Below are 142,945 nucleotides of genomic sequence, written 5' to 3'. Positions count from 1 at the left end.
ATTTAAAAGGCAATGGGGCCGGATCCGACCCCCGGGCCTCAGTTTACCTACCCATGCTTTAGATAAAGGCATGGAATAGACTGAAGCAGAGATAAGGATCTGGATCTGGTAGGTGGGGCAGATTATTATCTCCCCCCACTCCCCATTGGCCAGGACTATTTGTCAATCGCCTGGCATTATGATGACATCAGGTGGCCCTTTTTTGCCCACACAGTTTGAAATCAAACCGTATGGGCAAATGCACAGCACACAAAGCACCTTCCAAACAGATTGTTGGGTCTTGTAGAGTGCACGGCGAGGTGTTTTACAACATCACAGGTCTTGCAGTGCCCTCTGCCCATCATTTTGGCTGAGCCTGGTCTTTACCTGTAGGATAGTTGCAGAGGTGCCAATATGAATAAAATGTTGGGGAGGGCCGATAACACCCACACCAATGCCCATCAACTTGGGGGGGCATCCCCTTCAAATATTTTATTGCGGGGGCCAAAGACCCCCCAGCCCCTAGGAGTTGACTCCAATGGACAATTGGGCACTGTATGTGACATCAGATGTAGCAGAGGTGGGCATGTTTGGTAGGACAGGTGAGCATTGTTTGGCACTCAGATGGGAAACAAGAGAAATGCTGTCTGTTCTTTGACAGTTTACTGTTAGAGTAAAGGTAAAGGGACTCCTGACCATTAGGTCCAGTCGTGCCCGACTCTGGGGTTGCAGCGCTCATCTCGTTTTATTGGCCGAGGGAGCTGGCGTACAGCTTCCGGGTCATGTGGCCAGCATGACTAAGCCGCTTCTGGCGAACCAGAGCAGCGCATGGAAACGCCGTTTACCTTCCCGCCGGAGTGGTACCTAGTTATCTACTTGCACTTTGGCGTGCTTTCAAACTGCTAGGCTGGCAGAAGCAGGGACCAAACAATGGAAGCTCACCCCGTCGCAGGGATTCGAACCGCCGACCTTCTGATCGGCAAGTCCTAGGCTCTGTGGTTTAACCCACAGCGCCAACCGCGTTCCACTGTTAGAGTAGGCAGAAGCTTATCTTCAGGCTCAGCATTGTCCTGCTGAGCACTAAGTTCAGAGATAAGCTTCTGCTTTCTCTAACAGCCAACTGTCAAAGACCAGGCAGCATTTCCCTTACATCCATTCTTAGAACAGTGGATCTATGGTGCGAAAGATCGGAGTTAGGTCTCTACTGTTGCTTTTTGCCATCGAAGACAAAGTGGAGTCTTATCTGCTTGCAGTGTGGATCAGGCCTAGGCAAACTCGGCCCTCCAAATGTTTTGGGACTGCAACTCCCATCATCCCTAGCCAACAGGACTAGTGGTCAGGGATGATGGGAGTTGTAGTCCCAAAACATCTGGAGGGCCGAGTTTGCCTATGCCTGGTGTAGATGCGACACTGGCTGGCAGCTGCTCTCTGGGGTGTCAGAAAGAAGTGATTTCCAGCCCTGCTTTAACAAGGCACATGTTAAACCTGGGATCTCTTGCATCTGAAGAAGCAGTTTGGAGACAAAGGCCATGGTGGAATTTCCATCTTTGCTCTCCCGCCAAACCCTCATAGGGTAGAAATTGAAACAGTGGGCTAATTGTCATTAGAATACAATGAGGATTGCCACCTTGTAAATTTAAGAAAATCTGGTTAGCAAGCAGAGCCAGAGATGGTTCAGGAGGTGGAGTCAAGGGCGAATTTTAACCAGTCAGAGGACAAAACTTGGTGGATTTTTGTAGCCACAAGGTGGAAACTGGAAGTTCAGGGGGGCGGGGTGGTCATTTTGGTGTGTCACGGTGCAGAGCTCTGTGGGTGAGGTGTGGGATTAATAGGGGATGATTATACAATAAATTCCAAGGGGGGGGGGACAAAACAAATGAGCAGCTTAAGTACATGTGCACTAGAAACTTGGGCAAGATGGGTACTCTAGATCTATATAAGCATTATCTTCACTATTTCCCAGGTTTTCCCCCAAAGGATCTGTAAAGAGTACACATTTATTAAGTTACACATTTTATTTCTCCCCCCCCCCCCTTCACGGCTTAAGTTAACCACTGCCAAAAGGAACTTGGAAAAATGACCACTTGGCTTCCTAAGCTGCCATCTGAACAAATGTGATGTAATTGTTGGTAGACAGAGTCCTCTGCTGGAAGCATCTGAGTATAACATGGGGGGGGGGGGGATAAACTCTGCAACCCGCTAAATAATTTAAGTGGATCTTGAAAAAATCCTCTTGGGGGCTTAAGAGAAAGCTAATTGAGAAGCATGATAGAAAGTCTTCACTTTCCCTTCTCGGACAGTCTGAAAAGGATCCTTATTTTCTTCCCAAGTTGCCATGACCTAAAACATGTAGCCTCCCCCCCCACCCCGCTTTTGTGGCCGAAAGCAATTCAGCAACTACAGCATCCCTAAGAGAAGAGAGAAGCTTCATGCCCAGATGTGTGGTGTGCAGAGTAAAATCGGAGGCTCATTTTTCACAGCTTTGTTGCAAGCCTACATCCGCTACCCTTATTACATACATACATACATACATACATACATACATACATAAAAAGGTAAAGGGACCCCTGACCATTAGGTCCAGTTGTGACCGACTCTGGGGTTGCGGCGCTCATCTTGCTTTACTGGCTGAGGGAGCTGGGGTACAGCTTCCGGGTCATGTGGCCAGCATGACTAAGCCGCTTCTGGCGAACCAGAGCAGCGCACGGAAACACCGTTAACCTTCCCGCCGGAGCGGTACCTATTTATCTACTTGCACTTTGACATCCTTTCGAACTGCTAGGTTGGCAGGAGCAGGGACCGAGCAACGGGAGCTCACCCCGTCGCAGGGATTCGAACCGCCAACCTTCTGATCAGCAAGTCCTAGGCTCTGTGGTTTAACCCACAGCGCCACCCGCGTCTCATACATACAATTGTAGAGGTGGAAGGGACCCTGAGGATCATTTAGTCCTGTGGGATGTAACATCAATGAAGCAGTAAAATACAACATTTCCTATTGCCTAGAGTGGAATTCCTGTCACACCTGGTCTGGCGCATCCTCCCCCTGCGTGTGACCAAGTAGATGGGCATGACCCTGGCAGACCCTATAAAGGGTCTAGTCACGCAACCATCTTCCCTTTCCCCCTTTTTGCTCTATTCCCCTTTTTTCCTTTTGCTCACCTTTGTCATGGCTCATCCTTACAGAGGATGGAAACCACATGGTAGAAAGACTTGAGGCCTAGCTCAGACTTCTTTTCTCTACAAATGAAACTGTTATAGGAATTCTGATTATATATAAAATAAATGTCCGTAAATGTACAAGGCAAACACATACATAAGTATATAAACCACGTGTCTGAAATAGTACAGGAGAACAGTCCTAAAGCCATTTTGACTCTTTCAGTGACCTCAAATATTCCTCTGCAGTTTGGATGGAAATGGGAAAAGCCTCCCCATCGTCTCTGTGCTTAAGGCACATTTGTATATGAATAGGGTGAGCCTGTGACCTGGACTCAGGAATTAAGTATTTATCATCACAAAAGAATGGCCAGGCTCTCCAGGTAAACCCATTAACAGGTTTCCTGCCAGGATTCTGCTGTAGACCGCCCCTTCTGTGATGTATGTATGATGTATTGGGGGGTGGTCTTGAGCTACAGAGTGGCAATTACAAGAGTCTATATAAGGGCTTGCATACCTTTGTTCTGGGTTCCTCCTCCCTCCTGCTTGGGGGGAAGTGAGCGCCCTGTTGCTTACTAGCTGCGTTGCTTCTCAATATTCTCTGGTTGGCCTCTGTTATTTTCTCCTACCAATAGAGAACCTACATAAGGACTCTGTATGGGCTCTTGGGTACCCTATAAGGGAAAAGGAGCAGTTTTTCTTATAACAAAACTGAAACCGCAAGATGCAGTCATACCTCGGGTTAAAGCCGCTTCAGGTTGCATTTTTTCAGGTTACGGACCGCCGAAACCCAGAAGTACCAGAATGGGTTACTTCCGGGTTTTGGCGGTCGCACATGTGCAGAAGCGCTAAATTGCGCTTTGTGCATGTGCAGAAGCACCAAATCGCAACCCACGCGTGCACAGACATGCCACTGCGGGTTGCGGATGCTGCAGCTTTGAGAACACTGTCCAACCATCTTCCACTGCCTCCCGCAGTTTGGTCAAACTCATGCTGGTAGCTTCGAGAACACTGTCCAACCATCCCGTCCTCTGTCTTCCCCTTCTCCTTGTGCCCTCAGTCTTTCCCAACATCAGGGTCTTTTCCAGGGAGTCTTCTCTTCTCATGAGGTGGCCAAAGTATTGGAGCCTCAGCTTCATGATCTGTCCTTCCAGTGAGCACTCAGGGCTGATTTCCTTAAGAATGGAGAGGTTTGGTCTTCTTGCAGTCCATGGGACTCTCAAGAGTCTCCTCCAGCACCAGAATTCAAAAGCATCAATTCTTCGGTGATCAGCCTTCTTTATGGTCCAGCTCTCACTTCCATTCATCACTACTGGAAACACCATAGCTTTAACTATACAAACCTTTGTCAGCAAGGTTATGTCTTTGCTTTTTAAGATGCTGTCTAGGTTTGTCACCGCTTTTCTCCCAAGAAGCAGGCAACTTTTAACTCTTTAAATTTAACCCATATATCCTAAAGACACCACAGTCTCCATTGACCTTCCTTCCAAGGAAGCTGGACCTTGGGAAGTGCAAATTTCCCTTCATTACTGCAATGGATTATTCGTAGGGCTGCCTCTGAAGATGGTTCGGAAACTTCAGCTAGTGCAGAATTCAGTGGCCAGGTTGCTCACCAGAGCAAGACAGTTTGAACATATTACACTAATCCTGGTCCGACTGCACTGACTACCAGTTAGTTTCCGGGCCCAATTCAAAGTGCTGGTTTTGACCAGTAAAGCCTTAAACAGCTCAGGACTGCAGTGCCTCAAGGACCACCTCTTCCCATTTGAACCTCCCCAGACCCTGAGATCATCTTCTGAGGCCCTCCTTCGTGTGCCTCCTCCTCGAGAGGTCCGGAGGGTGGCAACACGAGAACGGGGCCTTCTATGCAGTGGCTCCCCATCTGTTGAATATTCTCCCCAGGGAAGTTCGCCGGGCACCTTCATTATACACCTTTAGGCACCAGGCAAAAACATTCCTTTTTAACCAGGCCTTTGGTTGACCTGATCACAGTGGCGTAGCGTGGGGGGTGCAGGGGGGGCCGGCCGCACCGGGCGCAACATCTGGGGTTAGGGCAAATCCATGGGTTAGGGGGCGCAAATCCATGGGTTAGGGGGCGCAAATCCACGGGTTAGGGGGCACAAATTACTTGCCTTGCCCCGGGTGCTGACAACCCACGCTACGCCACTGCCTGATCAACATCCCATACCCTTTTAAAATGTGGCTCTTTTGGGGAGGCACTATTGGGTTATTGCTTTTATTTTTATTTTGTATACAGTGGTATCTCGGGTTACATACGCTTCAGGTTACAGACTCTGCTAACCCAGAAATATTACCTCGGGTTAAGAACTTTGCTTCAGGATGAGAAAAGAAATCGTGCTCCGGCAGTGCAGCAGGAGGCCCCATTAGCTAAAGTGGTGCTTCAGGTTAAGAACAGTTTCAGGTTAAGAACAGACCTCCAGAACGAATTAAGTTCTTAACCCAAGGTACCACTGTACTGTGATCTTTTTATGTGAACTGCCCTGATACCTCCAGGTATAGGGCAGTATATAACTTCAATAAAATATTATCATCACCATAATCTCTTAGCGCTTGGAAATTGGGGTGGCATGTAACACTCCCTCTCACCTTGGAAGGAAGGTAATCAAGCCTATTCCCCTTCAGTCTACCAGAGAAGCTCCATGTGTGAAAAAGAAATTACCGGTAGCTGCTTCCTTTTTTTGTTACCTATTTTTCTTCCTTATCACCAACAGAACCCAGCTGGATTTAAACATTGGGCAGGTCCACGAATTTATCTGGCCAAGTAAACTTTTAGTATTTGGGAGATATGTATCTCTATAGGCTTGATTCATGCAATTTTCCTCCCTTTGTTTCACTTTCCTTTTCATTTTTTAAAGGTGGAAATTAATTGAGCAATCAACTGCTCCATACGTACAATCCCTATTTAATGGGGACAGTCCTGATTTTCTGGCATCTCACCCTGATGAGTCACATTCGTCTTTTGATGCCTCGGCATTATTTCTGCTATTCCAAAAATGAAACAAGTAGGTGCACTCTTCAGAGAATGGAACTCGGGTATGTTGGTGATGGCACCAGCACTGGCCAATATACCCCAACCAACTAGAGCCAGCTTTTCCTTAACAGGCTAGAAACTCAAATAATTAGTCTTCACAGAGCTTGCTCCAGAACATGAAAATGAATGCATTTTCAAGTCAGCAAAGGCAATTTCAAATCACCTACCTGTTTTGTCTGCAAATCCCCATGAGACTGCAAATCCCCATTCTGAGATAAGTTTGAGCAGAGAAGAACAACAACAAAAAAGATACCGTTAGATTATATGTCCCATTGCCATCCAGCTTGGATGCTGGATCTAGAATATGCATCTGTTTTGTTTTCAGATGTCCAATACTAGTCAGCATATGTATATGTGTGTGTGTGTGTGTGTGTGTGTGTGTGTGTATGTATATACAGCTCAGGTGCACAAGATACTTTGGGTGCCGCCGGTGGCGAATGGTGAAGATGAGTTATTTTTGTTGCGATAGCCCTGTAAACTGTGTTATGCAAGGTTGGCGCTATTCATTTTTGATAGGTTGGGATTTATCTGCTTAATTAAATTAGAAGCAAAGAAATAAACAAGTGAGTCACAGGTGAAGATGTGCTTTGTGAATACCAAGCAATAGCGCCCCACATTTTAAGATTAATAAATGGGGCAGACAGCCAGGTTGCACTATATAAAATGCTAAACAGATCTGGGAAAAATTAGGTGCTTTTTCACCAATTGATTGACTTCTGTTTTTTCCCCCCTTCAGGTACTCAAGGATACACATTACAGTGGTACCTCGGGTTACATACGTTTCAGGTTACAGACTCCGCTAACCCAGAAATAGTACCTCGGGTTAAGAACTTTGCTTCAGGATGAGAACAGAAATCGTGCTCCGGTGGCGCAGTGGCAGCGGGAGGCCCCATTAGCTAAAGTGGTGCTTCAGGTTAAGAACAGTTTCAGGTTAAGAACGGACCTCCGGAACGAATTAAGTACTTAACCCGAGGTACCACTGTACCAGCACCTTTCTGCCCCCCACCCTCAAAATGTTAAAAGTTTGGCACTTACTGTACCAACTTCATGTTGAGTATTGGCACTTGTATCTTAAAAAATCCAAAAAACAAAAGCTGCTTCTGGGCATGATTCGTGCTTATTAATGGTGGTGGTGGTCACTGAGTTATCACCTTCTAAATCACTGTCCCTGGGTGGTTTACGCATAAGATAACTTAAAACAGATAAAAACACAAAAGCAACAAATATATTTCAAACAAGACTAAAACCCTAATAAGTTGACACTCATGGTAAAGACCCGTTTATCCAGCTTAAAAGGCCTGTTGGGACAAAAATATTTCCAGTTGCGAATAGTGAATGCTTGTTGCATCTCAACAGAAGGGGACGTGGGTGGTGCTGTGGTCTAAACCACGGAGCCTCTTGGTCTTGCCCAAGATTAGCAGTTCGAATCCCCACTCTGTTGCTCTATCCCAGCTCCTGTCAACCTAGCAGTTCAAAAATACATCAGTGCAAGTAGATAAATAGGTACCACTGTGGTGGGAAAGTAAACAGCGTTTCTGTGCACTCTGGTTTCCATCACAGTGTCCCGTTGCACTAAAAGCGGTTTAGTCCTGCTGGCCACATGACCCGGAAAGCTGTCTGTGGACAAATGCTGGCTCCCTCGGCCTGAAAGCGAGAGGAGCGCTACAACACATAGTCGCCTTTGACTGGATTTAACCATTCAGGGGTCTTTTACTTTTAACTTTACTTTTATCTCAACAGAAACACTATTCCACAGAACAGGGGCAGCAACACTAAAAGTCCTGCTCCAAGTTACTGCAGAGCGGGCTTCTGAAAGCATGATTGCATGTGGCCTTTCCAATCATACTGTGAGAACAAAACACAGGAACAATTATGTTTGCCCCCCTCTACAAGCTCAGCCACCTCTTTTCATGCAAAGAATGGCATAGATCTGTCTTCCAAAGCCCCAAATATTGTTCAGATACTCATCAACTGGGTTGCAACATTCAGGTGATAAATTGGTTAACTGGCTAGAACCCTTTTGTGTGGCTTACAAGTTGCCCCTAATCAATGGCCCAACTGATTTAAAAATACAGCAATATCCATGTTCCCACAATGGATGCTTTGCTCCTCAAACCTGGAGCCAGTCTGGACAGTCAATGTTGTCACCATTAAAACCTGAACGTTCTGCACAGAGACCCTTTCAGAAGATTTCCCCTTCAGCCCCCCTGGGCCAGGATGGCAGTGTGAATGGAAGCTAGTATCATCTACTATCTCCATCTCTTTGCACAAAAAATAGCAACTCTAGACTCATTGTTTGTTTGTTTATTTACTTATTTTATTTCTTTAACTTGTCCACTGCTTTGAATTTCCACAGAACTCTCTTAAAGCAGTTTACACACCTAAGCAAAAAGTTGATATGAATAATACAAGGCTCACCAGAGTGGTGCATGCTCTAGTTATCTCCTGCTTGGACTACTGCAATGCGCTCTACGTGGGGCTGACGTAGCCGGAAGGTGACCCGGAAACTAAAACTAATCCAGAATGCGGCAGCTAGACTGGTGACTGGGAGCAGCCGCCAAGACCACATAACACAGGTCCTGAAAGACCTACATTGGCTCCCAGTACGTTTCCAAACACAATTCAAAGTGTTGGTGCTGACCTTTAAAGCCCTAAACGGCCTTGGCCCAGTATACTTGAAGTAGCGTCTCCACCCCCATCGTTCTGCCCGGACACTGAGGTCCAGCGCCGAGGGCCTTCTGGCGGTTCCCTCACTGCGAGAAGCAAAACTACAGGAAACCAGGCAGAGGGCCTTCTTGGTAGTTGCGCCCGCCCTGTGGAACACCCTCCCATCAGATGTCAAAGAGATAAACAACTACCTGACATTTAGAAGACATCTGAAGGCAGCCCTGTTTAGGGAAGTTTTTAATGTGTGATATTTCAATGTATCTTTAATCTTTGTTGGAAGCCACCCAGAGTGGCTGGGGAAGCCCAACCAGATGGGCGGGTGTCAGAGCTACCCTAGGTCCCAGCTCACAAAGGACCAACGCTGCTTCGTTGTTAAGTATAAAAGTCTTTATTGAAGTTCAGTTTCACTTCCAGAGCCGCAGCGCGCAGCCCCACGTCTAAAGTCTCAGACCACTGATGCTCCGTCTGAGTCTCCTCCCCCTTGACACCAATTTAAGATTCTAGCCTTGCTCCACCTTCTCCGCTGCTCCTTCCTCCTCTGGGTCCGCCTGCCCGCCGGGGTTCCGCCCTTTCTAGCCTCTTCTCCCGCTGATTCCCCTGAGCCTTCTCCCTCCCTCCGGCGGGCTTTAGGAGCTGGTTCCCCATCCGGGTCTCCTGCTGTTCCGCGCGCCTGCACATTTGAACTTGGCGCGCGCGCCCAGCCAGCAGCTTTCCTCCTGACCGTTCCACTGCTGCTGTCACTGCTTCCCCCATCGGGGGGGCTAGCTGCAACTGACCTCCCCTCCGTTGGAGGCGTGGTCAGCCCTGACTCCCTCTCTGGAGGAGACACTGCTCCTGACACATGTGACTCCTCCCCCCCACTACGCTCTGGTGGGGAAACTGGTCCCGATCCTCCACTGCTGCTTTGGGGTTCCCCTCTGGCTCCTTGTTTCTGGTGCGTCCCCCCTGGGACCCCCCTTGCCCTGACCATCGGCGCCCCCTTCTGGGAATCTTCTGATTCGCTGGAGAAGCTCATGGAATCTCTCGGGCCACTGTCATACTCCCCTACGCTGCCTTCGGATTCTTCCCCTTCGCTCTCCCAATCCTCTCTCCCTAGTGCTCCTGCTCCTGATTCCCTGACATCCATCCCCCCCTCGAAGCCCCCCCTTCCCCCCTCCCCCTCTTCGGGTGTGGGTTCCGGGTGCTCCAGTCCAGTGGGTGTGAGTGCGGGATACCATTCTTCCCCCCTGGTGTGTAGCCGGTCCACTGGATCCGGCCCAACCGCAACGGGCTCGTCGACGTCGATTTCCTCTGCTTCCATCTCTCTGCTGATGTGCTCGAATCCAGGATCCTCCCCCAACACGTCCATGTCCTCCCCTCCCCCGGGTACCTCTGGTGAGACTGCTTGCAAAGGTCCCCGCAGCAACTCCCTGCGCCACCCCACCTCCGGTTGAGTGTCCCACCAATAGGAGCGGTCTGTGGCAAACCCCGAGAGAGACCCCTCCGAGGAGCTAGTATCCGGCGTCGTCTCTTCAGCTGATGAAAAACCCTGGAACGTACTGGCTGACAGAGTGGGTGTGAAGAGCCAGTCGTCGAAATACTCTGCCGGCATAGGTCTGTGTGGGAAGAGTGCATGGAACTCGTCTTTAAGATAGTGCTCCTCCACGGCATAGCACGGTACCCACCTGTTAGCGCTGGCTGGGGTACCTTCCCTGGCGAGGAGGTATTCCACCCCCTCTTCCCCCCACCTCGAGTCCAAAATCTCCGTGACCTCGTTGAGTGGCGTCGCCCTCCGTGACCCCTCCCTCTTCGGAGATTCGTTAAGTGGGTCTGGCGCGTTCCCTGTCGCCTGAAACCTGTGGGGTTCCCTGTAGGGTGTGAGCACTGACCTATGAAAGACTGGGTGCATTCTGGAGCCCTCCGGGAGTGTCAACCGGAAGGCCACTGGATTGATTTGCGCCGCGACCTGGTAAGGTCCCAGCTGCTTGTGCTTGAGCTTCCTCTTAGCTAGCGTCCTGGCCGGCACTGCCTGGGCTGCTAACCAGACCCAGTCCCCCACCCGGATGTCCTCCCCGACCCTCCTGTGCTTGTCTGCCTGCATTTTGTAGGCGTGTTTCGCCAGTTCCAATTGCCTGCGGAGTTGCTCGTGGACCTCCTGTAACTCTGCTGCTAAGTGCTCTGCTCCCCTTGGCTCCCCCTCCCCCTTCGTCTCTAACCCCGGGAAAGTTCTGGGATGCCGCCCATTATTGGCGAAGAACGGTGTCACTCCTGTAGACCCGTGCTTCGTGTTGTTGTAGGCAAACTCGGCCAGCGGTAGGTAGTCCACCCAGGTCGAGGGTTGTTGATTGGCGTAGCATCGCAGGTACTGCTGCATGATGGCGTTGACCCTCTCCGCTTGTCCGTTGGTCTGCGGGTGTCGTGCCGACGCTAAGTTGATCTTGACGTTCAGGATGCCCAGCAGCTTCTGCCAGAAGCTCGAGATGAATTGGCGACCCCGGTCGGACAGGATGGACCGCGGCAGGCCGTGAGCTTTGAACACGTGGTCTATGAACAGCTTGGCGGTCTGTTCCGCTGTGGCCACCTTCGCGCACGGAATAAAGTGCGCCATCTTGGTGAACATGTCTACGACCACGAGCACCGCTGTTTTGCCTCGCGAGCTGGGCAGATCTGTGACAAAGTCCAGGGCCACTTTCTCCCACGGTTCGAGCGGCGTCTGTAGGGGTTCTAGTAGACCCGCCGGCTTCCTGTGTACTGGCTTGGCCCTTTGGCAGGTGTCACACCTGGAGACGTAATCCGCGACTTCTCCCCTCACCTTGGGCCACCAAAAGTCTCTGGTTACTAATTCCGCCGTCTTGTCCTTGCCGAAGTGCCCAGCGCTGGGCGCGTCGTGTAGCTGCTGCAAGACTTTCGCGCGGAGGTCGTCTCCGGGCACATAGAGAGCCCCTCTGCGGATGAGCAGTCCGTCTCGTATCTGGAACTCGTCGTCCTTCGCTGTGCCTTTTCGCACCTCCTCCATCTTGGATTGTGCGAACGAATCCGTCTGCAGCGCTCGACGCACCGCGTCCAGGTCCACGGCAGCTGAAGCGCACGCCCACGCTTTCGGTGCGAAAATGTGCTTGGCCGCCACCGGCGCCGCTTCCTCGAGATACTGCGGCTTCCTGGATAGTGCATCCGCCATGACGTTGTTGTCTCCCGGGATGTATTCTATCCGGAAATCGAAATCCGCAAAGAACTCCGCCCAGCGAATGTGTCTCTGGTTCAGGAACCGCGCCGTGCGCCAGTACTCCAGGTTCTTATGGTCCGTGCAGACTTGCACTGTGTGTCTGGCTCCGACGAGGAAGTGCCGCCACGCCTTGAAAGCTGCATGAATGGCCAGCAACTCCCTGTCCCAGATGGTGTAGTTCTGTTCCGCCTTGCTGAGTTTCCTGGAGTAGAATGCGCACGGCCTCCATTCCCCTTGCGGATCTTGCTGCAACAGGACGGCCCCCACCGCTCTGTCCGAGGCGTCCGTCTCAACCCTCATTGGTCTGCTGGGGTTTACATGTAGCAGCTGTTCTTCGGACGCGAAGAGACGCTTGAGTCTCCGAAAGGACTGCTCCACCTGGTCCGTCCAGGTGAACTTCTTCTTCTTGGAGCTGAGGGTGTCCGTGATGGCCGCCGTCTCCTTCGCGAACCCTTTGATGAACTTGCGATAAAAGTTGGCGAAGCCGACGAACTTCTGGACCTCCTTCCGATTGCGCGGGCTCTTCCAGTCCAACACCGCGTGGACCTTGGTGCTGTCCATGGCGAGTCCCTTGTCGGACAGCTTGTAGCCCAGGAAATCCACCTCCGTCATGTCGAACTGGCACTTCTCTAATTTGGCGTAAAGTCTGTGCTCCCGTAGCCTCTGCAGGACCTCCTTGACGTCCCTCTCGTGAGCCTCCTGCGATTCCGAGAAGACCAGGATGTCGTCCAGGAAGCAAACGCACTTCTTGTAGAGGAGTCCCGCTAACACGTGATGCATGAAAGCTTGGAAGGTATGGGAGCCATTTTGCAGACCAAAAGGCATTACGCGATATTCATAGGTGCCTAAAGGTGTAAACATGGCTGTCTTCCACTCATCGCCCTCCCGCATGCGTATAAGGTTGTACGCCCCTCGTAGATCCAACTTGGTGAAGATCCGTCCCTTCCTCACCGTCGCGAGCAGGTCGTCGATCTTGGGCATGGGGAATGCTGCGGGCTTTGTTTTGGAATTTATGAGCCTATAATCAACTATAAGCCTGCGTTGGGGCGTGTCCTTCTTCTTCACGAAAAACACGGGACTGCCCCCCACTGCTTTAGATTCTTGGATGAACCCCCGCTTCAAGTTGTGATCTATGAACTCCCTGAGTTCTTGCAGTTCGTCTTCAGACATGGAATACAGTTTCCCAGTCGGCAGTGTCGCTCCCGGCAGGAGGTCAATCTTGCAGTCGTAAGGCCTGTGGGGAGGCAGGTTATCCGCTTCCCTCTCGCAGAAGACCTCCAAAAACTCCTTGTACTTGTTGGGTACCGCTTGCACCATGCCTAGGTGTAACTGCGGTTCATCCTCTTGCCCCTCCTCCTCCTGGCGGGTCTGGATGCAGTGTTCTGTGCAGTAGGAGGAGCAGAAGGTCAATTGCCGCTGGTACCATGCTAATGCCGGGCTGTGCCTATCCAGCCAACTCATACCCAACACTATGGGCGTGTCTGACAGGTGGGTGACGTTGAAGCTGATGACTTCGCGGTGGTTTCCAATATGCATCACCATCGGTGGTGTTTGCTGTACCACCTCTCCTCCAAGTAGCTTCCTGCCATCGACCGTGACGACGTTTAGGGGCATCGTGGCTGGCATGAGTGCTATGCGATGTTGCTTGATAAAGTCCACTCCTATAAAGTCTGCGTTGCTCCCAGAGTCAATGGTTATTGGTACTTGCATGGTGTGCCCAGTGGGCAACTGGAGCGATGCGGTGAGTTGCACCACTGGTTTGGGTGGGAGGGGGTCTGTGGGCTGTAAAATCTCTGGGGACTGCTTCACTGACTTGCCTGGTTGGGCCCTAGTGGCTCTGTTTCCAACCAGGCGTCTTCTTCCCCCTGCGGCTGCTTCGGCTGCTGACTTGTTCCCTTTACTGTTGCTGAGGCTGCAGTGTGCTTCTGGAGCCTCTGGGGACACTCTTTGGCCATGTGCTGAGCACTGTCGCAGATGTAGCACTTCCTGGTCCCTCTAGGAGCCTTCGCCTTGACTGCTCCCGGTGTTTGGGCTCTGCTGGCAGTCTGAGCCCTGGCACCACCAATCTCCATCGGCTCTTCTCCCCTTCCCAAAGGAGGCATGGACAGCGCCCGCCCCGCCTCTCTGGGAAAGAAAGGGGTTGTCCTGGCTGGGCTGCTTGCCTTACGTCCTTCCTCCCTGCTCCAAGGGCGTCCTTCCAGGCGCACACCAATCGCCAACGCTCTTTGGGCAACTTCTTGGGTACTTTGCGGTCGTTCCCCTCTTGCCAGCTCATCTTTCACCTCTCCACTTAGCCCCTCCCAGAACAGGTCTCTGACAGCAATAGAGTCCTTCTCCCAGCCCAGCACGTTCAATAAGGCAAAAAAGCGTGAGTGATACTGCCTCACCGTCGCTTTCCCTTGCTGTAGTCCATGCATTTCCCTCCGAGCAACATCTACATCTACCGTAGATTTAAAGCAAGCGTCCATAGCTTTGATAAATGCATCGGAATCTTTGAGGGCGGGGTCATTTTCGCGCCACAAATTCCGCAGCCACGCTTTTGCTTCCCCATGCAAATGAGTGATTATGAAGCCCACTTTCTCTTCCTCATCTCTAAAGTCCTTCCGAAGCAAATTGAGCGCGTAAACCACGTCAGCTCTGAAGTTAGGGTATTGCTGCAGGTTCCCATCGAAGTGGGCTACTAGGCTGCCCCCCCTCTTCCCGAGGCCAACTCCCTCCGGTTTGGGTCCTGGCAGCCCCTCTTTCCCCCAACGGTCCCACCTTGCCTGCAGATCCCGGCAGAGCGCTACTGCTTCTTCTTCTCTTTTCCTGGATGCTGCTACTTCTGCGTAAAGCGTCGTCACTGCTTCTTGCAGTTCTTTCACCTGGCTCTCTGTAGCCATCTTTGTCTATCTTCGTGAGCTTGCAAAACACCAAGTCTTGCCCCTCGCTGCACCAACTCACGCTGCGAGGTTTTTATAGCGGACGGAGCATACTGTCAGAGCTACCCTAGGTCCCAGCTCACAAAGGACCAACGCTGCTTCGTTGTTAAGTATAAAAGTCTTTATTGAAGTTCAGTTTCACTTCCAGAGCCGCAGCGCGCAGCCCCACGTCTAAAGTCTCAGACCACTGATGCTCCGTCTGAGTCTCCTCCCCCTTGACACCAATTTAAGATTCTAGCCTTGCTCCACCTTCTCCGCTGCTCCTTCCTCCTCTGGGTCCGCCTGCCCGCCGGGGTTCCGCCCTTTCTAGCCTCTTCTCCCGCTGATTCCCCTGAGCCTTCTCCCTCCCTCCGGCGGGCTTTAGGAGCTGGTTCCCCATCCGGGTCTCCTGCTGTTCCGCGCGCCTGCACATTTGAACTTGGCGCGCGCGCCCAGCCAGCAGCTTTCCTCCTGACCGTTCCACTGCTGCTGTCACTGCTTCCCCCATCGGGGGGGCTAGCTGCAACTGACCTCCCCTCCGTTGGAGGCGTGGTCAGCCCTGACTCCCTCTCTGGAGGAGACACTGCTCCTGACACATGTGACTCCTCCCCCCCACTACGCTCTGGTGGGGAAACTGGTCCCGATCCTCCACTGCTGCTTTGGGGTTCCCCTCTGGCTCCTTGTTTCTGGTGCGTCCCCCCTGGGACCCCCCTTGCCCTGACCATCGGCGCCCCCTTCTGGGAATCTTCTGATTCGCTGGAGAAGCTCATGGAATCTCTCGGGCCACTGTCATACTCCCCTACGCTGCCTTCGGATTCTTCCCCTTCGCTCTCCCAATCCTCTCTCCCTAGTGCTCCTGCTCCTGATTCCCTGACAGCGGGGTACAAATAAATTACTATTATTATTATCATCATCATCATCATCATTATTACCACAATCACTACAACTGCTAATAATAAGTAATAGACAATCCCCACACTTAAAGTAGCATAATTAAAGGTAAAGGGACCCCTGACCATTGGGTCCAGTCGTGGCCGACTCTGGGGTTGCGACGCTCATCTTGCTTTATTGGCCGAGGGAGCCGGCGTACAGCTTCCGGCAAACCAGAGCAGCACACGGAAACACCGTTTACCTTCCCGCCGGAGCGGTACCTATTTATCTACTTGCACTTTGACGTGCTTTCGAACTGCTAGGTTGGCAGGAGCAAGGACCAAGCAATGGGAGCTCACCCCATCGCGGGGATTCAAACCACCGACCTTCTGACCGGCAAGTCCTAGGCTCTGTGGTTTAACTCACAGCGCCGCCCGCATCCCTTTAAAAAAGTAGCATAATTAAGCAACCATAAATCTCATTTCGACATATTTCAAATCTATGCTTATGTCTTTCCTCCCATGGCGAAATATTCATAACATGTCACACCAGAAGCCACAGAGAAATGCTGGGAGAGCTGACAGGAAGGGACCGAAAAATCTGAGGTAGATTGATAACTTCTTCCCTGCCACGATTTTCTTTCATAAATACTAGATTTCTGTCATATGCCCAGTGGCGCATCCATCAAAATGCCTGTTGAAATAGCATTTAATAAGGTCCAGCACGAGAGAGGACCAAATAAGAAACCTGATAGCTTCTTCCTTATCCAAGTTATAGGGTACCTTTTATGCGGTACCCCAGATGGCTTCAGTGGATAGGTGTGCCTTTTGTTAGCATTGGCTGATATGACAGTGATGACTATTCCCAAACAGGGATAGCTTAGCCACATCCTGTGCCACATCTGCACTATATACTTAAAGCAGTATCATACCACTTTAAGAAGACCTGGCTGATCCCTCCCCCCAAAGAATTCTGGGTATTTTAGTTTGTTAAGGGTGCTGAGAGTTGTTAGGAGACCCTCATTCCCATCACAAAGCTCCATTTCCCAGAATTCCCTCGGAAAAGAGAGTGATTGTTCAGCCACCAAGATGTTGAAAAGGAGTCTGTGCCTTAGTCCCTTAAGGTGGCGTCTGAGCATTCAGCTACATTAGTAAAGAAAAGGCGTTTTAAATACGTTATAAGGCTGTGACACCAGATGGCGCTGTCGAGTTCCATCTTCCGCCAACACGATATTCCATGATGAAGTTTACAGCACGTTTTCCTGAATTATATTTTTTTTATGTGTCTAGATCCAACCCTAGTTTCTCTATGATTGCCATGTCCTAAAATTTGGTGTGCCGGTTCTGAATTATGGCTGTGTACACCTGTTTAGTTTTTAGTGCCATTTTTTGTTCTTTTGTGCGACTAGAACAAGATGAAAAAGAAACCATTAAAGACTGCCTGTGCTCCAGACAAGGAGTAGTAACTTTTGCTGATTACATTGTTAAATCCACTCAGAGGTGCAGGCAAGATCTGAGTGGCATTCAGCTAAGTTTTACTCAGAGCAGATCCACTGGCATTAATGAACATGACTAAGTTAGCTCCATTAATTTCAAGGGGTCCATGTGAAGTAAATATCACTCTTAGATTAATTACAGAGAGGCAGTGTGGTGCAGTGGTTAGCTGTTTTGGGACTACAATTCCCATCATCCCTTACCACTGGTCCTGTTAGCTAGGAATGATGGGAGTTGTAGCCCAAAAACTGCTGGAGGGCCAAGTTTGGTCATCACTGGGTTAGAGTATCAGACTGGGGCATCAGGGTTCAAATTCCCACTTGATCACTGAGTGGCCTTGGACCAATCACTGCCTCTCAGGACTGTTGTGGGGATTAATTGAGGGAGGGGACTACATGCACCACCTTGGATAGAAATGCAATAAACGCACCAGACCATAAGATGCACCTAGTTTTTGGAGGAGGAAAACAAGAAAAAAAATATTCTGAATCTCAGAAGCCAGAACAGCAAGAGGGATTTCTGCGCAGCAATCCCTCTTCCTGTTCTGGCTTCTGGGATAGCTGCGTAGCCTGCATTTGCTCCATAAGATGCACACACATTTCCCCTTACTTTTTATGAGGGAAAAAGTGAGTCTTATAGAGCAAAAAATACGGTATATTATATTAATATTTATAACATTATATATATTATATATATTTATAAATATAATAAATAATATTTATAATAATAATAAATAAATATAATAAATGCAATAAATAATTAAAGAATAGTAAATAATCTATAATCTGAGATCTGGAGGATGCCCTCTTCTGTATCAAAGTCCATTTTTGGAGGCTGGGATTTGCATATCCTTTATTTTATTTTATTTGTCCTTAAAGCATCCTGAAGCCCCAAGCTGTTGAGGGCCTTGCAAATTAATTCTAGGGAAAGAAATTGCATTTGTCTAGATTTCCTTGATTTTCTCACTTAGAATCATAGAATCATAGAGTTGGAAGAGACCACAAGGGCCATCGAGTCCAACTTCCTCTGCTGCTCTCAAGTCTGCTCTACCTTGAGAGCCTTGAAGGGAACGTGGGATAGAAATGTAATTAATTGATTAATTAGTCTTGAAATCCTTCATATTTTGCATATGCTTTAAAGAAATGACTGATTGTCTGATAAAATGTTTTAATAGGGAAAACGTCCAGGATTGCAAGTCTGAGAGCATGAAGGATAATCACAAGGCCACTTCATGCCACAGGGTTGAAAGAAGAGAGACTTTCTTGCTTAGAAAAACACCTCTGAGCCCTCATTGACTGCATGTTTATCCTTGCACATAGCATTTTAACAGTCAGGGCTTCCCCCCAGAGAATTATGGGAACAGTAGTTTGTTAAGGGATACAGAGAGTGATTAGGAGAACTATTTTCCATCCAAGAGCTAGTGTTATCAGAGTTCCCTGTAAAGAAGGATTGATTGTTACCCCCCTTTCTGGGAACTGTAGCTCTGGGAGAGGAATAGGGATCTCCTGACAACTTTCAGCGCCCTTAAACAAACTACATTTCCCAGGATTATTTGTTGGAAGCCATGACTCTTAAAGTGGTATGATACTGCTTTAAACATAGAGTGCAGATGGAGCCTTAAAGCACATGACTTTTGTATGTTGGTCACAACATTATGTTGGCTGACTGGGAACAGTTATGGACCACAGGTATGAAGTTTAAGACATGTAATGCCTTAAGAGAGAATATTATGAAAATGATATATAGGTGGTACATGACACCAGTCAAGCTTGCAAAAATATATCATTTGCCTGATAATAAGTGCTGGAAATGTAAAGAGATTGAAGGTACATTCTTTCACCTTTGGTGGACGTGCCCAAGGATTAAGGCTTTCTGGGAGATGATCTATAATGAAATGAAAAAGGTATTTAAATACACCTTTTTGAAGAAACCAGAGGCTTTTCTCCTGGGCATGGTCGGCCAATCGGTGTTAAAGAAGGATAGAATTTTTTTTATGTATGCTACAGCAGCAGCAAGAATACTTATCGCAAAGTATTGGAAGACACAAAATCTACCCACCCGGGAAGAATGGCAGATGAAGGTGATGGATTACATGGAACTGGCAGAAATGACTGGCAGAATCCGAGACCAGGGAGAAGAGTCGGTAGAAGAAGGTTGGAAGAAATTTAAAGACTATCTACAGAAACATTGTAAAATTAAGGAATGTTAGAAGGATGCTGGAATGAAGTTATGTGGTTTTAGCAGTAATGTTACAAAGGAGTATGTAAAAATGGATTGTTAACAGGTGACAATGTAAAGTTACAATATACTAAGATAAATTATTAAGATAAAAAAAAGATGGAAAGGATTTGCTGAATTAACTAATTGAACTAGAACACAAAAAAGGAAGGTGTGAGGAGGTCAAGGAAACAAGCAAATGAAAGATAAGATGTGGAAAAATTGACTTGCTTTTAATTGTTTTATTTTTCTGTATTTTTCTGTATTTTGCATTTTTGTTTTATTTTCTCTTACTTTTGTAATTCTTTGAAATTTTAATAAATATTATTTAAAAATAATAATAAATAAACATAGAGTGCAGATGGAGCCTTAAAGCACATGACTTTTGTATTATTATTTTTATTAGTGCTATTTTTCTAGAAAAAGAGATGCTGGAACTCACAATGAACACCTCCTTTGTTCTCTTAGAATGGCACTGGAGAAGTGCCAGAACCTACCTGAGAGGTACCGGAACTGAAAAAAGCCATTATTATTATTATTATTATTATTATTATTATTATTATTATTATTACTATTCTGCCCATCTGATTAGGTTGCCCCAGCCACTCTGGGGAGTTTCCAACATATATAAAAGCATAATAAAACATCAAACATTAAAAACTTCCCTATACAGGGCTGCCTTCAGGTGGCTTCAACAAGTTGCGTAGTTCTTTATCTCCTTGACATCTGATGGGACTGTAATTTCACGTCTCGCAGGGAGGGAACCTCCAGAAGGCCCTTGGTGCTGGACCTCAGTGTCCGGGCTGAATGATGGGGGGGTGGAGATGCTCCTTCAGGTATACTGGGCCGAGGCCATTTAGGACTTTAAAGGTCAGCACCAACACTTTGAATTGTACTTGGAAATGTACTGGGAGCCAGTGTAGATCCTTCAGGACAGGTGTCATGTGGTCCCAGCGGCTGCTTCCAGAATCCTGGGAACAGTAATTAACCTCTTGCGGTCTACAGTTCCCAGCACCCTGAACTACAGTTCCCAGGATTTTTCAGGGGAAGCTGTGACTGTTAAAGTGAGGGAGTGGAAGACACACTTTCAGCGTATGCTGCGCAAGTATCCACAGATGTGGAGAAAAGTGTGACCAACATCTGTTTGCTGGTAGGGTGTTTGTGTGACTTTTTATCAACTTTCTCCATCTAGGAGAACTCTGCCCAATACTTTCTCTTTTTCCTTTTTTGCATCGCTCTTGTTCAGCAGCTGAGCAGGAGGGACAAACCTCTGCCCAGGCCTAAAAACAAAACGCAACCAAACAAAACCCTGTCTGGTGTGTTTGTTGTGTGTTTCCCTGGCTTTTTCTCCTGCATCCTCAGTTCCAGAAGCAGCAATTTTTTTATGGCTGTAGGAAATAATCACGAATTCCTTGTGCGGCCTGCCACTGATCAGGCGTGCAAATTCTCCCATTTTGGAAGGAGACAATGACCGATTCCCTGCCAATATTCAGGCAGGCTTCAGTGTGTTTGCTCTGTGCCTCCAGAGCAGTGGTTTGTTTCTTTGTGTACCTAGGCATGAAACGGAGGCACCTCAGTCCGGTCTGCAAACAACAGCAAGCCAGCAAGAATGCTTCCTATAAAACGACCAAGATCCCGTTTATTCATCTCTTTCTGCAACGTCCAAAGAAATAAAAGGCTCTCCCGCCCATTTCTCTCTCTGTGTTTGTGTGTCTCTTTCTCTGCGCGAGCTGCAAACCTCCTCCTTCCGTGCGCCGTTTCTTGTTTTCATAGAAAACGATCCGTGTACCTAGAAAATAACAGGAAGGGAGAGAAGGCGGCGAGCGGGCGAGCGAGCCATTAAAGAAAGGAAGGAGGGGAGAAAAATCGTGTTTTCGGTCGCTGCCCGAGGAATAATTTTGCAGAAGGGTCCATATTTTCTCTCTCTGCTGCACCGGCGAGTTCGGGATGGGAAGCGCAATGTAGGCAGCTCGGCGGCGGCTACATTGCGCCCTTCCTTCTTGGCCACATTGTTCCCAAGCCAGGGCTTGGGGGAGGGGATCTCCGCCTCCCCCCCTGTGGCGTCCCCCCCCCACTCCTGCCCAGCCCCCAACAGCCTTTCCTAGCGGAGGAGCCCCGCAAAGCTGCTGGATCCCTCGATTCTTGGGGGCTGGGGGTGCCGAGTCCAGGGCCTCCCCTCCCCCCTTTTGCACACACACACACACGCACACGCACACACACCCCAGCCCCCCTCTCCTCCTTCTCCTGCTCCTCCACCGCCTCCTCCAGCCGCCGCTTCTCCTGTGCCCGGGGCCGATCCTTCGCTCTCCGGAAGCCTCCTTCGCTCGATCGGCGCGCAGCAGCCGTCGTGTCCCCATCACCACCACCCCCCTCCTTATTATTATCGATAATATTGTTGTTGTCAGGAAGGGGGAGCCGAGCGCCTCTTTCCCACCCCCCTCCTCGCCTCTCCCCTCTCCCCGAGTTTGTGGAGGGTCAAGGGGGGGCCGCGCAGCGCCGGGAAGGCCTGGGAGCGGGGCTGGGGGTTGCTTCGGAGTTGGCGACGGGCAGGAGGGCAGGGCAGGACCCGATGGCTCGTCCGAGGCCCCGCGAATACAAAGCTGGAGATCTGGTTTTCGCCAAAATGAAAGGCTACCCGCACTGGCCGGCCAGGGTGAGTACGCAGGGATGGCGGGCGTGGAGGTGGGGGGGGCGTTTAACCGAGGGGTGTGTGCGGGGGAGGGAGAGGTGGCCGAGGACCCTAATCTTAGCCCCCCACTCACCCCCAGGGCCAAGCCTCCCCCGCGCATCCCCTTCTTTTCTCTGCCCCCACCCCGGTGTCGCAAAGGTTGGCCGCCGCCGCCGCTGCTTCTCCTTTCTCCTTTCTCCAGGGGCGTGATGGAGCCATTGCATTTGCGGAGAGGGAGGGGGAAACACACACACAGCCCCACCTCCCCCCAGAACCTCCATCCTTCCATGCTCCACAATGGGATAATCGGTGGGAGGATGCGATTTGGGGGGCGCGGGGGCGGGGAGCCCAAGATTTCTCCATCTCCATCTCCGGATCCTCGCCCCCTTTCATTATTCTCCGAGCTTCATTTTGATCAGACGACAACACCCTGCCCACCCCCTTTGGCAGCAGAAACGGAATCGGGGGGCGGGCGGGGGGAGGTGGACGAGAAGGCGGCCGTACCTGAAGTATTGTTATTGAGGGGAGGGGGGCAAGGGGGGGCAAGGCAGCCTGTGCATGACAATGATGCTGGTTTATTCGGCTGCCGCTCGGTTTCCCTTCTTCCCGCCACCCCAAACTCACTACTCAAAGCAGCCACCATCACCCCGCCCCCTTGCTCCTTTGCAGGCGCCAGAAAGGGGGTGGTAGGGGGCCAGCGAAAGAGAAAGGTGGTTTTCCTTTCCCCTTTGGACACTGTGGTTAAATCATATTGTTGGTAAAGAGGCAGAAAGGAGTGGGGGGGGGGTCGCATCCTGAGCCTCAGAACCTTGAGGATCGAAGTGGTGCAAATTGCCCAGGAAATGATTGCTTGCCACTGGGGCCTAAAAGTACCTGCTAGACCCATGTACAGAGCAAAGGATCAGGTGTGCAGGCAGAGGGCAGGATCCTGGCAGTGCTTGAACTGCGAAGGGATGCAGAGCAGGCCTGGGTGCCCTCTTTGCCTTTTGTAACGCCTCCCTGTTTAGAAGACTGCGAGGAGAGAGGGGCATGGTTTGATTTTGGGGGGGGGGGAATCAGGGTCTTTGTGCCGGTTCATTCAGCCTCCTGCTTCTCCTGCTTCCCTTCCCATCATAATTTAGGCACTAGGCCCTGGACTTGCAGTCATTTTCTTCTTCCAAGTTGGGTTTTTCATTAGGCATTTCACATTTGCTTCTCTCATGAAAGCAGCTGAGGGTGGGCAAAGGGGGGTTGCCAACTTTTCCACCGGCCCCTGTAGCTGTGCCATTTACAGCCACTCCAGCCATCCATGCCTCGGGGCTGATGGTGCTGAGGTTACAAGGGCAAGAACAGGCCAACCTTGTGTGTTGTTTGTTTCCTGGTCAGCTGGCAACCACAGCAGAGACAGCTGAAAGATGTACCTGTTTGGTCCCTATTTGTGAGAGAATACAAACCATGGCTGCCTATTCAGAATACATAGTTCACCTTCATGGGGTCACGGTGCTATCAATGAAGACAAGCATGTATTCTACCCGCATACAAAAACCTGCAACTACAGGGAGCCCATATATTTGGGATACTTTTCTATTTCCCCCATACCTTCCCTTCTCCCAAAGTTCCTCTGGGCACAGGCACAACATATCGGCTCTCAGTGTCTGGGAACCTACGGGGTAGTTTCCCTTGCATAAGGAAGTCTGCTTGGCTCTGCCTGTGGAGTCCAGCAGGGGGCACTATCCCAGTGGTGGTTAATGCCCCCAGGAGCCACCAGTGGAAAGGGGTGACTAACAGTTCTGAACCTCAGAGCTGGTGGCGTGCAGTGAAATTTTTTGCAGGGGAACAATTGGGACCAGAGATGCCAGCTTGCAAGTGGGACGGGGGTGATGTTGCATGCAAGAGCATCATGCCTCCCTCCCTAAGCTGGACAGAAGCTTCCCAGGTTTTAGGAAGAAGGCACTAGGCTTTAATACTTACCAGGAACATTTAGGGGGCTGGCCTAGTCCCCCAAGTCCACTGACCACATGCCACTGCTCAGAGCCACATTCAAACTGTCCAAAGGCTGTTCTGTGGTCATGGTGCAAATGATTGCCCCATGCCCTCACATGGACTCACTACATATACATGCCACACGTGAAAGCACACACAAACTCACAGGACACACACTCTCACACAGTGCACACATAGTGCTGGATGTGGAGGAGTGCTTTAAACCTCTCTTCTCTGCCCAGTGCTGCAACAGGGTGATTCTTTCTCAGCCCAGAGTTGCAATGAGCTGGTTCCTCCCATCACAGCACTAGGGATAGGTAAACCTCTCAGTTCAGCACTGTGATGGAGAGGGAAGTTACTGCCTCCTGCTGCTCTGGGAGGGGAGAAAACCCATTTCCTGGTGGGGCCGCAATAAAACTGCTAGCATGTTTGCAAAACTAAGCAGGGTCTGGTCTGGTTTCAAATTGGATCGGTGACTATGTGTTGAGATTCCTGCGTTGCAGAGGGGTTAGACTCAAAGACCCTTAGGATCCCTTCCAATTATGTGGTTCTTTGATAAATCCAGCCCAGTGCTAAGATGAGGAGAGGGCTTCGTGGGCCTGATCTGTGCAGCAGATTTACCACCACCCAGCATTAAATGAAGAATCAAAACTGATGGTACACTATCCTCCTTAAAATAGGAGCATCATCTGTCTATTTATGAACACTTTTTATAAATAGTGCATGAGTGTTACAAAATTTTTAGAGAAACGACCATTTAAAGAGAGAGGGGCATCCCCTTCTTGGAAGATGCCCAGATCTGTCTTCTTGAGACCATCTTCCTGTTATCTCCAGCAATATTATCAGGAAATCTCATTCATGACATCTTTCTATATAGGGAAGGGACCTTAGCTCAATTGTAGATCACATGCCCAAATATCCCAGGTTCAGTCCCTGTTATCTCCAGCTTAAGAAAAATCAGCTTTCAAGAGATGAGAAAGACCTATTTCTGCCCAAATTCATGGAGAGTTTCTGCCGGTTAGAATAGACAGTACCAGACTGCATGGACAAATACTTTGACCTTGCAGGAGATGGCATCCTAAATAGGGGCTGGATTTTATTACATGCATACACACAAATTTCAGTTTCATGCAGCTTGGGATGATGAGTTGGACATGACTCTTGGGAGCCTGAATCTGTAGCCAGTATCCAGCCATCAAGCCTACTGGGAGATGCTTTCATTAGCCCTTTGCTATCCATTCAATGTCTAGTATCTAAGTTCAAGCACAGGTTGGTCTGCCATAGTTGAAACAAAATAAAAAAAAAAATCCTTCCAGTAGCACCTTAGAAATCAACTAAGTTTGTTATTGGTATGAGCTTTTGTGTGCATACACACGAAAGCTCATACCAATAACAAACTTAGTTGGTTTCTAAGGTGGTACTGGAAGGATTTTTTTTTTAATTTAGTTCAAGCACTCAGCTGAGCCGTCAACTTTTATGCCATATAGTGGGGGACCTGTGGCCCTCTTGTTAAGGGTGACAGGAGTTGGGGTCCAAGAATTTCTAGAGGTTTATCACCCCTGCCAGGGAGGAAGAAGCAGGGTGAACACATCTTGACTTGGGAGGATGGGCTTATTCCGATCCCAGCAGACCATTGTGGTTTAAACTCAACATACACTCATAGAATTCAAAATTTCTTATCAACATACAGTGTGGTGTAGTGGTTAGAGTGCCAGACTAACACTTGAGGGACCAGGGTTCAAATTCCCCACTTGGCCATGGTGCTTACTGGGTGACTTTGACCCAGTCACTGTCTTTCAGCCTAACTTCACAGGGATTTAGCAACATTTCTCTTCAGACCTAAGGCAGTGGTTCTCAACCTTGGGTCCCCAGATGTTTTTGGCCTACAACTCCCATGATCCCTAGCTCACAGGACCAGTTGTCAGGGATGATGGGAGTTGTAGGCCAAAAACATCTGGGGACCCAAGGTTGAGAAAGGCTGTACTAAGGTAAAATCCAGTTCACACTGGGGTCATTCATTTCAAGGACAGAGGCAAGGATGTACAGTCAACGAAGAGCTCAACTTTGCCTGGAATGTGCCTTTGGTCCCCCAGTTGGCTTACAGGGAATGCTCACAAGCCAGGACAGACACACCTATGCCCACAGAGATACATGGGAATATGATGGCATAGCCAATATAGAGTCTTCCAGATGTTGTGGACTACAATACCCATCCTCCCCAGCCAACACAAGACGATGATCAGGGATGATGGTCCAAAACATCTGGAGGGCATGTCCAGTGTATATAATGAAGTATATATAAACTCTGGGCTTTACTAAAGCTGTTAAGTACAATTCTGAGAGCAATCTTTCCCAAACACAGAGGTGAAATTTTGCAAGCACCTCCCAGAAGTTTAATGGTTGGATTGCCAGTCTGTCAGCACTCAGCAACAGAAACCAGCAGATACAACAGGGTTTTATTTCCAGATTAAGGGGTCACCAGGTTAGCCCTGAGCATAGAAAATCATTTTCTTGCTGCATATCCTTAGTTAAAAGGAAAGTTCAGAAGCCAGTGTTGTGGGGTTACTCGGCTTGGCAGCTCTACTGCAAATCATTCTGAGATCATCTCCAGCTCTGCATTCCATGCTGACAACCTTTCGATCTACATACAGTCTGGTTCCTCGTGGGCTCTTCCAAAATTTATAATACTATCAGCCAGTGAGTCAAATGTATTTGTTTGTGACCAAAGGCCATCACAAAACAAGGCTTTGTTTAGCCCGTGAGGAACATATGTGTTGCATTAAAAAATACAAATCAAATGAATATAGCCGTTCTCTCCTAATACAATGAGCAAAGGGTCATTGTCTAAAACAGGAAGTGATTCTAAGATCCCTTTCTTACACGGCTGCTGAATATGGAAATGAGAGCCATGATGGCGATGTTCTCATAGGCATCTGGTTAGCCAATGTGAGAACAGAATCCTGGACTTTATGGGCCATTGGCTTGATCCAGCAGGGCTATTCTTTTATTCTTGGCGTGTCAAACAAGCTTCAGATCTTCAAGCTGTACAGTTACACCAGAGTTGACTCTGATGAGATAAATTACAAGCGGTGTGGAGTAAAAATAAATCAACTGAAAGCGGAAGAAGCCATGTTGGTCAATGTGCAGCCCTGGATCCAGTTCCACTGAAATTATAGAACATGACTAGGGACGCGGGTGGCGCTGTGGGTTAAACCACAGAGCCTAGGACTTGCCGATCAGAAGGTCGGCGGTTCGAATCCCCGCGACGGGGTGAGCTCCCGTTGCTCGGACCCTGCTCCTGCCAACCTAGCAGTTCGAAAGCAGGTCGAAGTGCAAGTAGATAAATAGGTACCACTCCAGCGGGAAGGTAAACGGTGTTTCTGTGTGCTGCTCTGGTTCGCCAGAAGCGGCTTAGTCATGCTGGCCACATGACCCGGAAGCTGTACACCGGCTCCCTCGTCCAATAAAGCGAGATGCGCGCCGCAACCCGAGTCGGCCACGACTGGACCTAATAGTCAGGGGTCCCTTTACCTTTACCTTAGGTCCATTAAATGGGCCTATTTTGTGTATAACTTCACGTCATTCATTTAAAGCACTATGATAGAACTTGAATAGTTGTGGCTTCCACCAAAGAATTCTGGGCGCTGTAGTTTGTGAGTTAAGAGATCACTGTTCCGCTCCCAGAGCTACAATTCCCAGAGTGATATAACGATCAATCCCTCTGGGAATGCGAGGGGAATAGGGGAGTCATAGCAGCAGCCTTAACGAACGACAGCTCCCATCATTCTTTGGGAGGGGAGCCATGACTGTTTGAAGTGGAATTGTAGTGTTTTCAATGTATGGTCTGATGGTGGCCTTAGTTGGATATAGCCCAATGTTTTCAGGGAGAACATTCAAGAGTTTGAAGACCCATGCATGAGCCAACAGTGGCGTAGCGTGGGTTGTCAGCACCCGGGGCAAGGCAAGTAATTTGCGCCCCCTAACCCTGAGTGAGCCAGGTAGGGGCAGAGAGCTGCGAGTGCGAGCGCGCCCCCCCCAGATGTTGCGCCCGGTGCGGCCGGCCCCTCCTGCACCCCCCACGCTACGCCACTGTGAGCCAATTTTATCTTGTATTTTGAGGCAAAATGGCCTTTAACCTGAAAAACAGCTACTGCCTTGAGGCCATTCCTGGGGAAAGGCAGCTATTTAAGCAGGCCACATTTAGTGCTGGGTTGATTTGCTTTCCTCACACCCTTTTTATGGGACAGCCACATAACAACATCATCCAGTCATTGGCATCCTGTATTTTTATTTATTATTATTAATAATAATTATTATTATTTCTACCCTGCCCATCTGGCTGGGTTTCCCCAGCCACTCTGGGCGGCTTCCAACAAAAGATTAAAAATACATTGAAACATCAGTCATTAAAAACTTCCCTAAACAGGTCTGCCTTCAGATGTCTTCTAAATGTCAGATAGTTGTTTATTTCTTTGACATCTGGTGGGAGGGCGTTCCACTACCAAGAAGGCCCTCTGCCTGGTTCCCTGTAACTTCACTTCTCGCAGTGAGGGAACCGCCATTTTCTCTGCAGATCTTTCATCCTTTTCTCAGATCACAGAAAGTCCAACTCCCGCACCCATTGTTAGAAACTTGGATATATAAGCTAGGCACCAAATAGCTCCTTGAAGCAAAGTTACAGTCGCCAAAACACAAAGTCTAGTTGCCATTTTTGGGCAAGATGGCAGTTTTCTGCTGCATATTTTAAAATAATAATAATAAGAGAGAGAGGTATAGTGCTAGAAAACTATAATACTATAGGATTTGGGGTTAGGATTTGGGGTTCCTTTCAACTCTATGATTCTATGATAGTCATATTATAGTCTAATAGCACAAATTAACATTATAACAGTATGATGTCGTAGTTCAATATCTCTCTTTCATTTATAAAACTGACAGAAATATCATACCCTCTAGCATTTCTCCGGTGAAAATAGGGACGTCCTAAGGAAAAGCAGGACATTCTGGGATCAAATCAGAAACTGGGGTGCCTTCTGTAAATCTGGGACTGTCCCTGGAAAACAAGGACACTTGGAGGGTCTGAAATATGTTTTATTGATTATTAAAAGATTGCGGGGGGGGGGGGTTTAAGTGAAAGCAGTCATAAAATGGTATCCACCACAAGGGTTATGAGCAGGGCTGTTTTTCTAGGAAAAGAGATGCCAGAACTCTCCATGAACGCCACCCTTCTTCTCTTATAATGGCAACGGCACCCACCTGAGAGGTGCCGGAATCGGGTTCAGGGGGGGGGGAGCCCTGGTTATAAGGAATGTGTGCTAAACTTCAACTGGCCCCGCCCACAACAATTATGCCACGCCCCCTTATATGAACAGAACATAGCTGGATGTACATGTAGAAAAAGCAGAATACTCCTAATTGCAATCCCACTTGTAGTTTACAATGGAAGAGTAATGACTGGGTAGTTCTTGGAGCCTCCAATTTGGGAAGAAGCCCCGTGGTGGCATTCTTACCCATTTTATCCTCTCAACAATCCTGTGAGGTGGGCTAGGCCAAGATGTGATTAGCTCAAGGTCACGCAATGAATTTCATAGCTGAGTGGGGATTCGAGTCCTAATCCATCACTGAACCACTAGCCAGCATGGTGTAGTGGTTAGAATGTCAGACTAGGAACTGGGAGGCCAGGAGCTCGAATCCCCTCTCAGCTGTGAAGCTCACAGGGTGACCTTGGGCTACCTCACAAGGCTATTGTGAGAATAAAATGAGGAGAGAACTAGGTGTGCACCACCTTGGAGGAAACAGGAGTATATAAATGTCAGAAAATGTAATTTAAAATGGCATCACACACTACCTTTAGCTCAACTTTGCAAATAATTTCATGTAGATCACTAAGCGCACACAAGTTTTGCCGGCCTACCTTCCCAAATACACCTGTGTTTGCTGTTTTTGGCACACTTACAACCTGGGGGAAAGGGAATCATGCCTGGAATTTGGCATGTCTTCCCTGGGATGAATGCCTTTAAGCCTGGAATGTGAATGCTGTTAATGAATGGCAGACAGGAGGCGATTCTTCCATTAAATTTTCACCCTAGGCAAAATGGGTTTTACTTTTCCATTGCAGACCTGTGCAGAAGGCAGGGGGATGAGATGCGTAAAATAAAATAAATAAAATCAATTTAAACGTGACTTGTGAGTGCAGCCTTCCACGATATATGGTGAAAATGATGCGCTGGCTTTTGAGACTTCAAGAGGAACCAGAGATTTGAAATAGATTAGGTCACAGCTCTGAAAGGTACAGCTGTTAGCACATAAGATAAGATGGACTGGGAACCCTTACTTTTAATAATGCAGACCTACTAGATTTCACGAAAGATGCTAACGAGACTGTTGTTGTTGTTAGGGCTAGGTTGCCAAAGAAGGACAAGAATCGGTGTCACTAAAGACATTATCTGTGTATGCATTAAAGGTAAAGGGACCCCTGACCATTAGGTCCAGTCATGACCGACTCTGGGGTTGCGGCACTCATCTCGCTTTACTGGCCGAGGAGCTTCCAGGTCATGTGGCCAGTATGACTAAGCCACTAGATGGACCAGTGAGCTGACATAGCATAACGCAGCTACTTAAGACCTTGAGACCAGTGTTCAAAATCAACCAGGTGCCCGCCGATCAGAAGGCCTGCGGTTCGAATCCCTGTGATGGGGTGAGCTCCCGTTGCTCGGTCCCAGCTCCTGCCCACCTAGCAGTTCGAAAGCAAACTAGTTCAAGCAGATAAATAGGTACCACTCCGGCGGGAAGGTAAATGGCGTTTCCGTGTGCTGCTCTGGTTCGCCAGAAACGGTTTAGTCAGGCTGGCCACATGACCTGGAAGCTGTCTGCAGACAAACACCGGCTCCCTCAGCCCCAGAGTCGTCCATGACTGGACCTAATGGTCAGGGGGTACCTTTACCTTTTTATCACCCACTTGTGACCAAGTGAAGGTACCTGGGTGCCAGGACAGCAGCACCCGACATCTCCCCCATCTGGAGATGCATGCCTGGGGATCATTGGATCTTGACTGTTTTCACACACTAATACCACACCCTGTAGAATTCTATCAGTTATATTTTATCTGCACCATTGGAATGAATCTCGGGAACCAAAATGCTTTTTCTGTACTGCCTGAGCAGGAGCAGTAAACAACATTATAGTTAACTGTTGCCGCTTGTCTTTACTTAACCCACCCCACTGCCTTGCTCACAGTTGTGAAGAATATTCTTAGTTATGAATGGTCTGTGTCACCATTCAGAAAAAGAGGTCGGAATAGGCCAGGACTCTTCTCTGGATCAAGTGACTCTTCTTCTTTCAGTTCTCAAAGTTCTTCACCCAGCTCAAGGTTGCCATCTGAACTAGCCAGATGTTTAACTGATGATCAATCACAGTCAGTCCATCATTTGAAAAATAAGGCTTTAGAGCTGTCTAGCCCCAAAATGGCAACTAGCTATTCTGTTTTGGCTACTGTAACCTTAGTTTAAGGAGCCCTTTGGTGCCTAGCTTATATATCTCTTATATAGTGTCATGGCTAAAGGTGTCTTGCCACAGTTAAAAGTGAAAAGTCTCTCTGAATTTACCAAAGCAGGCTTACCGTGTGAAATAATGCACTTTAGCACCTGTAGACACACACACACACACACACAGAGAGAGAGAGAGAGAGAGAGAGAGAGAGAGAGAGAGAGAGAGACTATGAGTATAAGGTCATGCAGTCCAAAGTCTAAAATTACCTAAGGGCACCAATGTTCATATTGTTCATATTCTGTGTTTGAGCTTCCCTGAATGCCCAGCTATGGACCTTTGGTGCAATCTAGTCAGGCTCTTCCTATGTTCTTAATATGTTGTAAAGGTAAAGGGACCCCTGACCATTAGGTCCAGTCGTGGCCAACTCTGGGGTTGCGGCGCTCATCTCGCTTTATTGGCCGAGGGAGCCGGCGTACAGCTTCCAGGTCATGGGGCCAGCATGACTAAGCCGCTTCTGGCGAACCAGAGCAGTGCACAGAAATGCGGTTTACCTTCCCGCCAGAGCAGTACCTATTTATCTACTTGCACTTTGACGTGGTTTTGAACCGCTAGGTTGGCAGGAGCAGGGACCGAGCAACAGGAGCTCACCCCATCGCGGGGATTCGAACTGCGACCTTCTGATCAGCAAGTCCTAGGCTATGTGGTTTAACCCACAGCACCACCCACATCCCTTCTCTTAATATGTTATGAGCCACTAAATCCAGCTTCACATCTTAGCTCAGCCTGGAAATCACTCGGAGACCTTAGGGAAGCCACAGCCTCTCATCGTCGCCCCCATTTCACAATATTGAGATATTACTTATTTTTTCAAAGCAGTTCTGACCTGCTCTTCCCCTGGAAAGGTTCCCAAAGTGGGTGACATCAGATCAATCAAAGCTCCCCACTTCCTGAGAGCTTCCAATCTAAAATACAGGACACAAAAAGAACTCTTTATCCATGCTTTATAGCACCGCAACACTTGAAAGAATGGCTGGAGCCCAGTGGTGTAGCACCTGTTCATCCAGAACAGTGTTTCCCAAGCTTGGGGCTTTAGCTGTTTTTTTGGACTACAACTCCCATCATCCCTAGCTAGCAGGACGAGAGGTCAGGGATGATGGGAATTGTAGTCCTCCCCCCAAAATGACTGGAGACCCAAGTTTGGGAAACACTGATCCAGAAGGACTCAGGTTCAATATGGGGCATCCCTAGTTGGGGCTGGGAAAGAATCCCCACCTGAAATCCTAGAGAGTAGCTGCCAGTCAGTGTAAGCAATACTGAAGTAGATAGGCAAATGGACACAGCATAAGGCAGCTTCCTGCTTTTGTTGCAATTTACCGGCGGTTACTAAAGGCCCTTGAAATCAATGTCTGTTAAGTCCACATAATTAATGCACTGCAACTGGGTCTTCCACTGCAGTCCTGGTTACTCATAGATAGGGATAAAATATCTCTGTGGCTGCAGTGGCGTAGCATGGGTTGTCAGCACCCGGGGCAAGGCAAGTAATTTGCGCCCCCTAACCCTGAGTGAGCCAGGTAGGGGCAGAGAGCTGCGAGTGCGAGCGCGCCCCCCCTAGATGTTGCGCCCGGTGCGGCTGGCCCCCCTGCACCCCCCACGCTACGCCACTGTGTGGATGGAAGTGTTTGAAAGTAGGGTTTGTTGTTTGTTTGTTTGTTCTCTGCTGTAGCTGAACAGGCAAACTGCTTTTCCATTTGAAGGCAGCTTTACCTGTGAAGTCAGGTGATCAACTCCAGGAAAAGCTTTCGGAACAGTTTTGGTTGTGCGCACATCTGCCCTGCCCAACATTTATTGAACCATACAAAATATTGGGAACTGTAGTTTCCCCCCCTCACAGGGCTTTGATTCTCAGCACCTTAACAAACTATAGTTCCCAGCATTGTGGGGTTTTTTTGGGGGGGTTAGTTAGGACTGTGGTCCAAGTCTTTTTAACATCCCCATTGCTCTCTGAAATTCAAAACATTTCCTATCCATTGGGTTTTAAAAGTGAGATTTGCTCCATTATACTGGTCATGATAATTCTGTACCCCACTTTGATGCCTAGGTACTTTACATGAGGTAGATTACATTTCACTGAAATGTCGTTTGAAGCCATAGTGTTTTTTATGGTAAATTGTGGTGGATTTTTGTGGGGGCAAGCATGGACCATATTTTCAAATATTTGTATGCAACTAGATTTTAAAAGTTGAGGCTTATTTTTATGTTTATTTTGAATGTATCAGGAAATACCATATTTTTTTGCTCTATAAGACTCACTTTTCCGCTCCTAAAAAGTAAGGGGAAATGTGTGTGCGTCTTATGGAGCGAATGCAGGCTGCGCAGCTATCCCAGAAGCCAGAACAGCAAGAGGGATTGCTGCTTTCACTGCGCAGCGATCCCTCTTGCTGTTCTGGCTTCTGAGATTCAGAATATATTTTTTTCTTGTTTTCCTCCTCCAAAAACTAGGTGCGTCTTATGGTCTGGTGCGTCTTATACAGCGAAAAATACATTAGCTGCTTTTAAAGAAAGCATTAGATATTGCCTGGCCTGAGTTATAATTATGAGCATTGGCAACTATGCCTTTGAAAATGGTGTCCGTCAGCTATGACTTTGAAAGGCATCCTGGGAGTGTAATAAGCCAATAAAGTCGCTATTGTCGTATCCATATTCAATAAACCTGCAATAATGCAGAACAGGGTTCTGTTTTGTTTTCCATAGCAGATCTGATACAATTCTGCAGTCGCATGTTTCTCTTAACCCTCTTGTGTCCAGAACTGTTCCATTTGTTGTTCTTGTTTAGTGCCATTAAAGCACATGGTGCATTACAGGGTTGGGGTGACAAAATAGGTAGGTCCCTGCTACCAAGGAGCTTACAATCTAAGCTGGGATTTATTTATTTAAAGTTTGTCCCTTTGTTTTTACCCTTCAGCCAAAAAATGCATTTCAGAGCAGCTTACAAATATCCAGAATAAAAACAGTCCCGTCCCCTTGGGCTTACAATTTAAAAGCCACGACACAAAAGGAAACGAGGTTGGGAGGGAGGAGGGAGAAAAGCGAATAAGGAAAATATATTCATTATGTCTTCCTAGTGAAGTTTCTCATTTTTCATGCTGGTAGATTAGATATATACCTGATGGTAATGTGGAGCTATGGCTTCCATGCTGTGACACAAGGAAATTACTCTGCCCCTTTAAACTACTTAAGTGAGAGAGACACTGTGGCTCTTCTTAAGCTTCTCTTTTCTCTCCTCTCCCAGCTGCCGTATAGAGTCATAGAATCAAAGAATTGTAAAGTTGGAAGGGTTACTAAGGGTCATCTAGTCCAACCCACTGCAATGCATGAATCTCAGCTAAAGCATCCATGACAGATGGCCATCCAACCTCTGCGTTCTTTCTGATATTTAGTCGGAATCTCCTTTTTTGTAACTTGATTCCATTGGTTTGAGCCCTTCCCTCCAGAGCAGGAGAAAACAGTCTTGCTCCCTCTTCCATGTGACAGCCCTTGAGATATGTGAAGATGGCTCTCATATGTCCTCTCAGTCTCCTCTTTCCCAGGCTGAACATACCCAACTCCCTCAACCGTTCCTCATAAGGCTTGGTTTCCCGATCCTTGATCATCTTGGTTGCCCTCCAAGCTCCAGCTTGTCAGTAGCATCCTTAAATTGTGGTGCCCAGAACTGGACTTCCAGCGTGTTGCACAACAAGCGGAGTGGGGTGGGGTGGGAGACCAAAGGACTGGCAAAGGAGCAGGCAGGATAAGCATCTCCTGCTAAACTGGTTGTTAAAAGTGGAGCTCTGGGTTGCATTCAGGCAGCTCTGGGTCACTATATTCAGTCTTTATAAGGGATAAGCTTTCTGCCAGATCACTTATGCTTTCTACCAGTGCCAGATTTATGTATAAGCTAAACAAGCTATAGCTTTGGGTCCCAATCTCTTGCGGGCTCCCAAAGAATTTTAAGGGGGGGGACTGGATGCACATTTCCAAAATATGAGAGAAAAAACAAATAAAATAAAACCTATATACAGCAACAGTGTTTTGTGTTGTGCAGGCTCCTATTTGTTGTGTGCAAATGGCTTTAGATACCTATCAGGTCCATTAATTACCATATAGCATACATTCAACACAAAAAGCAAATGTGACAGTTTGTTGTTGACGAAGGGTAGCTGGACATATAAAGGGCCTCATTACCTTCAGTAGCTTAGGGCCTCATCAAACCTAAATCCAACCCTGCTTTCTACCCTAGTTGCAGTCACTAATCATCTACATATTTACTCAGAAGTAAGCCTTCTTGAAAGGGACGCGGGTGGAGCTGTGGGTTAAACCACAGAGTGTAGGACTTGCCGATCAGAAGGTCGGCGGTTCGAATCCCCGCGACGGGGCGAGCTCTTGTTGTTCGGTCCCTGCTCCTGCCAACCTAGCAGTTCGAAAGTACATCAAAGTGCAAGTAGATCAATAGGTACCACTCCGGCGGGAAGGTAAACGGCGTTTCCGTGCGCTGCTCTGGTTCACCAGAAGCGGCTCAGTCATGCTGGCCACATGACCCGGAAGCTGTACGCCGGCTCCCTCGGCCAATAAAGCGAGATGAGCGCCACAACCCCAGAGTCAGCCATGACTGGACCTAATGGTCAGGGGTCCCTTTACCTTCTGTTGTTGTTGTTTGGTCGTTTAGTTGTGTCCGACTCTTCGTGACCCCATGGACCAGAGCATGCCAGGCACTCCTGTCTTCCACTGCCTCCCGCAGTTTGGTCAAACTCATGCTGGTAGCTTCGAGAACACTGTCCAACCATCTCGTCCTCTGTCCTCCCCTTCTCCTTGTGCCCTCAATCTTTCCCAACATCAGGGTCTTTTCCAGGGAGTCTTCTCTTCTCATGAGGTGGCCAAAGTATTGGAGCCTCAGCTTCAGGATTTGTCCTTCCAGTGAGCGCTCAGGGCTGATTTCCTTCCCTTTACCTTTACCTTTTACTTAACCAATAGAACAGATGCTTTCCCAGTGTTTGTTACACAGAGGATACACCTCCTGTTTCCCCCTTCACAGGCTGGGGACCACCAGCAGGTCTGGAGGGGTTAGCACTGTGGTTAGGTGTACATTTGAGGCACATATGTGCACCTTATGCATCAGACCAGGATGCCAAACAGCCAATAGTTGCCTTCTCCAACTGACAGCAGCTCTCCAGCAAAAGGACTCTTCCAGCACTGCACCTCTTCTTTTTTCTAGAGATACCGGAGCTTGAAACTGGGGTGTTATGCATGCAGAACATGTGCTCTGCCACTAAGCCGTGGCCTGACTTGTCAGATGCATGCATCAGAGCCTGCAAAAATGCTTGTGCACCTAGGTTTTGATCATCTGTCTTGCTCCCATTTGATATTATGGCAAAATTCCGCCCTAAGTATTTCACCAAGGCTGCAATCCTATGCATGCTAAACTGGGGGCGGGGGGCGAGTCTAGTTGAATTCAGGGGGATATAATAATGTGCTTCTAAGCAGCCATGTCATGGGATGCCCTGTGAGTAAAACAGAGCCCTTTGTCCAATTCTGGTCCTGTCTGTGTGTGGCTAGCTACAGAATAACTGGCCACATCCACACCATACATTTAAAGTACAGTGGTACCTCAGGTTACGTACGCTTCAGGTTACATACACTTCAGGTTACATACTCCGCTAACCCAGAAATATTACCTCAGGTTAAGAACTTTGCTTCAGGATGAGAACAGAAATTGTGCTCCGGCGGCGCAGTGGCAGCAGGAGGCCCCATTAGCTAAAGTGGTGCTTCAGGTTAAGAACAGTTTCAGGTTAAGTACAGACCTCCGGGACGAATTAACCTGAGGTAGCACTGTACTATGACGCCACTTCAAATAGTCATGGAATTCTGGGAGCTGCTGTTTGTTCTGGGTTTGTTATGAGAGCTGTCAGGAGACCCCTATTCCACTCCCAACGCTACAGTTCCCAGAGTTCCCTGTGAAGTGGAATTGACTGATTAAACCACTCCAGGAGTTGCAGCTCTGGGAGGGAACTCGGGGGCGTCCCAACAATACTCAGCACCCTTGACGATCTACAGCCCCCAGGATTGTTTGGGGGAAGCCGAGGCTGTTTAAAGTGCCACCATAGTGCTTCAAATATATCTTGTGAATGTGGCCAATAGGCATGGCATTATATGCTGTTCTGTACTTTTGTCTAGTGATAGTATGCACCTGCCTGGGCTGCTTAAATAAAAGCTATTGTTTTTGTTTACTTCAGTTTGTTATAATCCAGGAATTCAGTGCAACTGCTTAAACACGTAAAGTGAACCGTGTGATCTCGAAATGCCTTTCTGGACTGTGGCCCGGGAAGGCAGTGCACTTTGTAATAAGCAGCCAAACAGTCAATCCGCCAACGCAAATCTGGGGAAATCTCCTGCCGCCCTCCAGGAGTTCCTCTAAGGATATTAAAGGCAGAGCCACCTCCACCTCTTGATATGGAATGGAAGTTTCTATAGTCAGCATAATCCATCAGTAAGTTGTGTCCCTTCTGGACGATTTGGACTTTCTTTCTTCCTCGCCCCACATTCAGATGATTGATATTCCGGAAAGTATCAAGTTGATGGTAAGCCTATGTGATAGGCCAGAGGAAAGTTGGATTATTTTCTGTGGCATCTCTTCCTTGTCTTTGTGTTCCTGGTGCATTAGAAATGGTTGCAGCATTTTCTCATATTGCAGTGTGTGTGTGTGTGAGAGAGAGAGACAAATTATGTGCATTGGGCAAAAAAACAACAATGGACGGGCTTCACTCTATATCCAGTTGGTAGCTTCCCAGCTTTGCGTTGTAAGATTTCTAACCTGCCCTTCACCATAAAACCTCCAAGCGGATTACAGCAATAGAAACCCTACAGTAATACAGTGGTACCTCGGGATAAGTACTTAATTCGTTCCAGAGGTCTGTACTTATCCTGAAGCACCACTTTAGCTAATGGGGCCTCCTGCTGCCGCCGTGCCGCCAGAGCACGATTTCTGTTCTCATCTTGAAGCAAAGTTCTTAACCTGAAGCACTATTTCTGGGTTAGCGGAGTCTGTAACCTGAAGTGTTTGTAACCTGAAGCGTATGCAACCCGAAGTACCACTGTAATAAGGCATATAATAATAATAATACTTATTCTTATCATTCTTACTATTCTTATTCTTATTTTGTACCCCGCCCATCTGGCTGGGTTTCCCCAGCCACTCTGGGCGGCTTCCAACAAAGATTAAAAATACATCAAAATGGCACACATTAAAAACTTCCCTGAACAGGGCTGCCTTCAGATGTCTTCTAAATGTCAGCTAGTTGTTTATCTCTTTGACATCTGATGGGAGGGTGTTTCACAGGGCGGGTGCCACTACCGAGAAGGCCCTCTGCCTGGTTCCCTGTAGCATTGCTTCTTGCAATGAGGGAACCGCCAGAAGGCCCTCGGCACTGGACCTCAGCGTCCGGGCAGGTATACTGGGCTGAGTTATAAAATCAATTGCAATTATTAAAAACATGCAAAACATATAGAATAATGACAACCCCAAAGCAGAGTAGGAGAGATGGAGCCCGCTAAACAAAATGCCTTAAAGAAGTAGGGCTTCAGAATATGGGGAGAGCTATGCAAGAAAGAGGCTTAGGAAATCTGTAAGGAGGGAGTCCCACACTTTTGAAGCTGGTACGCAAACATAGAAAGCTGTCTTATACAGAGTCACACCTTTGATCCGTGTGGCTCAGTGCTGCCTGGCAGCACCCCTCAGAGTTCCAGTCAGGGGACATTTTCCAGGGCTAAATGGCGATGACAGGGATTGAACCAGGCACATTTTGCATGCCAGGCAGACGTTTTTGACCGTGAACAGCACAAGCTTTTATCTCTGCCCTCTGAAGTTATTGGAACCTTGCCTCACTCTAAAAGGAACCTCAGTTTTTTTAAGGGGGGTGGAGGAAAGGCATTTTTAGTAGCTCTACTCTTTCTGCCACTATAGCCTGTAACTGTCGAAGAAGCATGGGGTTGCTTGTGTGGTGTAGTGGTTAAGAGCGGTAGTCTCGTAATCTGGGGAACCGGGTTCGCGTCTCCGCTCCTCCACATGCAGCTGCTGGGTGACCTTGGGCCAGTCACACTTCTCTGAAGTCTCTCAGCCCCACTCACCTCACAGAGTGTTTGTTGTGGGGGAGGAAGGGAAAGGAGAATGTTAGCCGCTTTGAGATTCCTTCGGGTAGTGATAAAGCGGGATATCAAATCCAAACTCTCACTATGATAGCTCAATAGGACCTTTAGGTTCAGAGGCTGTTGGAACGAGGGTGGTGGATCATAAGGGACTTGGACTTAATCCAATAAGGAAGGGAGAGCTTCTTGCATCCTTGACATCCTTGTGGAGTTAGGGTTGAGTGAGGATTTCATTTGGTCTGTACATTTTAGGCAAAATGACCTGATTTATGCCGACCTGGTTAGAATTGTTCTGATTCCCAGGCTAACGTATGGGTTGGAATGCAGTTCTGTTTTGCTTTTAAACCTCTCCAAAATTTGCAATAATGGATTTTAAAAAAGACTACTAAAATGCATGTTTAACTGAAAATGCATACAATATGGATGTTTCAGGGTAGATTGCATTTAAAAAAGTGTATTTGGTGAAAAAACCATACAAAAACTGAGTGAGTTTTCAATTGGTTTTTAAAAAATGCAGAACAGATAGAACAGACTCATGAATGAGCAGATGCAAAACAGACAGACCAGGAATAGAGGTTATGTTTCATTCTGTCCTACAAATGTTGATAGTGTGCTTTGTTTGTTTTTAAATATTTCCTTCTCTCTGGAATGGGAATGGCATGAAGACTCCAAAAAGAGAGCTTTACTCTCATTGTGGTATGGCTGTGATAGCTGTCTGCACACATGGACTTGTTTTTTGGTTTCGTTTGTGCCTAACACAATGGGGGGGGGGAGAGAGAGAGAGAGAGAGAGAGAGAGAGAGAGAGAGAGAGAGAGAAGATGGTTTTTCTGAAGACTTGGAGCCACCAGAAAAGCCAGGCATGCAGATAACGCACAAGTAGGTGGCACGATGCCCTCCAGATGTTGTTGAACTACATCTCCCATCATCCCCGACCACTGGCCATGCTGACTGAGGCTGATGGGAGCTGGAGTCCAACAATATCTGAAAGACGCCATGTTGGCTACCTTTGAAATAATGAATCAAAGCAAAACAGAAGGTGGGGGGAGGAGACTGCCAGTGTCTTTAAGTAGGGGACTTGCGGCCCTCCAGATGTTGTTGGACTCCATATCCTAGCAGTCCAAACCATTATGACCAGTGATCAGGGATGGTGGGAGTTGTAATCAGTAGTGTAGCAGCAAATTCAGAAGTGCCTGGTCCCTTTGTGATAGTCCCAACTACACCCCCTCACAGCCAAATCCCCTTCTAAGATTATACAACCTTCTAAGGTTATGCGGTTATTTTTCTTGGGAGAAATGCAATGACAAACCTAGTCAGCATCTTAAAAAGCAGAAACATCACCTTGCCAACAAAGGTCCGTATAGTTAAAGCTATGGTGTTCCCAGTAGTGATGTATGGAAGTGAGAGCTGGACCATAAAGAAGGCTGATCGCCGAAGAATCGATGCTTTTGAATTATGGTGATGGAGGAGACTCTTGAGAGTCCCATGGACTGCAAGAAGACCAAACCTATCCATTCTGAAGGAAATCAGCCCTGAGTGCTCACTGGAAGGACAGATCGTGAAGCTGAGGCTCCAATACTTTGGCCACCTCATGAGAAGAGAAGACTCCCTGGAAAAGACCCTGATGTTGGGAAAGATGGAGGGCACAAGGAGAAGGGGACGACAGAGGACGAGATGGTTGGACAGTGTTCTCGAAGCTACCAGCATGAGTTTGATCAAACTGCAGGAGGCAGTGGAAGACAGGAGTGCCTGGTGTGCTCTGGTCCATGGGGTCACGAAGAGTCGGACACGACTAAATGACTAAACAGCTACTACTACTGCTGCTGCTGCTAATACAGCAACAACAACAAAGGTTATGCAGTAATCTTATAATCATACAACCATAATAATTAGGGATGCATTGCAATGAGCATTGCAGATCTCCCTGTGTTGTGTTTCAGTTAGATCTGTTTTCTTTGCATGTACACAGGCACATCGTTTGGAGCATAAAGAACAACTCCTTTTCAGTGTCCTTCCTGCATGCTCCTGCCAGAGTGACCCTGGAAGCCAATCCTCAGGGGCTGGACTGAGGAGGAATGAAGGGAACCGTCCCGTCCCCCCTTCCTGCACCTTCCAGAGAAGAGGAGGACAGTATAGATTTAGAACATTGGTGTGCAGAAGGGCATTGTTCAGAGGCTGCAGAGAGGAGAAGCTGGGAAATATTGAGAGAGCAGCAGGAAGAAGCAGCAGCAGGCGAGAGACAGCTGACAGACTCAGTGTCTCCAGAAAGCATTCCTGACTCCCCCCCTCCCAGAACCAGGCGTGCATTGAGAGTAGTAGAACAGAAAGCTCAGAGGCAGAAATCTCAGATTAGCCGGCGCAGGGGTAATGTAGAATAGGAGGGACTGAGGGAGTGGGACTTGACTTGGAGCAACGCCATTATCTAATAGAGACCACATTCGTTCGTCTCTTTGTGTGAATATTGAATAAACTACTTGGTAAGAATTCTTCTCGTTTATTTGCTTCTTGGCATCCCACTGTGGGAGGGATAGGATTCCCTGGAGCCTTGACAGTGGCTGACTCGACTCCTTTCACTCTTGATTGGCTCCAATGAGCATAAAGGGTGAGAAGACCTTTCCCACTGATTGGGTGACTCTAGGATGCTGGAGACAGGGATTGAGCTGCAGAAATAGTCATGCGTCTTAACCCCCCCCCCACAACCCCAGACCTCGCCACCTCTGTCTGTAGTCCAGCAACATCTGGAAAGCAACGGATCACCACCAATGCATTCTGCCTTGTGGAACAGGAGGTCACCCCAGAATCACCTGTAGATAACTTCCAAGTGGATGGAACCCTGATGAGAGCAGAAAGTATCTTTCCCTTGCTATACTCTCTTGACCATCCTTCTCACCAGGAAACCTCCCCAGAGGCTGCTATGCACCCACAGAGGCCTCCAGGATGATCCCATCTTTCCCAGAGAAAGGAATGCCAGAAGGAGCTCTACATGTTCTCCTCCTTCCATTCAAACATGCTTCATTCTGGGACAGCACACCCAGCAGCGGTGGCTGGTGCCCATTGGAGCTGGTAGGGTGGCAGGCTGGGAGGCGAACAGTAGGGGGCGCCAGAGCCAAGGACAGGCAGAGCCAACTCATTCTTGTTTTGTTCCTATCTACAGAGTTCAACAGAGTTCAACAGAGTTGAGCAAGGACAACAGTGTGTGTGTGTGTGTTTTCTAGGTCACACTTTAATTTTGCACAGGGAGAAAGTGTGATCCTGGCCAGTCATCCGTGCAAACCTTTGCTTTCCCTGAGTCACGTTTACTACGCCAAAAGCTGTTTGTGATCCACTCTCATTAATTTCGTTGCTCAGGCGGGATAGGGACAAATCGTTTTGAGCTCATTCCATCCTTTTCTCCTCCCAAGTCAAGAGCAGCAAGTCTCTCCTTGCTTCCGAAGTGCAAGATGTTGGCAGCACACATAACGAAGGAAATAAGGCATTTAGCAATGCGCTCCAGAAAGTGTCTACATCTGCTCAGAAAACTCCAGGAGCTGAGCTAATACATCTTGGGAGCGGCTAGGATAAACATGGCTGTAAAGCTCTTGGAGCAGTCGTAGCAAGAGGTCGATTACATAAAGAGGGGAGTGTAGTTGCAAACTTAGTTTGCTTGCAAGGTCTGCTTTCTGTGCTGCTGGATATGTTAAATTTTGAATGAGTCAGATCAAAGAGAAGCGGGAGATCTAGAAAATACTGGTTTCCAGTTTTGCAGCACTGTCAGTGCTACGCCATACATTTAAAGCACATTACTTCCCTCAGTGAATCCTGGGAACTTTACTCTGTTCAGGGTTCTGGGAATTGCAGTTCTTTGGGGAAACTGCAGTTCCTGGGATTCTTTGTGGGAAGATGTGTGCTTTAAGTGTGAGCTTTGAATGTACGATGTGGATCTGCACAAACTTCAGCACTCTGTATGTGGTCAGAGATAGCTAGCCTAGTGACCTAAGGCTGAGAATTGTAGCTTTCATTTTTTTAAAGAAAGGTTAATATTATTGCTTGCATGAGTGCCAAAATCAGTTGGTCCCTTACCTTTCTCGCCCTGATCTGGCCACAGTGATCCATGCGACGGTCACCTCCAGGCTTGATTATTGTAACTTGCTCTACGCGGGGCTGCCCTTGAAGCTGACCCAGAAACTCCAGCAGGAGCAGAATGCCGCGGTGAGGCTCCTTACGGGGTCCTTGCCGTGGGATCACATTCATCCAGTGCTTTACCAGCTGCACTGGCTCCTGGTGGAGTACAAGGTCAGGTTTAAGGTGCTGGTTTTGACCTTTAAAGCCCTATGCGGCCTAGGACCCACGTACCTATGGGACCGCCTCTCCTGGTATGGCCCGCAGAGGACCTTAAGGTCCACAAATAACAACACTTTGGAGGTCCCAAGCCGCAAGGTGGTTAGATTGGTCTCAACTAGGGCCAGGGCCTTTTCAGTACTGGCCCCAACTTGGTGGAAAGCTCTGTCACAAGAGACTAGGGCCCTGCAGGACTTGACATCTTTCCGCAGGGCCTGCAAGACAGAGCTGTTCTGCCTGGCCTTTGGTTTGGACTCAGTCTGACCCTTATGTTTCCCTCCCCTTATGGTTTTGATTTATGGGCTACTATTAAAATGAGGCTGCATTTTGAATTGTATTTTAACCCGTATTTTAATAAATTGTTTTTGTTTTTGTTTGTTTGTTTGTACCCCCCTTATGTTTTATTGTAATTTTTATTGGTGTTAGCCGTCCTGAACCCGGCTCTGGCTGGGGAGAGCAGGGTATAAATAAAAATGCATTATTATTATTATTATTATTATTATTATGTATTTTAAAATCGAATAGAATCTGGCATAGAAAAAGTGAATGAACGTTGTTCTCTAGAGTAAGTTAGGCTCGCCTCTTGTGTGCTAAAATGGGCATAGCTAAATGGAAGCTGCTCATGGGTAGTTTCCACCTGGCAATATGATTTAAGGCATGATCGCCCAGACAGTGAGCAGAGTAATAAGAGCCACCCAGATCAAAGGAAAGAGACAAGATAAAGTAAGCGAGGGAGAGCAATTTTAATGAACACCCCCCAACCCTGGCTTCCGCCAATCCCAGTGGATGTCTGTCACCCTTCCAGGTTTAAGAAATTTTCCATCCATGTTATAAAAGACGCTGTCAGGTTTGCAAGGCGTACCTAGGCTCCCTTGTGACCTTCGCAGTGAGATATATCAGCAGCCCCCACCCCCGTTCCTTGCACCCTTGGCCAGGAGTGCCCAGAGGAGTCTGTGCACCTTGCCTGGTTGCTCAAAGCAGAGATGGAGCAGGCAGGCCGCTGGGCTGGCTCCCAGCCACTCTGAGCTGGAGTGGAGATTTGTCATTGTGGCACCCCACCCGCTGGGCCTGGGTCCTTGGCTGGACTGACTTAGCCAACCCCTAGCTACAAGCCTGAAGTCATCATCCCGCCGTTTCCCAACAAAAAAAGAAAAGGAAAAAATAGCACAGGGTGCATTTGTAATGCTGCTTATGTGGAGGAAGACAGGTGAGGGCCGGGGGGGGGGAATGGAAAATTTCATTCCCTCCATTTCCTTACAAAAGCTGAAAACATTTTTTTCTATTCCCCACCCCAGGTCTTCACCTGTTTAAGCCCCATTGCCTTCAGCAGAACTTACTTGTGAGTCAGGGCCAGCCTGGAACTTTTTGCCACTTGAGGCAAAACTCCTGGCATACAACCCGCTACTGGGCACTGGCTTCTGCCAGGCACCCACTGCCCAGTGCCTGCCTCTATCAGGAGCCGGTCAGCTATTTTTAAAACACGAGTGTCAGTGAAGTTAACTCTTGGTTCATGGAAACCGAAACAACGCAGTCCTAGTTGTCACAGCAACTCCTCCCGGTAGCTCTCACCCCAGTGAGGCAGTTCTGAAGACTGAAGGTTCCTGCCTTCCCACTGCTCTCTAAGTCTCCTCCCCCAGCAGCCTAAGGCTCCTTCGTCTTTCCTCTCATTGCTCCGACCTCTTCATTCCTCTGCAAGTTCTGGGAGACTGGGGGTGGTGGTGGAGAGGAGCTGGTCACACCAGGAGGGGGAGCTTCCCTGGCTTCTTCAACAACCGGCCTCCACTTTGCCTCTAGCTCCACACACACCCCTCTGCTTCTTCCTCCGAGCCTGGACTGCTCTCTGCCACACCCTCTTCCTGCTCACTAAACCCTGTTACCTCTTCAGCTTCTGACACCTCCTCCTCCCAGTCCGTTCCTTCTTCTCCCTCTGACCGCTCATCGTCATCCCTCCACCAATCTCCTGGCTCTGAACCTTGTTCTGCTGGGGGTGCCCCAGCTGGGGCCTCCCACCCCTCCTCTGCATCCAGCCACTCACCTCCACATGTTCCTCCGCTGCTGCGACCACACCTCTTTCCTGTGGCCAAGCCCTGCCACTGCTGCAGCCCTCTTGCCACCAAGCCAGTGTGCTGGAGCTTCCCTGGACTACCTCCAGGCGGGGCAGAAGGCGCAGCGGCTGGCGAGCTGCGGCGGCAGGAAAGGCATGGCCGCAGGAGACACAGTCGCAGTGGTGGAGAAGCAGAAGGTGGCGGCATGCACCCGGAAGCGGTGGGCAACCAACACTAGTGATTGGAGGGTGCCAGGTGCCGTAGAATCACCCCCAGGAGCCTGCCACCCTGAGGCAACCACTTCAGCTCATGTTCTGAGTAGACAAGATTGTGATCATTGTGCTATAAATGGGAAAGCTTACAATCAGCAGTGTTCCTGCTGTTTCTGTTTATTCCATTCCAAAGATCTCCAGCTTGAGAATCAACCCAGAAGTTACCATTATCATTTACTGCTGTTTCTCTCTGCAAAAACATACTGTGTTTTTTAAAGAAAATAGAGCATCACTTAGCTCTGGAAACGCTTACAGTAGTTAAGAGGGCCACGGGTGGCGCTGTGGTCTAAATCACTGAGCCTCTTGGGCTTGCCGATCGGAAGGTCAGCGGTTCGAATCCCTGCGATGGGGTGAGCTCCCGTTGCTCTGTCCCAGCTCCTGCCAATCTAGCAATTTGAAAGCACACCAGTGCAAGTAGATAAATGGGTACTGCTGCAGCGGGAAGGTAGATGGCGTTTCCGTGCGCTCTGGTTTCCGTCATGGTGTTCCGTGGTGCTGGAAGCGGTTTAGTCATGCTGGGCACATGACCCGGAAAGCTCTGTGGACAAACGCTGGCTCCCTCGGCCTGAAAAGCGAGATGAGCGCCGCAACCTCATAGTCACCTTTGACTGGACTTAACCGTCCAGGGGTCCTTTTCCTTTTACCTTTTACAGTAGTTAGTAAAAAATGGGCTGACATACAGGAGAGCCCATTCCAGTTAACCAATGGGTTTTATGTTGGATTATATTGGATGTTACCCATTGTGTGTTAAGTTGGAGTTCTGAATGATTATCTCGTGTGAAGTGCTCCCTGCTGCCTTTTAAATTAAAGACAGGATTTGTTCTAGGTTCTGTTCTTCCATAGGGTTGTTGCCAGTCTTTCACAATGGCCCTGGGTAGTTTAGCAATTGCATCACTTTGGTCAGGAAACATACGGTAATTTGTGGGTGTTCAGCATCTACCATTGCTATGGATCATTAAGATAAGAAGTATGTATTCTTTTCCTAGGGATATCAATCAAATATGGAATTTGTAATTGTCTAAAGATCTGGTTTTTAAAACAGTTAAATTTCAATAAGAATACACACTGCTCAGTGCAGAAGGTATACTGAGAGGAGAGTAACTTGCAATTTAATAAACAAAAGATGATACTGTGTTTAAAAGAAAATGCCTTCTTTCTTTCTCCAAACCTTTATTAGGCATGCAGATATAGGCCATCTTAAAACATCCATATACAAAATTTTGAAATATACACAAAGAGAAGTCCCAGCAAAGGAAGAATGGAAATAAAAACTTATGGAATATGCAGAAATGGCAAAACTTACTGGAGAATAAGAAATCGAGAATACAAACATTTTATATAAAAAATGGAAATGGTTTAGTGAATATTTACAGATAAATTGTAAACAGAAAAGAACATTGGCAGGATTACAGTTCCCTGTAACTTGGCTTCTCGCAGTGAGGGAACCACCAGAAGGCCCTCGGCGCTGGACCTCAGTGTCTGGGTAGATAAAAATGCAGCCACGTTTTTATGTATTTATATTTTGAAAGCGTGTACCCCACTTTTTCGTCTCAACATTCAAAGGTTTACCACCCCAAAAAGAACATTCATCTAAATACCAACCCAAAGTTTCAAAAGAAAAGCAGTAGCAATATAGACCACAAGAAGAAGATGGGGGGGGAGGGACATGTAGGAAAACACTGCAGGTTTCTGCATCCTGGTTACAGTGGTACCTCTGGTTGCGAACGTGATGTGTCCCGGAGGCCCATTCAGAACATGAAAAGAGTGCAACCTGCAGCGGCGCGTCTGTACACGCGCGGGTTGCAATTCGCCGCTTCTGTGCATGCACGTGACGTCATTTTGCACGTCTGCGCATGCGCGAGCAGCGAAACCCAGAAGTAACCCTTTCTGGTACTTCCGGGTCACCGCGGGACGTAACCTGAAAGAACATAACATGAAGCGGATGTAACATGAGGTATGACTGTATAAAATAACATGCTTGAACCATGTAACACAAGGAATTGCAGGAACAGCTGGATAAGCACACACCTGGATAACATAAGAAGGGACACGGGTGGCGGTGTGGGTTAAACCACAGAGCCTAGGACTTGGTGATCAGAAGGTCGGCGGTTCAAATCCCCGCGACGGGGTGAGCTCCCATTGCTCGGTCCCTGCTCCTGCCAACCTAGCAGCTTGAAAGCACATCAAAGTGCAAGTAGATAAATAGGTACTGCTCTGGCGGGAAGGTAAACGGCGTTTCCGTGCGCTGCTCTGGTTTGCCAGAAGTGGCTTTGTCTTGCTGGCCATATGACCCGGAAGCTGTACGCCGGCTCCCTCGGCCAATAAAGCTAGATGAGCACCACAACCCCAGAGTCGGCCATGACTGGACCTAATGGTCAGGGGTCCCTTTACCTTAGATAACATAAAAAGAACCTGCTGGATCAGGCCCATGTCCCATCTAGTTTAGCATCCTGTTCTCGCAGTGTCCAACCAGATGCCCATGGGAAACCCGCAAAACACCCACGCACCCCCCACAGCTTTCTAAACATCCACATTTACGTGTATATGGCGGAATTGGTTTAAGAAAGGGGTCTATGCCTCAGAAGGCAGGAAAGATCAACCTTCCTGGTGTAATTTTGCTGGCGAGTAGACAGGGAGGGAAAGCTAGTAGAATCAGGCACAGAACAGTTAGGAATAGGTTAGCCGTATTTTTCAGAGAGAGAGAGTTTGTTGGGAGTTTGCGTCTTGGTGCTATTTTTGGAGACGGTTCTGTTCAGTCTCCAGGGTGCCAGCTAGGAGGGTTCTGAAGGAATCAAGTGAAGGTTGCCATGATGCTTAAAGACCTGGATGTTTGCCAGGTCTGAAGCAGTCCACCCTGTGCTTTGCGGCCTGGATTCTTAGACTTGCAAGAAAAACAACAACCCCATCTTACTGTGGTTCTTATTATTTCAGTTCCCTGTTAAGTGCTCTTGAGTAGGGCTGGGACATATCTGGTTCTCAACATTGCGATACCTGTATATCACCAGCTAAATATAACGATGTCTCGGTATATCATGGTATATATCTGCAGCAGTGGAGGGCCTTAAAATGTAAGGAAGTAGTAGATTGATTTTAAAAAAAACACAACAGCTTCTATATAATATATTTAATATATTTTCAACTTATTTACGAGTAGTTTAAGTGATCTAAAATGTAAGGAAATACAGTGGTACCTCGGGTTAAGTACTTAATTCGTTCCGAAGGTCCGTTCTTAACCTGAAACTGTTCTTAACTTGAAGCACCACTTTAGCTAATGGGGCCTCCTGCTGCCGCCGTGCTGCCAGAGCACAATTTCTGTTCTCATCCTGAAGCAAAGTTCTTAACCCGAGGTAATATTTCTGGGTTAGCGGAGTCTGTAACCTGAAGCGTATGTAACCTGAAGCATATGTAACCCGAGATACCACTGTAGTAGATTGAATTTAAAAAAAAAAAAACCAGCTTCTGTATAATATATTTAATATATTTTCAGCTTATTTATGAGAAGTTTAAAATGTAAGGAAGTAGTAGACTGAATTGTTTTTATTTTTAAAAAACAGCTCCTATATAATATATTTAATATATTTTCAACTTACTTACGAGTAGTTTAAGCGATTTACTAGTCAAGTTGCATCTGCTTCCCCACTCAGGGGTCTAAGTGGAATCTGTGCATGCATAAGCCCTGCTGACTTCAACTAAACTTACTTCTATTTTCCTGGGAGTAAGCTTCATTGAATTCAGTAGGACTTGCTTGTGAGTAGCCACGCATTTGCTTGCACTGCTTACTGAAAAACACGCTCCCCATCATTCTCACATGATACCCAACCTCCCATTTCAGCATATGGCAGCCAGCTAAATCTTCTCCCCTCCATTCCCCCCCCCCAGAAGGGCCCCCCCAAAAGCCAGTCAATCATCCCACCAATTTCTCCCTTTTTATCAAAGGGAGGGAGGGAGAGCAATCAAGCAAAAAGATAGTCTCCTTTAATTATTATTATTATTATTATTATCCCTTCATTTTTAATATGGAGGAAAGCTAATTAGGGGAAACCAACAACATAAACACCACCAGAAACTAAAAATTCTCCCCCTCTTTTTTTCCACTGGTAGGGGTGATTGTGAGGGAAGAAAGAAGAGCTTTTCAGTTCTTTGTTTATATTCTTTGTTTACTTTGCCATATCTGTTCAGCTGAGCTACCCCCTGAGAAGCTGTTTAGTCTCCACCTTTTGCTCACTGGTATATTGTCTTGTTCAAACACTTATCACAATGCTATTTCAATGGATAGCATTCAAGGATATGGCAATTTATTCCACAGCCCTACTCTTGAGGATGCCTCGAAAGATAGGCATAGTGATTCCCCTGGGCGTGAGGCTAGCTCAGGTGCCAGGATTCGAACCTGGAGCTACCAGCTGCAACTCTTAACATGCTGGTGGCTACACCGGAGTGCCTGCCTTCTTCATGGAGAATAATTTGTTTTATTGAGCAGCACTATCTCCATGGATCCTATCACCATTCAAATGATATCATAAACTTTGTCGTAAATATATTCAGTTTGGAATGGGGCTTGGAGAGGTAAATAATGATCTGTTGAGATTTAGAGGGCCACTTATATGCAGCTACTCAGCCTGGCACAGGTTGCTGTATACAGAGAGGAGAACAGGATCTTCAATATGGTTAACATGACCCAACAACCTTCCACACCAGGCATGGGCAAACTCAGCCCTCCAGATGTTTTGGGACTACAACTCCCATCATCCCTGACCACTGGTCCTGTTAGCTAGGGATGATGGGAGTTGTAGTCCCAAAACATCTGGAGGGCCGAGTTTGACTGCCTGCTCCACACAGACACGCAAACAACTCACCACAGTCATCTGAAGGCAACCAACCTCTCAATGCCAATGAAAATGAATACATGAACAGAAAGAGAACCTACCCACGTGACACTGACACAAAAACACTATGTACAAGAATGGGTTCAAATCCTGCCCCCAACAATAAAGCTGATTGGATAACTTTGGAGCAGTCAGCAGCATCTCTGAGCCTGACCCACCTCACAGGATCAGTTGTGATGAAGAAACTGGGAAGATGATGCAAAGAATGTACAGCCATCTGAAGTTTTGGAGGAAGGGCCATTCATAAATCCAATTATTATTGGGTGGTCCACTGCCCAAAGTGCAGCCCTTACTCTCATCCCCTTTGAAATGACTGCAGCAATGAACTAGTTCAGGCTTACTCAACCTTGGCCCTCCAGATGTTTTGAGACTACAATTCCCATCATCCCTGACCACTGGTCCTGCTAGTTAGGGATCATGGGAGTTGTAGGCCAAAAACATCTGGAGAGCCGAGGTTGAGGAAGCCTGAACTAGTTGCAGCAGCTATGTCTTAGGTGATGGCAGATGGGTAAATAAAGGTTTTAGCCCTAAGAGATACAGTGGCAGGAAGAGCGGAGGCTTTTCTTTGCTATTACTTGCCGCCTTTGGTTATTTTTCTGTTGATTTTCAAATGCACCACTTTTTCGCCTGTTCAAATCGGCCTTGTTTTCTTTTCTTTTTTTGCTGATTCCTCTTTCTTATAGAGAGATGCTCATAAATATATATATATATATATATATATATATATATATATATATATATATTCATCTTTGAAGGCAGAATAATCCCATCTTCTTAAAATGTGTTATATCTTCCCTGTCCTTCTAAAGTGAAGGAGCGAAAGAGAAAATGTTCACATCAGCGTTCTTAACGGACAGGAACACACCTGTTTCAGATGCAGAAAATAACAGTGCCATTCATATGGGTTTAGGCCTAATGTGGGATATCAGGTGCAGTTTGCTGTGCCACGTTGCAAAAAATAAAAGTACCATTTGGCCAGCAAAGGAAACACAACAATTAAGGCAGAAGAAATGGGAAATGGCTGAAGGAATGAGTACATTTTGCTCTAAAAAGAAGAATCCTTTTCCAGTGCAGGGAAAATTCAAGAGGTGTGGTCAGCCTAACATTTAGCATTCCCTCCTTATGTATGAAGGTGGTCTGCCAGTTTATGATTGCACAAAAGGACTCTGGTTTAACGTAGCTTTGTTTGGGTACTAAGAATTCCAGGCTGCCCCTTCATAGAGATATCGAGGAGAGGGGCAAATTGATGGAATCATAGAATCGTAAAGTTGGAAGGGACCACAAGAGTCATCCAGTCCAACCCCCTGCGATGCAGGAATATTTTGCCCAACATGGGTCTTGAACCGATCCTGAGATTAAGAGTCTCACGCTCCATGGTCAGCCCTGTGCTAAGGAAACCCTTAGGATAATCTTATGTAACCTTTTGGCAGCCTGCATAGACTCTCTGATGCAATTCCCTTCCTCCTTCTTTTCTTTGATTTTATTTTTCTGCCACTCAGGAGTTGGGGGAACCAGTGTTCCTCCAGAAGTTGTCGAACTACAACTCCCATCATCCCTGGCCGTTGGCTCTGGTGGCTGAGGCTCATGGGGGGCTGTAGTTTGTTAAGGGTACTGAGAGATGTTAGGAGACCCACCTTCCCAGAGCTACAATTCCTGGGGAGGTTAATCAATCCCTCGTCCTGGGGAACTCTGGGAATTGTAGCTCTCTGAGGGCAATAGGGGTGTAATAACTCTCAGCACCCTTAAACTATACTTCCCAGGAGTCTTGGGGGGGGACTGTTACCAGTAAGTTGTGGGTGAACATATCAGACGACACAGCGATTCTTCAAACAGCTCTTGTTTATTCACAGGCCAGAACAGAACTGGGCTGAAGGGTTCAGCCAGCCTGCTTATATAGAGCTCCACTACAACGCAACAGTAACCACTTTGTGTAACTATCCAATCACTGAACATCACTTTCAATTCCTTATTTGCATATGTGGACCTGAGTGAAAACTATCTACAGTATCCCCCTGCTGGCCCAGGGTGAGAACTTTAGAACATAACAGAAACCATTGCTGTTTAAAGTGGCATGATGCTCCTTTAAATATAAAATGCAGATGGGGCCTTTGATTCACTTCTGCTGACCCATTAACTGCACCAGATTGCATAATACTTGCAGACTCACATCTTGCTATTCTCATCCCTTTAATAATTTGAAACTTACCTATCAGGTCGGGCATGCATGCATTTCCGTCCAAGGTCTTCTAGAAAGCCCTGTGGTGGCCACTTATCTCAGGTGGATCTGACTGCCACTCATCCCATCTCACCAGGCTTCACGTAACTTCCGCCAGGATTTGCATCCAAGATGGATTCTTGGGATTTAAACCAGCCAATCAGGGCAAAGCACCAGTGACCTTGGTTCGTTCCGAAAAGACTATAAACACGGTCGCCTCCATCCATTTAGTCTACTCATGAAGGTGGGGGAGGGCCTGTCAACTGGCCCCATCCCCAGCTAGGGTGGCTGTGTGTCCTGGTTAAAGAGGGGAGGGGGTCCTCTGAAGGGCCAATGAGAAGCCGGCCCGCCATTTAAAAGCATCCTCAGTCTGAAGAGCTGCCTGGTTTAAATGTAAATCACCTTAAGAACGCAAACCAGGTGGCCTGAGCTTGCCTAAAAGCAGTGGCGTAGCGTGGGTTGTCAGAACCCGGGGCAAGGCAAGTAATTTGCACCCCTAACCCGTGGATTTGCACCCCCTAACCCTAACCCCCAGATGTTGCGCCCGGTGCGGCCGGGCCCCCCTGCACCCCCCACGCTACGCCACTGCCTAAAAGAGTTAGCACCTGGAAAGGAGACTGAACAGGCAAGCACACGGGGATCACAGTCTTCACCACTATGGTGAGATGTATTTCTGTTCAAATGCTAGCAATTATTTCTGCATTCACATCTATGCATATGAATTAGCTTGTGTAAATGCTACACAGATCGGTATCTTTTATCCTCTTACTTAGTGATGTATTTTCTCTCTTTGGGGGGGGGGGGTCAGTGATGCACAAGTGCCTGTTGCCCAGAATCCATGTGTGTTTGGCCATTTGCTCCTGAGCTGTAGCCCTTCCAGTGTACTAGCTTTGCCTTGCTGCTCTGCTGTTTTCTGTGCATCTAAGGGGAAGTGAGGGGGGGGGTCTAATCTCTCATCTTAGTTGGGTTTTGCCCCCTTCTAAAAAGTGGAAACAGAAGCCAGCCAGGCAAAGCGAGGTGGACCACTTCAGGTAAAACAGCCTTGGATCTTTGGATGAAGGGCGGTATGCAAATTAAATTAATTACAATTACAACAGTGCTATTTTTCTAGAAAAAGAGGTTCCTGGATCCCACCATGAACCCTTGTTCTCTTATAATGGCAATGGCACCCACCTGAGAGGTGCCGGAATCAATTTCCATTGAGTTCCGGCTCGGGGGGTGGAGCCCTGGACATGACTAACTTAGGTGGATTAATTTCACGAGGTCTACTCTGAGTATAGGGATGCGGGTGGCACTGTGGGTTAAACCACAGAGCCTAGGGCTTGCCAATCAGAAGTTTGGCGGTTCGAATCCCCTTGACGGGGTGAGCTCCCGTTGCTCGGTCCCTGCTCCTGCCAACTTAGGAGTTCGAAAGCACGTCAAAGTGCAAGTAGATAAATAGGTACCACTCCGGCGGGAAGGTAAACGGCGTTTCCGTGTGCTGCTCTGGTTCGCTGGAAGTGGCTTAGTCATGTTGGCCACATGACCCAGAAGCTGTACGCCGGCTCCCTCGGCCAATAAAGCGAGATGAGCACCGCAACCCCAGAGTCGTCCACGACTGGACCTAATGGTCAGGGGTCCCTTTACAAGCCTTTAAATTTTTACTCTGAGTATAGCCAAAGTAGGATGCCACTCACTGCATATATTAATGTGGGGGAAGACACTGTTTGTATTTGTGTACAGTGGTACCTTGGTTCTCAAACTTAATCCATTCTGGGAGTCTGTTTGACTCCGAAACAGTTCAAAAACCAAGGCTCGGCTTCCGATTGGCTACAGGAGCTTCCTGCGCTCAATCGGAAGCCACGTCAGACGTTCGGCTTCCAAAAAACGTTCACAAACCAGAGCACTCACTTCCAGGTTTGCGGCGTTTGGGAGCCAATTTGTTCGGGAGCCAAGCCGTTTGAGTACCAAGTTGCCACTGTACTTTGGGCTTTCAAACAGCAGCAGAGAGGAGCTGAATTCTGACCCTACTGAGGATTCAAGGGGGATGGAGCATCTCCCTGCCCCCCTCCCCAAAAAACCCCACTCAGTTTCCTTTCTTCTCCAGCAATGAGGGAGACTGCTGAACAGCTGTGATCTGTTTCTGAAAAGCTTTCTGTATCTGTTTAGGCAGACCTGATGGAAATGGCCGCACGCTCTGCTGCCAGCATGGATCTTGTATTCATGCACAGTGGGCAGGGGGAGTGAAAGGAGTCGATTTTGCTGCTTCAGACCAAACCTGCACTCTGGTTGTGGGTGGCGATTATTATAGCCGGCACTTCAGAATCTGCATTATTTCCCTCGGTGGAATGGGGGCCGCCTCTCCTGTCGATTTGACTAACAGAGGCTGCTGCTCTCATCTGCCTTTTGTTCTGTAGCTCCAAGCATTGAGGGGGTTTCTTTCTTTCTACACCCCCCCCCCTCGCTATAGGGTCTCCGCCAACACTGCGAGAAGCAGCCAATCATGCTCGGGGAAGGGGTTCACCATAACAAAAGCTTTGGGGAGTGAACAGGGCTAGTCGGAGGGATGGAAGGAGGGGGATTTTCTGCAGTCATGGCTGCTGTCCTCACGGTTCCTTGAGTGGGAAAATAGCAGCAGCTTTCCTCCGGCGCTGAGGCGATCCAGCTAGCGAAATGGCAGGGAGTTGTCATGGCCAATGGGGACTGTGCGTGTGTTACAGCACATTCTTGTGTGTGGGTTTTTTGGGGGTTTGGCACCCCCCCCCCAATTTTTAGCTGTATGGCTCTCTCAGGGAGAAAACAGACCATAAGCATTCAAAGGCGGCATGTAGAGCCTTTTCAGACGTTCCCTCACAAAATTAATGATCATGTTTCACTGGTCCTGCGGTTGTGTCTCTGATGGCTCACCTCCCCACACCCCAATTGTTATATTGGGGGGCACAGTCATAGAGGGGATCCAGCTCTCGGCATTTAGGCTCCCCCCCCCTGTAGTTAACAACCCTGCCTGATCAAGCCCACCTCACAGGGTTGCTGTGTCTTGAGTTCCCTGGTGAAAGGGACAAATACAAAGGTGAGCAATATTTTTAAGCACATATTTTTGGCTTGTACATAATTGCCCACCTCATTTCCACTAAGGCAACCAGACAGGGAATTGTTGTTGTTTTTAATTTGGAAGAGATGGGTGCCTTTTTTTCTTCTTGAAGGCCATCAATTGGCTAAAACTAACGTGCAAAAGAAAAAACCATAAAGAAGGGGATTTTAAGGACAGGGATGTAGAATTTGTGGGTGACCTTTGCTTGCCATGCCCAAAATTGTGGTCTCCACCTTCCTGCTCATCCCTTTTTTCCCCTCTCATAGAATTTTGGAGTTCTGGGGGGCCTTTCAGGGCATCTAGTCCACCTCCTTGCAGAATGAAGGAATCTTTGAACAATATCAACCTTGACAGATTTTGCTTGTTCCCAATTTCCACAACATAGGAAGCCGTAGTTAACTACAGTGGTACCTCAGGTTAAGTACTTAATTCGTTCCGGAGGTCTGTACTAAACCTGAAACTGTTCTTAACCTGAAGCACCACTTTAGCTAATGGGGCCTCCCACTGCTGCTGCGCTGCCGGAGCAAGATTTCTGTTCTCATCCTGAAGCAAAGTGCTTAACCTGAAGCACTATTTCTGGGTTAACAGAGTCTGTAACCTGAAGTGTATGAATCCCGAGGTACCACTGTAATAGCAGAAGTGAAAGTCTCAGAACTCGGTGCAGGAGAGGATGGAAGTATGTGTGATCCCAGGAGAGAGCTCATTCCCGTTGCACGAAACTATGATTTATTGCAGCATCCACATGCAGCCACTGCATTTGAGCCTTGAAGCTCTTGTTTGCAAAAAGATATACCCCTAGATATTTATAGATGGCCACTTGATCAATTTTCTGACTCTGGTAATGCTGTTTTATCTTAAATAAAACTGACCATTCATACTCAATTTATGCTGGACAGGGTTTTGTCCTAGTACAGGGATGTCCAACAGGTCGGTCGCGATCTACTGGTCGATCCCTGTGAGGTTTTGGTTGATCGTGGTTGACTGCTGGCCCCCTTCCGGCCCCGGCCCCTCGCCCCACCCCACCCTCCGTTGTTGGAGAACGGAAGCCGGAGTTTACAAACCGAGGCTATTTTCCCCCCAGCGACCCTTCGGTGAGTTGCTGTTTCTCTTTGCCCCCAAAAGAATGTACAAATGTTGCGTCCTCCCCCAAAAGCTACCACATTTTTCACTCTATAGGACGCACCCGAGCAAAGGACGCACTTAGTTTTTAGAGGAGGAAAACAAGTAAAAAATATTCTGAATCAAATCAGTGTCGGGGCTGAAGGGGAAAGCCCGGGGTTTCCCCATAAAGCCCCGGCATCCCCAAGCTAGAACAGCGAGACGCTGCGCGGCACTCCGTCTCGCTGTTCTGGCTTCGGGGACAGCCTTTCAAGCCTCCGCAGGGCAGCAGGGTGCCTTCACCCCGCTGCCCTGCGGAGGCTTTGCGCAGCTAACCCCGAAGCCTTTGGAGTACAGCACGAGGTCCCGCTGCGCTCCAAAGGCTTCACACGCCTATCCCTGAAGCCTGGAGAGCGAGAGGGGTCGGTGCACACCCAGGCTTCAGCGAAAGCAACACGTAGCCTCCGGAGCGCGGAGGGAGCGCTCCCTCTGCGCTTTGGAGGCTTCACGTTGCTTTCGCTGAAGCCAAGGAGCCTGCATTCACTCCATAGGACGCACAAACATTTCCCCTTCATGTTTGGAGGGGGGAAAATGCGTCCTATAGAGCAAAAAAACCGGTAAGCAACTTATGCCTCCCTCTACAGGGGTAGATCCCTGTCAATTTTTAATTCCCCGAGTAGATTGCAGTCTCTTGGAAGCTGGCCACCCCTGTCCTAGTACATTTCCAGTCAGTTTCTCATGCGAGCAAATATTTGCAGATGTTCACATTTCCCCCTGAAATGAAAGCGTTGGTTCTACCAAGTGCCATTCACATCGAGGTGTGTTTGTACACAGCTACCCCATTTTAAGAACATGAGAAGAACCTTCTGGATCAGACCAATGGCACATCTAGTACAATTTCCGGTTCTCACAGTGGCCACCCAGATGCCTATAGGAAGTCCACAAGCAGGACATGAGCTCCACAGGACTCTCCCCTTTTGCTCTTCAGATGCCTTTTAAAGGTTGCCTAGTTATTGAATTTTTCCATGTATTAGACAGTTTTTTTATATAAAAAAGCAATGCTAAAAATTTGGGGTCGTCTTATACACAAATAGTGCAGAGGGGGGGACGGCCGATTGGTGGCAGCTGCGAGCGGGAGATTGTCAGCGGCGATTGGGCAGTTGATTGGTGGCCGCAGCAAGGCCTGCTGACGATTGGCTGCTGCTCCATCAATTGGACGTGTGATTGGCGGCTGCTTTTGACGATTTCTTTCTTCTGAGAGGCGTGCGATTGGCAGTGGCGGTCTTGCGGGTGAGCGATTGGCGGCAATCCCCCCCTAAAAAAGCTCAACAACTATGTGCAATCCCCCCCAAAAAATAAGCTGAACAACTCTGAGCAATCTCCCCCCATTTCCTTAATTTGGGGGGGTCTCCAAAAATAGGGGTCGTCTTATACACGGGGGCGTGTTGTACACGGAAAAATATGGTACTTATCTCCTTGGCTCATGGGATCACATAACTCATGGGTAGGCAAACTAAGGCCCAGGGGCCGGATCTGGCCCAATCGCCTTCTCAATCCAGCCCATGGATGGTCCAGGAATCAGCGTGTTTTTACATGAGTAGAATGTGTCCTTTTATTTAAAATGCATCTCTAGGTTATTTGTGGGGCCTGCCTGGTGTTTTTACTTGAGTAGAATGTGTGCTTTTATTTAAAATGCATCTCTGGGTTATTTGTGGGGCATAGGAATTCGTTCATTTTCCCCAAAAAAATATAGTCTAGCCCCCCACAAGGTCTGAGGGACTGGCCCCTTGCTTAAAAAGTTTGCTCACCCCTGACATAACTCCATATTCTGATGAAAATAGGGACTTCCTCAGGAAAAGCGGGACATTCAGGGAGCAAATCAGAAACCAGGACAGCTTCTGGAAATCCAGGACTGTCCCTGGAAAATAGGTACACTTGGAGGGTCTGAACTGGCTCATGTACCAGCCATATGCATGTTTAGGAACCCCTGAGCTGGCCAGCTGCATTGTCCATTATGCTGTGTTCTTTGAAATTTGCAGCCAGTCCTCCCTTACCATCCAACTCATTGGACATTTGGTAATGAGCCCACATCTGTTTCTTTCCAACAGATTGACGAACTCCCCGAGGGAGCCGTGAAGCCTCCCGCAAATAAGTACCCTATCTTCTTTTTCGGGACTCATGAAACGTAAGTGAACAAATGTACACGCTTTTAAAAATATGCTTTTAAACCATTTGAGCCTAGTGCTTCTCTTTAAGGAATGAGCTTGCTTTGAAATTGGTAGGAGACTGAAGTTTTCTGCATTCGCTTGTATAGAGATCTCAGAGCTTGCTTTGTGGGGAAAACCCTTTGGGAGCAAGAGCTGGCCGGAGCCTGACTGATATCATTTGCTATCTGTTGGCAGACCACAATAAAACCATTACAAAAACAGGTTGCCACCTTTGCAGCTCAAAAAGATGGCCGTAATGCTCTAAAGATGTCTGCTGCGGCCTGCAGAGAGGACCATCCGCAATAGCATTTTGATGCTGTTGTTAATCTCGGTTTGTACTGATAATTATTTGTGAGAGAGAGAGAGAGAGACCGAGAGACCGATAGATAGATAGATGATAGATGATAGATAGATAGATAGATAGATAGATAGATAGATAGATAGATAGATAGAAAGAGTTAGCTTTATTATGAGTGCTGTGTTTTGCCCCTGCTCCCCTAGTAGGCGTTGAGATTTGCTACCAGTTTGTGACTGTAGGTGATTCCCTTACATTTGTTATCCCGAATCATATTTTAGAAACGAGCTAAAAATACACGTCTTGATCTCGTTTGTTTGTGGGGCCGCCATCCTGCGTACCAGGGAAGGAAATTTCTTCAACGGGTTGTATTTTGCTCCCCACTAAGCAACCACAGGACAAGCTCAAAGGTCTTTCAGAATTTCAAGGAAATCCGCAATGTTTATGTGGCTAAAAGATTTTATCAATGCTACCCCAATATGGACAGGCAGCAAATTGCAGGCAGCTGGAAGTGGCAATTTGTAGTTTCACCACAGGAGGGCAGGTTCACCTAACATTTAACTGCAATAGCACTGCAGAGTGTCCTAATCATAGAGTTAGGAAGCAGTGCAGAGTTAACATACACCCACTGGTATTGTTTGGGATCTCCATCCATTTCCGTTAGGGTGATAAGAGTACAATGTGTCAGCATGTGTAATATGTTTCAGGTTTGCAGTAACATTGACATGTGTGTGTGTGTGTGTGTGTGTGTGTGTGTGTGTGTGTGTAAAATTAAATTTTCTGTTTTACCATTTAGAATACTCATTTAAACATCCTTAAAATATAAATGACTTCCCTTCTTCTCTTTCCATGGTTCATTTTGCATATCATAAATCTGCATATTTTACATAAACTCAATCACTCAGTGTTCCATTATTGCATCCATCAAAACTTATTTACACTGTTGAATATATCTTAATGTTGCCAACTGTTTAGGGAATTTCTTAATGTTTGATCTTTTATTGTGTTTTTAATATCCTTTTGGATACATTTTCAACTGTACACAATTTCCTCCTATATATTCAATAAACATTTTCCAATCAGCTCTAAACGTATGTTTGTGACACATCTACATTGAGGGACAAGTAACCTTAGACACATGAGCAGTCTTGTTGCAATACAGTGATGAGTGGACAGCAAAACAAGTGAACATTCAAACTGTTGCAATAGCCTAAGACCTCAACTCAGCCCACATCACTGTACATGATTTGTGAACCACTGACGCATAAGCACCATGAGAATTATCTTGAACATCAGCAGAACATCTATAGTAGCAAGAACTATCCTTGAATTAATATTGTACTAAGCTCATGGGGAAACCCAGCCAGATGGGCAGGGTAGAAACAATAAATAATTATTATTATTATTATTATTATTATTATTATTATTATTATTATTAATGTTCTGTCTCACAGTACACCTGTTATTTGGGGTTATTCTGTGCTGGAGTACATGAGAGGTTAACCATATGGGAAGTTAGCGCAAGCCGTCCCTCAGCTACAGGGCCAAACTGGGCAAGGCACCATTGACATTCTTAGCAGTGACATGAATGGGTGTTTTTTTAAATAAGTAGCAGGAATGGGGAGTAACAGCTGGATCAGGACCCCGGCAAGGGGGTGGGGAGGTCATTGGAGGAAAAGCTTCCATTCACAAGCTGTCTCAAATGTACACACCTCAGCTAACCTGCGAAGTGAATGTGGCTTACGTTTTCAAATTGGATGAAAGATGGTTTGAGGGACAGTGCATCAAACAGCAAGATTTCTCAAGAAACTACAGGATATAAGGATTGTGGCTATCGCCATGTTTGAAGTACCACCAGTGGGAACACACTGGAGCCCGAGTAAATAAGAATGTTGTACACAGCCATAGTGTTATGCCTGAGCATAACAGGGTTGTTTCTCTCCAGACCACGATCTGAAGCCAAGGTTTCTTCTTGGCTTACCAATACATACACAATGCATAAATACTATAATCAGCGCTGAGATCTTCAGATGTTGAGAGGGATAAAACTGAAGTCTGAAATAAGTGGCTAGATAATTTACTTAATCTTGGCTGGTGGCCAGCATTCTGTCCAAATGTAACCACTGGGACTGGAACCAGGAAGCAAGATTATAAAGCAAAATAAAAAGTAGGAAGAACAAACCAACATTGTAAAGTGCCCTTATTTAGATTAGCCACGCTTAAACGCTATTGATATTAATGAGGCTGTGGTTAGGTTCTATGGAGACATCAGGTCAAGCCATGGTTAAGGAAACTGCATGGTATGTTGTATGAATTGACAAACCCATATTTTCTCCTTGGTTACAAAACCAGAATCAGCACTTTAACATGAGGCTCGCAAACCATGTTGTTGTCGTTTAGTCGTGTCCGACTCTTTGTGACCCCGTGGACCAGAGCACGCCAGGCACTCCTGTCTTCCACTGCCTCCCGCAGTTGGGTCAAACTCATGCTGGTAGCTTCGAAGACACTATCCAACCATCTCGTCCTCTGTCGTCCCCTTTTCCTTGTGCCCTCCATCTTTCCCAACATCAGGGTCTTTTCCAGGGAGTCTTCTCTTCTTATGATATGGCCAAAGTATTGGAGCCTCAGCTTCATGATCTGTCCTTCCAGTGAGCACTCAGGGCTGATTTCCTTCAGAATGGATAGGTTTGATCTTCTTGCAGTCCATGGGACTCTCAAGAGTCTCCTCCAGCACCATAATTCAAAAGCATTGATTCTTCGGCGATCAGCCTTCTTTATGGTCCAGCTCTCACTTCCATACATAGTTAGTCTGTGCTAACTTTGGTTTGTTGTGATGCCTGAATTGGCAAACCATAGCAACAGTTGCTGTTCCTCCTCCAGGGGTTGCAGCAGCTGAAGACTACATTGCTGAGCAGACAGAAAACAGAAAGCAGACATGCAGCTCTAAACTATGTTTTGTCTGTCCACAAGCCATGGTTTGGTATTGTGATGTCTGAACAAAGCCACAATCAGGACTAACTAGTTCCATTTTTCATGGGACCAATTTCTCCGAACAATGACTATCATATTACTGTACCTAATATAGCAAATGAAACTACCATTTGACTGTCATTTTCATTAAACCACAGCGCATTTCTGGGGCCTAAAGATCTCTTCCCATACAAAGAATATAAAGACAAGTTTGGGAAATCGAACAAACGAAAAGGATTTAACGAAGGCCTGTGGGAAATCGAAAACAACCCCGGTGTCAAGTTTACTGGATACCAGGTAGGAATGGTTTCTTTTCTCTTTTAGCTTTTCTCAGCTAAGCCTCTCCCAGGGCACACTTACCAAAGTACAGACAGTTTTGGGCCTCAGAGGTGTCTAGATTTAGCAGGAAACATCTTACAGCCACAATGCCTCTGGGCATTGAGTTATAATGTGCCAAATCCATCATGATAATAAGACCAGGTCTTATTGAGAATCATCATGTTTTCTGTTTGGGGTTTAGAACTAGCAGTGTTGGCTCCAATTGTTTGTTTGTTTGTTTGTTTGTTTGTTTGTTTGTTTGTAAAGGCTGTACTTTCCTTTCTCCCTCTCTCTGGGCCCAGTCTGACGAAAGACAAGTTAGAAATACAATAAATATTAAAAATGCCTCAAACCCATGAGAGAGGGGGCAAACCACAGGATGGGATAGTGAGCAGAGATCTCAAGTTCTGGAGAAGCGGAGCTTTCATTTCTGAATTTCTTTAAAAGGAAGAACAAGTGTCTGGCCCCTGTGGTTGCAAAGCTATGCCAGGAAGTGTGGGGGCAATTCCTGCTGAAATCTCAGATGCCATAGAAGTGTGTAAATAAGATTGCAAATGGTTGGGGACCCTTCTGGGTCCTTCTCATTGTCTTCCATCCCTCTGCCTGTCAGGTCTAGTAAAAAGAGGTTAAATTTTGGAGCTGCAACAACAAAATGTCAGCGGCAGCTTCCACACTGCTTGGTTTAGTGACTTGTTACATGACACCTGTACAATGCCATTAGCAAAATAGCCAGTCCTTCACATTTTCCCTGTTCATAACTCAGAAAATATTTCATTTCCCTTTTCCTTTTCCCCCTTTCCCCTTTTTTTCTTATGGTAATTCCCCTGGTGCAGATGAACATCCCATTGCTACTAGGGTCAGATTATGGCCTACATAGATTGGTCAGCCATTTTCTAGATTGTGGTCTAGCCACTGTCTCCTCTGTAATCTCTCTCTTCTCTCTAGGAACCAACTCTATCACTTTAACCTTCCCTTTCCCCAAAACAGCACCACCTTCTTATCTGTTTTAAGTACATGGAGGTTTTGCTATCTGAACACATGCGTTCTCAGGAAATCATTTGTTAGGTGAGCGTTTGCATAGCAAGTTGCTGATTTCCATTGATTCCAAGGAAACACTTCTAATGCGTTCCCAGCCATGGAATTTTGACTCCCAAATGAAGAAAAAAACCCAGGGAAATCCTCTACAACTTTGCAAAAGACAAGGAAGGAAGGAAGAAATGCTCCCTTATTCATCTGATCTCTCCCACCAGAGTTTCTGGCAAAACGGCTGCCGTGGACCAGCAAAACACACATAATAAGGCTGCTTATTTGTACTACACACAGGTCCAGCTGTTTGGTTATCTGAATCTGTGGTGTGTATAGCAAAATTTGGGTACTAATTCATCACGTTCAAATGAGTGAATTTTCATAGAACGAGCGTTCGGATAGCAGGACCCGCATGTGTTAGCACTGAGTACATGCCGCTCTGTTTAGAAGTAGGCAATCTGTACAGTAGGACTGTTTCACATCTGGGTAGAATGGTAGAAAGTGCCCAGTATCTCTAGATCAGTTTCTCCCTCATATGGGATGTTACAAAACAAGCTGCAACGATTTGTCTCATTCCAAAGGCAATTCAGCAACAAAGTTCATCAGAAACTGAGGGGGAAGGAGGGAATACGGCAGACGCCAGCAGCGAGGAGGAAGGTGACCGGGTAGAAGAGGACGGAAAAGGCAAAAGAAAGAACGAAAAAGCGGGCTCAAAACGGAAAAAATCCTACACTTCGAAGGTAATCCATGAGGTTTCATCTTGTTGCTGTTGCCCATAAGCAGTGCTTTATTTATTTTTCAGCAGTATGGAATAATGACACTTCTTTGAATGATGATGATGATGCAATGTCACATTCCTGTTATGTATTCCGTGGTCTGTGTTTGCCTGAGCTTGAGTCTGGACTAAGGATTCTGAGCCCCTGTGTTCTGATTCGATACATGACATCCAATCATAGAACATTTCAGAATTTGAGCCTCTGCCATTGGCCCTTAAACTCTGAGTCATGAGTTGGGAGTGGCCCAGGCCTTCATAAATGTATATAAGCAGTTGCTTTGCCCCTGTTGTCCAGCTCTATTAGTACAATAAACATTCTTGCTGTTGTCACTGTGTCTTACCTCATGGGAACCCACTTCAATTCCCATCTTAGCAGGAGGACTTCCAGGGGCTTACTACAATAACCCCTCATCTTATGTGGGTTTGGTTCCAAGGGTTCAACTTACATACACAAAACTTGCATATACCCACCCCTTGGAGCTGCTCTATGGCTAGTGAGTGATCTGAGGGCATCCTTAACACTCCCAGAGTTGGTGTGCCAAGTAGGCCTTGCAGACAAGGTGAAGAACTTTAAAGCTCTTCTCAAGATGGGTCTGCTGGGGCTTGTTGTTGTTTAGTCATTTAGTTGTGTCCGACTCTTCATGACCCCATGGACCAGAGCACGCCAGGCACTCCTGTCTTCCACTGCCTCCCGCAGTTTGGTCAAACTCATGTTTGTAGCTTCGAGAACACTATCCAACCATCTCATCTTCTGTCGTCCCCTTCTCCTTGTGCCCTCCATCTTTCCCAACATCAGGGTCTTTTCCAGGGAGTCTTCTCTTCTCATGAGGTGGCCAAAGTATTGGAGCCTCAGCTTCAGGATCTGTCCTTCCAGTGAGCACTCAGGGCTGATTTCCTTAAGAATGGATAGGTTTGATCTTCTCCTTACCCAGCACAAAAAGAGCATTTAAGCTCTCCATCAGTCTCAGTGGATGACCTTGGGCCTGTCGCTACCTCTCAGCCTAAGTTACCACAAAAGGCCATAGTGAGAGTGGTGGAGAAATGGGGAGAATAATAGCTGTCACCTTTAGTATCTTGGAGGAGAGTTGGGATATGAATGTAATTAATAATATTGCACCCGCTTCAGAACAACAAAAATGGAAATGAAATTGAACCCAGAAACTGCCCCGTCAGAATCTGCTGAATTCTCACATCCAAGTAAACGGTGCTTAAATACAGGCTATCTTCTTTTCTTTCCCCCTTGATGGATATACTTAGAAATCTTCCAAGCAGTCACGGAAATCTCCTGCAGATGAAGATGACAAGGACTGCAAAGAGGAAGAAAATAAGAGCAGCTCCGATGCTGGGGAAGCAGGCAACGACACAAGAAACACCTCTTCAGACTCGCAGAAAACTAGTGAAGGGGTAAGGGTTACTTTAATGCAGGCCATGACATCCGAAGCATTCTAATGTCGCTTTCCGCAGCCACGACTTCTCCCAAAGAATGCTGGGAAGTGTGGTTTGTTAAGGGTGCTGAGAATTGTGATTCGCCCTCACAGAGCTGTCATTCCCAAAGTGGCTTAACAATAGGGTTGCCATACGTCCAGAATTTCCTGGACATAGCTGGAATACGGCAGTCAGAAGCAGTGTCCGGGCAGAAATCGCTGAAATGTCCGGGGAAATCCGAATGTACAGCAACCCATGTCGTAAGTACAGTGGTACCTCAGGTTAAGTACTTAATTCATTCCGGAGGTCCGTTCTTAACCTAAAACTGTTCTTAACCTGAAGCACTACTTTAGCTAATGGGGCCTCCTGCTGCTGCCGCACCACCAGAGCCCGATTTCTATTCTTATCCTGAAGCAAAGTTCTTAACCTGAAGCACTATTTCTGGGTTAGCGGAGTGTGTAACCTGAAGCGTATGTAACCCGAGGTACCACTGTATAGATTTTGGCGAATTTCCTTTGGGCAAAACAAAAAAATAGCTCAACAACTTTTGCGTCCAGATTTTCACTTTTTGAAATATGGCAACCCTATTTAACAATCCCTCTTTCCAGGGAACTCGTGAAAGTGTAGCTCTGTGAGGGGAACTGGGGTCTTAGAGCAACTCTCAGTATGATTAACAAGCTACATTTCCCAGGATTCTTTGGGGGAAGCCATGGCTCTTTAAAGTGGTATAAAAGTGCTTTAAATGCATTGTGTGGCCATAATCTGGTGGGACTAGATGCAAAGGGATGGTGCTGTATTAAAAGAATAAATAGCAGTGGGGGCAGGGTCATTCCAGAACTACACATGTGTCACCCCCATGGCACAGAGAAGATGCATCATGATTCGTAATTATCAATTGCATGGGTGTCTTTTTTAAAAGTAAATTGCAGGTGTGGGAGCCCTTGATCTGGATTGTAGCATGTGTAGGGGGCTTTCGCCTTCCCTGCCCTGCTACTGTAGTCAGGTTGCAGTTGCTATTGCCACTGGAATACAGCCAAACCTCGGTTGTCGAACGTAATCCATTCCAGAAGCCCATTCAGCTTCCGAAATGTTTGACAACTGACATGCGACTGGCTTCTGAGCAGCGTCAGACATTCGGCTTCCAAAAAACGTTCAAAATCCGGAACATTTACTTCCGGGTTTTCAGTGTTCAGGAGCCAAAGCTTTTCAAAATGGAGGCGTTTGGGAGCCAAGGTTTGACTGTAAAAGCTGCCATTTGAGTGCGTGGAAACTTCTATCCCCAGAGGGAATGGCAGGCAGACCCTCACGTGAGGGGCTAGGAGCTTCGACCTTTCAAACCCCGCTCCCACTGCTGTCCTGATTGATCCCTGGCACGGGGAGAACCTGCTATTGTTGAAGGGTAAAAGGCTCCCTTTTGAGTGAATTGGAATGTTTATCCCCAGTGAAAATAATGGGCAAAAGGGGAATGATCCAAATTGAGCCCACAGTGGAAGGCAAGGGCCTAAATCTCCCTCCCTCCCCCAATGACACACAGGCATCTGCAATTTATGTTTTGAAAGCTATTCACACTTTTGCTAATTGTGTGAATGGCATCTCGTCTAGCTTGGCCCGATGACTTGTTTACTTGTGAGTCGGAAATATCCCCCTGGTCATTCTGCTAGTACAATGAATTGTGCAGTAGAAGAAGGAAAAATTGGATGATGATGATTATCTATTAAATTTCCATACTGTACTGCCTTTCATCCGAGGATCACAGGGTGGTTTGCAATATAAGAACACAAAAATGTATTCCGTAGTAACAAACAAAAGCAGTACCGGCCCCACCCCACCCAGTTTAAAAGGCCATAGATTGTTTAATTAGCCAAAGGCCTGGGAAAAGAGAAATATTTCTGCCTGGCGCCTAAAGATATATAACGAGGGTGCCAGACGAGCCTCCCTGAATGGCCATGAATTTATTTCAGATACCCCTAACTGTAGAAATTTAGTACAGTGGTACCTCGGGATACGAACGGGATCCATTAGGGAGCACCGTTCGCATTCTGAAGTAAACGTAAGACGCAACTGCGCATCTGCATGTCTGCGGGTCACGTTTTGCCGCTTCCGTGCATGCGTGTGACATCATTTTGAGCGTCTGCGCATGCGCAAATGGCGAAACCCGGAAGTAACACGCTCCGTTACTTCCAGGTCACAACCCAAAAATATTCATCCCGAAGCTACTTCGACCCAAGGTACGACTGTATATTGAAGAGAGGCCTAGTTTAAGAGTCCTTCACCCTGCCCTTATAAGCTTTCAAGGATAATAATAATATATTATTATTTTATATATTATTTATACCCCACCACTGGGCAACTCCCAACAGAATATTAAAAACACGATGATAAAACAACAAATATTAAAAACTTCCCTAAACAGGGCTGCCTTCAGATGTTTTCTAAAAGTCAGATAGTTGTTTATTTCCTTGACATCTGATGGGCAGGCACCACCAGTGAGAAGGCCCTCTGCCTGGTTCCCTGTAACCTCATTTCCTGCAGTGAGGGAACCACTAGAAGGCCCTCGGAGCTGGACCTCAGTGAACGATGGGGATGGAGACGCTCCTTCAGGATCCGGAAGAGGGTTTAGTTAGACATAATCTGCAGATGGAAATGTACATTTTTTTCTATGGTCTCCCAGATGTTCTGGCCGGTGGTCAGGGATGAAGTTCAACACCGTGCCAAAGGCCTCGCTTTGAAAATGTTATATCCAATTGATAACATAATGCTGATTGAATTGTTTGCATGCGTATTTGTAAAGGCATTCATATATTCTTCCTGTTTTTCCCCCCAGACTTAACCAACATATTGACTGCTGCATATTAAGGGAAGACACAAGAAGGTTACATGTTTGGTTGTCTAAAATTCTTGGATTTGATAGAAGTCAGCACATCTGTTCATCAGCAGCATATCTGTTCGTATGCACATTTAGGTCACATTCCTACCCACCCTGTTCTCAGAAACGACTTTCAACTTCATTGTTATCTCCCCAGCCCCCCAGGGGTTCCCTTTTCTGAACGTCATTTTATTTAATCGCACGCGAAACAATAAAAAAACACCGCTCTTTTCCAGCAAATGTGACATGCGAGAACATTGCCAACGCGCCCATCATTGACACCTCCTTCCCCCCCAAAAAACAAAAACAAAGGGCCAAAACTCCAAACTTTAAACCGTTTTCTGAAATTTCCTTTTCTTTTTAAAAAAGCAGTAACATTAAAAACGTTTGGAAATAAAGTGCCCTCTTGTAAAGAACCGCAAGAATCTTTATTCTGCTTACAAACCATGACTTAAAAAAAAAAATATCTCTTTATCCATTCTTGGTGTATTATTACTTTTTTTTTACAATTGGTTTGAAAACAGGGGTGGCCAGCAGATGGCGCAGAAGCTAGATTTCGTTCCTTAGGCAGTTTCACGTGCTCCCCTCCCCCGCCAAATTGCAGTCAATATAGGGCAAAATATTTGCTCACAATTTCGTTTGTAAGGAAATTTAAAAGAAGAAGAAAAACTATTTTCAAGTTCTATGAAATAGGAGATATTTCCCCATCTCTCTTTTTTGGATTTTTTGTATGCGACATGTAAATGTACATATTTGTATGTAACGGTATGCCTGATCTCCGTAAAGCCCTCGAGTCGAGATGGCGCCATCTTGATTAAGGATCCATGCCCATTCATTCATGAAACAATCAAATTTACGTGCAGAAAAATACCCACGCCCAAAATCACATACCATATAGCCACTCTTTGGAGAGTAAACTGTTTGGGCCATCTCTGTTTTAAAACCTGGCAAAATGTACTTGAGTTGCGTTCCTGCTGAAAAAGTCCATATTGTATGAAAATACCTTTCCTTATTAGACATACCTAGCTAGCTATACTCTTAATACTTCTCAAGGTCATGATGTAACGTAAATTTCTCTGACTTAGTTCTTATATGTGGAGTTAGTGAAAGTCTTTTGTGTTTCTTTAGATGAATACAAGGAGCTTTTTTTCAAAACCCCAAAGCAAATTTGAGCTTTTTCAGATGCCTTCCATTTTTAAGCGCCTGATAGTGTGTGTTTTTTAAACAAAAATAATAATTACCCTATGGGAAAATAAACCAAAACATCAAATTGAAAAGCAGAACCCAACCTGAAAGGCTTAAAAAGGAAAAGAAAGAAAAGATCCTGCCATCATTATTCTGTTTTTTTCCCTACTTTCAAAACTAGATCTAGACTAGTAAGTAAGCATTCCAAAATCCATTATTCTGTGTACATTATTGTTGCTATTGTGAGAATAGAGAATTTTATTTATTTTTCAATGCCAGCTTTTATTGTGAAAACATATGGGTTTAGTCCAGTTTTTATCAATCCTTGTTATGCTTGTCCTTTGAACATCTTTCGCGTACTCAAGGTTTGTAGTTGAAAAGTTTACTGTACAAAAAAAAAAAAATCATGGGGAGGGGGGGGGACACAAGAAAAAAACCACAAAAAACTATTGTTTTTACAGAATAAATTTATTGGAATGTGTATCAGGAGTAAGGTTTGAGGTTGTAAGCAGCTAAGTTAGCGTCGTATTTGGCTTCATACGTGTAATAATGTGAGGTATTCATGTAACTCGAGTATTAAAGCAAAGCATTCTGTTATCGTTGAGTTCGTTCTAATAAGAGCACCAATACAGGGAAAGCTTTCTTGCTTCTGTCCCTTTGCTTTTCTTACTTACGAGACTCCGTGTGCATCAAAAGCTCAGAGAATCGCATACTGGACATATAAAAGAAGTCTCACCTGTCACATAATGGCTGTAGTCCAACGTTCTCTGTCCTCTAGCGCAAAGGGAGAGTTTTAACATTGCACACCCGAGGAATCCAAAGTTGTGCAACAGATTGCGCCCTTTGTTGTGCAGCGAAGTCGCCAGCAACCTCCTCCTATATTCCTTTGCACAAGCACACCCCACTAGCACAGAACATTTCTGCAACAGAACAGATAAACCACCATGTGACCTCGACTTAGCGCTGTATTGGATGCACCCAGTAATCCATGGGTAGGCAAACTAGGGGCCGGATCCGGCCCAATCACCTTCTAAATCCGGCCTGTGGACGGTCCGGGAATCAGCGTGTTTTTACATGAGTAGAATGTGTGCTTTTATTTAAAAATGCATCTCTGGATTATTCGTGGGGCAGAGGAATTTGTTCATTTCCCCCCAAAAAATATAGTCCGCCCCCACCACAAGGTCTGAGGGACAGTGGACCAGCCCCCTGCTGAAAAAGTTTGTTAACCCCTGCCATAATCACTTGCATGCTTCAATATGCTAAGTGTGGTAAATGAGCAGTCCAGGGAACGGGGGCTAGTAAAAAGTAAAGGTGAAGGACCCCTGGATGGTTAAGTCCAGTCAAGGGCGACTATGGGGTTGCAGCACTCATCTCGCTTTCAGGCCGAGGGAGCCGGCGTTTGTCCACAGAAAGCTTTCCAGGTCATGTGGCCAGCAGGACTAAACCGCTTCTGGCACAACGGAACACCGTGATGGAAGCCAGAGCGCACGGAAAGGCCGTTTACCTTCCCGCCAAAGCGGTACCTATTTATCTACTTGCACTGGTGTGCTTTCAAACTGCTAGGTTGGCAGGAGCTGGGACAGAGCAACGGGAGTTCACCCCATTGTGGGGATTCGAACCGCCAACCTTCTGATCGGCAAGCCCAAGAGGCTCAGTGGTTTAGACCACAGCGCCACCCGTTGTCCAGAGAATGGGGGCTAGTCCAGGTACAGGTACTCGCACACAGTTCATTTTAAAGTTTGATGCCTGGTGCCAGAGGATTCACGTTCTACCAGGTGTGGAAAACCTGCACACTATGGCCGCGTAGGAACCTGACATCAGGAAATGTCATACTTTGCAACTTCAGAAATAAAAGAACAACTTCTTGCAATCCCTCAGATAATGGGGGAGGGGAAAGGGCATTAGCAAAGCCCTTCTAGAGCAGACCGGAGACCCCACAGCAGCCAACAAGAGGCCTGTGGAAAGCCCATAGTCAGGACAAGACCCCCCCATTTCGACTCCCCAGCAACTGGCAATCAGAGCCATACGGCTTCTAATACTGGAGGAGGTAGAACGTTGCCTTCATGTCCAGTAACCTTTCAAAGCCTGGTTACTTATCCTCCATCAATATGTCCGAGCCTCCCTTAAATGGTGTAACCTTTACTCATAGGGGTAATTTGCTTGCCCTTTTCTGAAACTTTCCCAGCTCTATAGTATTCTTTTTGAGCTGTGGAAACCAGTTGAACTCAGTACAGTGGTTACTTGGGTTAAGTACTTAATTCGTTCTGGAGGTCCGTTCTTAACCTGAAACTGTTCTTAACCTGAAGCACCACTTTAGCTAATGGGGCCTCCTGCTGCTGCTGCACCACCAGAGCACGATTTCTGTTCTCATCCTGAAGCAAAGTTCTTAACCCGAGGTACTATTTCTGGGTTAGCGGAGTCTGTAACCTGAAACGTATGTAACCTGAAGCGTATGTAAGCTGAGGTACCACTGTACTGTACTCCAGATATGGTCGCACCATAGATTTGTTCACTCTCGTTTCAGTCGCAACCCCTTTCCTAATGATCCTTGTTGTGGAATTTGCCTTAAACCTCCGAATGCAGAGTTGACGTTTTCTTTGAGCTACTCACTATGACTCCAGGGTCCTTTTCGTGGTCAGTCACCGCCAGCTCAAACCTCATCAGCGTACATGTGAAATAAGGGTGGTTGGGGTTTTTTTTTTGCACCAATGTGCGTCACTTGCTTACGCTGAATGGTATTTGCCATTTTATTGCCCGTTCTTCACCCAGTTTGGGCACATCCTTCTGAAACTATCCCTTTTCATTTAAATCGCCTTGAACAATTTGGCATCATCGGACAACTTGGTCAATTCACTGTTCGGCTCAAATTCAATGTAGTTCATAAATGATTTTCTAAATAACAAGGAGCAGGAAATGGTGGAAGGGAGCTGATGATGAGACTAAGGGAGGAGGAAACTGTAGTTCTATAATACAATCTGGCTGGGGTGAAACTGAAGGTCTGCCACTATGAACCCTACAGAGTTTTTTCTTCCTGTGTAAGATAATTTACAAACTTCACCAAAATAGGCATCTCCCCTCAATCAGCGCTGGGTATGTAGCAAGATGGAATCATGGCATGGGGTGAGAGACGTACAGTGCTAACTCGGGTCAAGTACTTAATTCGTTCCAGAGGTCTGATCTTAACCTGAAACTGTTCTTAACCTGAAGCACCACTTTAGCTAATGGGGCCTCCCGCTGCTGCCGCGCAGCCAGAGCACGATTTCTGTTCTCATCTGAAGCAAAGTTCTTAACCCAAGGTACTATTTCTGGGTTAGCGGAGTCTGTAACCTGAAGCGTATGTAACCTGAAGGGCATGTAACCCAAGGTACCACTGTACACAGTAGGAAATGGCTCAAGACAGATGCTGCTTTCAACATAGGGATGGAGAAATCCAGTGCAGTTTGGATTTTAAGGCAAGCCTACTGAATTCTCGCTTTCCACATGTGAACCAAAAAACACAGCTTATGCTTCAAAATTCGCACTTCTCCGAATTTTGTGATGCAGCTCTCCAGCCAAAAATGAGGAAAGTGTGTGTAAAAATGCGTATGTTTGTAAAAACAACATACAAAATGCATTGCAATAGGAAAATTGTGAAAATCAGGCAAAATCAAATACAACAGTGTGTATACGTATCTGGAGAGACTTGCACTACCATGTTGGCGAATCTTAATGAAGACTTTTTAAAAAGCATGCGGAAAAGTGGTGATCTGAGCCCAAGTCTGTAAAAAATGATAAACGAGAGAAACCAAAGGTTTGTCTGTCCCTATTTCAGCAGCTGCTTCTGAGTGGCATAAGGGGTATCCTGGAAACAACAACAAAGTGACAATTGAACACATGAAAACACACAGTCCGTTGCCTTCATTTCACTAAGTGCTGAGCTTACAATTCTGGAGGCGCAAGCAGAGGGATTCATAGCTGATTTGTGAGCAGCAACTTTAAAGCTTTACACTGCCAGTCATTTCCTTGTTCCCGCAGTTCTTTAGCCCTCTGCAAGAACTGTCAAGACTTGCGCTTGCCAAGTCCAGGGCTTAGGAGGCCTTTGCAGCAACTCTTAGATCTGCTGCCCATTTGTAAGCGAGCCCTGCATTTACATAGTTGCAAGCACCTTATTAAGAGCTGCAAAAGCTTGCAAAGAAGTGCTGCAACTGAGAACTGAATGCATCCTCTGACTAAACCACGGCTGCTACTCTCTCTGTCCACTGCTCCCAACCCAGTTCTTTTGCTCCCTCATTTGCAAGTTGCATTCTGCGTCAGGTGCATTTGTTCAAGATCCACTGCCGTGCCGTCCCACTTCCATCATGCCGCTCAGTGCAGCACCTGTCGCTGCTCGTTTTATTATCCTTTCACATCACGGCATCTTTTTTACACGGCGCTTTGTAGCGGCGCATATCAACAACGAGGGGGAAAAACAGGTCCCTGATCAGGTTGCAAATCTGTTTGTGACAGTGGAGAAGAGAACAAAGGTAAGGAAGGAGCAACTTAAGGGAGCGAGTGGCAGCTATCAGCAGAGGCAGCCAAACACATATTCAGGTTTCATTTCAGCCAGGGGTGTGGACTGAGGTTTAAAGCAAACATGAGGGTATCTGCAAGAGTCCATGGATTGCTGGAAAACTCATGGGAAGGCTGGGGACATATAGGACCATTTAAAGTGGGGAGATGACTCTGAGACGAGGGATCAAATGCAGGCCTCCAGGTCATACCCTCCTCTAATGCTTCTACCTGGCTGGAATATATCCTTGGAGAGACATGCGCATGTATAAAGCTAACCCATGTGTCGTGGACTAGCTGAACACAAAGGAATAGGGGAGGAACCAGCAGGGTAGCTCCCAAGGGAAGAAGGCTCAGAGCCCTGGGGTTGGTGGTGGGACCACAATGAGTGGTCAGAGGGAAAAGACTAGAAGGAGGAAGTGTCAGAAGCTGAAGAGGTAACAGTGTTTAGTGGGCAAAGCGCAGAGATGAGTCAGGCTGGTGAAGAGGCATGGGTGTCTCCCTGTCTTGTTGTGACAAGCTCCCTTCCCCACTGGTCTCCCAGAACCAGGAGAGGCATGAAGCAAGAGGAGCAAAGGCAGGCACGCCAGCATAGTCTCAGATTGCTTGGGGGAAACCCTGGAGAGGAGACTTAGGCAGCTGTGGGAAGGTGGGGCCCTTCAGTCTCCACAACTGCCTCACAGGGGCAAGACCTACCAAAGAAGAGTTGCTGTGCTCATTAGGCCTGGCATTCCTGGGCAGATCCTGTCTCTTCTAATCAATCAGTTACTGTGTGTGATTTATTGCTGGCTCGATCCTGGCACTATGGCACAAATGGGGCATTTACATCCCTTTCCCTGCCTGCTTTTGCCTCTGGCCCCACCTGCACTAGAATGTGGCCCCTGGAAGGTTGCCCACAAGGGAATACAACCCTGGATCTGAAAAAGATTGCCCACCCCAATTTAAAGCTTGGCATGCTTCAACACCTATGCTTTCTATTCTCCAAGGAGAATAGTTTTTCTCCCACCAGGAGAGGGGGGGAAAGTTTCTGGGGTAGAGGAAGGTTTAGTACCTTCTCCTAACCACCCAAAGCAGCGTCAGCTGGATGATGCATTTAATCAGACTGTAACAGTTTAAAGCCAAAGTTTTTGTGGGGGATGGCAGGGTGGAGGTGTGTTTTGAGGACTTTGAAAGAGCAGAGAGAGGCAATACCCTGCAGGCACTCTGAGAGAAGTCCAAAGAACAGGGACAGCAAAGAAAAACGGGTGTCGTGGTTTAAGGGAGCAGAAGACTAGGGCAGCCATCTGAAGGAATCCATGGCAATCTCTTCTGGGGATGAATAGTACATCTGAATTGTAAACAAGTATTAAATAAAAGCCACTTTGGTCTTTTACAAGAGTGGAGGGCAACAGGCAACTATTACTATAGGATTTGTAGAATAGGCAACTATTACTATAGGATTTGTAGAATTTCTGGCAGCAGTTTTTTTTTCACCTTCACTATACGGAAGCAGAGATATGTGAACTTCTGCAACCTGGTACAATTTGCACTGCAACAATACGCTCCAGCTCCACCATTGTGCAAAAGAGCCCGAGACGTGCTAAAAAGTGACCAAAGGGGCCAGAGATTTCCATGCCAAATAAGTTTCAGTTCACCAATTACTCGTGTTAGATTCAACGGTGAATAAAAAAATGTCCGAGAACAGAAACGGAAGCAAAAATTGCCAACGTTTGCTCATGTATTCATGTGCAAACTGGAAATCAGTCCAGCAAATGTGATCAGTAGTCACTGCTGTTGATGCTGCAAAACTATACATAATTGATTATCTCACACACACACACCCCAAAAAAATAAAACCTGCACTGTGATTCCTTCACTTTGAAATTAATGGGGTGGAATAATGTAATGATGATATAACTTATGTAAGTTACATGACTTTGCCACAGTGGAAATCAAGATGAACAACATAGCTGTTGGCATAAGATGAACTGCAGTGGAACAGAAACTGTGCTGTACAGGAGAATGAAACAGTGGAACTACAGACGATACCTTCTTACATCCCTTGTGGTGAACTATCTTGATTTTAACTTCTAACTTCTATCCAGACAGTGTCCTTATGGTGTAAGCCGAATTGAGAGAGTTCTGCTCTTAAAGGCAGCCTATAGATATTTGTAAATAAATAAAAATGCCATGAAAGCAAGCTTTCAAGAAGCGCTACGAAAGACAGAAGTAGTCTTTTATTTCCTGCAACACTACATAACACCGAGCTGACGTATCTTTGCAGACAAATCTTGTAGAGTTGCAAAGGAGTAGCTGTATCCAGTCTTTTTGCACCAAAAACATCGAAGAGTTGTGTGGCACCTTAAAGACTTCACAGATTTATTATGGCATAAGCTTTTGATGACTGCAGTCAACTTGGTCAGATGTAAAATGGACTACGGCTGAAATGGCCTGTGATCCATGAAAACCTCTACCTTAATAAATGTGTTAAGCCTTCCAGGTATTGCAAGACCCTTCCTTGCTCTCGTGAGTTTCTAGCAGCAGTCCAGTTTCACAAAACTGAAGACGTCACTCCAGTCTTCCTACTCAGTCTTGTCTTCTGGCTTGGCCTTTAAGAAAAATTCTGGACTGTGGACGCACCTATAAGCCAACAGCTGAGGAACGACTCCATATGTTACATTGAGTAGCAGAAACCACATATTTCCTTCTTCGGGGACTCTGTAGATGTATGGTGTTCTAGCATGGAGAGAAGCTCCAATGTGTGAAAACTGAGCCTGTGGATAGAGAGAGAAGAGTAAGGATGAGGCATAGCTTTGAATGGGCATATCAACAGTATTCTCTCCAGAGTATTTAGAAGGCAACTGCTGGGAAGAGAGAAACCACAGAAAATTGCCTCACTTTGCTCTGTAACAACAGACGTTTCTGCTTGATCAAAAGCCATTCTGTGACCAAATCGGCATGCATTGGATTTTACCCAAATAAACCAATTCCTGAAGAGCCAGTTCCTGTAAAACAAGCCAGTTCCTGTAAAAAGCCTGGCTTCCTTCCTTTTTCAGCTAACGCACACACAGCTTCCCCTATCAGAAGAGGGAAAGCGGGAACACCCCTTTCTAAGATGTAATTCCCCACCTATGGTTTTTGCATGTGGTACCTCGGGTTAAGAACTTAATTCGTTCCAGAGGTCCGTTCTTAACCTGAAACTGTTCTTAACCTGAGGTACCACTTTAGCTAGTAGGGCCTCCCGCTGCCGCTGCATGATTTCTGTTCTCATCCTGAAGTAAAGTTCTTAACCTGAGGTGCTATTTCTGGGTTAGCGGAGTCTGTAACCTGAAGCGTCTGTAACCTGAGGTACCACTGGAGTACCTCACATTACATTACCCTCTGGTTACGTAAATTTCAGGATGCAAACACAGCAAACCTGGAAGCATTTTTCCAGGTTTCAGCATGCAAAGAAGCGCTCTATCGTGCCGCATGCATGTGCAGAACAAGAACCTCCAATAGCGAAAACCTTAGGATCCGAATGGAGCTCTGGAATGGATCCCGTTCGCAACTGGAGATACCACTGTACTTGTATTAGGACTGATTAGAAACTTTTTAAAAATAGCTGCCGCACAGTTAATCACAGCTACTTTTTATTTGGTTAGTAAGGCTTCAAACTGATTCATCCGCCTGATTAACTGAGTCAATATTGCAGCCGTAAATTGAACATCTTGGTTCCCCCCCCCCAAAACCTCTACTATCTCTACTTAGGGGAATGTGAACAGTTTCCCCACACTGGGTGCCAAGCTGATGGGGTGCTGCAAGATGTCGTAGCTATGATGTAGCAGAACAGAAGGCAAGAGGTGGAGGGGCAGCAAATTTTGGTCTCGCACAGGGCACCGCTGAAACTTGAAAGACCAAAGTCTGCCGCTGCTCCACTATTGAAGAATAGAGAATCCCCTAGTTTCTTCTGCCTTGTATACAACAGACTTGAGATTTAGAATAGGGTACTGAGATATGATAAGGGACACGGGTGGCGCCGTGGGATTAAACCACAGAGCCTAGGACTTGCTGATCAGAAGGTCGGTGGTTCGAATCCCCGCGACGGGGTGAGCTCCCGTTGCTCGGTCCCTGGCTCCTGCCAACCTAGCAGTTTGAAAACATGTCAAAGTGCAAGTAGATAAATAGGTACCGCTCCGGCGGGAAGGTAAACAGCATTTCCGTGCGCTGCTCTGGTTAGCCAGAAGCAGCTTAGTCATGCTGGCCACATGACCCGGAAGCTGTATGCTGCCTCCCTCGGCCAATAAAGCGAGATGAGCGCCACAACCCCACAGTCGGTAACAATTGGACCTAATGGTCAGGGGTCCCTTTACCTTTTTTACTGAGAGATGATAAAATAAATTTTAATGTCAAAGGTCAAGGTGCTACCTTGCCAGAGTATCTGACACAGGATAAAGTATTCAGTATTTTGACAACTCTCAATAACCACTTCCAAAAGGTTTCTAGTTCTCAAGAAAGGTATGCATGACTGGTGACTGGGGGCAGGGGGTTGCTGTACCCAACTAAAGTTTACCCAGAGTAGACCCATTGAAATATGGACCTACGTTAGTCATGTTTCCTAATCTCTCTGAGTAGGGCTAGCATACAATCTAGAGAGAGGTCATATAAGGTTGACAATGGCAGGGGAAAGCCTTTAGCATTACATAGCTTCCTGCTCAGCTTTCATCGCTAGCAGAAACAGAATGTTGCATGAATATGTAAATATGCACAAAGCTGCTACTCTATTTAAGCCACAGAATTTGGCTTTTCTTCTTGCTTTTGATTTAAAAAACAACACCAAACCACAGCCAAAATCAAGGTCTATGCACGATGGGCACTTAAAACGCCATTTGGGTAATCAGAATCTTGGAGACATTCCACTTTCCTGACTTTTCCCTTCCTGACTTAACAATTAGGGTTCACAGGCTTCCTGCTTTCAGCCTCGGCCCAAATCCTGTATAACGTCACCAGAGTACTCAGGATCTGGCCCACCCTACTTTAAATGTCAGGGCAGACAGGAAAAGAGTGGTTTGTTTTTCTTTTCTAGGGACTGAGCAGCAGGTTTTTGCTCCCTTGTCTGCATAGTAGGTGGGTGGGAGCTTTTGGGTAGACTCCCCTGGGACTGTTCTGGAGTGCAGAACAAATTTACATCTAAGGTTATGTACAGAGAAGAGATTGCTGAGCCAACGAATATTTTTAGCATAAACAAACATTTAAAGATAGAAGCAATAGTGGCGCACTCAGAATTGTGGCTTGTCTTTTGTCTCCCATCTGTTATCCCCTTTTGCAAGTGACAGCTCATTTGCGTTTTAAAAACCCCCATGCCCCAAATTTATGAGCTTTTAATTTTCTGCTTTTGCAAGAGGGAGAGCTCTGGGGTTCAGGCAGCACCAGAAGCTTCACATTTAAGGAAGAGATGAGCCATTTCTGTTTACTGGGTGTTGCCAAGCGTTGGTCTGTGTCGCGTGAAGTCATAGGGAGAAAGGTCAGAGGAGGACAGTGCAGCTGGGAAGGACGCTTAAACGCTCTGTACCTTTTGAGAAAATGTGTGTCTGCTGTCAATAACATGTGGCCTTCTGCAGCCTCCCTGCCTGTCTGGCCCTTCTACATCTGAAAAAGCCCCATGGGAAGACTCGTCTAGATATCTCCCCCTGGGCTTTTATTGAAAGGAAGGCTGTCCACCAAGCACCCAAGACCTGCATGCTACCGTATTTTTTGCTCCATAAGACGCACGTTTTTCCTCTTAAAATCTAAGGGGAAATGTCTGTGCGTCTTATGGAGCGAATGTGTGGGCCCTGGGGCTGGGGGGGAGGAACCCGGGTTTCCCCGCCAGCCCTGACAAGCTCTGAGAGCAGCGGGAAGATGCGCGCAGCCTTTCTGCTGCTCCCCGACCTGCTTTTTGGGGGTGGGGGAAACCCAGGCTTCCCCCGCCAGCCCCACAAGCCCTGGGGAGGCTCCGTGCGCCTATCCCTGGCTTTTGCGGGAGGTGGGGGAAGGGACAGAGCAAGGCTCTCTCACTTCACCCACCTCCTGCAAAAGCCCCCAAGAGCTGCGCTCCCTTTAAAGAGCTGCACGGAGTGTCTGTGTAGCTCTTGGGCGCTTTTCCCCGAGGAGGGAGAAGGGCAGCCCATCACTCCTCGGGGGAAAGCCTGCAAGTGCCGCACACACGCTCCACGCGGCTCATGAAAGGGAGCGCTGAGCAGAGCCTGGGATGCATTCAGGCTCTGCTCAGCACTCCCTTTAAATAATATTTTTTTTCTTGAATGCCCCCCCCAAAAAAGTAGGTGCGCCTTATAGTCAGTTGCGCCTTATGGAGCAAAAAATATGTAACGGTTTTTGTTTTTAAGAGAAGTTCTTCTTCTTGCATTATTTTTTTTAAAAAACCCCTCACTCATCTATTAAAAGAGAATTTGAAAAAAGGAAAAGCCATGCTCAGGGTTATAGAACAAGGGATGTTTTCTTTTCTATCTTCTTTACTCCAATAAATCAGCAGAGACTATGGGCCACAATGTCACCGAGCTCAGAACATTATGTCCTTTGCACAGCAACAAGTCCATGATGAAGATGTTTTAATGTGCATAATACAGACAGGAGAAATGAATATATTTGTGTGAATGATGATGGGAGGGGGAAAGTAAGCTTTGAAGTTCTAGTCGGAAAGGTTTGGGCAAAGTTCGCTGATCAAACAGGGATGAGCAACATGATATTAATTTTGTGCTTCTGGCTATTATTCAGAGAATTCTGGTTTCCATTTTAAGAAGAAGAAAATTCTAGTCTTCCTGAAGACTGCAGATTCGGTTTGAAAACAGGATTGCAAATATGGTGAAAATGATTGGAGGGAAGGAATTAGAAGCTCACATTCAGTATGGCTTTCCAACTCTCCAAAGCCTTCGGGGCACCAATTGTCTGGCTGCACAGCGGCTCTCTCACAGTTGGTCATCCACTACATCAGGGGTCAGCAACCTAAGGCCCATAGGCCACAAGCAGCCCATGGGGGTTGTTTAATTGGCCCATGGACTCCCGCTGCCCGCTCAGTCAGCTCCTGTGCGCTGCACTAAACCGGCGTGAAGCAGAGTGGGGACCGCCTTCTACGATGCTGGCTAGCTTCCCATTGGCTGCAGGAAGCTCCTGCAGCCAATGGGAAGCTGCGCACACCTCCTCCGTTCTGGAAGGAGCACCGGAAATAGCGTTTGCGCATGCGTGCGCACGCACTCCGGCCCACCACGGTGTCTGCGGGACTGTGAACCGGCCCAAGCCACAAAAACTTTGCTGAGCCCTGCACTATATAATATTTAAATTCTGCTGCACAGTAATAATGAGAAATCTAGATCTGTAAGAAATATACCTGGGCTAGTCCTCCAGCATGTATAAGGGTTAAATCAGGCATCCAGGTGCATCCAGGAACGAGCAAACCATACAGTGAGATTATATAGTATGGTACAGAGTAGAACAGGTATGCCAGCATCTGTGCATTAGAAAAAAAGGCAACAATAGTTCATTTATTTAGCAAGATCTCTAAATCTTACTGCTTAGTCGTAAAACTCTAAGCAGCATACATAAGAAATGGATAACAAAACACTGCTAAAATCCACAAAAGAGTTTAAAAAGCAAGTGTATGTAAGATTGTTTTCAACAAAGCGGATAAAAATCTGTACAACTTTTAAAACCAACATACTACATTGCATGTCCAGGTAGGCTTGCCAAAATAAAAAAAGCTTTCAGCAGGCATCTAAAACATTATTACAATGATGGTGATGAAGAAATTATACCAATCTTCCTCTCACAGGAGCCCAGGCTGACAGATGCACTTTTGTATGGTGTTTTTATTTACATATTCACTGTATACACACTTCATTCTGGTATTTGCATTTGTTCTACACATTACTTGGCTGGAGAACTGCACTGCAAAATTCAGAGAAGTGCAAATTTTGGGGTTCATGTGTTGTTTCAGAAAGTCCAGGTTTGGTAGCTTCACCTTAAACTGAATCAAAGTCTCCCCAATTCCTACATGGCCCCAAGTTATTAACGACTTGGATGATGGACTCAAGGGCATCCTGATCAAATTTGCAGATGACACCAAACTGGGAGGGGTGGCTAACACCCCACAGGACAGGATCACACTTCAAAACGACCTTGACAGATTAGAGAACTGGGCCAAAACAAACAAGATGAATTTTAACAGGGAGAAATGTAAAGTATTGCACTTGGGCAAAAAAAATGAGAGGCACAAATACAAGATGGGTGACACCTGGCTTGAGAGCAGTACATGTGAAAAGGATCTAGGAGTCTTGGTTGACCACAAACTTGACATGAGCCAACAGTGTGACGCAGCAGCTAAAAAAGCCAATGCAATTCTGGGCTGCATCAATAGGAGTATAGCATCTAGATCAAGGGAAGTATAAGTGCCACTGTATTCTGCTCTGGTCAGACCTCACCTGGAGTACTGTGTCCAGTTCTGGGCACCACAGTTCAAGAAGGACACTGACAAACTGGAACGTGTCCAGAGGAGGGCAACCAAAATGGCCAAAGGCCTGGAAACGATGCCTTATGAGGAATGGCTAAGGGAGCTGGGCATGTTTAGCCTGGAGAAGAGGAGGTTAAGGGGTGATATGATAGCCATGTTCAAATATATAAAAGGATGTCACATAGAGGAGGGAGAAAGGTTGTTTTCTGCTGCTCCAGAGAAGCGGACACAGAGCAATGGATCCAAACTACAAGAAAGAAGATTCCACCTAAACATTAGGAAGAACTTCCTGACAGTAAGAGCTGTTCGACAGTGGAATTTGCTGCCAAGGAGTGTGGTGGAGTCTCCTTCTTTGGAGGTCTTTAAGCAGAGGCTTGACAACCATATGTCAGGAGTGCTCTGATGGTGTTTCCTGCTTGGCAGGGGGTTGGACTCGATGGCCCTTGTGGTCTCTTCCAACTCTATGATTCTATGATTCTATTATGAGAAAGTAAGAAAAACTTCTTCTTTTTTTCTACACCATGCATAATTTTACACCCCTCTATCTTGTCTCCTCTTATTCGCCTTCTCTCTAAACTGAAAAGTTCAGAAGTGAGGATTAGCTTCCATGTAGAGATGCAGCCTGCCTCTTTGAGTCCTAGATGCTGGAAACAAGAGGGGATGACTACTTCATCCTGTCTCATTTGTTAGCTTCTCTTATGTTGAAAACAGAAAGCTGGACTAGCCTGAGTCAGCAAAGTGGTTCTTAAGAACTTAAATCTCCATCAGTTCAGCACTGACCAAAGGAAACAGGCAGGCCCAACCTCTGGCTATAAGGGGCTAATCTCAATGAAACCAGTAAAGACTTTTCAAAAGGGAACAGGTCATAAATTTGACTAGAAAAATAAAGGTAGGGGCCAGAAAGCGAGTCCTAGTTGCAAGCACCTTCTCTCTCTCTCTCTCTCTCTCTCTCTCTCTCTCTCTCTCTCTCTCTCTTACACCAAGAGCGGCCCAGTCAGTGTGCATAGTTTCTTATTTTGGAACGTGTACCTGAAGTTTGGGATAGGCAACAGGATCCTTGATATACGGCTCATGAAGTTGGCTGTATAGTCGGCAAAGTTCGGCTGGGCAATCCAAGGCAACCTAAAGAGAAATCCCATTGACATTAGGTAAAAAAGGTAAAAGGTAAAGGACCAAGCATGACTAAACCACTTCTGGTGCAATGGAACACCATGACGGAAGCCAGAGTACACAGAAACACTGTTTACCTTCCTGCCGCAGTGGTACCTATTTACTTATTATTATTATTATTATCAACAAACAACAACAACAACAACAATAATAATAATATACTGCCCTATACCCAGGGGTCTCAGGGCAGTTCACAGAATAAAATCAAGATATAAAATCACAAAATACCTAATAAAAATAAAAACAGCAACCCAATACCCCTCCCCCCAAAAAACCACATTTTAAAAGGGCATAGGCGTGCACTGGTGTGCTTTCAAACTGCTAGGTTGGCAGGAGCTGGGACAGAGCAACAGGAGCTCACCCCGTCGTGGGGATTCGAACCGCCGACCTTCTGAGCGGCAAGCCCAAGAGGCTCAGTGGTTTAGACCACGGCGCCACCCGCAAAGTTTGGCCAGGCAATCCAAGGCAACCTAAAGAGAAATCCCATTGACATTACGCTAGTGCAGCTGAGTGAATAGAGAGACTTGGCTATGACTCGTAGAAACATAAGGAAACCGCCTTACGTAAAGCCCCATTTAGCGTACTGCTGACTGCACTGGTTGGCAGTGACTCTCCAGGGTTTCAGGCGAGTGATGTACACGGCCCTACCTGGAGATGCTGGGGACTGAACCAGGGACCTTCCAGATGGAAATCAGATGCTCTACCACTGAAATACAGCCCTTTCCCAAAACTGCTTGCAGGCCAAATCTAACCTCTGCCATGAACTCAGTAGGTGGCCTGAGGCCTATTTGGGTTCAGCCTTGGTGCCTCCGTCTGCAACATGGAGGATGATGTGCAGGACCAAAATGTTGCACAATAATGAGCAAGCTTTTGAGTTCTCCAGGACCCTTCGCTAGGCTGGGTGTTAAGCAAAGGTGGCAGGGGAGGGGGGGAGATGGATAGGTGGTAATGCCATAAAGTCAGCAATGGCATCAATCCTAAGATTACTGTGTGAGAAGAGGGAGCAGACTTAACAGATCAGGCCAGGCGCTGCCAAGCTTTTTGAAACTATGGGCACATTTGCAAACTGAATAAACTGTTCTTGTGGGCACCACACACACAAAGCTATGTATACATCAAGGAACACACAACCATACATGGGCACACAATCTCTCCCTCCACCATTAGGCTGGAAAAGGGGGTTTGGGGTTTTTTCCCCAAGCCTAGTTACTGTGGGGTAGGGAACTTACCTTCCAGATTTTGGGGGTAAAGAAATGGGGTGGGGTGTAGACTCTCACTCTTTGGTTTCCATGACAGTATAGCACCCCCCTTTTCCATATTCTTTATATGTATATTTTCTAAACTAAACAGGTGACATCAATAAGCTTTCTTTCACACCAAACCAACCAACTTACCAGGCCCCTAAAAAGGCAAAATCCAGTTGCAAAGACGAAATATACAGCCAACAGGAAATCTAGAGGTCTTCTCAGAAGTCTCTTCTGCTGAACTTCCCGAATCACCTGCAATATGATTTCCAGAGGGGTCACTAACAATTCTATGGAACAACATGCAAAAATTTCAAAGTCATATAAACTGGCCCAATAAAAAACCTTAAGACTTCTGTCCTGAGGTAAACAAGAGAACTACAAGGACAGAACTTAAAATTTCTAATTTAATCAAATGCAAGGTAAAGACACCCACACCTACACAAACATATACAAGAGGAACCGATTAAACAGCCAATGGCCTTAGCCACAGTGCCCTCCCCACACAATATAGATACCAACTGGAATAATGGTGGTAGCATCACAATTTCTGGGAGAGTTTCATTATTCATTCATTCATTCATTCATTCAATCTTATTTTTATTATCTTGCCCTTCCTGCTGAAGGAACTCAGGGCAGCAAACATCAAAGCACTAAAGCAATAAAATTTAGAAAACAACTGCATATATTTAAAACTATTTAAAAATAATCTAACAACATCTTAAAAAAACTCCCACACACCCTCCCAAACAGCTACTAATCTCAAGCTTATTGTGGCCAATATCTACCAACCATCTGATTGTGGAACTGCAAGATTCCCCGTGTGATTCCCCAGATGGGTGGGGTATAAATATTATTATTATTATTATTATTATTATTATTATTATTAGTCAGGGGGGTTGAGACAGGAGAGATGAGGCTCTTTCGAAAGAAAAGTCATTTGAAAATGAGAGAAACGCGGCCCGGCAGGGACAATTATACCAGCAGAGACTGAGGAAAACCATTTTTGTGTTGAGCAGCATGTTGCTGTGTAAACAAAGAGTTTGCTTATAACTTGGCAGCAAGTTATCCAGGGCCCAGTGAAAAAAAGCCCTCACTGAAATACGCTTGTAGTATAAACACAGAGGAAGAACGCAAGATTTATGAGGGGGGAAGTTGGCTACCGGTGACCAGTTCCTTATTTGCACAAAAGGGCTGAGAGACAACTCACATCTGAGAGCTGAAAAAAGAGCCAACCTTTATATGTTACCCATCCCCAAAATGAGCTACGTCTACCTCATTATCATCTATCTCCAAGACCAGGGAACTGTTCCCTTCGAGATCCATAACAGGACCCTCGAATTCAAACCAAACCATCATGTTCATGCAAAGCTCATAAATGCAGAAGCAAGGGAACTTTTGCCATCAGCTCTCAGTTGGTCTGAGAGGACCACTGTCCCTGCATTTTATATCGTTCATTGGTTTAAGTATTTTAAAACTGCAAACCGCCCAGGGCTCCTTGACGGCATGGAAATGCAACCAAGAATTATGAACAAACGTACAAAGGGGGTTACCAGGTCCGCCATCCCTACTATGTGAAATCAGATAAACTTGCCTAATTCCAGTCTTAGTTTCCCTGATTTGCACTGACAAAATTTATCTGGGGACTATGCATTGCTAGCACACTTCGGCTGATTTCACTTTCCTGGCAGTTTTAACAGCCGCTATCACTACTCTCTTGGCTATTCTTGTCTTGCATAGAAGTCATAATTCATAGCGATGAATAAAGCATTCAGCTTTCCCACAGGAAAAGCAATTTCACTGTTGGGTTAAAAAAAGGTTGCTCAGAATCAATGATGGGATTCTATATTTAGAGCCCTCCTGTGGACATGACTCTGAACTTTTGCTGATAATTGGCTAAAAAGCTCAATTTAATGCAGAGCGAAAACACATCCATCAAATCTGTTGAGAGAGCACATCTAGCAAGCCAACTTCCCAGGAGCAGTTTTAAAATCCACAATTTAGACCAGTGTCACTAGTCTTACTGTGGTGACAGAACAATGAAGGTATTAACAGAGTGTTTATCTGAGAGACAAGGAAATAAATGTGTGGTAGATTATGCTGCCTGATTGTGAGGCAATAGACAAGAGGGGACCTGCCTCACCACTCTGTTCCATGTACAGGGGCTAACCAAACAGAAAGATTATGATGTATTCATTGCTTTCTACCAAAAAAAAAAGTCTCCCCCAGATTTGTAAATATATAAAACTAGCAAACTCAAAGCCGGCACTTCTCAGGAATTCAAACCTCCCCCCCACAAAATCTGTAGTTTTGAAATAGGTGGTTAAAATAAGTGCAGTTTTGAAAGGTTCAGTCTGCCATCTTGATTCAAAATGGCATCCGATTGTATCCACAGAGACATAAACCTGCTCCTTGATCTCAGGAACCATCATACAAGATTTAGTTACCGTATCTTAAGAGGGATCTGAATGCATAACAGACCGACAAGCAACTTTACAAAATATAGATACCGAAGAGTTTCTGAATCTTTTATAAACAAATACACGGAATAGAACACCACACATAAAGATATTTCACCAAACGACGACATGAAACTTTTAGAAGACATCTGAAGGCAGCCCTGTTTAGGGAAGCTTTTAATGTTTAATGTTTAATAGGTTATTGTATTTTAATATTCTGTTGGAAGCCGCCCAGAGTGGCTGGGGAAACCCAGCCAGATGGGTGGGGTGTAAATAATAAATTATTTATTATTGTTGTTGTTGTTGTTGTTGTTGTTGTTGTTGTTGTTGTTATTGTTATTATTATTATTATTGATGAGCAAATCCTGCCACACCCCACGAAGAGGTGATCTCCACAAACAGCCCATAAATCATACTGCAGTACAACTTTAAGTGGTTTTAATAAATAAATAAATAAATAAGCCTGGGCAAACAGGATTTTTCTTATCCCGACACCGAAAAGATAACACTATTGGGACCAGATGCATTTCTGTGGGGACAGCATGAGGAGATGAGGAGCCAGCACAGAAAAGGCCCCTTCTCTCATTGCAACGATCTGCACCTCTCTCAGATGAGGCACACAGAGAAGGACCTCTGAATCCTGTTTCAACAATGGCAGCAGGATAGTATTCTCCAGCACACCTGAGGCCAGCAAGCTAGCTTAGTGAATATGACAAGTCTGTGGCACACATAGCTCTGGTGTCCAATGGGGGGGGGGGAGTAACTGAGGGGCATTCTTAAGAAGAAATGCTATGGCGAAGGCTGATACTGTTAACCCCCCACATCCGCCGCCTAATACCACTGCCTCATTCTGCCCAATGATGGGGCCAACCCAGCCCAGTAAATCGCAAACTTATTTTAACATTCCTTACACCAAGGACTCAGCTATTCAGCTGCAAATAAAACATTTTAAGTGTGTTTTAAAGTGCATTAAACAGATGTGACACTAGATGGCGATGGTGAGCTATGGCAAATTCAATATATATTTTTTCAAAACTTTTTTTAAAAAAAGCAATTTCACAACGTTTTTTATATGTGTCTAGATTCCACCCAAGTGACACCCTCTACCTCCAAACATGGACCCCAAATGTGGTTCATTTGAGTGACATCTGGCTGGTGCATGGTCAAATGGGACTCACCTGACGTAATTAAAAGAAGAAGAAGAAGAAGAGTTTGGATTTGATTTCCCGCTTTATCACTACCCGAAGGAGTCTCAAAGCGGCTGGCACTCTCCTTTCCCTTCCTCCCCCACAACAAACACTCTGTGAGGTGAGTGGGGCTGAGAGACTTCAGAGAAGTGTGAGTAGCTCAAGGTCACCCAGCAGCTGCATGTGGAGGAGCGGAGAATCGAACCTGGTTCACCAGATTACGAGTCTACTGCTCTTAACCACTACACCACACTGGCTCCAGATGCAAAGGTTCACATGGCAAGGTTAAATTAAACCCTTCCTAGCCCTTAGGCCTCTACCCCAGCCGTACCTCATCCCTAAAACAAGACCCATCAATAGCACTGTTCCTTGCCCTGTTCAAGCGCTCTGGATTATATGAATTTCATTCTTGAGCTGTGATCATCAGTGGCATAGCGAGGGTTGCCAGCACCCAGGGCCATGCGGAGAGGGGGTGGGAGGAAGCAAAACAGTTGGAGTATGTATGAGTATCGCAGCCACAGAGATAAGAAAAAAGTTCTTCCATTGTCTGGAAAGGTCACTTCCTGGTTTGCACGGAGAACCTGTTTTCAACAGAGCCCTGCAACGGAAGCATGCGGCTGTATTGAGGCAGCACCGGATGTTAAATTTTGTGCCCCTAACAATTTTGTGCCTGGGGCAACCGCCCCTGTGCACACATCCCAACACTATGTCACTGGTGAAAATGCCTCTTGCTTGCCTGGAGAAATGCATCTTTAGAAACCCTTGATTTTTGCAGGGTTGGAATGTGGCCTTCAGTACAATAGTGAAAAGTCACATCAGTTGTTTCCCCCACTTTCTGCCTCTGGCCTCACCCTCTGACAGCACATAGCCCCTAAAAAGTTGTATGTTGCCCATAGCTGTCAAGCGTCCCTTATTTGGCGGGACAGTCCCTTATCCCAGGGCCATGTCCCGCTGCTGTCCCTTATTGATGATGTCCCTTAAATAAGCTACTGAAGGTAATGGGGCCCTTTCTATTTCCAGCTGTCTTTTGTCAACAACAAATTGTTGCTGTTTTTTTGTGTTGAATATATGCTGTATGGTAATTTATGGACCTAATAGGTATCTAAAGCCATTTGCACGCAACAAAATATGTATTTTATCAAAGTAATTGTTGATCCCTTATTTTGGCTGCTGATCCCTTATTTTTGAGGCTGCTGGTCCCTTGCTTTCAAATCTGTAAGTTGACAGCTATAATGTTGCCCTCAGGCTGGAAAAGGTTCCTCACCCTTGATTTTAAGTATAGTACAGGGGGAGGGATTCATCTTCACCCCAGGGCAAGTACAAAATCTGGAATACAAAGGCCAGCGAAAGGGAGCCATGTCAAATATTGCTTTTGCAACTGGGATATATTGTTCCCAGCCCTACGTCAGATATCATTTTGACATTCATCAGATTTTGCCTCAGCATGTTCTTATCACTGAAACAACAAACACATTCATACATAAATATTACCTTGGCTGGACAGTCACCAGTCACGGGAGGCTGATTATAGATTTTGAAACCAGCCCATATTGGGAGACAGATAAATGGGATACTTAATAAAGATGCAGGGCAAATTTTGGTTCCAAACTTGCCTGCAAGAAACAACACACAAAAATTAAAAATTATGACCTTCAATAAAGCATTTTACACCATTAGCCTAGGCATGTCTACCAAGAAATATACCCCACATGTGCAATCCTGTGCACATGTACCTGGAGGTAAATCTCATTCAACTTAAGAACCTCTTGCACATTAGATGCTGTTGGGACTCCAAATCCCATCAACACTAGCCAGCATGGCCAGTGGTCAGGAATGGTGGGAATTGGAGTTCAGCACCACAGCTTCCCATTACCACGTTAAATCTCTTCCATGGAATGCTTGCACCAACGCAGACCAAACAAAGTGCCAAGCCTACAAGGCCTTCTTTCTGCACCTTGTTGACCTCTGATCTTTGATCATAATAAACCAATGCTTTCTTCCATGCTCAATTAACATTGCACCTAATGCTTGATCGACCTGTTCAGCATGTAGCTCACGCCTTCACTGAAGCACCTCATCATCTTTGCCTGCAAGTTTACACACATCTCTCTCGATACAATCTTCTACACTGCAGCGTTTTCTGCTGTCACACATACAAATGACTTGCTGCTGGGAAACAGAGGCTATATCTTTAAATGATCTTGAGCAAGCATTACTTTTTCCCAGGCGCTGTGTTCCCAGGAGTGCAAAGGCTGCTCTGTGTAGAGCAGTTTGAAAACATCTGAACAACCCTAAGTGAATTTTGTTTCAAGGCTGAAGTGCTAATGGAAAAAGAGAGGTAAGATTCCCACCATGAACACCTTGGATACGCAAAATAAAATGCCAAGTGTTGTGTAAAAAAGGTAAAGGGACCCCTAACCATTAGGTCCAGTCGTGACCAACTCTGGGGTTGCGGCCCTCATCTCCCTTTATTGGCCGAGGGAGCCAGTGTACAGCTTCCAGGTCATATGGCCAGTATGACTAAGCCGCTTCTGGCGAACCAGAGAAGCGCACAGAAACGCCATTTACCTTCTCGCTGGAGCGGTACCTATTTATCTACTTGCACTTCGTGCTTTCGGACTGCTAGGTTGGCAGGAGCAGGGACTGAGCAACGGGAGCTCACCCCGTCGCGGGGATTCGAACCGCCGACCTTCTGATCAGCAAGTCCTAGGCTCTGTGGATTAACTCACAGCACCACCCGCATCCCTAAGTGTTGTGTAGGCACAAATAAATGGTATGGGTTTGAGTTTGGCTTCTGTTGAACATGTCCAGTTTTCCAGTTATTGCAACAGTAAAAATATTCAACCAGAGACATTTTGGCTCTTGCATCTATTGCAAGATCAAAATTCTGACAGCAGGCCAACTGTGGCTCTCCACAAAGCAAAATGGACTAAGTGATATGTCCTTACCCACAATGTTTCCAGGCACAAAGACAATGACGCTCATCATGATGGACCCCAGCCAATATAAGCCAATAGTTCGATAACTTTCCCTGCAACAGAAATACCCGGTTTTCATATACCATCTTCACAACTGGAGGCACACATTATTGTGACAATATGGTGGAGCGGCTAGACAGTCAGACAAGGACAGGGTTCAAATCCCCACTCAGCCGTGAAGCTTCCTGGGTGACCTTGGGCCAGTCACACTCTCTCTCTCAGCCTAAACTACCGCACAGGGTCGTTGTGAAGATAAAATGGCATGGGGAGAAATAAGTAAAGCACCTTGAGCTCTTTGGGAAAAAAGTGGGATAGAAATTTAAAAATATATAAATAAACAGGTGCCAAGATTAGAATTTTCAGCTTAAGGTTAAACTACTTCTAAAAAAAACCCAAAAAGGCAAGGTCATTTTATGCCCAGTTTGTAGGTAAAGCTAAGTATACTGTGAGGTGATTTTGAAAAGAGCCGTGAAAAGTAAATTGTGCCAGTCTTGCTGCCCACAACCATTAAATCAACTTACTCCCATGCAATAGCTGCCACCATCAAGAGATACATCAGATAATGAACTGAGCCATCCCAATAGCAGATCACATGGCCGTAGGCCGTGTTCAGATAAGGTTCGCCCTAAGGAAAACAAAAACACAGTGAAAAATAAGATTAGACAGCGTTTCTGAGGCAGCACAAATAAAAAAACAGCTTTGGAAAGGAACAAAGCTGGTAACATTAATCCAATCCTGATATGAGCACTCTTTCTAGAGGTCACATTTCAAGCGTCAGCGTAAAAAAATTGCTATCCGAGATCAACCATCACGAAAAATGTGCCGCGTGAGGATCAAATCCAAATATACCAGACCAATCTGCAGGAAATTAATTGTCCAACAGCACAATTCAAAGTACTATATTTTTCCGTGTATAACACACCTTTAGGTATAAGATGCCCCCTTTTGGGGGGGACTCCAAATTGAGAAAATGAGGGGATACACTATCTGTGTATAAGTTGACCCCAAATTTTTAACATAACTATTAAAGGAAAAATTCTAGTCTTATACATGGAAAAGTACCGTATATTCTGCTGAGTTCAGTATCCTAGTAATAAATCAGCAGGGTGTGATATGGGAAATCTACAACTGGAATCACCTGTGTGTGTTTTTAAGAAGTGAGGATTAGGGAGAGGCCGGGGTGACACTGGATGGGGGATTAACTATTCTCCCCCAACACCCCCATGCCATTTTTGTTACTAATGTCCTGCCCAAAATAACCCTACCCCAATTATACCACTAAGCTTTCTGCTGGAAGGCAAATAACTTTTGAGCAGAGGCAATCTCAATCAGGGAAATCTGTCTCTGATCTTTGGGGGTTTTGTTTTCTAGCGTTTCATGCCTTTGTGTCATAATTTGTATTTAAATTGGTTTTTAGTTATTTATCATGAGCTGCCCAGAGAACTTTGTGTGGCGGCAAACAAATGCCGCAAACAAATTAATAGCTGTAAATGGCATAAAGTGGTAGAGCAGGGGAAATGGTCTGTCCATCCCGCAATGCTGTGGTCCTGATACAAGTTCAGACATTGCGTGTTTGCGTGTTTTTCAAAACTGCTGACACTCCTAAGTGTGGCTGCTCATACCACATCTCGCATGGCTCTAAGGCTGCAATCCTGAACCTGCTTCTGAGCCTGAAGTAGATGAGAAACAAGACAATGTTAAAAAAAATAAAAGTAGCCATGCTGGTCCTTGAGGAAAACAAAACCCAGAATCCAAAATAGGGCAATATCTCTAAAAGGACCGATGCAGCCGCGTTGTGGCAACATGAGGCCGGATTTTAGTGTGTTGTGATATAAATGATTCATTATTTGTACTTGCGGTTCACCGCCTCTGGAATCTGCTGAAGGGCAACCAGCAATTCTTTGAAATCCAGAAATAAATATATCAGGATGAAGCTTCCTTCAGCAATCTGGAGTTGGGGGGTAGGGAAGCTTTTCAAGTCAAGGACCACATTCCCTTCAGTATAGTAGGGTACATTCCAGCCACACAAAATAATCAAGACACGCAAGAGAGATTTTCTGCTTTTCATCATGCAATGCCTTTTTCCACCTGCCTTGCCCTATCCTCCAGCCCTAGGAGCCTTTCCCAGACCATAATAAGTTTTTTAAAAAATAATACTATTAAGTTGTGTGTCCTTGTTTCTCGATTTGATCCTTTTACATGGGTTTTTGTATGTCTTGCAGCAATTTATGCATTGTGACTTGCCGTTATTTTTATTAACAGTTTAGTAATTCTTTACGGTAATTTATAAGTGTAAGCTATGGGACGCGGGTGGCGCTGTAGGTTAAAACACAGAGCCTAGGACTTGCCGATCAGAAGGTCGGTGGTTCGAATCCCTGCAACGGGATGAGCTCCCTTTGCTCGGTCCCTGCTCCTGCCAACCTAGCAGTTCAAAAGCACCTCAAAGTGCAAGTAGATAAACAGGTACCGCTCTGGCGGGAAGGTAAATGGTGTTTCCATGCGCTGCTCTGGTTCGCCAGAAGCGGCTTAGTCATGCTGGCCACATGACCCGGAAGCTGTACGCTGGCTCCCTCGGCCAGTAAAGCGAGATGAGCGCCGCAACCCCAGAGTCGGCCACGACTGGACCTAATGGTCAGGGGTCCCTTTACCTTTACCTATAAGTGTAAGCTATTTATTATTTGCTAATATTTAATTTTACTGTTTACTATTATATTCTAATGGGTTATTGAAAATTGCTTTGTTGTTTATTTTATAAGTTGTTTATGTTTAAGTTACTGTGACTTTTTGTATCGGATCAGATTGTTACGTGGGCGATCTTTGCCGTCTATTTTGGTGTGTACCGTAGTATAGAAAGGCGGTATACAAATTAAAAGTGAGATGAAATGGAATGAAGAGGAAATTCTAGCCAAGCAGAAGCACTTGAGGAGAGTGCAGAGCAGGAGCCAGGGAGGACTGTGGGCTGGGGAGATCCCTGAGGGCCAGACAGGGATGCCAGGAGGGCCACATTTGGCCTGGGGTTCGCCACCTCTGCTCTGAAGCCTTGCAAGTAAAAAAAGAAAAGTCTTGGTTGTTGTGGAGGAACGGCACCCAAGCGCTGCCGAGAACGAAAATATCACAAAAGAGGAAGCAAGCTTTTAAGTTCTCCAGAACTCAGGGAGGACGTGGAGATTTTAGGAGGAACTAAAAGCAGCCTTTGTTGGCGTCCATAAAGGCTCATGCAGCCTTCACCACCCTCCAGTCATCCGCCAAGCGGCTCCTACCTTGAGATCATCACCTACCTCTTTCAAGTAATGGGTCATGAATCCATCGATGATTCCGTCATGCTCAAGCCCAATGATCAAGTTCACGATGCTGGTGAAAGCAAACACGGCATAGACTGCGGCAGTTCAAGAGGAGGAGGAGGAATATAAACACATTAATTTGTATGAGTGTCTTTTTCCTAATGTCAAGCTCAGCTAGACAGCCAGGGTAGCATAAGCCAGGCTGGCCTTCCCCACCATGAGCCTCAAACTCATACACTCCCAACTCCTCCCCATGCCCTAATAATAATAATAATAATAATAATAATAATAATAATAATAATAATTTATTTATACCCCGCCCATCCGGCTGGGTTTCCCCAGCCACTCTGGGCGGCTTCCAACAAAACACTAAAATACAATAACCTATTAAACATTAAAAGCTTCCCTAAACAAGGCTGCCTTCAGATGTCTTCTAAAAGTTCGGCAGTTATTTTTCTCTTTGACATCTGGTGGGAGGGCATTCCACAGGGAGGGTGCCACTACTGAGAAGGCCCTCTGCCTAGTTCCCTGTAACTTCTTGTAGTAGTAGTAGTAGTAATAATAATAATAATAATAATAATAATAATAATAATAATAATAATAATTTATTATTTATACCCCGCCCATCTGGCTGGGTTTCCCCAGCCACTCTTAAAGTCAGAGAAGCTTTTGATCTTAAATTAACCACAGTTCCCTGTGATCAGGACTCAGGGACTGTTTGTTTGTTGGTTTGTTTAAAGCACAGATGGAACACCTGTGGTCTTCCTGATGTCGCAGACTACAGCTCTCATAATCCCTGACCACTGGCCCTGTTGGCTGGGGCTGATGGGAGTTGGAGTCCAACAAAAACATCCGAAGGGCGCAAGTTTCCCATCCTTGCAACTATCTGAACCAGAGGTTTTCAAACTTTTTGAGTCCACAAAACTACATTATTTCTGTGGCACCCCTGTGGGGCTCAGGAGCCCAGTTATGGCACCCCTTGCCTGCAGAGCTGGCGGCCCCCATCCCTTTTCAAACACCCTCCCTTGTGGAGGGTTCCCTCAGCCTCCCCTACCCTCTCCTTGGGGCTGCCACTGCCATGCCTGGTCTCTGAGCTGCCCCCCAAGCCCCAAAGAGAGATGCCTGCTCACACTGCCCCACAGAGGCCTAGGACTTGTCTGTCCATTCCCAACAGCAAGTGTTGGTGGACTGGCTGGCTGGGCTCCCTCACCCACTTGCTTGCTTACTCCGAGGCTGCCTCAGTTCCTGGCAACCAACACCCCCTGGCCAGCCCCAGAGGCACCATTCACCTGTGGAGCTCATAGCCAGGGCTGCTGCAACAAACAGCTGTGCAAAGCCTTTGGGAGACAGAGATGCGAGAGGGCATCAGAGGAGGGGGAGAGGAAAGAGGAATGGAGACCAGTGTTGCCTGCGGCACCCTAGGGATGCCACGGCACACTGGTTGAAAACCACTGATCTAAACAATCCAGGTCTTGAAACCACAGCCAGATTCTGCCTTAACCTCAAATCACAATTCCCCAAATTCAGACATCACAGGCTAGTGTGGTTAGCTTTAAAATTGAAACCAGAAGTTTTCGTTCTCCTTCTTGCGGGCACAAAAAGAGAATGGCAGGGAGCACATAACCCCACTGCTCAAGGCAATTTGTTCTTACAGTGGGAAACCATAATTTCTCATTAAACCAGGGGTCAGCAACCTTTTTCAGCCATGGGCTGGTCCACCATCCCTCAGACCAAGTGGTGGGCCGGACTATATTTTGGAAAAAAAAATGAACAAATTCCTATGCCCCACAAATAACCCAGAGGTGCATTTTAAATAAAAGCACACATTCTACTCATGTAAAAACACCATGCAGGCCCCACAAATAACCCAGAGATGCATTTTAAATAAAAGGACACATTCTACTGATGTAAAAATATGCTGATTCCCAGACCATCCGCGGGACGGATTGAGAAGGCTAATGGGCCACATCCGGCCCCCGGGCCTTAGGTTGCCTACCCCTGCATTAAACCTTAGTAAAAGCCACACTCTACCCTTAGAGATACGCCTGTTGCAGGGTACCAATACATACCATAGAACAGTGGGTCTCGGGGCGGTTTTCTTTTCACCAGGAATCGGGCTGCTAGACCCACTAAGAACAGAATCAACAATCCAACTGCAACAGTGACCCAGGAGCTGCAGAGATTAAAACCAGAGGAGAAGTCTATCATCTCAATGGTTCCTCAACTGTATCAAGCAAATGGCATACTGTTGCACACAACTCGATCTCTGAGCATCAACTACCGAAGCCAGATCATCCTCGTCTAAAGGGGGCATTGGTGGGTGACTAGCTGGTCGAAGGCATTCCACCTGTGCCTCCCTATCCAGAACTGGTTTGGCACCATTTTTCCAGGCAGAGGAACTACCTACTAGCAGTGTCTGTCTTCTCTGGATTGAGTTTCAGTTTATTGGACCTCATCCAGTCCAATACCATAAACAGGCAATAGCGAATAAACATCCCTGCAAGGCAGCTTAAGCATTGCTACTGATCTTCCCCAGCACAAAATGCAAACACAACGAGCCCATGTTTGTCTTTTAAGCCCTAGAAACGAGGGCATTCTCTCCATTGTCAAGATTCAATTATATTGCTGCTTTAACACATAATAACAAAGTAAGAAACTGCTTTGAAGGTTTGCTTGATTTTGCATTCTTCCTTTCTGCAAATGCAGGTTAGCATTCTGCGGTTAAGAATTTCTCAGACCTCATTTGGAAACACACTTTGTATCTCACTTCCTTTTTTTTTTTTAATCACACAAGCAATCATGTCTTCAGAAAGGAGGGAGCAGCCTTATTCTGTTCGATTTAGTTGTTACATTTCACTGGCTTGGTTGCAAGCAAACATTTCGCTACATAATTACATAAGCTATAGTTTGTCAGCAGTGCACCAAACCATCATTAGCGCAAACTAAACTTTGTAACGCTCTTTGGTCAGCTCATCGAAAGAAGTCGTTTCCAAATTGCAGATCCTTATGTACAGAACACCGTTTCAAAAGCGGATAGTTACGCAAAAACAAAACCCTTTCCACTTTGACGGAACACTTTGCACATATCAAGGAAATACGAGTATCTACCGCAATCCGTCATAAAAACAGAGTGTGAGCCCTGCTACTTGACCCCATAGTCTTTAGCAAGAGAAACTATAACAACATCTGCCTTTGCTTACGTTACTGGTCTTAGTCATGCGTCAAAGTTCAGCAAGGAGGGTGCCTGTCTAATCTCAGTTGGGAGGGGGTCCCACAGGCTCAGACCCCCTACAGTGGTACCTCGGATTAAGTACTTAATTCGTTCCGGAGGTCTGTTCTTAACCTGAAACTGCTCTTAACTTGAACCACCACTTTAGCTAACGGGGCCTCCTGCTGCCGCTGCACCACCAGAGCACAATTTCTGTTCTCATCCTGAAGCAAAGTTCTTAACCTGAAGCACTATTTCTGGGTTAGCGGAGTCTGTAACCTGAAGCGTATGTAACCCGAGGTACCACTGTACAATGAATATGTGGCTTCTGGTAGTTACGAGTTGTATATCTGAAGCACGATGTACCACCTATAGAGACTCTCTCAAAGGTCTTGGTGATCAGGCAGGGATATAAAGGATTAGGCTGAGGTTATCTGAGGTTAAAGAACATAGGAAGCTGCCTTATGCCAAAAGCAGACCATTAGTGCACCCAGCTCAATACTGCCCACACTGGCTGGCAGCTGCTCTGCAAACTTTCAAGCAAGGGTCGTTCCTAGCCCTACCTGGCGATGCCAGGGATTAAACCTTGAACCTTCTGCATGCAAAGAATGGGCTCTGCCACTGAGCTGTGGTCCTTTTATAAATATAAAGAAAGATTCACATTCTCGTGGCATGGAACACAGGGCTGATTTCAATTAAATATTGGAACCTGCCTTATACCATGTCAGACCACTGCTTCCTCCTAGCTCAGCATTGTCTACCCTGACCTGACTGGCAGTGGCTCTCCATATTTTTAGACAGAGGGCCTTTCACAGCCCTGCCTGAAGATGCCAGGATTTGAACCTGTGACCTCCTGCATGCAAAGCGGATTCTCTACCACTTAGCTACAGCCCTTCTCCCATAGCTTTCCAGCTCGGAAGGCCTTTGCCCTCAAAACATGCCATGGCACTGGCAGTTTTCTTTTGATAAATGAAACCCCTGGCTCTTCCTTTTGAGAAGGCAGCTGGTAGCTATTGTTGTTCCTCTCTCTCTACACACAATGTCCCTTGCAGGCAGCGGAGCGCAGCTTCTAAAAATACCAGCACAGATTATGCAAGCAGCCAATGGATCTCTCCGCCGCTTGCCCACTCGGCCCTCCTCTGACGGCTCCACTGAAATTGATGTCTCTAATGCACATGAATCTGTAATATCTAGGAAGGCTGAAAACATACAGTCAAGATGTTTTCACACAGAGAGGAAGCAGGCAAGAGGGATCAAATAGCTGTGCAGGAAAATAAACTGTGGAAGGAGGAAAAGGAGGGTTATTTTCCCCTAGAGGGTCTGAACACACTGCATGCCTTTATGGCACAACCCTATGCATATTTACTCAGCAGGGTTTAATGGGGCTCATTCCCAAGTAAGGCTGCAATATTTCACCCACTTTCATAGAATCATAGAATCATAGAATCATAGAATCATAGAATCATAGAATCATAGAATCATAGAGTTGGAAGAGACCACAAGGGCCATCGAGTCCAACCCCCTGCCAAACAGGAAACACCATCAGAGCACTCCTGACATATGGTTGTCAAGCCTCTGCTTAAAGACCTCCAAAGAAGGAGACTCCACCACACTCCTTGGCAGCAAATTCCACTGTCGAACAGCTCTTACTGTCAGGAAGTTCTTCCTAATGTTTAGGTGGAATCTTCTTTCTTGTAGTTTGGATCCATTGCTCCGTGTCCGCTTCTCTGGAGCAGCAGAAAACAACCTTTCTCCCTCCTCTATGTGACATCCTTTTATATATTTGAACATGGCTATCATATCACCCCTTAACCTCCTCTTCTCCAAGCTAAACATGCCCAGCTCCCTTAGCCGTTCCTCATAAGGCATCGTTTCCAGGCCTTTGACCATTTTGGTTGCCCTCCTCTGGACACGTTCCAGTTTGTCAGTGTCCTTCTTGAACTGTGGTGCCCAGAACTGGACACAGTACTCCAGGACACAGTACTCCAGTACTGACCAGAGCAGAATACAGTGGCACTATTACTTCCCTTGATCTAGATGCTATACTCCTATTGATGCAGCCCAGAATTGCATTGGCTTTTTTAGCTGCCGCGTCACACTGTTGGCTCATGTCAAGTTTGTGGTCAACCAAGACTCCTAGATCCTTTTCACATGTACTGCTCTCAAGCCAGGTGTCACCCATCTTGTATTTGTGCCTCTCATTTTTTTTGCCCAAGTGCAATACTTTACATTTCTCCCTGTTAAAATTCATCTTGTTTGTTTTGGCCCAGTTCTCTAATCTGTCAAGGTCGTTTTGAAGTGTGATCCTGTCCTCTGGGGTGTTAGCCACCCCTCCCAGTTTGGTGTCATCTGCAATGGGAATACTAACCACTTGGCTGCAATATTTCACCTACTTTCCTGAGAATACTCCCCACTTGTGATCCGCAGTAAGTGGCAGAAGGATACTGCCTCCAACAGTGGTGGTAGAACTTAGCCCCACTGAATTCAATAGGTCCTACTTCTGAGTGTATGTGTTCAATAGATACGCAGTGCTTTTTTTCTAAAAGAAAACTTATGGGGTACTCTCATTTTGGCTCAAGAAAATCACATTTTATAGTTCAAATTGGGAAAAATAAATACAGTAAATGGACAAAAGTACGAAGATTCGCAAAATGTTTAGGGGTATGCGTACCCTTGCGTCCCCCCCAGAAAAAACAGCACTGGATACGCACGTATCTATTTTATACATGTCTACTCAGAAGTAATCCCCACTGAATTCAGATGAACTTATTCCCAGGGAAGTGTATACAGAATTTCAGACTTGCAGCAGCATTCTAAACATATCTCCTCAGAAGTAAGCCCTACACAATTTGATGAGACTCACTCCCAGGTAAGTGGGTTTAGGATTGCCGCCTCAGTCATAATTTTGAAGTGGGTCAAGAAGAATTACACACCAGTAAGAAAGGATGTTTTCCAGCTGGCTACTAAGAACATCAGCTTCAGCTTCTTCTTCTCTGGGTTCAGAGAATATATTTCTTCCACATTTTAATTGTTAAAAAACATTATCACTTGAGATAATTTCTCAATATGCGTTGGCAATAAAGGATATCGCCTTTTTAAAAACGCAGGTGCTTGTGATTGTTTTCGCAGATACCCGAGGCACCACTGAGCCTCCCTGTGCCATTAGCGCACATCTGAATTCCGTTAATGGGAGATCAAATGCAGGAAAGTAGTTTCAAACTTCCGACACGGGACTTTATGAGTTCACAGCCATTTCTACCAAAGACAATGGTGGGCCTTCAGTTAATGGCCAGGAATCGTAGATGACCTATAGTAGCTGGTACGACAGCTACAAACACAGGCCTGTGCACATTCAGGCAGAAGTAGGTCTCATTCCATTCCATGGGGCCAACTCTTGGCTATGTTTGCAACAAAAGCCAAGGAAATCACAGGCTCAGGTTGCAGATAGTGATAGTCCAAGTTATACCACCATCACTCAGCCTCTCATCTGCAATACAGTGGAACCTCGGGTTGCGGACGTAATCCGTGACGGAGGCACGTCCGCAACCCACAGCGTTCGTAACCTGCAGTGCTGCATCTGTGCATGCACGTGATGCGATTTGGCACTTCTGCGCATGCACAAGCGGTGAAACCCAGAAGTAACCCTTTCCGGTACTTCCGGGTTTCCCGTGGTCCGCAAACTGAAAACATGTAACCCGAAGTATTTATAACCCGAGGTACCACTGTATGGGGTAGTTTACTATTGTTAGCCGCTCTGAGCCCGGCTTCGGCTGGGGAGGGTGGGATATAAATAAATTATTATTATTATTATTATTATTATTATTATTATTATTATTAATGAATGGCATCTGTTTTGCAGACAGGAGGTCCCAGTTTCAGACTCCCACATCTCCAGGCAGAGCTGTCTGAAACCCCAGAGAACCATTGCCATTTAGTGTGGAGATCTAGATGCACCAATGGTTCTGATTTCCTATGTTCTATGGCCATAATAATAATAATAATAATAATAATAATAATTATTATTTATTTATACCCGCCCATCATGCTGGGTTTCCCCACCCACTCTGGGCAGCTCCCAACAGAATATTAAAAACACGATAAAAGATCAAACATTAAAACTTCCCTAAACAGGACTGCCTTCAGATGTCTTCTAAAAGTCAGATAGTTGTTTATTTCCTTGACATCTGGTGGAAGGGTGTTCCACAGGGCGGGCGCCACTACCGAGAAGGCCCTCTGCCTAGTTCCTTGTAACTTCGCTTCTCGCAGTGAGGGAACCGCCAGAAGGCCCTTGGGGCTGGACCTCAGTGTCCGGGCTGGATGATGGGAGTGGAGATGCTCCTTTAGGTATACTGGACCGAGGCCATTTAGGGCTTCAAAGCACCAACACTTTGAATTGTGCTCGGAAACATACTGGGAGCCAATGTAGCTCTTTCAGGACATTTGTTAGCTAAGTATGGAGGGCAATAGGTCAGCAGCAGAGCATCTTCTTTGCACATGGAAGGTCCTGGGTTCAATCTCTAGGTAGGGCTGGGAATGTCCTCTGGCTTAAGCCTTGGAGACCTGTCAGTGAGGACAGTTCTGAGCTAGAGGGACCAGCAGTCTGATTCAGTATAAGGCAGCTTCCTCTCTTCCAACGGCTGTCCTCCCTTACAGCTTCATTAACACCCAAAAAGTTCTGAACACTCAAAAAGCAGGTTAGGTGTGTGTAGGACTTCACTGGAAGAAGCTGTTAAGGCTGCAGCACTCCAGTTAATGCAAAGTTCTGCACACCTTCACCACACTGGTGCAGACGCTGGTGTAACATTCTACGGCAACAGCACACTTGACCCAGGTGAATGTACGATCACATCAAGCACATTAACAATTCTAATGCACATTTAGATTTGCCTTCCTATAAACCTCTCAGCAGAATAATAATAAAAATGCGTTCCAAACTGCATTAAGTGCAAACAGCAAAAAAAGAGAGAAAGGCATTTTTACTGCGATACTCTCACGCATGTGGAATATGACCTCTTCACTCAATACATATATATTTTAGACGTACACACATAAGCTATTTTTGTGTACACCTAAACAGGTAAATGTGTGTACACCACACACATTGTATCATGCTGCTATGGTAATCAGGGAGCCAGGATTTGGCTGATTCACAGTGCAACCCTAGCCACATCTGCTAAGCCCTACAGAACTCCATGGGACTTGCTCTCAAGCCAAGGGAGTTGGAACTGCAGCCTTAATGACATTCTGAGTATGTCCTGCCTGATGTGCAGAAGGGGACCTTAAAGGCACCAGCGATTCCTCTGCCATGCTACTCAGTCTCTGACTCATGAATACAATGGGTGCTGGAAGAAACCTCAACTTACAATTGAAGCGGATGGAAGTTCTACATTCAAGTTATACACTGATATAAGCTGGGCAAGCCCATTCAGCCCGATCCCCTGCACGCATTTACTCATAAGCAGGCGCTATCTGTTTGGGACAGAAAGCATGCAGCTGGATCGCTCAAGACATCCCAGCAAGTCGCAATACAGTTTCTCCATAGCAGGCAGAGGCCCTCAGCTTCCATTGCTTCTACAGATGGCAACTTGGGTGGGTCGAGAGGGGGAAATGCCCCCCCAAAAAACAAGCAGTTTTCTCCACCCCCTACCTCCCCCCACCCCAATATATTCTTTTCCGGAACTCTAGCCTGTGTGGAACAAAGTTCGCTTCACCGCCCCTGTCTGCCCGCGCCCACCATTCCCGGAGCTCTCTCCCGCTCCTCTGCCTCCCAGACCGCGTTCACACGTACACGCGAACCCGCCACCAGAACGCGGGCGGCGGCGCACGTGGGAACGCGACCGCCCAGCTTTCGCTCACCCGCCGCTGGCAGCCAAGGCGTTGAAGAGGTAAGTGACGGGAATGGCCGAGAGGGACAACACGAAGACGCCCGTGGCAGCCGAGGCGCTCATCCCGGGGCTGGCTCGCTCCTTTCCCTGCCTCTCCCGGGGCGCCGCGCAGGGGACTCAGCGAGGCTCCGCGCCCGGCATAGCGCCCTGGTTCCGTGGGCTCCTCCGCGGAGCGCCGGGAAGCGCCATACGCGCCGGAGAGCTGCTGCCGAGGCGAAGGCGGCGCCCGGCCAGCCGAGCCTAAGAGCGCCGCTGCTGCAGAAAAGGACTCCGCCCGCCGCGCCGCGCCGCCAAACGAGCGCCCAGCGGACCTGCGCTCCAGCCCGCTTGCGCGCCGCTTATTCTGCGCAGCCCGCCCGCCGCCTTGGCGCTCGCTTCTTGTACTGCGCCGGGGCTGGGCTGCCGTCGGAGGGATCAGCCCGCGGCCGCCGCTCCGCCTCCTCCTCCTCTCGCTCCTCTGCACGCTTCGGCGGAGGCAAAAGCGAGCCGGGCCCGGGGGATCGTCACTTGGCGCATGCATAGGAGCAGAGCCAGATTTACAGCTAAACAAGCTATAGCTTAGGACCCCACTCTTTTGGAAGCCCCCAAAAAATTTAAAGAGGGGGGAAAACTGGATGTACATTTCCAATGTTAATATTCTTCTTAATTGTATTTCAGATCAACAATTATTTTGATAAAATACATATTTTGTTATCTGCAAATGGCTTTAGATACCTATTAGGTCCATGAATTGGAACGCGGGTGGCGCTGTGGGTTAAACCACAGGGCCTAGGACTTGGTCAGCGGTTCGAATACCTGCGACGGGGTGCAGTGGCGTAGCGTGGGTTGTCAGTACCCGGGGCAAGGCAAGTAACTTGCGCCCCCTAACCCGTGGATTTGCGCCCCCTAACCCGTGGATTTGCACCCCCTAACCCGTGGATTTGCCCTAACCCCAGATGTTGCGCCCGGTGCGGCCGGCCCCCCCTGCACCCCCCACGCTACGCCACTGACGGGGTGAGCTCCCGCTGCTCGGTCCCAGCTCCTGCCAACCTAGCAGTTCGAAAGCACGTCAAAGTGCAAGTAGATAAATAGGTACCGCTCCAGCAGGAAGGTAAACAGCGTTTCCGTGTGCTGCTCTGGTTTGCCAGAAGCGGCTTAGTCATGCTGGCCACATGACCCGGAAGCTGTACGCCGGCTCCCTCGGCCAATAAAGCGAGATGAGTGCCGCAACCCCAGAGTCGGCCACGACTGGACCTAATGGTCAGGGGTCCCTTTACCTTTACCTTTAGGTCCATAAATTACCATATAGCATATATTCAACACAAAAAAACAGGGACAATTTGTTGTTGACAAAGGACAGCTGGGCATATAAAGGGCCCCATTACCTACAGTAGCTTAGGGCCTCATCAAACCTAAATCCAGCCCTGCATAGGAGCCAAAAAGGTGATAAACATCATGGGTGCCAACTTGAATAAAATATGAGGGGGCTGCATAATCCATCACATGATGCAACCTTTGAATGTTAATGCCCATCAACATTGGGGGGGTCGCTCAAATATTTTATTGGGGGGCCGAAGGGACCTCAGCTCCTAGGAGTTGGCTCCTATGTCCCCACCTGCAGTAGCACCTTGGAGACTAAAAGATCTGCAGGGTCAAATCCTAAATGCCCGTCTTACTCAGAAGGAAGCCATTGCATGCAATGGGGCTTCTAAGGCTGAGGTCCCTTAGCCCCCCAATAAAATATTTGAAGGGGCTCCTCCCCAGTTGTTGGGCATTGCTATTCCATTGGTGTGTGTGCCATGTCTTGTGATTATGCAGGGGCAGGTTTACCTGGCCTCCCCCAATATTCAAGTTTGCACCCAGTGGTGAAACTGTGTGTTGGTGGCTTCTAGCTGGCTGCCTGTGATGCTGCCTTGCCCCATTCCAGGTCTCTAGGGGAGCACAGAATTTATTGTTTTGTCGAGGCAACCAGATGCCTCTCCTGTGTGGGCAGGATGCTTGACCAGATGTGCAACTGGCCTGATTCTGCCAGGGCACCTTTTACATTCATTTTTTATATTTATTTTTCCTTACAGTTACCACAATCTCCTGGTGACTTGATTTGGCTAAGTCAGGGGATGGGCTCATTTTACAATGGTCCGTCTAGCCCCCACCCCCCCACCCCCTTTATTTATTTATTTATTTATTTATTTATTTATTTATTTATTTATTTATTTTCACCCCTATTATTTATGAACTGGTGTGTGTGGTTCCCAGGCTGACTTCCCCCTTTGTGCTTCTCCTGCTGTCATCTACACTTGTTGAGATTAATTTGCTTGTGTGACATGAGTCCACATAGGATGTGGACTTAACTTGTATCCATGGCTGCTTATGCCGCAGTAGACCAATTGCAGCACAATGCTGTGCGTTACTGACTCTGCATTCATGGAACTACTTCTGCAGAAAGTGCACAGGATTGCAAGCTCCATTGAACAGAGTAAGGCTGCAAGCCTGTACAATGAACTCTGTGTGGCTTTCTTCTGGGTATGCATATAGGATTGGACCATTGCAGTGCTTTTTTTCTGGGGAGATGCATACCCCTAAACATTTTTTGAATCTTTGTACTTTTGTCTATTTACTCTGTTTATTTTTCCTGATTTGAACTATAGAATGTTGATTTTCTTGAGTCAAAATGAGAGTACCCCTAAACATTTTTAAAGAAAAAAAAGGTGCTGGACCATTGCTCTTGAATAAACATACAAACGCATTGTTATAGGAGGATTTTATTATTATTATTATTATTTTTGCTACCACAACACCCTCTGCTGGTTTTGGTTAGACTATCCCAGCTACCCTTGTAGAATAGTTTTGCTTAAGTAAGCCTGAGTTGAAACTAGATCCAAAAAATGGATGGGAGGCTTGTATGTACAGTATGATCACAGCCTACCCACATGTAACATATGCAATTTCAGCTTTATGCAGTTGGAAGCTGGTCAGTTGGAACAGCAGAAATTAAATCCATGGAAGGTAAAGGTAAAGGTAAAGGTAAAGGGACCCCTGACCAGTTGTGACTGACTCTGGGGTTGTGGTGCTCATCTCACTTTATTGGTCAAGGGAGCCGGCGTACAGCTTCCGGATCATGTGGCCAGCATGACTAAGCCGCTTCTGGCAAACCAGAGCAGCGCACGGAAACGCCGTTTACCTTCCTGCTGGAGCGGTACCTATTTATCTACTTGAACTTTGATGTGCTTTCGAACTGCTAGGTTGGCAGGAGCAGGGACCGAGCAACGGGAGCTCACCCCGACGCAGGGATTCGAACCGCCGACCTGCAAGTAGATAAATAGGTACCGCTCCGGTACTGTACCCGGAAGCTGTACACCAGCTCCCTCGGCCAATAAAGCGAGATGAGCGCCGCAACCCCAGAGTCGGCCAATACTGGACCTAATGGTCAGGGGTCCCTTTACCTTTACTGCTCTCAAGATTTGTTATGGTTACTATTACATTCTCATCCTGCTTCCCCCCAGAGCCAAAGGTGGCATACTTCTCAGACCCTCCAAGTGTCCCTATTTTTCAGGGACGTCTCTGATTTAGAGAAGCCATCCCCGGTTTCTGATTTGATCCCAGAATGTCCCGCTTTTCCTTAGGATGTCCCTATTTTTATTGGATGGTTGGAGGGTATGGGGTTATCCAATCCCCAAGGTGTCCGAAGGCAATCCTGTATAGGAAAGTTTAAAAAAATAGTTTAATGTTTTATTATGTTTTTATATAGGTTGGAAGCTGCCCAGAGTGGCTGGGGCAACCCAATAAGATGTGTGGGGTATAAATAGTAACATTATCATTATGGAATGGGACGTCCCTATTGTCATCGGAGAAATGTTGGAGGGTATGACTTCTCCTCCCCCAGTTTGTCATTACAACAACCCTGTAAGGTAGGTTAGGCTGAGAAAAAGCGAAGGGCCTAGGGATGCCCAGGTAGCTTCACTCCTGAGGTCTGCCTTGCCAGCTTTATATCAAGAGTTTTCATGTTTGATGTTGTTTCTTGGCATATGAGTCTTTGTGCCAGCTGCTTACGAGCCTTCGTTGTGTTTTATAATTGCTGCAGATGGGGCTTCAAGCCTACAGTACAATTGCTACTTACTCAGAAAGCAATTGATTGGGGAAAAGTGGTATTGCCCAGAGGATCTAGTACTGTATATGTTTGGGAAAACAGAGATGATTTTCAATCACTCTCTGCTTCTCAGCCAAGAATTTAGTGCTGCTGCATATTTCAAGATGCACACTGCTCTTCATGTGGGGAAAAAACTCAGGAGAGAACACATGCACTAATACCATCTACTGGGGTAGAATATTTACTGAGGGAAAATAGAAATAGGTGCTAGCTGTGTGCTTTATGGCACTAATTTTGAGCCAAGGGAGAAAAGCATCATCATTTGTAAATCCCCTGAATGTGAGAGTACACCTATCACAGCCTTCTAGAGCAAATGCTTGTGGCACAATAGCTAAATGGGGAACCTTTATTTTCAGAAACACTATACCTATACATACTGGATGCTGGGAAGCAGCAGTCCAGGAAGACTCTTGGTTTCAATCAATCAATCTCTTTATGACGGTTAATGGCCAGTATTAAAAAACAACAACACTTGTACAAATAGATAAAGTAGTACCAAACAAAACACAAAACCATAAAAAATAAAATTACTAACAACTGTATAGTACTGTTATTAGTTTGGGTGCCAGAGTTTGTCGGTGCAGGGAACCCATAATTCCTGGATTTGGTAAGTGTTAGAAATTAATCAGTGCTTGGAGTATTAAAATAGGCTGACGGACGCTGGGTTTAGTAAGTACAGTTCAGACCAGCTTCCTGTGTCAGATAATTGCTTGGGGAGATGGACCGTTAAAAGAGGACAAAGGGAAGGGGCAGAGCTATTAAGGAAGCACTTGGCAAAGCAAAGACTCTCTGCCTGCTTGCGGTTGGGTGGAGCTGTTGTCGGCATAAAGATGGCCGGTAGGCCAGCTGGCTAGCCCCGGCCGGGCCGTTCCCTTCCAGCCATCCCACTGTGAAGACCATCACTTCTGTTCCGACGTAATCAGCGACCTGGACTTACTCAGCCAGGGCACACTATCAGCAGATTGAACTGCGCACACAGAATAGGCGTGAGGCTTGTGGAAGCATACTACAACTACAGATTTATTAATCATAAATCAGGACAAGGAAACATGTCATCTCTCTCTCATGTCGTCTCAGAGAGAACAGCTAAAAGCAAAAGCTATACACACAACGGAAGTTCCCAGCATAATGTGCTGGAATGTAAACAGACATGTGACACGCAACAATTCAACACATCTGCTCCTTAAGGTGGAACTGGATTCTCAACAGGAGCCCCACCCTGAGCTCTGAGACAGTCTGAAGACAATGCCAGTGCATTTGTTAGGAGGAAGTTTTAGGATTTCAGTGGGCTGTGGTGTGATCAAGGGGGAAAGGTGTCAGTCTGTTAAATGCAAATAGCTGTCGAAGGAGGCCAAAGCACAATGTGGGCTGCCTGTTTGAATGGAAGGCTGCAGCAATGGGAGAGACTCTTGAAGTGTAATGCTTTGAACCCCTCAATCATAGGCCCAGGTTGTATATATGTGTAAATGAACCATACATCATAAAGACACCACAGTCTCTGCTGTGCCTCATTTCCAAAGGAAACATGAACGCCAGGTAAGTGGCTAGAACCCCTGGAGTCTTGCACTACTTGGACATCGGTGTGGTGTGTAAAAGTACTATAAAATGCCAAGCATAGAAAACAGTGTCATCAACCAGGTAAAATCAGTCAGTCCCTGGTGAGTTGTACATGCAGCAACACAACAGTTTGCTCCCTTGGAACAGACGGATGTGTTCTGATCTCAAAAAACCGAAATGGGCTGAAATGCATTCAATTGTCCTAGTTTTTTTTAAAAAGGGTTGAATAAAAATCTTACATATATCACAATAAAAAGTGCAACACATAAGAACATGAGTTATAAATTCTACATCTCCAGATTCACAGGGACAGTAGGCGATTTTTTTGGAACCTCCCGTCCAGAACTGTTGATGGAAGAACATTTACCAGAGTAAAAGCTCTGTGGTGTTTTAGAACAGGGAACATGCAAAGGTAGTTTGCTGGGTTTATAGGACAGTAGTCCTCCATCAATTTGCATGTTATTTGAGGCTAAGCCTCAATCATATTGGCGTTAAATTTCTGCAGCATGTTGACCAAGTGTTGCTCTGTCCAGTTCGTATCCCATAGGGATAAGGTAACCTATGAAAAGCCCATAACATTGCAGCTTTGCAATCAAATATTTTTTCCAGGCTGACCGAAAATCATTGTGCAAGGTTAAAGGGGCCAAACCCGCTAAGAAGAACACTGGCTTCAGACAGAAACTAAAAATGGCAAGCCAAACCCTAGTTTCAATCCTAGTGTCAACCTTCTAAACTCCCACCTCTAGTTGCAAGGTCACACTTGAAACTATTGAGGACTATTGATTTTGTTTTCTGCTTGCTGACTTCCTGGAGGCCTCATTTTTTATGTTCTTACGTATCCCACTCCACAATCTCACCTTCCTTGAAGGCCAGCTTAATACAAAGCCATAACAAGCACCGAGTGATACCCGGTAAAATTGTTCTTAAATAAATGATTTTATCATTTTCTGATAACACAGAGTTCACTCTAGGGGAAATATCAGCTGTGTGCCCCAACAGTATGTTATGCTGGCAAAACGCATTTGTGTTTCCAGTTACAAAACATTTGGAACAGCAAATAGCTGATAATTCTCATCCCTCTTATGCTGTATCCATCTTTTTAAAGCTGCTAAGGAGAATTCTGAATAGAACATTGGACATGTGTTAGGTTGTGGGCGAACATAGCAGACGACACAGCGATTTCTCCAGAGCAGCTTTTTACTTGTAAGCTGGACAGAACTGAACAGCAAACAGCTCAGCCGGCCTGCTTTTATAGGCAGCCGGCTGTCAACATTGTAGCAACAACAACCCAGGGTTTCCCGCCTAAAATAACTGACGTGGACCTGGGTGAAAACTATCTACAGTATCCCCCTGCTGGCCCAGGGTGAGAACTTCAGTACATAACAACATGCATACAGTGATATCCAGTGGTCTGCTGATGGAATGGAATCTGTCAGCAGAACAGTGCACATGAGCGTAGCCAAGGGGGGGGGGGCCTGGAACAGCTGCCCCCATCAAGTAAAACAATAGAAATACCTAACAAACTGATCAATCACTTTGGTTCTGCCCCCCCCAACAAAAATCCTGGCTACGCCCATAACAGGGTGGGATGCAATTTTCAGTGATCTCCCCACTGTGCCAAACTACCCCCCACCTAAATCTGCTCTGAATGTTTGCCTAACCCTCTGGAGCAGATTTTGAGGTGGTGCAGGTCACACTGCAGGGTGGGATGGGCTGCCAAAAATTTCTTCTCTCCCTGTTCTGCTGTCAGTGGGCATAGTCAGCAATTAGGTAAAGGTAAAGGGACCCCTGACCATTAGGTCCAGTCATGACCGAGTCTGGGGTTACGGTGCTCATCTCGCTTTACTGGCCGAGGGAGCCAGCATACAGCTTCCGGGTCATGTGGCCAGCATGACTAAGCCGCTTCTGGCAAACCAGAGCAGCGCACAGAAACGCCGTTTACCTTCCCACTGCAGCAGTACCTATTTATCTACTTGCACTGGTGTGCTTTTGACTGCTAGGTTGGCAGGAGCAGGGACCGAGCAACGGGAGCTCACCCTGTCACGGGGATTCGAACCTCCAACCTTCTGATCGGCAAGCCCTAGGCTCAGTGGTTTAACCCACAGCGCCACCCGCATTTAATTTCTTGTTACTACTTTGCGTGAGGCAAATGAGGTGCCACTTGTAACCTGCTTTGGAATTGAATTTGCAATCAAGAGCATGTAGGGAATGTTTTAAATAAAGAAATAACTTGGGATCTATTTTAGTGCCTATAGAATCACGTTTAGCTACGTCTGAATATTATCCTCCTTCCGAGGAGACAATTTCACTTTACCCTCCCAAGAACCATAGCCGTCAACGTTTCCCTTTTTTTAAGGGAGATTCCCTTATTCCGAATAGGATTCCTCGCAAGAAAAGGGAAAAGTTGACAGCTATGCGAAGAACCCTATGCGAAGCTGGAGATGCTCCCATTCTGACTCCCAGCTTGGAAAAGTGTCAGGCTACCAGTGGATTAGTTCGCAGGGCCCCCACTGGCAATATGGGAATAATGACTAGGGATGGACATAACTTCTTTTTATTAACGCTGAGGAACCAAAAATTAAAATCAACAATAAAACAAAACCTGAATGAGAATGTGCAGGAACTCTCCACTGGGCAACTCTATGGATTTCTGCGGAATACAAACGCCCACCCTCCCTTTCCCCAAAGTGAACCACGAAACGACCCACTCGCACAATGGAATGCTTCTCTCCCATTTTAGCTCTGTGAATTGCGCGCAGGCGCTTTCAAGCTTTCGCCTCGGGCGCACCAAGCCCGACCGTGCGTCGCCGCGCTGTCTACGTAGCACCGCGCCGGCGCAGCTTGGAGGAAGGGGCCACCCATTGTGAGCCAAGAGGCCGCGAGTGCGCGTGCGCCGGCCTGAAGAGGGTTCGCGATGGCGGCCGCGGGCGGCCCTGAGGCGACAGCGTCGTCGGGGCCCTCGGAGGCGGCGTCGGCGGCCGGCGTCGCCGTGGCGGCCTCGTCGTCGTCGTCGCCTGCCGTGGCCCCCGTGGTGGTGCAGCGCGAGCCGGTGTACAACTGGCAGGCCACGAAGCGGTCTCTCCGGGAGCGCTTCGCCTTCCTCTTCGCCAACGAGCTGCTGAGCGACGTGCGCTTCGTGGTGGGCAAAGGCGGGCCGAGGGCCGGAGGAGGCGCGCCCGGGCCGGGCCAGCAACGCATCCCCGCGCACCGCTTCGTCCTAGCCGCCGGCAGCGCCGTCTTCGACGCCATGTTCAACGGCGGCATGGCCACCACCTCGGCCGAGATCGAGCTGCCCGACGTGGAGCCCGCCGCTTTCCTCGCCCTGCTCAGGTCCGTCGAGGAGGGAGGAGGCGGAAGGAAGGGTGGGTCGCGACGGCGGTGGCTGCTGGAGGCATTGTCAAGATGTGGCCGCGTCCACACCATCCTTCGAAGCGCTATGATACCGCTTTAAAAACAGTCCTTGGGCTTCTCCCCAAGGAATTGTGGGGCTGTAATTTGTTAAGGGTGCTGAGAGCTCTTAGGAGACCCCTCCCCCCTTTCCATCAGCTGGATAGCTCAGTGGGTTAGAGGTAAAAGGTAAAGGACCCCTGGACGGTTAAGTCCAGTCAAAGGCGACTATGGGGTTGTGGCGCTCATCTCGCTTTCAGGGCGAGGGAGCTGGCGTTTGCCCACAGACAGCTTTCTGGGGCATGTGGCCAGCAGGACTGAACCGTTTCTGGCACAGTGAAACACCGTGACGGAAACCAGAGCGCATGGAAACGCCGTTCATGTTCCCGCCACAGTGGTACCTATTTATCTGCTTGCACTGACGTGCTTTCAAACTGCTAGGTTGGCAGGAGCTGGGACAACAGAGTAACCGGAGCTCACCCTGCTGTTGGGATTCGAACCGCCGACTTTCTGATCGGCAAACCCAAGAGGCTTAGTGGTTTAGACCACAGCACCACCCACATCCCTAGTGGGTCAGAGCATGGTGCTGACAAGGTCGCAGGTTCGCTCCCTGTGTGGGATGGCTGCATATTCTTGCATTGCTGGGGGTTGGACTAGATGATGATGATGATGATGATGATGATGATGATAAATTTATTATTTATACCCTGCGCTTCTGGCTGGGTTTCCCCAGCCACTGAGCGGCTCCCAACAGCATATTAAAAACACGATCAAACAGGGTCCCTTCCAACTCTATGATTCTATGATTCTCTTCCCCTCCCAGAGGTGCAGTTCCCAGAGTTGTTGGGGGATTGTAGTTCTGGGAAAGGAATAGGTAGGTCTGCTAACAACGCTCAGTGCCCTTAACAAACTACAGTTCCCAAGATTCTTCATGAGGGGAGCCATGATCGTTTAAAGTGGCATAGTGCTTTAAATTTATGGTGTGGGTGTTGCCTTAGGTGGCTATAAAAATGGGGTTGGGCAGCTGGTTGTTTGTGGCTAGCATGATGGCTATATGTTTCCCAGTATTGGACACAGTATGCTTCTGACTACCAGTTATCGAGGAACAACAATGGGAGAGGGCTATTAATCCAGTTTTCATGTTTTTATGGTGCTAAATTTATATTTTATAGTATTTTACACGTGTAAAAATAAATAGCATGTTTTATTGAATAATTTATATTTGTTCATAGTTATTTTATATAGACATTTACATCCCAATTTGCTTGTGGCTATGCACTTCTTAGAGTATAATCAACAAAAGTAGCTGGACTGCCATAAGCTATACCATACCATATACCTCCTATGCCATAAGTATAGGAGGGAGTGGAAACTGTCCTTTCTACAGCAGCATTTTAAGAAAACAAGAACCATCCTATTGGATCAGACCGGAGGACCAACTTGTCCAGCATCCTGTTTTCCGCATTGGCCAACCAACTGTTTATGGGACAACAACTAACATTCAGATGCATACCTCCTCTGATACTTGAAGGAATATACAGCTATCATAACTTGTAAGCTATTACCCTTAATGAATTTGTCTACTTCCCCATTTAAAGCCATCTAAGTTGGTGGCCCTAACCATATTCTAAGGTGGCTAATTCCATAGTTTAACTTTCTGCATATATTTTTCTAAGCTGGATGTGATGGACGGGTTTTTCTTCCTCTGACAGCTTGCTTGATTCATATTATTGGGTGCCAAAGAGGGATAGAGTCTTCCATCCCATCTCTGTCACTGCACTTGGAACTCCTTGTTACCTGTGACCATCAAGGGACCGCTTAAATTCAAGACTGACATATAAATCAATGTTATGAATAAACAAATGTAACCTGGTCTGTGGAATGTGACCTTGGAGGCTGTGGCACAGATTTTGATTTCCTGAAAGACCCACTGGTCAGTGGCTTAGTGAGGGAAAATTTGAACCAGGGGCTTACTGTGTTGGGTTTTGCTTCACTTAATTATGCCAGTTATGGCAATCCTGGAATTGCTTCTTCCAGGTATTGTGTAAGAAGTCATGCTGCACAAGATTTAGTGTACACTCCCTCTGTGAGTGCATTGATAGATCTATTGGTGAAGTCTCACTCCCTGTTTGGAGGACATGGATAGAGGTCTTGTGGTGTCAAGCAACTGGCAGTGCTTGTTCTCTGCACAAGATGGTATTGCAATCTTGAGTTTTTTCTTTTGCACGGCAGAGAGAATTGTCTAGTGCCTGACCTTTTATGTTAACTCCTCATTCAAACCAGTTATTGCGGATCAGAGTTTTGGTGTGGATTTTGAATAGAATATACATTTTGGGTGTGGAGATGCTGCTGTGGTGTGTATGATCTGGAAGAGCCCAAGATGAAAATAGAGCCCAAGTCAAAATACTTGAATCTGAGTTTATATCTGGTCAGTAACAAAGAAGCTCTAAACCATTCTTCTAGGAATGTAGTATTTCTGGTCTGTTTTTGCATCGTAAGGCAATCTCTGACCTTTCAGGTTTGTAAAGCTGCTGACTTTCTGCAGATAGTCAAGATTGTCCGTTAATATTTGGCGTAGGATTGCCTGTCATATGCTGTAGAACCAGCTCTGCAGAACAAAGGATATTAGGATCTTGAGTGACTTTCAGCTCAGTGCTATGTGTATGTACTTCAAAGTAAGTTCAATGGGCCTTTCATGTTATAAAGGGTGGCTGCCTTAATTGTCATCAAGCACCGTTCTCATAACTTGCTCTTCTTTGATTCCTAGGTTTTTGTATTCAGATGAAGTTCAGATTGGTCCCGAAACCGTTATGACCACTCTCTACACAGCCAAGAAGTACGCTGTCCCAGCCTTAGAAGCTCATTGTGTTGAATTTCTCACTAAGCACCTTCGGGCAGACAATGCCTTTATGCTGCTTACTCAGGTAACCTGCTGACTTGCATACTTAATGAGCTAACTGGAAATATGTGTCTGTTACTTCCCTAATTGCGTAAATCTGAGCACGTCTTACTTAGAAACATGTACACAGTAAAGCAGTTGTGAATGATGCTGGAATATGGAAATTATGATAACTCACACATTTGAGTAAGGCTTCCTGCTCATGATCCTGATTCAGCCTGTGTGTGTGTGTGTGTGTTGTGAACAACACTGTGGAAAGACAAATTGCTTAGCATTCAGGACTGTTTTATAAATACAGCATGAGCTAGTGATCAGTTGTTAAGTTTTTCATCTTTTGTTATTGGAAGAAAATGGCGTGAAGCTTGGTGGTTTCTGATATTCAGTGTTATCAGCCTCTGGTGTATCAGAATCAAATTCATCCTCCTATAACCTATACGAGTTACAATGTTTAACAGTTCTTAAAGATTGGTGCCTATCAGGCACTGTTCCATTAGACTCACTGAAAATTAAGCATGCATAGGATTCTGTGTATGCCCCAGAGCTAGTTCAGAAACACTTCTAACTGCAGTGAAGACCTGGGAGCCAGTAGGGAAATCTTTTCTACCTTAATTGTGACTATTTTCCCCCACCACCCACAGTTAAGGCTGCTTAGGGTAACCAGTTGCTAAGGGGTTGAAGCCAGCTCATAACCAAGATTTTAAACTGGTATTAATGGGAACCCTGATTAGTCATGCTTTGTGTCACTGTTGATAGAAGTAAGGCAAGCAAGGATTGAAGGTAGCAAACGGAGTTTTGTTTACAAAACATATTAATGTTGGGAGCAGCAGTGTGAAATTAAGGTTGGTTTTGTAGAAATTGTTTTTTGTTATTTTATGTTGGAAACTGTTTCTATTAGCTGTCTGCAATACAGAATTTGCAAAATAATTCTAAGTAAATCTCTCTTGCATAGGCTCGTTTATTTGATGAACCACAACTAGCTAGTCTCTGTCTTGACACAATAGACAAAAGTACTATGGATGCAATAAGTGCAGAAGGGTTCACAGATATTGATATAGGTAAGTAGCCCTCTAACCATTTATGTTCTTTTTGAAGGACTAGGCTGAGAACTTAACTGATAGTATTTTTGCTATCCCTTCTCACATGTTGATCCAAAAAGATCCACATTCTTTGTTAATGGGTGATTTTAGTTGGGCATTTAACTTTCCAAGCTAGCCTGATTGTCTTGACCATTTTAGGGGAGATTAGTACTAGATTTTGCACTCCAACTGAATGCACATTCCCACTGAGTTTCTTTTTAATTAGGTCCTATGTAATCTGTGTGCGGGGGATTATTATTTTTGTTTGTTATTATGATGTGCATTTTTTTGTTTTATATTGTAAACTGCCCTGTAATCTTCAGATGAAGGACAGCACAGTTTTTTTAAAAAGTTTGTGTCAACTATATTGTCAAATTAGTTTAAGGAGTATAGGCTGAGAAAGCTAGTTTATGTAGTAACTTTAAAAGGCATTCAATAGCAGTGAATTTTCTGGGCAGAAGTGGGGAGGGGATGGAGTCCTCAGTTTGCAAGTAACTTGATTCTTCTTCTTCAGACACTTTGTGTGCGGTATTGGAAAGAGACACACTAAGTATTCGTGAAAGTAGACTTTTTGGAGCTGTTGTTCGCTGGGCTGAAGCAGAATGTCAAAGACAGCAATTGCCCGTCACATCTGCCAATAAGCAGAAAGTGCTTGGCAAAGCCCTCTCCTTAATCCGCTTTCCACTGATGACTATTGAAGAGTTTGCAGCAGGTAACTGTATGGCTGGCTTCATTGTTGCAAAAAGTGAAAGGTTCTCTATGTTTTTAGATATAATGTCTAAGATATGTGCTAAGGTTCCAGTTCTATTGGCCCTTTTACTAGAGATTAAATCATCTATGTTTAACAACATGGTCATTGGTGCGAGAAAAGTAGCAAGAAAACAATACAGTATATTTTGTTTGCTCAGAAATCTGACTTTTTTGTATTTTTGTGATGCTCTTGCAGCTTGATCCAGTGATGTTTATGTTGAAATAAGCCTTGTTGATCTCAATAAGACCTGCTTCTCAGAAAATCTGCATAAGACTGCAGCTTTATTCTCCAGATTTTGTTAAATCATATTTGTAATGTTGCTCATTCATTTTTTGTTTAATCCCTGCAGTTAAGATGTTAGCTGCCAATAATGAGAATTGCCTATGGGAACAGTTATCCTCAATTAATTTAATCATTTTTATAGTGGAAGACAAAATTTGTGCCTCATTGACAGGCTGTCTGCTTTCAAAAATGGGAAGGGTCTCTTGTAGGATGGAAAACAAATGTGTGTGATACATCCTGCAGTAGTTAGATCCTGTAAAAAAATGGAAAGTAGCTTGCACTAAAAGATACAAACCATCCACAGATAATGGCTTATTTACCTGGGAGCAAGTCTCATTGAACTCTCTGGAACTTACTTCTTTTACAAGACAATTTAGTCATGTCAGAGGTTGAACATTGGATGAAGCACTTAAAAACAAATCTGTTGGCTTCATGTGTTGTTTTCACTTGGGATATTTGCCTTAGGCACAACAAAGGACCATAATTATGATGTTTCAGTTTTTTAAAAAATTATGATGTTTCAGGGTTGTTGTTGTTTTTAAAGAACACCTTGCATTTAAATTTACATGTATTTAATTTTATATATTGTAATAACTTTGTGTTTTATATTTCTGATTTAACTGGTTGAGAATCATATATAAAACTAAACACCTGGTTTTACCTATTTCACAAGTCACACTGCTAAAATGGTTCTTTTGTGTGTGTGTCTGCAATATACAAACCAGTTAAACCAGAATAATTAAGTGTTTCATCCTGTTTACGTCTATTGCCAATGGCAAATTTGGCAGCGTGAACACAGATCTATAGACCATATATCATGGAAAATAATCACTCATAATACAAATCTTAATTGCCAAAGTACTACTAGTACAAATAGTTCTCAAGTCTAACCTGTGCGTTGTGGAAGAAGTCTTATTCAGTAAAGCTACTGTGGCTAACACAATATATTTCAGACTAGCTGAGGTGGACATTCAAACCTTTTATCCCAATGCTTATATTAATTTTATCTTAAAAAACATTAGAGCTTATGCTAGCAGATAACAAGCTTGATTCACAAGCTATTTTTTGGTTGGAGTTTTTGGATCTTGTCAGCCTTCTCTTGAAGCATGTTGGTCTTTCTCCGTTTATAGCCCAGATTAGTTAATCCAAGTTAAACAGCTACAATCTAGCAGTGGGATTGCTGTAAAAAAATAGGCTTATAAAGTAATAGTTGCCTCAAGAACATTTCTCAGTCGGCCTCCTAGTATATAGAATATATTCAGCTCAGTTGCACTGCCTTTTTTTCCAGGTCCTGCTCAGTCTGGAATTTTGTCAGATCGGGAAGTAGTAAATCTCTTTCTGCATTTTACAGTCAACCCTAAGCCTAGAGTTGACTATATTGACCGACCAAGATGCTGTCTTAGAGGAAAGGAATGCAGCATAAATAGATTCCAGCAAGTGGAGAGCCGCTGGGGTTACAGTGGAACAAGTGACAGGATCAGGTATTGGTCCATTTTCAGGGGAACTCGTGTGATTAGCCTATCACAATTAGGAGAAACCTTCCAAAATATTATTGCTCAGTTAGCAACTTAGTAGCTGGCCATGAAGGCATGTATTTTCCCTGCCATCATAGACACATTAAAGAAGAAAGCATGTTCTGCTGTTTGGCTTTTCACACAGGATTGGATAACTCATGTAGGGAATCGTATGGCAGCACATTGATGCTCAAATAAACACACTTTGGGCTATGACATGGAAGGTTTCTCTTGTGGCTTTGGGATTGCATGGAGACTAGGTAAAAGATGCACTGTTCTGCCTATAATAAATGTTCTTCTTATTGGGTGTAAACACTGGCTGATAGGTTTGGGGTCAAATTCATTAAGGCTGTGTGCATGTAGTTTCATTGGCCCTTAGTCCGATTCAATAGATTATTATTTGACACTCGGTTTGTTCAATATATATTTACTTAATGGTGGCTGGGACCTAAAGAGCTACTAGGGGAAACATGTTTTTGCTTTGTAAGCTGTTGAGCCTACCCTGCAAAATACCATGCCACAACTGTTGTGGTACGGTTGAAAGTACCCTAAGTTTCAAAAACAGCTTGCCATGTGGCATGGGTGGCTGCTGTTTAAAAAGGAAAAAGAAAGCCTAGTGCCTCTTTTGGGTGCATAGAACTGGTTATACAGCTCTCTGAATCCTGGCCCAGGTGCTTACAAAAGCACAGTGAGGTCTTCTTCAGAAGAGACTGCTTGAAGCTTATGTTCAGCACACTATGCTGTTGCACCATATGCTCTTGTGTGTTGACTTGTAGTATTTCACTAAAGATAATGGGGATCAGTTAAATAATACTTGTATAAAAGAGCATTAAAAGAAGGGCCAAAGCTTCTAATATTTAGGCAAGTTCAAGAGGTTGCTTACAATACCATGTTAAGTACGGTGAGATGGGATGTTTTTGTCCCTTTTATTATTGTTGATCCAGTGTTGATTTTGTTAATTTGTATTGGGAGGAGTTGGTTTTATACAGACTAATTACTATTAGAAATATTGTTTAAATGTTTGTGTAAGTACCTTGGGTATTGTTTTGAGAAAGGAGTCTAAGAAATGTAAATAATAATGATAGCAGACATTGGAATAAAACAACTCCTGAATTGAATCACTAACACCCCCCCAACTGATAAAACTACTAGCAGCAGATCAAATAGTTCCTATTTTTCTTTTTAAAGTAGTCTATCTTGCCCTCTGAATCCCTGATGAAATAAGCATTTTAACTTCATTTTCAGAAGGTGAGAACAGAACTGACTTCGCAAGTCTTTCTGGGGAGGGAATTCAGAAGGGGAGGGAGTCCTGCTGAGGGGATTATGCCCTTTGCCCCTATTTGTCAGACAAACAGAAGCCTGAGCTGATCTTTTCTGGAGATCTTGGTGTATGATGAAGCTGGTGAGGGAGAATAAAATCTGTTAGGTAAATATGGTCTCGTTTGGCATAGGTATCTTTTTAAGCATGTGGCAGAACTGGAATTTGTACACTTCTAGCTTATTCCTGTGCAAAATAAAGGTAGAAACAACTGTAGTTTAGGAATTCAACCCTTATTTGGAAATTTTAACACTAGTCAATTACATTTTTCTCTTCATATTTCAAATACATTTACTTCCCTCTATTGTCTATGGGGTCACAAAGAGTCAAACACGACTAAACAACAACAACAAATTCTTTATTTTCTCTTTTTAAGGTTCACCGTTAATAGAAGGATTTCGATAGTGGGATTTGGATTGTATGGTTCTATTCATGGACCCACGGATTACCAAGTTAATATACAGGTACCATCATGCTTTCTACGTGCTTAACGAGTGACACATTTTCCTTAGACACCAAAACGTGTAAATAGTCCATTAATTTAACTAAATTGGCCAGGGATGGTCTGTTCAGAGTTTCATCATTTTGGGATATTGGATCAGTAGATTACTGAGGCAGGGTTTCTTACTTATGGTCCTGTGGAACTGGCTTTCCACTCAAACTTGCCATGTTGGAACTTGCTTGTGGAATACACCTACCCACCCACTTTGAGTATTGCTATCTTGATATATCTGGAGTGTTTCAAGGGGAGTACTACCTAAATTACTGAACTGTGTGTGAATTACGTTTTCAGATCTTCTGTTAAGGTACTACAGGGTTTATGGAGAAAAAAATGTGCTTGGCAAAAAAATTATGTATGCCAGTACTTGAATAAATAGTTATCAAGAAATCCAGAATATTTTAATGGATGACTTTCAAAATCAATTATTATTATCATTATCTTATCATAAATATTTATTAAATTTGTATACCACCCTTCCTCTGTAGATGACAGGGTGGTTCACAACATAAAATTACAATATGAAAACCACAAAGCAGATAGTAAAAATAAAAACAGCAACAAACCAATAATCTCCCTCCCACAACACATTGACAAGGGTATTGGATGTCAATCAGCTGAAGGCCTGGTTGAAAAGGAATATTTTCACTTGGCGCCTAAAAGTGTATAATGAGGGCGCCAGCTGAACCTCCCTGGAAAGAACATTCCACAAATGGGGAGCCACCACAGAAATTTAGACAAATCTGATTGGGGAAGGCATTCCAAAGACAGAGCAAAACCCCTTTTGTCTTACCTATGACAGAAGGAGCATCTGAGGAAGAGCTTCTGAAGTTGGTTTTGATTGCTTTGAACTATGCCCTGAAACAAACTATTAGTATAGATCTTGTATTAGATTGTGTATTAATTACAGGTGCCAATTAGAGCCCCAATTTAAGCATTATGGGTTGTGAAAGCTTTGCTTGTTGAAGCCCCAGGCTGTGGTTTCAGTTTCAACCAGTAGCTGGAAGAGTGAAACAGGTTCCAGTGGCAAAAATCAGGTTCTGGTCATCTTAATAAAATGTGTAGGAAGTGGTTTTTAAAACAAAAAATCACAGGGTGTTTTCTGTTTTATTTCTTGCCATGCTGTCTTACTGCAGATAATTGAATATGAGAAAAATCAGACGCTAGGGCAGAATGACACTGGATTTAGCTGTGACGGAACTGCCAATACCTTCAGAGTGATGTTCAAAGAACCTATAGAGATTCTGCCAACTGTGTGTTACACTGCTTGTGCAACCCTAAAAGTAAGATATTCTCAATTATTTTGTAAATATTTTAAACATGAGCAATGAGAAACTGGACTGTATGTATTGATTATGTGTGGCTTATATAATATAAGCCTCTTCATTACTAAAATGAGTATCTCCGCTGTAGCATATATTTCCTGCTATTGTAATTCTTTGCCACTAATTTACTTTACTGCTTACTTTATAAAGCATTGTAAAGAAGAAGGAAATAAACTTATCTTGTTATTATTATTTAGGGCCCTGATTCTCATTATGGCACAAAGGGATTGAAGAAAGTAATCCACGAGTCCCCCACTTCAAGCAAAACCTGCTTTTTCTTTTTTAGTTCACCGGGTAACAACAATGGTACATCAATAGAAGATGGGCAAATACCAGAAATAATATTTTATACGTAACTTCAAATAACTGAGAAGTAAAACTTTGCATTGACTCTTGATTAAAAGGACAGATGGAAGATACAGAATACTGTGAAGCATTGTAAATACATAATCTTGGATGTGTTATGATGATACTGAAGTATTGTACATGGAAGGTACTAAAACCTAGTATTCACTACTTCCAGTGGCAGTATGCAGCCAAATTGTTCTTGAGCTAAAATATTCTTACCTGTACATAAGTATTTAACTTGATCACTTTAAATATACTGCCATCGTTACCTGAAAGCTGGAGCAGAATATTTGTATTTTTTTCCTGAAATATACATGTTGCAAATGATATATCATTTGTGGATGGTATGATTGCGTTCCTGCACAATACACCACTTGCATTCTTAAAACTGAACACTTATGAAGAGAAGCCGAATTAAGGTTGATACAAATTGCCTCTGTAATTGTACTCAGTACAGTGTACATAAGATTAAATCTGTTTTGCTGGGGAAATATTATTCAGAAGTCAGTTGTATGAAGCTATCCTTGAAATAAAGTGAAGAGTGGAAGCAATTTTGTATAGTCCCGGAATACGTTACTTAAAAATAAATCCTGAACAATTTAAACTTACTTGTTCATACATATGCAAGCATACTGAGTAGTTCAGTATATATATAAAATGGAGTAATTAAGAATATTGTTTAAAGTAGCCTAGGCATATATTTTAAGTATTAAAGATACTGGCTAGGTTCCAAAGGATCAGAATACTTAGTCTCACAATGGAAGTTGTTCAAAACATCTGGAGGGCACTAGGTTGGCAAAGGCTGGTGTACAGGTGGAATACTCCATATAAAATCATGCAAGCCCATTTTAAGAGTTTGAAATGCTACAACTCAAACACAAGTCTTATCACCTCGGTAAGGTATAGCTGTTTGCTAGGATCTGAAAAGCTTGTCACTTTAATCCTTACTCTGCATTGCAAAATCTACTTTAAAAGTACCATTGTGCTGAGTAATGGGCCTTTTTCAGAGGTAAAAAGGAACAGGATTGTAAAGTTCCCTTGGCCTCAAAAACTAGTTCCATGGTGATTTGATTGGAAGCTGCTGTCACAGAAGCATTTTTCAAAGCTGCTTTGATCATTAATGCATGCCTCTGCTCATTCAGTGAGCTATGGATCAGGCTAGTGAAAAAGACAGAGGTGACTTCATCTTTGAGAAGATCTCATTGAAAATGTGCCACAAATGTCTGTGATGCATACCTCACTGTGTGAAACTTCAGCAAAGCAAGCAGCTGCTGTATTACATATCACAAGTGTCTGAAATGCTGCCTTTTCTGTTGAGGTGGTTAGTACCATATGTGAAAAGTGTCAGCCCTAGAAAAATCTCTGTGTACCTGGATTTATGACTAAATCACATGTGACCATACTACCATAAACGTTACCCAGTTGTGGAAGCTAAGCAAGATTAGGCCGGGTTAGGACTTGGATGGGACGTGGGTGGCGCTGTGGGTTAAACCACAGAGCCTAGGACTTGCCGATCAGAAGGTTGGCAGTTCGAATCCCCGCAATGGGGTGAGCTCCCGTTGCTCAGTCCCTGCTCCTGCCAACCTAGCAGTTCGAAAGCACGTCAAAGTGCAAATAAAAAGAATTTAAAAAAAAACAAAAAAAAAACAAAGTGCAAGTAGATAAATAGATACCGCTCCGGTGGGAAGGTCAACGGCATTTCCATGTGCTGCTCTGGTTCGCCAGAAGCGGCTTAGTCATGCTGGCCACATGACCCGGAAGCTGTATGCCTGCTCCCTGGGCCAATAAAGCAAGATGAGCGCCGCAACCCCAGAGTCGGTCACGACTGGACCTAATGGTCAGGGGTCCCTTTACCTTTAGGACTTAGATGGGTTGGGAGACTGAATGCTCCTCATCACCTTGTGCCTAGACCCTTGGAATGTTTTGCCATCAATATTTTTAAAAAATGTTAAAGTACAAAGGATAGAAAACAGACTTCCTCCATCAGCCCCATCAAGCATTGTGAAGGAAGCTGGGAGTTGCAGACCAATAACATTAGGTGGACCGTGGGTTCCCTGTCTTTCTGGTTTACACCTTAAGATGTTTTTAACACCATGGCTTGGCTTGCACATCACGCTAACTCAAACCTTGCAGGAGAGAAGCTTGCAACTGCTTTGCTCCACCTCCCTGGTTATTCTTGCCCCCATGCTACTCTGTATTAAGATAAGGCTTGGAGCATGGTGGTGCAATGCGAAGGCCAAGGGCCACATGCAGCCTTCAAGGCTTTTTTTGTGGCCCTCAACCACATTTGACTCCCCCCAGCCCTTATATTGCCTCCCCAAAGTCAGGTAATTGAGGTGCTGGACTTTGGGAAGGAGACATGGGGCTCGGATAGGATCCTACACTCCTCCCCCCTCCTTCCCAAACCCCCGTTAGCATTTTCCCAGCTTTGGGAAGAAGATGGAAGGGCTCTTAGCAGCCTTGCTCCCTTTTCCCCATGACAAGGCAGTGTGTGGCCCCACTGTATGGAGGTCCTCTTGCAGCCCACTTGCTTTGAAAAGTTGGACTGCCCTGGCTTAAGCATTGCCCAAACTGGGGCTTATGCTAAAGCTGTCTCCCAGACTTAATTTGCAAGTTTCTAAATCTGGAGAAAGAAAGACCAGGTTTAACAGTGCAGCATGGTGGGGGAAGGGGGTAGGTGTAAACTGCTGTGAGCTCCACTAGCTACTGCACTGATGCCAAGCGCAGAATGAGCAAACTAAACTGGTGTTTAAGCAGCAAAGGACTGGGTTTTTTTTTGGGGGGGGGGAGAGAATAAATCTACAGTGCCAGAGACATTATTGGAAGATAATGTTTAGATCACATTCTGGAAGATGGCATGAAACACACTGATATTTGTATAAAGGACTTTTAAAAAATTGTTTTCATTTTTACAATTAAAACAATACAGTAGATAATAATCCAAGTGCACATTTAGTTTTGACTCCCCCCCTTCCATGATTCACGTCATTATTTTCTTTTCCACTACATATTCTAATGAATCCCTATCTTTTCATTTCCTCATTTTTATATCTCAATGATTGCTACTGCTGAATTTACTTCATTACTGTTAACTTTTTAATACGCTTGCAATTCTCCCCTCCCCCCCAAATGATCTACAAAACATTTCCAATCTCTCATAGCTTGCCATTTCTACACATTCTATTAGTTTCATCTGCCATTATTCCTTTGTTGGTATTTATTTATTTATATTTTATTGAGGTATTTTAAATTAAAAGAAATGAAGCGATACGGGGGGGGGGGAGGAAAAGTGAGGGGGAGTAAAAAGAACAACAAAGATGTGTGTGCGTGTGATATATATATATATATATATATATATATATATACACGCGCGCGCGCGCGCACACACACACACACACACACACACTGCAATATAATATGCTCCCATACATTTTTATATAAATTGAAAAATTGTTATTATTCATAATACTTATGTATTGGTACTGTGTCCTCTTTCCACTCCTGGGAATATACCACGTGTAAAGCACTTTTACCCAAAAGGGTTGGACTAGATGACCCTGGGAACCTTCCAACTGTACGATTCCATAAGAGGAAGGCGGGGGGAAATGCCCCTTTCTGCATCAGCACGAAATGCCCTCCTTTTCACTCGGCCAACCAGCGCCTACCAAAGTCTGAACAGTCTCCGTCGTTGTCTCTATCTGGGCAGCGGCAGCACATGGAGAGCGCGAAGAAACCCGCCGTTTAAGGGCCTGCATATCACTCTGTCCTTTTTGCTTCTTCTTAGCTCTATGAGGAGAACGGGCCGCTGTTACCGGAAGTGACGTGCGGGGAATGGCTGGGTTGGCCCTTCTCGCTTCCCGTCGGGGTTCGCGGAACTTTCCCTGGGCTGCTGCGGCCGGTGGGCTGAGGGGATACGGAGGCGGCGGCGGCGGCGCCATGCCTAAGAAGGTCGGTCGGAGAGCGCGGAGGCTCCGAGCTTCCATACTAGCCGCCCTGAGGGTCCGAAGGTTGAAATGTAAAAGACGTCGTGTCCCTCCAGGGGGCGCACGTGGGTCTCCCCCTTCCTCAGTCCAAGCCTCACAACAACCCTGTGAGGTAGGCTAGGCAGAGAGCGAGGCAGGGACGGTGCAGTGAGCTTCGTGGCTTCCCAGGGCTTAGTGCAACCCTCGCCTCAGATAGGGCTGCCATACGTCCTGGTTTCCCAGGACATGTCCTCCAGTTCGCCTCCGAAAAGGGAGTCTTGAATTCTTTTTCGGAAACCGGGCAAATCAACATACAGTGGTACCTCGGGTTAAGTACTTAATTCGTTCCGGAGGTCCGTACTTAACCTGAAACTGTTCTTAACATGAAGCACCACTCTAGCTAATGGGGCCTCCTGCTGCCGCCATGCCGCCAGAGCCCAATTTCTGTTCTCATCCTGAAGCAAAGTTCTTAACCTGAAGCACTTATTTCTGGGTTAGCGGAGTCTGTAACCTGAAGCATATGTAACTTGAAGCGTATGTAACCTGAGGTACCACTATATATATAAATAATATAGGTAAAGGGACCCCTGGCCATTAGGTTCAGTCGCGGACGACTCTGGGGTTGCGGTGCTCATCTCGCTTTACTGGCCGAGGGAGCCGGCGTACAGCTTCCGGATCATGTGGCCAGCATGACTAAGCCGCTTCTGGCAAACCAGAGCAGCGCACGGAAACGTCGTTTACCTTCCCGCCGGAGCGGTACCTATTTATCTACTTGCACTTTGTGCTTTCGAACTGCTAGGTTGGCAGGAATAGGGACCGAGCAACGGGAGCTCACCCCGTCGCAGGGATTCGAACCGCCGACCTTCTGATTGGCAAGTCCTAGGCTCTGTGGTTTAACCCACAGCGCCACCCGCATCCCTATAAATAATATATATATTAATAATAATAATATATGTACATACACCACCCTAGACCCGGAGGTCTCAGGGCAGTTCACAGAACAAATGTCCTGGAAAACCTGCAACAGGGGTTAAATTGTGCTGAAAACGCATTTAAAAAGCTCCAAAACTCAAAAATTATTTGTGTGTGTGTGTGCATATAATTTTTATTAAATTTTCTGCTTTGCAATTTAGAATATTCATTTAAACAACCTTAAAATGTCAATGACTTCCCTTGTTCTCTTTCCATGGTTCATTTAGCATACCATAAATCCCTGCATATTTTACATAAACTAAACCATTCAGTATTCCATTATTACGTCCATCAAAACTTGTTTACACTGTTGAATTTATCTTAATGCTGCCAACATTTTCAAGTGTACACAATTCCCCCCCACCATTTATTCAATAAACATTTTTCAATCTTCTTCAAATGTACTGTTTGTTCTTCTTGTTCTCTTATTCTGTATGTTAGGTCTGCAAGCTGCACATATTCCATCAGTTTAAGTTGCCATTCTTCTTTAGTTGGGACCTTGCTCGTTTTCCATTTTTGGGCTAACAAAACCGGGCCGCAGTAGTGGTATACGTAAATAACATTTTTTGACACCTCAAAAATTCTTGTACCTTTTATGGGGGGGAAAAGTTCGACGACTTTGGTTCCTCTAAAATACACACACAAACACAACTCAACAACTTGGGGGGTGGGGAGCTCAACAATTCTGATCTGATTTTCACTTTTGGAGATATGGCAACCCTATCTTAGAATCACAGAATTATTAGACAGAATAATACTGTGGCACCTTAGAGACGAATAAATAATATTGTGGCATGAGCTCATCAGACGCATACAGGCATGCATGCCTAATTTTATTTGTTTGCCTCTTTTCCATAGTTAAGGCCCGGCTCAAGGCGGATTACAACATTTGGGGGGGGGGATCGCATAACTGCAAACGTAACAAAATAAGTAAAATGCGTAAAGCGCACAACCAAATCAAATGATTTCCACATAAATTATAATGAGTTCTTTTTATATATATATAAAAAATCAATAACAGCAAGAACCCCCCTCCCCCTATCCCTTGCAACAGCCTAGATGTTGTAAGCAGGTCAGAGCAGGCTTCCTCAACCTCGGCCCTCCAGATGTTTTTGGCCTACAACTCCCATGATCCCTAGCTAGCAGGACCAGTGGTCAGGGATGATGGGAATTGTAGTCTCAGAACATCTGGAGGGCCGAGGCTGAGGAAGCCTGGGTCAGAGGGAAATGAAATGCCAAAAGGGCTAGTGGTGGACAGTTCCGTTAGATCCAGAAAACTTAACAGAATTGTAACATTCCAATAAACTTAATGATTTGTCACTCTGCTTTTTGCTTTTCACTTCCCATAGGGTGCAGTTCTTAAAGCTTCCTCCCCCCACCACCACATCTTTATATACCTGCAAGTGAGGATTATGCTTCGTGCGTCTTAATGGAGTGCAGCCTAGTTCACCCAAGTTAACCCAAAATTTGTTATTCCACAGGACTCTTGTTAACTTTGCTGTGACTGGCTGATGCAGCTCCCCCTCTGGAAACGGTTACAAAGGTTCTTGTGAAACATACCAGACAAAACAGACTTACGATAGCAGAAGCCAGTTCTCACAGCCAGTCAGCAACTGAAATTAGGAGATAGTCTGAATTTTTAGGGGGTGGGGATGCTGCCTATTACCTGGGGTTTGTGAATTTCTGGGTAGAGATACATTTGGCAGAGATGAGTGAATGCCTTTGAAACTTTTTGCAAGCCATTTGATTCAGCAGTCTTAATATTGTAGTTTCAGATATGCTTAAGCTGCCTTTCAAGGCAGCCTTTGCAAGGCAGCATATGTTATAGCAATGTTTTATTTTTAAAATGACATGATACAATTCAAATCACAATGATACAGCCTGTTTAAATGTTTACTGTGCAATAAAATGCAGTGAAAATTAACAAAACCTATACAATAAAATATTTAAATTAAAAGCAAAGTAAAACATGAGGCTTTTTCAACTTTGCTTTCCCTGCCTGCACTCTCTGGCTCATCATGTTTCTCTATTCTGTTTTAAGGGAAAAGCACAGAGTAAGGATATGGTAAAGTCTTCGGTTCCTTCAGGCCCTGTGGCAACAGATAAAAGCGGCTCCGTTACCATCTCTGTCCATGCCAAACCTGGCTCCAAACAAAATGCTGTAACAGGTATGTTGGAAGTTGGGAGGGGATAATGTTTTTAATTCCTTGTTATGGGAAATTTTCTTTGTGCAAATCCTGGGTTGGTTCCTGGAAGCGGCAGAAAACTCCTAGAACTTAGATGTGGACTGGATGCAAAAGGCCCTCTCAGCTGCCAGTACTCAGCAACTCATCTGAGGGTCCATTTATTGGAAGAGAAGGAATGGGAGGGTGAACTGCCTTAGAGCTGTTACATGTGTTAAAGGGGGTAGAAAAGCATGATAAAAATTCTCAGTTATTTTTGTATGATAACGTATGTGAAGCTAATGAAAACAACACATCCATAAAACAGCACTAAAGGTTTGTACATAAACTAGGATAAAACAAAATGAACCAGCATGGTTTAAAAGCTTGGGGAAATGAAAATGTTTGTGCCTGGTGCCAAATGGGATTAAAGTTGATGCTAGGCTAACCTCTTTGGCAAAGGCATCCCAAAGATGGGGTGCCATTGCTGAATAGGTTTCCCCCCTAGTAGCCAACACACTTCACATAGTGGGGCACCCTGAGAAAAACCTCTGGTGATGCCTTCAGTTTATGGGTAGATACCCCAGATTCAAGCTGTAAAGGACTTCAAAGGTCAAAACTAGTACTTTGAATTGGGTCTGGAAATTGACCGAGTTCCAATGCAGTGAACTGTAATATGATCAATCCCAGTTAGTAATTTAGGAGATCTGTTGTAACTGCAGGTTCCAGATTATCTTCAGAGGACAGCCCCATGTAGAATGCATTGCAGTAGTCTAACCTTGAAGCTGCCAGAGCATGGATCACTGAAGTCAGCCTATTTCAGCTTAGATAGGGATACAGCAGGTGAATCAGCCTAAACTAGTAAAACTGGAACGTTCTTCACAGGGAATGTAATTCGGCCCAAAACAGGGTGAACTCCACTCATCTAGTGTTTTATCTGGGTAAAACTTTAAGCTTATTAGCACTTATCCAGTCCATAAACCGTAGTCAACGCCAGTTGCTGGGGAACACAAGTAGAGAGAACACATGTCAGCTTCCTGGCTGTTTGAACACAGTGAGAACAGGATACTGTAGCAGATGGGCCTTTGGCCTGATTGAGCAGGCCTCATCTTAATATCTCAGTCAACACCAATTTAGCACTTCAACTTGTTGTTTGCAATGTGTGTTCACCCCAGATCACCAGATGACCTCACCCGCGAGTTTCATGTTGATGGTATATGAATGTTTCCAAAGAAGCCTTTTATGGTTTGAACGTCACAAAAAGCTTAATGAATATCTGAGTAATAAAAGCCTTAAAATACTCCTTGCAGATGTGACGACAGATGCAGTCGGTGTGGCCATTGCCGCTCCTCCATCCGAAGGGGAGGCCAATGCAGAGCTATGTCGCTACCTCTCTAAGGTCCTCGAGGTTAAGAAGAGCGAGGTTGTGTTGGAGAAGGTATTCCATTCTCTCTCTTTTTAATATGTTATATGTGGGGCTCTTGAAACTTATTCATGCTGATTAACCGTGGCCAACTTTCATTTTACCAGCGTGGGGAACACTCTTAATCCAACTGATATAAAAAGTAGGAGGGGACCAATTCCTGCAAAAGCTTGTCTTGAAGAACTAGAAATGGCTGTCTAACCACAGGCCTTGGAAGAGATGTTGATGGACATAGAAGAGGAGGAGATATGATGTTGTTGTTGTTGTTGTTTAGTCGTTTAGTTGTGTCCGACTCTTCGTGACCCCATGGACCAGAGCACGCCAGGCACTTCTGTCCTCCACTGCCTCCCGCAGTTTGATCAAACTCATGCTGGTAGCTTCAAGAACACCATCCAACCATCTCATCCTCTGTCGTCCCCTTCTCCTTGTGCCCTCCATCTTTCCCAACATCAGGGTCTTGTCCAGGGAGTCTTCTCTTCTCATGAGGTGGCCAAAGTATTGGAGCCTCAGCTTCACGATCTGTCCTTCCAGTGAGCACTCAGGGCTGATTTCCTTAAGAATGGATACGTTTGATCTTCTTGCAGTCCATGGGACTCTCAAGAGTCTCCTCCAGCACCATAATTCAAAAGCATCAATTCTTCGGCGATCAGCCTTCTTTATGGTCCAGCTCTCACTTCCATACATCACTACTGGGAAAACCATAGCTTTTACTATACGGACCTTTGTTGGCAAGGTGATGTCTCTTTGTTGGCAAGGAGATATGATAGCTATCTTCAAATATCTAAAGGGCTGTCACATGGGAGATGGAGCAAGCTTGTTTTCTCCTGCTCCGGAGGGTAGAACACGAACCAGTGGTTTCAAGTTACAAGAAAGGCAGTGTTAGAAACAGAGATATGAAAGCTAGGAGCTAAACGGCACCTTAAACCTAAGTTATGGGTGCAACAACGGAATGTCTAGGCATGCTTTTTTTATAACAAGAATGCAAAGCTGAAAATGAATGAACTGCAGCTGAAATATTATGTTCATTTTTCACATGGTCTAGTCCAGGGGTCAGCAAACTTTTTCAGCATTGTCCCTCAGACCTTGTGGGGGGCCGGACTATATTTTGAAGGTGGGGGGAACGAATTCCTATGCCCCACAAATAACCCAGAGATGCATTTTAAATAAAAGGACACATTCTACTCATGTAAAAACACGCTGATTCCCGGACCATCCGTGGGCCGGATTTAGAAGGCGATTGGGCTGGATCTGGCCCCTGGGCCTTAGTTTGCCTACCCATGGTCTAGTCCTTCCCCTGCCCACCCCCCTAATATTTTTAAGAGGGTCTTCAAAGAGTAGCTGGAAGTGGGGTGGCAGAAAAAGGTCCTCCTTTCCTTCCACTCTGGTTTTAATTTGAAATCTTAGGCGCAGTACTGTGCCCAGAGCTTGGAAACCACTCATGCTAATGAAATTCCGTCACAAAATATGCCAAGAACAATGGGAGCTTCGAACACTGAAGAAGGGAGATTCCAACTGAACATCGGGAAGAACTTTCTGACAGTAAGAGCTGTTCGACACTGGAATGGACTCCCTCAGAAGGTGGTGGACTCTCCTTCATTGGAGGCCTTTAAACAAAGGTTGGACGACCATCTGTCATGGACCATCTGATATTCCTGCAAAGCAGAGGGTTTGACTAGATGACCCTCATGACCCTTTCCAACTCTACAATTCTCTCTGCCATCAGCTCCAGCAAGCGTGGCTAATGGTCAGGAGTGACCGGGTTTGTAGTCCAATTCTCTGCTCATTATTGTCATTCACATTAATTGATCCTTCAAATATTGTCCATAACTTTTTCAAACTCTTTAAGGAGTCCAGTGAGTGCCTGATAGCAGCTGATGCTGTAGCGTTGCTGCAGCTAAGCAGGCACAGAAACTTGGTCAGAAACTTATATGGGAGATGACCGGGAGTCCCATGTAGAAACGTCAAAATATGCAGGTGTTAATGTGTGAAATCATCTTAAAGTTATTTGCTTTTTTATTAAAACAGGGAGGCAAATCTCGAGAAAAAGTAGTGAAGATTTTGGCACCAGTGACTCCCGATGAAGTTTTAGAGAAGCTGAGAAAAGAAGCTGCCATCTGAGACATTTCCAAAGCAATAAATGAGCAAAGTCGTCTCAGCAGGTCGTTTTGCTGAAGGTGAAGGACAAAGAAGGTTATACACAGGGGAGCACATTTTAAAAGGTGGCAGAGAAGCTCAACATGCATCTGTAGACAACCGCAAAGATGAATTTACAAGGTGTGGATACACTAATGTCATAAGACAAGGTACAAAACCTAATGTTATTTGAGAGAGCCTCAGGACTCCAAGACTTCATTAATTGGAAAAGATGAAAATTGTGGTATAATCGATATTATTTTATTGCCAGAATTTATATACTGCTTAATTGACGTAAACCTCCTAAGTGGTTTACATTGGACAATAGCAACTATTCATTAAAATCACCAATAAAAACAAATGTTAAAAACCAGCTGACATAACATTGATGAGAATATAAATAAAACCAACAGTTTTTAAAGCAGATACACATAAAAAAATGATATTCAAATTACACGTCTGGGTAGGTAGACTCACCTAAAGTGTGTAGCAGGTGCTGAAATCAACACAGTGAAGGCACCTGTCTAACACCAATGGGCAGAGAAGTTCCGAAGAGTAGGTGCTATCAAACTCAAGGATCAGTGACTTGGAAATGCATAATGTGGAACAAGCATAATGTGGCATTTGTAAAAGTGGCAGTTCCTCAAACTGATGTGGGCAGATGAGCACATCGGGCAGTGCTCTCTTTTTGATATATGCGGGGGGGGGGTATATGCTGGTACTCACCATGAAGTTGTTGAAGTAAGTGCCGGTACCGCGTACCCTTAAGTACCGGGGGGAGCACTGCATGTGGGGCAAGGTGATCCTTTTTGATGGGTCACTGCTGGAAGTTCTCCAAATAGCATTTTATATAGCAGCCTGGAAGCAGATTACTGTTTTTGGAAGTGTTAAAATGTTGAACTTTGTTGCCTGTGGCGTGTGCACGTCTCTAGAAAATAGGTTTTGCAGGTTGTCGTGGTTTAATAATTTGTAAAACCTGTTTAGCCAAAGACTACCACCCTGCAAATATCTGGGAAAAGATTAAGAAATGGGTCCCCAAATGCATGTATGATTCAAAGTAGGTCCTGGGTCTTGTTGCAACCCACCTTGGATCGGGCTGCAGCATGTTAGTGGGTGCCTTAACTTAAAAGCCAAGCCAAGCCATTCTAAAACAGTTAAAACAGTTTAAAAAAACCATGTAAAAGCAGTTACAGTTTAACATTCTTCTATCCAACTATCTTAGGGCAGAGGCGTAACTAGGCTCCTGCGTGTTCTTGGCATGGAGCCGTATTGGTGCCCGCCACCATCTCTTGCACCCTTGGCAAGAAGCTGTATTAGCACCTCTGAATCAAGAGAGACCATGGACCAGAAACTCAGCAAAGTCACACTTGGGCTGCTGCAACGGCTTTGGAACTGCCCATCTGCAACAGGGCAGAGGCTCCAGGCCTGGACCTCATGCTGAAAAAGAAATGCATGACTTACACCAAGGGGAACAATACCTCTGTCCATTCTACTCGCAGTTCCCTTAGAAATGATTATCTGCCTTCAAGCTCGGTGCATGAACAACATTTGGAAGACCTGTTTTGTTCTCGTGTTAGTAAGAATCTCTCTCCCGTAGTATATTAGTATACTTGCTGCCATTTGGTATGGGAAAATAGGCATTGATACTTCATATCTGCATATGAGGAACGATCGCTAGTCTCCCACCTGTACCTATTACAGTGAAGATGCAACTGTATGAACCTTTTCTCCCCCTGCTGTTCCCCATCCACAAGCCAGGGAGAAACATCTCATAAGAGAATGTGAATTCTGATCTTGCTATGTTCTGCCTTTCCAGCTCTCCTTTGGCGTTAATGTTTTCTGACTGCATGTTTCAAAACTGGGTTTTCTGGTTCTTTGCTTTCGCATCATATTGGGTTTCCTGCCTTGTACATACATGGCCAAGGGTGCCTTAGGTACCGAGGCGCTCATTTCAAAATACAGTAGGCCTGACACGCTGTCAGTTCAATGATTTGTGTCTGTCAGAGACTCCCACTCATACCGCTGATTCCATGGTTTGTCAAATAGCAGTGTAACGCCAACGGGACTTTCTGTGTGGCCCTTGAGCTGGAGGATATTTACTCCTTTGACCTGTGCAGTGGTACCTCGGATTAAGTACTTAATTCGTTCCGGAGGTCTGTACTTAACCTGAAACTGTTCTTAACCTGAAGCACCACTTTAGCTAATGGGGCCTCCTGCTGCTGCCGTGCCGCCGGAGCACGATTTCTGTTCTCATCCTGAAGCAAAGTTCTTAACCTGAAGCACTATTTCTTGGTTAGCGGTGTCTGTAACCTGAAGCATATGTAACCTGAAGTGTATGTAACCCGAGGTACCACTGTACTGGAAAAGTAAGGGGCTTTCCTTGGGAAAATGCTGTGAGCAGGTGGGGAGCGCTGCCTGCGATCTTGGAGACAGTGGGAACTGGGATATGGCAGCAACTAGCCTCTCTGGGACTTGAACTGAGAAAAAAGCAGCTTTCAAATCTCTGCCACCAATCAGTGTATTCCATTCTCAACTAAAACCCAGCTTGATCATCACCTCATTTGTCTCTCTTGGTTTTATTCATTTATGTTCTTTCTCATGTTCTCTGTGTCTCAGTGGCAGCAATAACTCTGATATGAATTACTTATCATTTTTCCATGCTAAGGCTGTCTGAAAGTCTCCTGCAATGCTATGTAAGTTCCCTCAGAAGTCAGTCCCAGCTTGTGTTAGATGAGATTTACTTCCAGGAAAGTGTGCATAGGATTGTGCTTTAGCAGATTTAATTGCCTGAGTTTTGATTTACTTTTCCCCTTGCGCTATTTAGGCAGGCTTCCCTTTTAACTTTGTAGTTCACCTTAAATGACTGTGTTCATGTTCTTCTTCTTGCTGAGTGGTGCAGTAAAGTAATTTTAGACTCTGGACTTAATGGTCTTTAGGTGATTAATGCCCATGCCATCACTTATATCAAGATGTAGTTAAACCATCCCTGTTGCCTCCTTCTCATTCTTTTATTTGAGACCCTGGACCAAAGTCCTGTATTGACTGCACCACTGTTCCTTCCTACTTAAAAGGATTCACTTATTCCCCCAAATGCTACCCTCTTCGTACTCTCTGAATCAGTCTTTCAGCTGCTTTCATTTGCATCCCTCTCCACCTTCCTGCACAAAACCTCCCATTGCACCTTTTTTTTTGCTCTCCTTCATCCATCTTAATAAGCCGTTGAAATTGACATCCTTTTCAGTAACCCACAGCTGCTATTTTACTGGGAAGTAGTAAGCTAGGAACTTTGTCTTCATTATGTCACCTTATTCTTATTTCCTCTTTGGGTGCCTCTAAAACAGCCTTGACCAGCTGAGCTTCGGTTTATTTCAGCTTCCTCTGTTCCGCATCTTAAAAACTTTTCTTTTCACGAGATTCATTGTTCTGTTTGCATACTTTCACGCTAGCTGTTTGGTCCCTTGTTCAGGAGCACAGTCACTTACAAACCATTTGTGCTCCAAAAGGTTGCAAACTGGTAAGTCCAGAATAGCTCTTTTGGCACCGGGAAACAAGGAAAAACCTGGAGTCATTTAGTTGCAGTTCCCTGTGAAAATGAGCCCTTGGCGCCTTAACCCACAGGGTCACGGTTTTGCCCAAAACCTGACATTGTCCGATTCACTTGAAAACAGTGCCAAACATCGGCAAATGGCCCCCTGCAACGTTTGCCAGTGCAAACCCCACGATTCACGGTATGCCATAAAATGAGCTCTTGGCGCACTAATAAAGGCTTCATTTCAGTTGGCAATGAAGACTAAGATATATGCACCAGGGCCAGGCAGAAGTCCAGAACTCAGCTAGATAGGCAGGAGGGCCCCAAATGTAGCAGGAGCAGCTTGCTGAATTTTGAAGTAAATGAAGAAACATATACAGTGGTACCTTGGGTTAAGAACTTAATTCACTCTGGAGGTCCGTTCTTAACCTGAAACTGTTCTTAACCTGAGGTACCACTTTAGCTAATGGAGCCTCCCGCTGCCGCTGCACTGCCACCACGCAATTTCTGTTCTCATCCTGAAGCAAAGTTCTTAACCCGAGGTACTATTTCTGGGTTAGCGGAGTCTGCAACCTGAAGCGTCTGTAACCTGAAGTGTCTGTAACCCAAGGTACCACTGTATTACTATCTGAGGATTACCAGCCTTTGTAAGAACATTAAGTGCAGAGTCTAAAATTGTCTTAACTCCACCACTGGGAGCAAGGAGCTACATCACCTACTGGAAAGCTTTTTCTGCTGGCTTCCTGCCTTCTGGAGTTTCAGTTAGCCATGCCCACCATTTCTTTGTAGCCAGAAGAAGTGAGTTTTATGGATTTTTCTTTTATCATTTTCAAAAAAGCAAGCTGAGTTTTTGTATGTCATTTCACACACCGCATTCTGTACAAATCACTGCATACACACAGCCCCGCTGTATTTCCATGAAAAAGTTTTGTCTCTCCCTGAAACCCAGACTCATCCATCTAATGTAAGTCTGCAAGCATTCTGTTGGAGGGTCTCTTGGCAACCTGCAGATTCAGAAATGGCCCTTTTTGCCACCTGCACCGTCAGCAGAAGGCCGGCTTGCCTTGACTTTTAGAAGTGGGATGGGGTTTTGCAGCTCCCTGCTAGCATTTACCCTTTTGCAAAGTGCACATCTCAGGGCTTCTAATGCATCTGACAGCTCAGAATCCAGAGTACATCCCAGGTCTCGGCTGTTCACCAAATGACATCCTGCTGGAAGCGAAATTGCAATGAAACAACTAGAAGGCGCTTCCCCTTTCCCCCAGAAGAGAATTGTCAAGCAGTCTTTAGCTGCCTTCTCTCTCTCTCTCTCTCTCTCTCATTATTAACAAAGAAAGTGCAAGTCTGTCCCTAATAACCTGGAGCTCTTCCTTTTCGCTCTAGAAACCCATTACTGAGCCAGCTACTGACTGAGAGGCATCGACAGTTGCTTTGCACATGGGGCTTGTTCGGCCAATTTGATTCAGCTAATTTCTGCTTAATAAGGATGCTCCATTTTAGCCTAGTCATCTTGCTTCTCAAATCAGGTTATCACCCCTGCGAGGCCATTTAAAAGCCAAGGACAACTAAAAGTCAACACCGCACTTGCAGAACACTCTTCTGAAACAGGGAAGGGCCAGCTAATGGGCTACAGTCAACTTCTGGAGTAATGGATTGGGACCACGGTAGCTCAAAGACTGCGGTCTTCCATGTGGTCCTCTCAGCATGCTCCACTCATTATCTGAGGCCCTCCTTAGACAAAGCCAGTATCAACTGGACTTTCTCCTGCTGAGGCGCCCATCCTGTGGAACCCTCCACCTAGCTAGGTGGACTCCATTGTGTCTTCTCAGGCCCCCAGGTAAGACACAAAGTCAGGGACTCACTGGACCCTGAGGAGTGATGGCTGGATACTGATGAATGGGTTGCCGAACCAATTAACCAGCTAGAAGGATTACTGTTAATAGCACCAGTTTTCCTATACTGTAACTTGATATTGCTGAATATGGGCAGGCTTATGCACATGAGAAAGCAGGGGTCGGAGGCTGGCTTGGAAGATGGGAGCAGTGAACTGGGGTAGCCTGTAGCAGCCAGAAGATGAGAGTCAGAGGCAGGAGAAGTTGCAGGATTGGAGAGTGAAGAACAGGTGGAGGAGGCGGGAGAGAAAAGTCGGGCTGGTTGAGAGTCAAGGGGTTTCACACCTCTTCCTTTTCCTCTTGCTCCCACCTCTCCTTCTCTGCTGTCTCCCATGACCCGAAGAGGACTGAAGTAAGGGGAGCAGAAGGCTACACACAGGTGGAGTCTTTGCTTGCCTGCCTGCAGCTTGGTTGGGGGAGATACATAAGCTGTTTCGCCAACTGCCTCATTGGGTAGCTGAGAGACGTAGGACTGATGGACATGCCTTTCCCTAACTTGTAAGTGCACTTTAAAGAGTTAATTCCTTACTCAGGGCATTCCATGCCTGACCTCTTTGACACATGCATTTGTACTAAGGCTCCCAGTACATTTCCAAGCACAATTGGTGCTGACCTTTAAAGGCTTAAATGGCCTCGGCCCAGTATACCTGAAGGAGCATCTCCACCCCCATCGTTCAGCCTGGACACTGAGGTCCAGCTCTGAGGGCCTTCCGGCAGATCCCTTCCCTGCAAGAAGTCCAGTTGCAGAGGGCCTTTTCGGTAGTGGCGCCCACCCTGTGGAACGCCCTCCCACCAGATGTCAAGGAAATAAACAACTATCTGACTTTTATAGGATATCTGAAGGCAAACCTGTTTAGGGAAGTTGTTAATGTTTGATGTTTTATTGTGTTTTTAATATCCTGTTGGAAGCTGCCCAGGGTGGCAGGGGAGGCCTGGCCAGATGGGCTGGGTATATTTAATAAATTATTATTATTAGGCTCATGAAATAACTTTTATGCTGGCGTAGGTAATGTTTGTTTTAATGACTCCTGGATTTGTCAGTTTGTGTTTTATTGGCTAGTGTGTGGTTCCTTTCTTTCATGCTGTGCTATTATTTAATAAGAACTTGGGAAGCTGACTTGTACCTAACCAGACCCTTGGTTCATCCAACTCAGTAGTGTCTACACTGACTGGCAGCAGCTCTCCAAGGTCTCAGGCAGGGTTCTATCCTAGCCCTACCTGTACATGCTGGGGCTTGAACCTGAGACTTTCGTCATGCAAAAGAAGTGCTCTACCACTGAGCCATCTTCAGCTTCCTTGGAGAATAAGTTGGGGTCAAACATGCAAAAAATGAAAACAACAGTGCACCAGAAAATCAAGAACTGCAAGAATGATTCCACTGTGACAGCAAATTTAATAGTAGGAGCTGCTGGTACCACTACACTACAGGGAGTAATCACTACACCACAGGCAGCCAGTGTGGTGTAGTGGTTAAGAGCGGTGGACTCGTAATCTGGTGAACCGGGTTCGCGTCTCCGCTCCTCCACATGCAGCTGCTGGGTGACCTTAGGCTACTCACACTTCTCTGAAGCCTCTCAGCCCCACTCACCTCACAGAGTGTTTGTTGTGGGGGAGGAAGGGAAAGGAGAATGTTAGCCGCTTTGAGACTCCTTCGGGTAGTGATAAAGCGGGATATCAAATCCAAACACTTATAGTATACCAGAAACCCAGCAGCATTCCAATACTATGAAGGTAACAACATTACATCTCCCTTCAAGGCCATTCAAAGAGTTTCACCTTGGTTCCAGATCTTCTAGAATCAAGCCATTGCAGCCATTTCTGCAACAAATCAAGTTAGCCTGAACAGATGTTTCCTCAGAGGACCACTGTCCCTTTGGGCAGCAGTCTATGATGCTATTCTCAGTCTCTTTCTTACAACACCTTCTTAATAAGACAGGGATGGGGAGCCTCTGGTGCTCCAGATGTTGTCAGACTCCTACTCCGATCAGCCCCAGTCAATAGGACCAACAATGGGGGAAGGTGAGAGCCATAGGCCAACAACATATGGAGGGCCACAGGTTCCCCAACCCTGTTGTAAAGCTTCAAAAACAAGGAGTCAAACTGTTGGAAATTCTCCCGTGATGGTACTCTTCCTTTCCGCCTGCTTCGATTTTGTATGTATCATCTCAGCTCTTTTTCTGCACTTGAGCTCCAGGACTGTAAATCTCTATACTGCTAAAACGGCACCCAACTTAGCATTGAGCCTGCTCATCTGAGAGGTGGTCCATTTGTGCGCGAGAAAAGCAACAATCTCTTGCCTCCCAAATAGTTGTCTGGAGAATTGAATGGTCCTTGAGACTATGGAAGTGTTCCTGTTCTAAATGGCAATCAGGCGGTGATAGGAGACTTTCTGGCCTAGACAATTTCCCCAAGGACTCTGCCGGCTGCCTCTTTACTGCAGCATGGAGCGGCTTTTCCTATTAACGTTTCCGCTTTGCAGAATTGCTGTTGAAGGTAATGAGTCTTTAGTGTGAAATTGGAGCACTGCAAATGTTCCTTGGGCTGCTTGGAACTAGTTTAGTGCTCTTGGGGGTTATAGCACCTTCCCAACATCCAA

General features: G+C 45.9%; 4 protein-coding genes and 1 long non-coding RNA gene across 8 annotated transcripts; 3 read left to right on the top strand and 2 right to left on the bottom strand.

Annotated features, from left to right (window-relative positions):
• Positions 1-21,353: 21,353 nt before the first annotated feature.
• On the top strand, positions 21,354-71,391 carry HDGFL3 (HDGF like 3). Its single transcript, XM_083587078.1, has 6 exons — positions 21,354-22,189; positions 59,836-59,912; positions 63,358-63,496; positions 65,125-65,283; positions 66,576-66,722; positions 69,568-71,391. The coding sequence occupies exons 1-6, from the start codon at positions 22,106-22,108 to the stop codon at positions 69,571-69,573; spliced, it is 612 nt and encodes a 203-aa protein (XP_083443204.1). The 5' UTR covers positions 21,354-22,105; the 3' UTR covers positions 69,574-71,391.
• Positions 71,392-77,502: 6,111 nt separating this feature from the next.
• On the bottom strand, positions 77,503-105,710 carry TM6SF1 (transmembrane 6 superfamily member 1). Of its 3 annotated transcripts, none has more exons than XM_083586907.1 (10): positions 105,166-105,710; positions 98,171-98,274; positions 96,099-96,196; positions 93,342-93,445; positions 92,791-92,873; positions 91,334-91,455; positions 86,347-86,451; positions 84,812-84,904; positions 82,664-82,783; positions 77,503-78,074 (listed from the first exon to the last, which is right to left on the bottom strand). In XM_083586907.1, the coding sequence occupies exons 1-10, from the start codon at positions 105,255-105,257 to the stop codon at positions 77,883-77,885; spliced, it is 1,113 nt and encodes a 370-aa protein (XP_083443033.1). In that variant the 5' UTR covers positions 105,258-105,710; the 3' UTR covers positions 77,503-77,882. The 3 variants fall into 3 exon arrangements, with proteins under 3 accessions (XP_083443033.1, XP_083443035.1, XP_083443034.1); XM_083586909.1 differs by having other exon boundaries at positions 93,342-95,117; positions 95,489-96,196; positions 105,166-105,538; XM_083586908.1 differs by lacking the exon at positions 98,171-98,274 and having other exon boundaries at positions 105,166-105,533.
• Positions 96,831-98,164, bottom strand: LOC310749847. The gene is made up of 2 exons (XR_014541846.1): positions 97,538-98,164; positions 96,831-97,414 (listed from the first exon to the last, which is right to left on the bottom strand). It is a non-coding gene; the product is annotated as an uncharacterized lncRNA (long non-coding RNA).
• A 7,967-nt stretch (positions 105,711-113,677) lies between the features above and the next one.
• BTBD1 (BTB domain containing 1) lies at positions 113,678-124,827 on the top strand. Its single transcript, XM_083586760.1, has 8 exons — positions 113,678-114,207; positions 117,032-117,188; positions 118,113-118,218; positions 118,754-118,951; positions 120,561-120,753; positions 122,481-122,568; positions 123,740-123,886; positions 124,126-124,827. Exons 1-8 carry the CDS (start codon positions 113,792-113,794, stop codon positions 124,282-124,284), a joined length of 1,464 nt encoding a protein of 487 aa, XP_083442886.1. The 5' UTR covers positions 113,678-113,791; the 3' UTR covers positions 124,285-124,827.
• A 3,260-nt stretch (positions 124,828-128,087) lies between these two features.
• On the top strand, positions 128,088-135,301 carry LOC310749710 (UPF0235 protein C15orf40 homolog). Of its 2 annotated transcripts, none has more exons than XM_083587080.1 (4): positions 128,088-128,224; positions 131,252-131,378; positions 132,683-132,810; positions 134,821-135,301. In XM_083587080.1, exons 1-4 carry the CDS (start codon positions 128,108-128,110, stop codon positions 134,911-134,913), a joined length of 465 nt encoding a protein of 154 aa, XP_083443206.1. In that variant the 5' UTR covers positions 128,088-128,107; the 3' UTR covers positions 134,914-135,301. The 2 variants fall into 2 exon arrangements, with proteins under 2 accessions (XP_083443206.1, XP_083443205.1); XM_083587079.1 differs by having other exon boundaries at positions 128,088-128,371.
• The last annotated feature ends 7,644 nt before the right edge of the window (positions 135,302-142,945 follow it).

Source organism: Podarcis filfolensis (assembly GCF_964270895.1).
Source record: "Podarcis filfolensis genome assembly, chromosome: 14".
In the NCBI taxonomy this organism is placed as follows: Eukaryota; Metazoa; Chordata; class Lepidosauria; order Squamata; family Lacertidae; genus Podarcis; species Podarcis filfolensis.
The sequence above is the reverse complement of the archived record's forward strand: the minus strand, read 5'-3'. Positions and strand labels throughout refer to the sequence as shown.

Coding starts and splice junctions, on each gene's coding strand:
- BTBD1 (XM_083586760.1), top strand. CDS start 113,792: ATGGCGGCCGCGGGCGGCCCTGAGGCGACAGCGTCGTCGGGGCCCTCG. Junction 114,208..117,031: donor GCTTTCCTCGCCCTGCTCAG/GTCCGTCGAGGA, acceptor TTTGATTCCTAG/GTTTTTGTATTCAGATGAAG. Junction 118,219..118,753: donor GTTCACAGATATTGATATAG/GTAAGTAGCCCT, acceptor CTTCTTCTTCAG/ACACTTTGTGTGCGGTATTG.
- HDGFL3 (XM_083587078.1), top strand. CDS start 22,106: ATGGCTCGTCCGAGGCCCCGCGAATACAAAGCTGGAGATCTGGTTTTC. Junction 22,190..59,835: donor ACCCGCACTGGCCGGCCAGG/GTGAGTACGCAG, acceptor TCTTTCCAACAG/ATTGACGAACTCCCCGAGGG. Junction 65,284..66,575: donor AAAAATCCTACACTTCGAAG/GTAATCCATGAG, acceptor GGATATACTTAG/AAATCTTCCAAGCAGTCACG.
- LOC310749710 (XM_083587079.1), top strand. CDS start 128,108: ATGGCTGGGTTGGCCCTTCTCGCTTCCCGTCGGGGTTCGCGGAACTTT. Junction 128,372..131,251: donor CCTCACAACAACCCTGTGAG/GTAGGCTAGGCA, acceptor TTCTGTTTTAAG/GGAAAAGCACAGAGTAAGGA. Junction 132,811..134,820: donor GCGAGGTTGTGTTGGAGAAG/GTATTCCATTCT, acceptor TTATTAAAACAG/GGAGGCAAATCTCGAGAAAA.
- TM6SF1 (XM_083586907.1), bottom strand. CDS start 105,257: ATGAGCGCCTCGGCTGCCACGGGCGTCTTCGTGTTGTCCCTCTCGGCC. Junction 91,456..92,790: donor TGTGCCTGGAAACATTGTGG/GTAAGGACATAT, acceptor TGTTTCTTGCAG/GCAAGTTTGGAACCAAAATT. Junction 78,075..82,663: donor ATGCTGGAGGACTAGCCCAG/GTATATTTCTTA, acceptor CTCTATCCACAG/GCTCAGTTTTCACACATTGG.